We start from the raw sequence: 144,179 nt of genomic DNA, 5'->3' as shown, positions 1-144,179 counted from the left end.
GGAGCTAGGCCATTTCGCTGCACTGAAGTGCTTTTCCTTTTATTGCCAGGCCTATAACAAGATTATTGAAATGATTCAACAATAGTCAAGCTGCAGCTATAGATACTTGTTGAAAGTAAATAATAAAAGCATTTTATCAGAATTGCTGTCATTTTCCTGTTGAGGGATACATCTGTTTCATAAGTACATTTTTATGTGTGCCTGCCTTGTGTGAACCTGCTCTAATTTAGTTACACTGATAGGTACAGTTGTAGCTTTCTTTCTAACAATATTAACAGATGAATAGGGCAGTCATTTTGAGACAGCAATTTGTGATGGCTACAGTCAAAGCAGATTGGTTTGAGATTGCAACATAGTAAGAACAGGGTTTTTTATTATTATTTTGTGGTTATTTTGTTGTTAGGTTGGTGGGGTTTTTCTTTTATTGTGTTTTGTTGTTTTGGTTTTTGCTGTTTTGTTGTTTTTTGCTTTTTTTTTTTTTTAAAGCAGGCTGCTGGAAACAGTTATGCAGTAATTTGAGATAAAAATTCATTGCAAGGAAAATTAAATGGGGTCAAAAACATTCTTATGAGAAAAACAGTGGTAAAGTACAGTCTACAGATAAGAAAATGTAAAAAAAAAAATCACCTCTCTGCATTCTGACTACCGTCTAGAAACATAAGCCCCGATCATGCAACACAGCTGTCCAACATACATATAAACAGTAAGGGCCATTTTTAGAAGATGACAGCTAAGAGGAACTGTAAAGAAGTGGATGCATCATTGTATTTCTATGTGAGGAGGGGAATCTGTGCCTGGAGATGCAGAAAAAACGCATACAATTTTGAAAACAATACGCTCAATACTCAAAGGTATCAGCTAGGTAAGTCTGGATGCTAATGTTCAAAACAACAATTCCATAAACCCTTCCCAAGCACTATTAGCACCTAAAGGCAACCAGCCTTTATCCCAGAAGCACCTGTTCACTGACAATCAATGGTCTCGAATATCTGAAGTTCCACCAAGAAGTTGGTGACTTGACAGAGGAAATTCCTGCTTGAAAAAACACTGCCTTATCTTTGTATCTAATCCCATGTGTATGTGCTAGATGTCCTCAGTCTTTTGCCTTCCAGGGGTCTAAGTAGGGAAATGCCTTATTGCTTGAACATCCACAAGGAAAGCCCCATGGATCTTTTCACCCAGCGCTTTCCTCATGGCAAGCTTGCTAGGGAGGAAGATATTTTATGCAAGTCTTCACCAACACCATTTATTCCATCATTTAATGTTGCATTAGACACCAGCATCCACCTTGCATCTGTTTTCAGTGTCTAATAAGTCAAGGCAATTAATAGCTGCAGATCATCTGCATTTCCTCCTCAGTGCAGCAATGCTTATAGTAATACCCCTGCCCCACCACCCCACCCCCCTTGTGTGATAAGATGTACAAGAAGAAAGAAGGCCATAAACAAAATAATTTATTTGTTAAATGAATAATCAGCTTTTTCTGGGTCAAGAGGTTCAAAAAGTTAAATATATTGAAAATGAAAATAAACCAATAAACACTAAGATAAGACACTGAACTGACAGTTTTTTGGCATACAAATTTCAAAAGCTATGAGATTCAGATATCAGAGTGTTTAACTTATGATACTTCTCTTTAACTTTCTATGTGCCTGTTCTCAGTTGGCAAACCTGAGGTTAGTGGGAAAGACCACAGCAGCCAAGAACAAGACCCCAGTCATCCTCCAGAGACAGCAGGTTCTGAGCAATATTGCAACCTGACAAGAGTGAAATCTCTTCATCCTCCCTAGTGTTTGCACCTGACAGTGAAATTCAGAAACTCTCAATTGCTGGAACCTGGAAACATCAAACTGTGCTTCAATATCCATCACCACCACTACCCCAAGAATATGTAATCGAGGAAACACAGGGAAAGTCTGCCCATCTCCACCCCTGCCCCTGAGTGATATGGGGCAGTGAAGCCTCACAGGGTTAGGGAAAGTGCAGGACTTGGATCATGTCAGAAATTCTCTTTTAACAACTTTTTTTTTCAACTCCCTTGGTTTTGCTTAGAAAAGTACTGCTTTCCCCCACATTTATCTCCATCCTCTTCTCCTTTTGAATGACTGCAAGAAAGAGAAGGTTAAGCAATCAACCCTGAGGGAACACCTAAATCAAAGGTTATCTTCAGGGGTATTTTCCTTAAATTTATCTCCTTAAAAATATACAATGGAAACAAGATATCTATTCTGCAATATAGAGGAAGGGCTGTATGAGCTCAGAGACCTGGCATGATGCAGGATCCAGGGGGAATCCCCCTCAAAAACATCACTCTGGAGCACTGAAGAAGAAATGATCCCCTCCCTGCTCCCACGGGTCCTGCCTCCACTCAGCTTCACAGGAGCTGGCAGGAGCATCAATGTGAGCTTCTGCAGAGCCAAAACTTCTCCCCAGGATATGAGATCCAGCACAGCACTGTTAAACATCCTGAAAATCTGCCACCTCTCATGAAGAAAAGAGTTGGAGGTGATTCCCCTCTTCTCCTCCCCAGTGGAGGGAAGCTCTTTGCACTGTTTGTAATGTAGCCAAATATCTTCTTCAAACAAAACATTTCCCTCCTGAAGCATCTTAGCCAAAAACCTGGAGGAAACCCTGGTACAACTTTCCCTCTGAGATGACAGTCCTTACTGGGAAAAATAAGAGAATATAATTCTGTAACTGGGAAAGACCTTGACATCAGTGATGTGAGATGTCAGACTGAAGAAGGGAAATAGTTAGTTTCCAACATAAAAACCAGTCTCTTCGCTTGTTGACCTTTTTAAAGATAACAGAAGAAACACTCAGGTTTTTTTAAATATATACACGTTTAGGCAGATAATTTATGCAAATATATTTTGTATGGTGGGTATTAAAAGCCTAAGTATTTGTGGAATTTTGTTTATTTTACCCAGGAAAACAAAGATCATTGAAGGCAGGGACTTTTCTTCTCAGTCATATAAAGTTTACCACAAGAAGTACTGAATAATACCAAGGACTTCTGAGCAGCGCAGTGGTAGAAAAGGTAACTTACTCCTCTTGTCCCACTGAACCTTTTCTTGTCACTTGCATTCATAAAGGCTTGTCCATCCTTTTCTTCCTAGTTACTTCTCAAAGCTTTTCTGCTCTTTTATTTAATTAAAAAAAAAAAATCATTAAATTCATGAAGATAATTTTCGGTGCTTTAGAAACACAACTTCATTGGGCTCTCTGCTTACGGTTATCATACAGACAGCTGCTTATTGTCCTTTTCTAACCAAAGTGGTCAAACCAGAGACAACAAAGACAAATTTCGAAGCTTTCTAACTCTTCTGAAAGAGAAAATTTTCTAAGTGAGCTGAGCCATGAGCAGCAGAACTATCACAACCTTTTGTCTCAAACATACATATCGAACAACTTACACTCATAACCCCCACAGACCTTTCCACAATACTCCCAGTTCCTTTTTCAAGTCTTCCCACTTCTTACCAGGTCCCATACCCATCAGATGGACAAATCAGAAGTAGCCCATGCGGTGCTTTTTTGTGAAATGGCTATCCAGCAATCAGCTGAGGAATACACGTGTTATTGGCTGGTCAGCTACACAATGCACAGCTGCTGGGCTCACTCTCCACATGCCCTCTCAGTAGAAGTATTAATTTTGGCTATCCTCTTCTATCTGCTTGCTGATTTTCATAGATTTGGTACATTCCTATCTTTGAAGTCAGTTTTGCTAGAAATTAGCAAATGGGCTTAAAAGGTTATAGGGGGAGAGGACTAAGGTGTCATGATTACTTGAGTCTTTTCCACATAAAGCTAAAAATGCCTACACTCAAAAAACATCTTTTAAAAAATATTTTATCCACAAAATTTTCCATGCAAGCAGTTAATGTACGACAAGGAGCAGAAAATCTGGAAAAAAAAAAAATGTTTCAGACTACTTTTCTTGGGCTCAGCGTCTATTTTTTCATTTCCACATTAAACAAAAGAGCCAGTCATATGTAGGTTAATAAAGTGAACACAAGGGAGATGTACCTCCAAATTGGAGCCAGACGGTGAATAACAGAGCAGGAATGTACTTAAACCTCGGTACCAGCTCGTGACAAGGTCTGCTCTCTGTCTTAGCCCTTGGATTTTGGAAAAAAGCTTCAGGAGCTAAGAGAAAAACTTTCAGCCTGACAAATACTCCTTGGCTGGAAAAGGCTCCTGTTTTAATTCAGCACAGATGTGACTTTTAATGAAATCATTATGGCTTTGCAGCTGCATGGATGATACAAACCTTTTTAAAGGAATAAATGACTCAAATGCTTTATTTTCACTGCACCATTATGCTTGACCTTTGCCAGGGTACAATCCTAAAACCAGCTACAATGCTGTTTATGGTTACCTGTCTCTTATCTACTCTAATCTCAGGAGAAATGGGGCAGCCTGACTCCTGCTAGATGAGAAAAGAGAATAGCCCATACCTCCCAGGTGGGACTCAGCACTTTGCAGGATTAGGTGCCTAGTGAGTCTAGATGCCAATGGTAAACAAAAAGGAAAAAAGGAAAAAAAAATCTAAACGCACCAGGCAGCTCACAGCAAAGAAATACTGGGTCACATTAGCACAGTCACTAGATAACACTGAAAAACTAGGTCAATGTGAGCAACACTGGGAGCTTTTTCTGCAGCAGTCATTCTCCAGAAATTAAGCTGGATCTAAGGGCTGACTATTTGGCTCACACTCAGACACCTGTTTCATGCAGGCACCGGGGTAAATCGTAAATTTAATTTCTTCTCTTCATTTAATGTCTTAATTCTGCTGGGCAAGAGACAAGACAGACACCTGTGTAAGAAGCCTTTCTTACAGTCAGGTAGCATCATCTTCATCTCACCTAACTTCTATCTGATCAGAGAGAGTCTGCTAGTCTCCCTCCACACATTGGCATCTCTGGGGGCAACTCACCACATGAAGCCTAGGATGGAATAAATCAGCTCTTAGAGAGAGCCTGCCTCCACATAAAGAAGCTCGGATAGACAGTTTCCAGATAGCCATTAAGGTGCAGGAAATCCTACCCTTATCATATATGATCCCAGTGAGTAATTAAAAAAAAAAAAAACAAACAGAAAAATAATGAAGATCAAACAAATCTTTTCTATCTCACAGAACAAGCACTATTGTCCTAAACACACAATGTAAGGTTACTTTTAGGTAAGACTTTTTGGTCCATCTTCTTTCTTTACATTGTTTCTGTATGCACATAATTCTCCTGATTTATTTCAGATTTGTTCCCCCATACGGAAGAAGAAATCAGACCCCTGTGGTCAACATTTTCTTTCACCCAATATGCCCTGTACAGGTATTGCACTCATCTGGCCCTGATTCAGTAGAACACTTACACATTTATTTAAAGACTGCTGAGTCAAGGCCAGAGGTACCATCCTGTGCTCAGCAGCGAACTAATAAGCCAAATACTACAGGTTCAAGTTCTACATGCTGACAAATTCACATTCCTGAAAGTCTCCACATTACTGTAATATGTTACATCTTCTTATTGACTCAGTGAACTTTTAAAAAATATTTACTAATATTCATATGAAACATTAGTACAAGTCTTGAATAATTGCCCCATAAAATGTATATAATAGAGCAGTATGTGGAAATAAAGGAAATATTGTAAGAGAAAAGTTCATTTCCAAGCGTAACAAGAAAAGGAAATAAGAGGACCCTGGACAATTGATGAGAGAGCCCTGAGCAATTCTGTTTAGAGGGAGACAGTTTAAAGTTATTATTCTTTGGCAAATCATCCTGAATGAATTTCATCATTCTTGATTGAAATGTGGTTTTTTGACACTTTAATTATGAAGAAACTGTTCCTGAACCATACAATATGAACAAAGATGCCATAAGTTTAAGTAAAATGCTATTAACTCCTCATTTTGCAAAATTCACAGTCTCATTCAAATTAAGCAGCATTTCTCTGCAATAGATGAAATGAGTATTGCAAAAATGGCATTGTATGAATGGTTTCAGGAACGTTTTAATCATTTTATGCTTTATATACATATATATGTGTGTGTGTGTGTCTGTGTCTGTGTATGTATCAAGAATGGCATTCTGGCAACTTTGCAGTTTAATGAGTATATATTTTTTCCATAGTAACATACTATCTTCTTGGAAATGAGAAACATTCACCACAGCAGTATAACGAAGCAATGTTCATTAAGAAAGAGTATGTAGGTAATGGATTTCTATTACACATTATACCACCCACTTAACTAAAATACAGACTCTATGTATTCACCTAATTTTATTGCTTGTACCCTCCTGCTCCCCATTTATTATTGAGCCACCACATTCATAATTCATTTGGACCGGTTTGCTCCAGAATAAAACACAACCAGCCCATACAGTACAATGTTTACCTCTCACTCCTCCTCTTTTTTTGCCTTCCCTTCCCTTTTATAGTCACAAATCATTTTCACATGCTACAGCTGATGGATTATCAGTTTGCATCCCTTTTTAAATCTAACCAAAAAAACTGAGCTCAATTTGTTTTTCTTTAATAAATATATGCTTCTGAATAACATAGGGTGAACAGTTACTTCAAGTATTACATAATACTCTAGCTCAATTGATAACATTTAAAGCCTCTAAATCAGGTTTTAAGTTTGTATAACAAATATCCCACATATGACATTTAAGCTAATAACTTGCTTTATAAATTTATGGACCTTTCTCATTCCTATAATGCTAGAAAAACAGGAAGCTTTTGTGCTAAAGCATTTTTATTCCAAAATGTTGCAAACTCTGTGTTTCACATTTAAGGAATCTGTGTTCCTCTGCCATGCAGTAAATTTTCAGGTGGTAAAAGGGCACTGGAGAGGGTGCAATACATAAAAAAGAGACAGACCATAACAAGTCCTTTTCAACACTAGCCAGGACTGAACTGGAGCACATTGCTCTACTATATATAAAGAAAAACAAACAAACAAGAAAGAAACAACATTCCTTAGGGAACAGGACAGGCATTTGTAGAACTTCTTTTCTTGCAAGGCATCCTCAACTCTATTTTGGCTGCAGGAGAGAAACAAGATTATAGTTGCTGAACAGAAGCAAGGACACAGCAACAAACCAAATATCCCACATTACCTCACTTCTCCATTTTCACATTTCACTGCAGGTAAATGTGTAGATTTTTTTTGTCCCATTGGCATTGGGGCAGTCAGGTTTTCACTGAGTCAGTTAGTTCCGTACTGTACGTCCTTTGTCCAGTTCTATTAAAATATAGAACACGCATAAGCGTATTAATTTAGATTACATAGTTGTATGTGCACATGCTGACCTGATTTATGAGAACAGTCTTCAGTAAGTACTTAACACCTTGAATCTCCAGCTCAGCTGCACTCAAATGACTTATATTAGACTCAATTCTCACCTCAGCTTGCTCAAATACAAAATTCCCTGTTGTTCAGGAGACTGGTGGCTAATCAAATGCCAACCAATTAATGAAAAATAAGAAGTAAGACACCAGATACACTGAAAATCACCAGCCAGCACAACAGGAAACAAAGCTGAGTGAAATTATAATTTCAGAATGCTATTATTAATTTGCAATTGAAGAAGGCAGACTAGTCTTGTGCTTAAAAATCTGTAAAAGGACACATCATTTGCTTCTTGGCTATGTTGAAGTCTCCCTGAATAACTCTGCACTGGAAAATTTCTCTTCCATGTCATTTTCCCATATGTGAAATTATGATACTTGTACAATGAAATTATGACACTTGTTTCTCTTCCCATCTCTCTGTCCTCTTTCGTCACCTTCACCCATGGAAGCAATGGAACAGCAGCTGCTCACTCCTACATCCCTGTTACGTAGCACTTGTATCCTACTAGGGATTTTCTATCTCTATTATTATCAAAATGAGGTTTCATTTCATTTTCATAAAAAAAAAGAATAACAACAACAACAACAACACCACAAGGCATACGTTAAGGAAATCCAAACTGCAAAATTTTACAATAATATTTTTTCCAAAAAAATCTATTACCATTACTAAAGAAAAACAATATCTGTGTGAAACTGTATATATGTGCTAATCATAAAATACAAATGGTATGCAAATTAAGATATTAACTATATATTTCAATACTAGTCAGCCTTACCATACCACAAGCCCTAAGCTCAACCCTGTAGAAGTACTATTTTTTTCTGTAATATTGAACGGAACAAAACCTTCTGCAAAATGAGCAAACAAGTATTAAACATTATTCAATCTTAAATAAGTCTGCATACATAATTTTAGTCAATTTTTAATCAATAATCTTTTCTATTTTCCTATTAAACAATATAGTCAGCATTTTTCTCTAAGTAGGGCTGTCTTTTGGTGATGTTCTAGGGCTCATATTATGCAAAACATCAAACTACAGGGTCCTTTTCATGGCTATATATACCTTTCCTTCCAGCAAACGCAGCAATTATAAAACTCTTCCAATTTTTTTTTTCTCTACACTGAATTACACTTATTGAATGGACAATATCCATGCATGTTAGACCAAAAGGGTTTGAGTAACTAGATAAAAACCTTTTTTATTTGTATCAACTGGCCTACTGAAAGACTCACTTTTCTTCACATAAATACAATCAATGAAGCAAAAATTTGATATTATTATTATTCAAGACAAAAATGCAGAAATGCTTGAGTACACATAGAAAAAAATACAAATTAAAAATGCTTTAAAAATAGTTTTTCTTCACTTTAGCAGTATGTACAGCATGGCGTATCTCAACCCATTAAATACATTAATAGATGTGTGCGTTAATAGATCAATATCCAGAACACACTTGTTCATAATGCATTACAGATGGCTCTCTTCTAATTATTAACATATTGCTATATGGAGGCTATGATGTTTACTGCTTTGATGGTCCTTTGAGTTACTGTTTTGATAACTCTGTATAACTTTGAAGAACTTCAAGGTGACGCTGCATTCCACTCACAAGTCCTCTCTTGTTCTTGTATATGTGCTTAGCATACAAATGGGAAGATTTCTATTTACAGGTCAGACACTAAGTGAACAACAATCTGTACTGGATAATTGAAATAATATACTAACCTATGCTTCTTATTTATTGTTTACATAGTTGACCAGACAGCTTAATGACTTGAAATTTAAGAATGATGTCTCTACTTGCAATGTTCGTGTTGTTTTCTTAAGTCTTTGTGAATAATTTCGGTCAACAACTTTTCAAAGTGTTTCAGGAATAAATCACACACCAACCCTCCGATCTACACTATTCTACTGGAATTACTTAAAAAAACATAAGTGGAAGCATCATTCTTTGTAGATTAGTTTTCTCCATCCAAAATCTTATTTTTCATAACAAAAGATACTTCAGAAGAGAACATTATTTTATTTAATGTATTTCAAAACAAATAGCCATGCTATATTAATCAATAATAATATAAATAACTGATTTAAACATTTAGAATAATCTTCCAAGCACACACATTTTTAATATACCATTTCCATTGTTTAGACATAACTATGAAGTCTATTTAGATTTTCATACTCTTTTTTGATCTTCCTGAAGGAAGAATTATACATATCAGAAGAGTGAAGTACTTCAGAAATGTTCTTGCAGGAGTGGAAGAGGAGTCTTTTTGTAGTTTAAAGGTGGAAGAGGGCTTCTACAAAAACTCTTCCAAATTACTTTGTTGCTCTGAGTCAATTTAATCCCTTGCAGAGAATATCTTCTGGAGTGACCTCCTTGAACCTTTCTGACCAATGCAATAAAACACTAAAAGACCTAGAGATTAGAAAAGAGAGCCTTGAAACTGAAAAGAGTGTTCCTCAGGGCTATAAGTTACACCAACAGAGTGAGAATGAATCCCAGTGGGAAGGGAAGATCCTGTATCCCTACCATTAATTATCTGCTTCGTAATCTACTCCCATTATAATTGTAATACTTTCCAAATGCAGCTCTCCTTTCTCATGCCTGCAGCAATGCACATTGTTCCCTGTCTGATAAAACCCCTCTTTGTTTGGGAATCGCAAGCTATGTAAACTGCATAATAGTCTTTAAGAAAATAATTGGATCTTTGTTGTGTTTATGCTACACATTTCCATTCTGTGTTTTATACAAATGATTTGCCTATAGAAACTGCAGAGATATTGCAATAGCACAACTTAAGAAATACTGACCCACACATTTAAATGCTGCTTTATTACGTGCACAGCTTTCAGCACTGTGTGTGTCTTCATTAGTTAGGTTTGTCCTTCTCTGTTATTTAAAGAAAACCAATCTTATTCTTGGGTACAACTGAAGACATTGAAGGCTTGCTCAGAATTATCCACAAGAATCATTTTGACCATGGACAAATACAGTGCCGACGTTTAAAAGAGGAGGAGGGTGTTTATTCCCACAGATCGCACAACTTGCCTCCACCTCACACTAGGAGCATTGTCCACTGGTACAACACGAGCTGCAAACTGCACTCCTGCACAAGTCAATCAGAGGCACTACAGCTGTATTCCCTGCTTTACTGCCTGTCCAGACCATGCCAACCTCTGTCTGAGACCGGAAGGCAGGATGCTGGGGCAGGGACTAAATGTGAGGGTCTCTTGTTGCAGAAGACCTCCCTGGTCCTGCCAGGGTTGCTCTGACTCTGTTACTGCACACACACTGGTAACAGGGCATTTCTCACAGCTTTGTGGTCCTGGGCCTTGAAAAGTGCAGGACAGGAAGTTTTCAGAGAAGGTAATAAGACATGAAACGCACACCTGTAATTTCACAACAAAGCCAAATTGTATTTTATGCCTATAATCTACATGGCCATATATAGTGTACACCAATTTTAGAGGCTTTCATAATTTTTTTTTCTTATGTTTTTTTCCTTTTCCCAAGAGTGCAAAACTACTTGAGAAATAAGACTCCTTCATTCGGCATTGCTAAGTACAATCTTCGCTAAAGCCTAACACCTAAGTATTTCAAGTATAATTCAGCAATGCCTCTGTTTTTAATGAAATGTAAGAAAGATCCCTAAAAAAAAAGAATAAGGCCTATAGTTTATTAAAGGATTTGTGAGAATTGGGGAACAATTACCATTCACTAAGACACTTGCTTTGCCAGCTGCATACATATATTCTATGTCTATGAAGACTCTAATCCACAAAGCTGAAACAATCTTTCAGGAAGACCAATGTTTTGAGGGGTTCATCACTTAAAAGGCAAGCAAGATCATCAAGAACTAGTCATTTATAACCAGAGCTTTTAGTAACAGACTCACTGGTTTTAATCAGGAATGTTTCTAATTTTTTTCATAGCTATTCAGTATCCTTTTTTTCTTTGCTTTGAAATGATTTTTTTTCTCCAAAAAATATTTGGGTCAGATTTTGTCTTCAAGGTTTGATGTTTATTTTTCTACTTCTTTTAAAACACAGAAGAAAAGTGGTAATAGAGTAATCATTTTAAATTAAGCAACAGCAGAGGAGTAATGAAGTGGAATCACAGTGTTCAAGCCCTTCATTTACAAAGCACTCTTTTATCCCAAACACCTGCATCTGTCCCCAGGCTGAGGGAGCATTTTGACTTAAAACAGAATGTTAGAAGCTCTAGTGCATTATCGCTTCAGATCACCTACAGCCGACTGATTCTGGGTGTCAATTAATGTTATTACCACCTAATCAAATGCTACTTAATGCAAACTGTGGGCTATACCCTTGGCTTCGTATACAGCTTGGAATTCACGGTTGAAGAAAAGAAGCTGCAAAGGGCAGTTTGCAGAAACTGCAACTATTATGGTAGTTTTTAAGCCAGACAGAGAAGTAAAAAGAATCACATGTATTTCAAGAGGGAAAATGTAGTGTAATTACTTCCAATGTGTATGCAAGGTTCATACTGTCAAGAGTATCACAAGTTTAGAGGGTTCAAAACCATAAATTCTTTATGTTAGGTGGCACTCGCTCCCTCCTCTGTAAAAATATTCCCAAAATTGGAGTTGGGGGCAGGGTGGACTAAATGATCTCCAGAGACACCTTCCAACCCCAGCTCTCCTGTGATTCTCTAATAAGTAAGATTAAACTTCCAGGTGGTGCAATTACGATATACAACCAGTTATGGTACACAGCCTTGCACTTTCTCGCAATCACCTGAATGGTAGTTCACGTCCAAAGTATCTTCCTTTTCACCTTCATCTTCCTGAGAAAACACCTTACTCAGCAGCTTGTAATCTAAGGTGACATCTTCTGAATTCCTCCTGTCTTCTTTGTGAGCATTAATGCAATATTCATTGTAAGAGAAGAGACATACAGAGTGTGGACCTCCTGTGCTCAGTAGAAGGCCCAGACACAGAAACATTACTCTTTACTGTAATTATAATATGAAGCACCAAACGTACTGCATCATGGTTTGGAACTTGGGGAATTTAGTATTTCTTCCCTTAATGGTGGCAGGACCACTGAGCGTCCTTGTTCTTTTGTTCAAGAACTGTCAACATCTCACCTCCAGATCCTATGAGGGCTAACACTTACAGCTTTCTCCTGGGAGTTTGCTGGTAGAGTGTCATATCCCTGCAAATGAACAAGGAGGAAGCTAAACCCAAGACCCTCTTCCCTTAGGGTTACACTCAAGTTGCTGACACACTGAGTAAAGAAAGCAACATCATCAGTTCTCCCAACGGGCATGAGCAGTGATGACAGACAGCATGAGCTTTTCCACCAGATCAGAGCTCACTGAACGAAACATGGACAAACCTTTTCTTGCCAATCCTGGTGGGGCAAAAACTGCAATAGCCATATGACACAAAGAGCTAATCCAGCTGTTTACTTCACTTTCCCATTACAAATTCATTCAAAAGTTCCGACAAAACTTTCTGACAACCTTAATGCCATATTCTTTGTCCTGCCAGAAGAAGAGTAAAGCCAGTGTAAAAAGATGAAGCCTAAACACTGTAAGGCATGCTTTGGCTAATTCAACATAAATATTCACATACCCATTTTTGATCCAGAACAAATCTGGATTTAACAGATCAGATCCTAGACCATGCAGCCACCACTTTCCTGCGAAGGGGAGAAAGTGCTTCTCACCTTCCCAGCGGAGGCCATGGGCTTTGGTCAAGATTTTTTGGTTCAGTGTAACAGTATGCTTCTCCACCTCTGATGCAATATCAGAACATCCAGTACTGCAAAAGTACGGGAATGCAGATTGAACTTTTCCAATACCTTCTCAGGATGCCATTAAATTTGGATGGAAGCTGAGCTGCGGTAGCTGGGCCTGCATAATGCTTTGGATTAGCTGTAATCCTGTCACACTATGTACGATTACTATTTGATACATTATTTGAAACCCTGCCAAAACACACTTGAGAAAGAAGTTATCTTACAAATTATTTCTGAAGAATTTCTTCTCTGTTATAATTAAAAGACCACTTTATATACACTAGGCATCTTATTTCCTTAATTATTTTCAAACAGTTCCTGAATGGTTTATGCATTCATCCCCAAACACACCAGCCTGTTATTCCCCACTGGAATATAACATATGCTGAAAATTAATTATTTGAATATCTAAATGACAAATATTCTTTTCCAATATCTGTTTGCTGACCAAATTTTCCATTGTGGATTAAGCATGACTAGAGAAGTTGCCTATTATAGGAAGAAAAATAACAATGACATAACATAGACAAAGATTAATTTATGGTATGGACTGATCATCCTGACAGATCTGCAGTACACGTTGCATGCTATGTCATGGCTTGAGTACAGAAACCCTTCAGACTACACTACTGCATGAGCAGATGATTTTCACTTGACATCATTGCCTAGGGTTCTCCAGCTGGAAGGTCAGTGTCCACTACTAGAGCTCATGGGGGCTCCAAGTCTTGCAGAGTCCTATCTCGAAGCTGTGTCTAATAAACTTTGTCATACCCAGACCTTAACTGCTATCACGCTCTTTGTCTCCATTGTCTTCTTGACTTTGAGATCTACCTTGAGCAATTTCTCTCAGAGCTGGTCACAACTGAGCTTTAGCGCCTACTGCTTCTATTCTTCTCTTTGGTATAATTTTCCAGTGAAATACAGACACAACCATCTATATTTAAACAAAATCATTATTATTGTCCTCTGACCAAATGCCAAAAAGCCTTAAAATTAATGACATTCAACCCCTGAATAACACCTTTCTGCAAACCAGAACATGGCAAAGAAACACTCTGAGCTTTCAGTTTGAGCTGTTTGGATTTTATTACTCTATTGCACATGACAACAACCTTAATAAAATAGAAAAATTGTTTTTTTAATCACACCATATATTTGATTTTTAACAAATCACATTCTTTTTGGTAAATCTTCATGCACCTACAAGGAATCGTAAAATATACTTCAAATGCATAGAAATACAGGAATTACAGTTGTAACCAACAGAACCGCAATAAAATGCTGGGGTCTCTGTGTGCTCCAAACTCATATCTAATTCCCAGTTTAACTGCATGACGTCAAGGCCTTGATTCTAAGCTTCAAAGAAAACAACAGGTAAAGTTATTGCCATATTAATAGCTGCTTTCAACCCAGAAACTACCAAAGTAGCTGCATTTCTATGTGTTAAAGCTCATTGTAAATGGCTGTGACCATAATGAAGGCTTTTGAAATTTGGAAATAAATTATTTGAAATGAGGAGGAGGAAGCTGTGAAACTAACTCCTAGGAACAGGTCAGAAAAATGCAAGGTGCAACTATTTTGGAATATGACTCCATATTCAAGGTTTTTTTTTTTTGACTTGAGCATCCTTTTTCTGTAATGTTTCACAATGATTTAAGAGGTATAATGTAAAGAAAAATAAATCCCAAAAAACCACAACCAGACAGTCAAACTGAGGAAAAAAAAAAAAAAGCAAAAGAGTAAATGAGGTGTTTTATATAGTCAGTGTTCTGAATGATCAATAAATTAGCAATGCAAACTGCAGAGCAAAGTTTCAAGCTTTCTGAAGTTTTGCGGTTTGGCTGTGGGGTCTTTTTTCTTGTTTTTGTTAGGGGGTGGGGGAGGGAGTGGTTTAAGGCTCTAGTTGCAACCTATTAGGAAAATATAGTCTTGCTGTAGTTATAGATGAAATTCTGTCACTTCTAAAAAAGAGCAAAACCAGTTCTTTTTAAAGTGATACGAAAGAAAAGTCCACAAAAAAAATAAATTATCTCGATGTAATAAAATATTGGCTGCAGACTTTCTTAAGACAATGCTCAAAACCAAACAAAAGTTGCTTGGGAGTTGGATATATTTTAATGAGCTTCCAGGAACATCTATGACATGTCTACCCCAGTGACCACAGGTGGATATCACTGCTGGTAACACTCGGCTGCTCCTGAATAAAAGAGGAGAGAGCAAACAAACAGAAGAAACAAAAGAAAAAAGGAAGAGATTCATGTCAGGGTACACTTAATGAACACCTGCACTTTATAGGCCTGGGTAACTATTTACCACCTTCTTCCCTTCAGATAAATATCTACTAAGAAATTACTCCTATTTCTGTACCACTGGCAAATTAAACAAAACACTTGAAGAGTGCTTGGAGGCAAACTACACACAGGTTAATTTTCCTTTTTTGTATGCCAGGAAAATAACCATCATGGGAGCACCTAATTAAAAAGGCCTTGACCCTTTGCGCACAGTCATGCTTGTTGCTTCATAACAAAATGTCTATTGATCGGGACATGGAGAATGCAGTTAAACAGAACTTCTAGCTTTAGTGGTCTGGCTGCTTGGGATCAGCACTCCCTAACAGTTATCTATCAGAACATCACTTGTGCAGCTTTCAAACTGGCTAGGGTGAGAGAAATCTCAAGGCATTATGGGAGAAAGGTCTCAACATCCTTTGCTTCACTGCTAGTTTAGGCACCTGGCCCGTTTATCCACTCCTGCCTTCCTTCCTCTTCTCATTTGTGATGAGGAACCATGCATGGGCATGCTGGACCTGTGCCCAATATTTATAAGCCAAAAAGAAGCTAGCCAAAGAGGCTAGTAGCTTATAATCAATCCTTGGCACTTTGCAACCTGAAGGCAATCTATATTTGCAATCCACATGCCACAGGACACATGTACAAACACCCCACCCTAAGAGCACTCAAAAGCTAATGCTGCTAAGAGTGTAGAAGGGCGGCAAAACAAGCAGTATTTTCTAGATACTGACCCAAAAAAGTCTCTCGGAGCATGGAAAACAACCACTCTCTGTTGCACACTGCAAACCAACTGGTAGTAGTTCAACAAGGTGAGGCTACAAGTTCCTCCAGAACCACCCAGACCAGAAGCTGAAATTCTGGCATGTCCAGCACACTGTCCCCAGGACAGTGTGCCATCCTGCCCACCAAATGCTTCTGTAAACCACCAGTGACCTTGTGGTATGAAAAACATGTATGCCTACAGAGGACAATCTATTTTTCAAAGATGCTCAGCCACAAATTGACAGGAATCTGGAATAGCTGAAAAGTTAATTTTAAAGGCTAGAGGTAGAAGTCACCTTAATAAAATTTACTTAAGTGACTAATCCAAATTAGTTACCTGAATATATCCAGGAGGTTTGTCTCACTTAGCCTGCAGTCCTCACCACAGGCTGGAATGACAGTTCCTCTGGAGAGAACTGATCCTGTTCAACAAGCATAAATGGAAATTAAACATTAATCTGGAATAGCCATGGAGTGTCAGACTGTTTGGACTTGCTTTAGACTAAGACACATTTCGGCACCCAAATATGCATGTCTTTATCTAAAAGTGAAGCCTACCCTTAACTTCTAGCCCAGAATAGAAAAATATTGTCTTAAAGAGCTCAGGAGAAGTTGCACCTGGTATAATCTTCCCTAAGACCTGCAACAAAGAAGAAGTCTGTGCAGTAGTTTTGTAGCTCCTGACTAATTCAAATTGGTCATTTTCAGATTTTCAACCTTTATGAGCAAAGAACAACTCACAATCATAGAGCAGATCTTCCTTAAGTGTTAAACTCCTATTACTTTTTGTTTTTTCTTTGAAACACACCAGAGAAAATAATTTATTTCTAGAAATATTAGTGGACTTTCCTTCATTCCTTTCATTCATCTCAGTCTCCTCTTTACTTTCTGCTATATCAGAAATGATAGAATTTTTTGCTTTATCTTCTCTCTGCCTCCTTGTTTCATAGCCTCAAGTGTCTCCTTTTAGAAGTGGTTACACAATCTGCTGCTGCACTGACCTAGATCTGAATTAAATAGACCTTGTATTCTTTATTTTAAATGCTAAACAAGGAGAAAAAGAATGAAAATTCTGTTTGCAAAAGATTCTTCACTCAGATTTCTATATTCTAACTGCTGAATATGCAGGTTTTGCACTCACAAATTTTGGCTACATAGCCAGAGCACAATACTTAGAGAAAACAGCAGTACTGGTATTATTACATTAATGTCAAAACAAATGTTCCATGCTTTGATGGCAAGAAAGTCAGTCCATCACGAAGGGTCAATTGCTTTTGCTAAAGGTGGATTAGTTGTCATTAAAACAAATACACTGTTGTGACAAAAGCATCATAGGAATTATGCTCTGTGCCCCTTACAAAAGGAGCCTTGACATCCTACAACAAAACTGGACCTTTAGTACAAAAGGCCCAAAGCTTCAAATACTCTGTGTATGACAGAAGAGACCAGGAGAGGTCAAAGTGCACCTCCTGGTGTCTTATGTCCTCATAATAGCAGCTAGTGAAAAAAATGGATTATCCTAGGAAATGGACCATATACTACAAAGGCAGAAAAGGGGCTCTCAATGTTCTTTGCCAGACTGACCAAGGGAAATCCTGACCTCAGGTTCCTAGTGTGTGAGTGGACGGGTACCCAAGCTGCTTCACAGCCACCTTGGGACAATCCCTGCGCTCTGCCCAACATCCCGACTCTGACTACAGCCCCACTGGGAAGCACGTTCAGGAATGTGGGATACCGTTCCATTTGAGATGTGTGAATTTGCAGGTTCTTTCAAATATATTGCAAGATGTTTATCTCAGAGTGTGTTGATATCAAAAAGATACCCACTGTGCTGTAGTCTTCATAAACAAAATAATATACTGCCTCAAACTGAAAATAAGACAGTAATTCAATAGAGAAATTTACAGACAACATACAAGACTCAATTTCATTTTAAAGACTGTACTTACAGTCTCCCTTGGGGTAAAGCTTTTCTAACACATTGGGGAAAATCAAGCAAACAAAGTCTATATTTTTGCATAGAGTTTTTTATGTTCAACACTTCAATATTTATGTGCAGCATTATTTACCCTACACAAAAATATAGGCATTGTGTCTTTCATTTGTTCAACATTTCAGAATTGCTAATACCCATGGGTATATTACACCCACGTGTTTTTTCCTCTGACAGTTCTTACCTCAGGAAAATGAAATTTTTACATTTTAAATTAAAGCTAACTCTAATTTGCAATTGTAATGTACTGTAAGAGATTATTATACAGTATGTGTGCCAAAGGAGCTACCTTATGCTGGTGAGGTATACTACAGAAAGGGCTGCTGTGAATGAATGTGACACATGAGAATGGGGGAAATAGAACAAGTAACTCAGGTTACTAACTATAACAACTCCACTAATGATAACAACTCCACACTGTTAAAGTAATTTCAGACATGGCTGATAATCTGCTAGAACCTACCAATCTCTCCAGCCTGGCAAGGAAACAGTACTCACACATGACTCACCTGCAAAACAATGATTCCGTAACCATGCAGAAAAAGTGATGATCCCAGGGTATCTCCCTTTTATAATTGCCTTGGCATGAGCCCTTCTTTTGCAGAACATTTTATCAAGGAACCTTTCTGGATATATTGCATAAACAGAATATCCTCAGTGCATCAGTTACAAATTTGCTCTTCACGTGAGAGAGCAACTACAATGTACTGAGTACTGTGCAGGGGCAGATGAGGAGTGAGTTGAGAGTCTATGGGTGAGAATTAAGGGGCAGGATGGTAGGGGTGATTTTGTTGTGGGTGTCTATTACAGGCCACCAGATCAGGATGAGGAAGTTGACAAGGCCTTCTACAGACAGCTGAGAGCAGCCTCACAGCCACAGGCCCTGGTTGTTGTGGGGGATTTTAACTACCCTGATGTTTGCTGGAAGGACTACTCAGCCAGCCAGCCACAGTTCGGGAGGTTCCTCCAGTGCATTGATAACTTCCTGATGCAAATGGTGGAGCCAACTAGGAGAGGAGCACTGCTGGATCTCATTCTCACTAACAAAGAGGGTCTGATTAAAGCTTCTTCAAATACACGGCAGATAAAACTAACACTAGAGGCAATGTAAGCCCACTGATGAATGGGGTGGGTGCCCTGGTGACAGAAGATACAGAGAAGGCAGAGTTACTGAATGCCTTCTTTGTCTCTGTCTACTCTGACAAAGGCTGTGCTGAGGAGCCCCGTACCGCTGAGGCCCCAGAGGAAGTCAGGGCAATGGAGGAGTTTGCCTCGGTTGATGAAGACTGGGTTAGGGAACAATTCAGCAAACAGGACACCAATAAATCCATGGATCCTGAAGGGATGCACCCATGGGTGCTGAGGGAGCTGGCAAAAGTCATTGCTAGACCACTCTCCATCATCTTTGCTAAGTCATGGGAAATGGGAGAGGTGCCCAAGGATTGGAGGAAAGCAAATGTCACTCCAGGCTTCATAAAGGGCAAAAAGGAGGACCCAGGTAATCATAAACTGGTCAGCCTCACTTCCATCCCTGGAAAGGCGATGGAACACCTTATCCTTGGTGCCATCTCAAGGCATATCAAGGATAAGAGGGTCATTAGGGGCAGTCAACATGGCTTCACCAAGGGGAAGTCATGCTTAACCAACCTCATAGCCTTTTATGAGGACATAACCAGGTGGATAGATGATGGTAAAACAGTGGATGTGGTCTATCTTGATTTCAGTAGAGCATTTGACATAGTGTCCCACAGCATCCTCGCAGCTAAACTGAAGAAGTGTGGACTGGATGATCGGGTAGTGAGGTGGACTGGGAACTGGCTGAAGGAAAGAAACCAGAGAGTTGTGGTCAATGGGGCAGAGTCCAGTTGGAGGCCTGTATCTAGTGGAGTGCCGCAAGGGTTGGTACTGGGACCGGTACTATTCAATATATTCATCAGTGACTTGGATGAGGGAATAGAGTACACTCTCAGCAAGTTTGCTTATGACAGCAAACTGGGAGGAGTGGCTGATACTCCAGAAGGCTGTGCTGCCATCCAGCAAGACCTCGACAGGATGGAGAGTTGAGCAGGGAAAAAATTAATAAAATATAACCAGGCCAAGTGTAGGGTCTTGCATCTAGGCAGGAACAACCCCACGTTCCAGTATAAGTTGGGGAATGATCTGTTAGAGAGCAGTGTAGGGGAAAAGGACCTGGTGGTCCCGGTGGACAGCAGGATGACTATGAGCCAGCACTGTGCCCTTGTGGCCAAGAAGGCCAATGGCATCCTGGGGTGTATTAGAAGAAGGGTGGTTAATAGGTGAGAGAGGTTCTCCTCCCTCTCTACTCTGCCCTGGTGAGACCACATCTGGAATATTGTGTCCAGTTCTGAGCCCCTCAGTTCAAGAAGGACAGGGAACTGCTGGAGAGAGTCCAGCGCAGAGTCACAAAGATGATTAAGGGAGTGGAGCATCTCCCTTATGAGGAAAGGCTGAGGGAGCTGGGTCTCTTTAGCTTGGACGAGACTGAGGGTTGACATCATTAATGTTTATAAATATATAAAGGGTGAGTGTCACGAGGATGGAGCCAGGCTCTTCTCGGTGACAACCAATGGTGAGGCAAGGAGCAATAGGTACAAACTGGAACACAGGAGTTTCCAGTTAAATATGAGAAGAAACTTCTTCACAGTGAGGATGACAGAGCACTGGAACAGGCTGCCCAGGGAGGTTGTGGAGTCATCTTCTCTAGAGACATTCAAAACCCACCTGGACACATCCCTGTGTAACCTCATCTAGGTGTTCCTGCTCCAGTGGGGGGATTGGACTAGATGATCTTTCAAGGTGCCTTCCAATCCCTAACATTCTGTGATTCTGTGAAATGTGCATCAGTTACAAATGTGCATCTTCCTGTTTAGCCTAGATCTATTCTAGTTGTTGATGTCAATGATTCCTATTCCATGAAGCCACTCTTAAACAAAGCTGATAATGGTCTTCTCTGAAGTGCCAGCTTGCAAAACTACCTTTGTTTAATTCCACTTCCATGCCAAGGAAGCTCCTGGTCCATCACCACCTTCTTTTCTTTCAGAGCTAGAAACAGGATACCAGGTATAGCTTGGGTATACCATCTCCAGTACCCAGTTCTATACTGTGAGTGGTGAAAAAATGAAATATTCACTCAGGATCATGCTGTACTATCTTACGTAGAGCTGCTTGACACATATCCAGCCTAAATTACTCACTCCCTGCATCCCTGAGGTCACTTCCACAGCCCTGCTACAGGACACAGAAGTTAATAGATCTTCAGAGTGCTACCATTTCTCAAGGTGTATCTTCTTGTCCTTAATGTGGTAGGCACAACAGAGGTCATGCTCCTTGACAGCTGTAGGTGATCTGCAGAAGGGGATTGCCTGTTTCTCATGAACAGCTATTATACAAGGGTTTGCAGGATTTGTGGTCTGAAATGGGCCAGATGTTTCCACAGAGCACTTCCAGCAATTGGAACAAGAGGTGCCATGTCCCCTTACACTGGTTATGTGCATTGGTTGGCTTTACATTAGAAGAGTGTCTTAAAAAAAGCAAAAAAATGTCTTAAAAACAGCCCCCTTCCTCATCATGCATTGTTTGCTGCCAGTGACTTCAGCATGTTACTCTCCCTGATGTGGTCTATCAAGTGTTTCCTGCTTCAAACCAATAAGCTGTGAGAATGTCATTTGTTCCCCCACCTCCCACTTCTTTAATTTTCACTGCAAACACAGCTTATTTACACTCTGTCTCTTTTAAAAATCAAGTGTCAACCAAGTGCTAAACTGCTGCTATTTGTCAATGTTTCATTAACACCTTATTAACTTTCAACAGCTGAAGGTGACTGGACCCTCACCTCTGTTTATTTCCTCAAAGTAACAGTTAACTGAAGCATCAGGATCGAGGCACCCCTGTAAATATGACTGAAAACAAATATGCATGCAGAATATAATCACGCACAAGTTCAGCCAGATCTGCTAACAGACACATCTAGTTAATTTTATGCACAGTCACATACCACCAAGTTTGGAGCTCAGATTGTTATTAGAGAGGATAATAAAGATCTCTGTGTGCTTTTTTCCCCTAGTCCATATCAGAAACTGGCTAAAAGAGAAACACAAACCTTGTGCAAATTATGCCACCCATAGTTTGCTATTTCAGTTTAAAAGCCAGGTAGAAAGGTGTGATCCTCTTGTCATGTAAATCAGCACAGCTCCACTGATTCCCATTAAGACTGTTGTGGTTTAAACAGCTGAGCCTCCAGCATTCTTCTATAATGAATCCCCATCCATGCAGATATAACTGTAAAAGAAAGAAATTAAGAAAAAAAAAAAAAAAGTAAAAGAGTTAAGCCAAAGAAATGGGACTCCCAGAGCAGGGAGACAGGAAACATCCTCCTTCAGAGAGATCTTTGAGGGATTAAAGCCTTCATTTAGCTTTCTCCTGCTCCCCTGTCCGAATCTCTTCTCTCCCCCTCCCGCCTTCCCCTTTCCCTGTTCTCATATAATTTGAAAGGAAAGGGAGAGGACAGCTTTGATATATATGTTTGCTATGTCTCTGTCTTCCTCTGTTTTGCATTTTATGAAAAATATTTCCTGCTGGTTTTTGTCCCATGCTTCTAGACTGTCATTCTGCACACCAGGAAATAGGAGCCATTTTGGTGGAATGCAATTTATAGAGGTTTCTGCTCCCCTGCCCAAATGGGCAGGGCTTTTTGAGCTTCACTAATGCTGAAGGAGGTGGAGCTGGTTTGGTTGTTCTCCAGTTCATACTTCTGGTTTTGATGGTGTCTTGGTTTCTACAGCTGCATTATACACGTATTAACACTGGGAGCTTGGTTATCAGAGTGCTAGGGATCACTTTTCATTGTCCAGACAGGAATAATTCAGATGTTTCCAATGAGCTAAAAAGGGGGAGGTCTCTTCTATCATAATAAACATTCAAGACAAAACTGAACCAATCTTTTCTGCTTTTGGTAATCATTCTCCTATCAACTATAAAAATTTCATATTGTTCTTCATGCACATAATGAAAAAGTTTGCTTTCTGAAATATTCTCTGAAATAGCTGACAAATCCCAAAGAAGGTAAGGTGGAAAAAATAAAAAAAGAAAGGAATTGGTCGTTATTTGGGAACAGAAGTACAAAGAAACATATGGGTGATTAACAAAACATGAATAAAGTAAATGAGATGTTGGTGCCGCTAACAAAAGTAGCATACTCTAGTCTTTGCAAGGTTGTAACCTTGAATTATTCTTCTCATGTCAAAATACTGTGTTAAACTAGAACATTTTAAAAATAATTGCTAACTCATAACTCGAGCATTCATATGGCTTATCGGATATGACCAATATTTTTTTGCATCTATCCAGCAACACACTCAGGTTTATACTAATTTTGGTGTAGACTGGTAGATAAATTTTCATCTGTTCTTTTAATGTTCATTCTGTTTATTTTTATTGTTACTCACAGATTTGTGTTCAAAGATTTTTAAAAGTCTGCAGGGCTTTTTTATTTTACTTGTGGGTTGACATGAATGCTTTGCTCTCAGTTCTGTCTCTGCAAGCACATTGGACCAGATTTTGGTCTCATTAGCACAAATATAAATCTGGAATAGTTCCACTAGTCTCTGTAATGTTACTCCCAATACATGCTGATTTAACTGAGATCACAAGCTGGTCCATTGACCTAAGTGGTGTCAGTGGGGATGTACTGAGAAGAAAATTTGATCTACTAAATTCAAATCCTCGAGGTGTTGTTCTAGCAGCCAAGTTATTTAGAAAGAAAACACTGAACTTGAATGTTGACCCTCCATCCCAGCTGGATCTCCATGTAAACTGTGCTCCTGCTGTAGCCTTTTAAATAGATCAGCAATTTACATTTTAAATAGATCAGCAATTCAAATTAGTGAAATGCCAGAATGTAGGTAGCATGGAGAGGGGAGAACTTAGTGCTACCTGAAATTTCATCAGCATTCAACAGTGCAACTCTTCTTACATTTTGTGAGGGCAGGGACTGGATGGGTTGGAAGGATTCAAATTTGCACGTCTGTGCCCAGAGACAGCAGAAGTGGCTGCTACATAAAGGATGGGCAAACACAGATCTGGCACCCCAGATCTTGACTAGACCTTGACTGGCCAGAGCAGATGGGCTCAGGCCTGAATCCTGCCAGGGCAAAACCTGCCAAGGAAACAGTTTAGACAACTGTGGGAAACACAACAGTGTGGTCTGGTGTGATTTGCTGGTACAGATGTGTCCCACAAGTCTTCTCCAGAGTGTGGGGTAAGCTGGGGAGAGCAAAGCATGTGGGTCAGGGATGCAGACACAGTGCTGCTGACACTGGGCTCAAGCCAGCTCAGGCTCCTGGGTCAGAGAGCCCAACCATGCCGCAATTGCCTCTTGGCTGCTCAGCGTAAGCACAAGATGGTGGCTTTGTGCTCCAGTTCTTCCTTTAAATGCCCAGACATTTCTGAGAACAGGAGGAGTTTTCTCCCAGGAGCTCTGGGGTCTAAAGTGGATGTAACCTCTAGGTTTAAGCTGTGACGGCTTGTACATTTTAAAATCGTATTCTTAGATTTTAGCAGCAAGCAGGTGGTCTGTGTCTCTCCAAAGATGAATTACTGGCAGTGAGCGCAATGCGTAAACAAAGGAAAATGTAAATTGAAAAGCCAATGTAAAACTGCATGACTGCGTGGCATTTTCTTCAGAAGGCCTTGGCCTAAGTCAGTAACTCTGCTCATCAGGCCCCACCAGACAGTGATCTGTCCTTATGTCCTCCTATGGAGCCACACACACGCAACAGTCACTTGTTCATGAGGGACCAACCTCTGCTCCTCGCAAGAGGCCAGAAGCAGCCAGTCCTTCTGAACCATTGCGGGAAAACTGACATGAAGAATGAGATTTTAATAAGAAGTTTTGGTTGTTTGCTGCTTTTTGCTTTGCTTCTGCATTTATTTGTCTCTCTCTTCAGGTATTTAACCATTGCTGCTGGGCACTGAAAGGACTTTGAGCTACATTATTTCCACCTTTGACCTTCAGCATTCTTCTTACTTTGAATGTACCAGGTGATTTTTGGGTAATAAATTGCTGCTGCAGTTCTCAAGAACGGGTTCATTTCCCTCTCAAGAAATGGTGAAGCCTCAGTGCTTATGTTCATCTACATCACTTGTTTTACATGCACAAATAGCCTTTAATTGCTGCAGCCAATTAAAAGCATGTAACAGGCATACACACCTCATCCCCACGGTACTGTGTCTGGCTGTCCCTTGCTGAAGGAACACCACTGCATTTTATTTGCCTGCCTCGTGCCCTGACAGAGCATACAGTAGTGTCAGGCACTTCAGTGTCTGCCTTAAAAAGCATCTGCGCACATCACAACACAATTATTCTTAATCCCTTCGGCTCTCATATTTGTTCCTCACGCCAGGAGGAAGAACAGGGGGCAGTTGCTCAGGACAAACAGGAACGACCGTGGGAGATCCCCTCAGGAGCAGCTCTGTCACTGAGGACGTTTGCTCACTGACAGCCCCGCACAGCCTGTCGGCTTGGCTGTTGCTCCCCACAAGAGAAATGGCAGCATTTCAGGCTGTTAAAGGTGTGATTGATTGGTGCTGTCGGTCTTTACCTGTCAGCTCATCACACTGACAGGAGTGAGATCCCCGCCAGGGAGACAGCCTTACACAATGAAGCCCACCCATCCCGTTCACTGAGACCATAATGTCCTGCTGCAGTGCTCCTGGCAGGTGGTGATCTGCTTGGCAGGGCTGGGGAAGGGTGAGTGAAGAGCTGGGAGTGCTGTTTTTGCTGGCAAGGGCTGTGACATCTCTCTCAGAAGTACCTGGAGACGCCAGAGTGGGGCTGCGAGCACAGCTGGGGCGTGCTGGCTGCTGCAGAGGGCTGGTTCAGCCTGGGGTTAGGATGGATCCTGCTGTCGCAGCTGCAGCTGCGCAGACGTCAGTGGGAGAAACTTGTGGGATGCTGGCATGACTCCACGGCTTTGCATGTGCAATGTTAAACACGTGCAGAGGGTTTGCAGGATCTGCTCCTGAGCCCGAGGGATGACAGAGGTGATACAACCATTTACCCCTGCTTGGAGGAATCCCCCATGGGTGTGCATGGCGGTGCTGGCACAAGGAGGTGTGAATTCCTCACCCTGTGGGAGCAAGGCTCAACGTCATCTGACTGTTCATCTGGTTTTGCATCAACCTAAATAAAAGTATCCAGTCAGAAAAACAAGTCACTCTAGGAACTAGGATTTTTTTTTTTCTATTTTATGTTTGCTAGCAGGAGATTTAAGGCTGGTTTTGAACACTGTGGTTTAAAGAGGATCTTTTAATCCACAAGAGCATCTAAATCAAACCTCAGACCATTCAGCCATTGTCAACAACAAGAAAGCAAGAGCAGACGCCTTTCAGCAGCCCGTTCCCTTTCTCGCTGTCCCCTTTTCCTTGCACCCTCTTCTCCCTCCAGTCCAGCGGTGGTTCACCTTTGCACAGCTGGACCTGTCTCTCCCTACATCTGGCTCAGTGCAGGACTGGGTCTCTCAGGCCAGGAAACCCCTGTGGGGCCATCCAGATACCACTGACCTAGGTGGAAAGTCTTCCACTGATTTAGGGCATGCTGCATCAGCCCCAGGCTGAAGCAGAGCCATCTTCCCTTCAAAACTTTTACTTGACAGTTCATAGGACAGCACTGGCCGCCCATTAAGACTTTTTGGGACTTGTTACGGTGCCTGTAAGGTGAACGCTGATGCCACTGCTGGAACATTCCTTTCATCTGATGCTTCAGATAAGAGCGTGTCTCACAGCTTCCCTTTTCCCTCCAAAGAAAAGGCAGTGACTGCAGCTGCACAGACCAGCGAGTCTGTTTAGTTTCTGTGGGCCAACAGCCACCAGCTGTAGAGGCTGCTGTGCTTTTTGCTGGATGGGAGCTTTTAATTCCAATAGACAAAGTGTACAAATATTTCCTGTATCAAAATTGTTCCATATCTTCCTAAGTTAATTAAAAGCTAATTTTCTAATGAGGCGACAACAATGGCAACAACCTGTTACCAGCATGTTAGCTAGTGTCCCTAACCAACGAGTGAGCAGAGAACACTTGTGCTGTTATTAAACTGCATTCCTATATTAATTAATTACTTTTGCAGCTGTATTATTCTGAAGCTGGATAGAAATGTGGATGGTAAATAAATGAAAAAAACATTTACATTATTTGGAGATTGCAATGTTGCTTTGTTGTATTTATTATTTCATAGTGTCAATATAGAAACCCCTCATGTGTTTTCATGCTCACTGCATGGCGGAAGGAAAACTCAGGATTAAAGTGTTGTTCAATATATATTGACTAAAAAAATTCCCAAGTTGCGCAATAGGAAGGAAAAAACCACTTGGAGTTCAGATTAAGGGTGGTTGTATATCTGTCACATCTGCATACTCAGAAGAAGGCTTAGGCACTTAAAACCAGGCAGAGGTGAAACTTACGTGCTCACATCCAAACCAGAGATTCTGCTGTCTGCTTCAGGAGGTTTCCAAATTCTCCCTGTCTTCAGCCGCCAGTGCAAAAGCTTCCCAAACATCTTGAATTCTGATCAAACTCAAGAGCTCTTCAGTCTTAAAAAGGTCAAGTTGCCCAACATTCAGTTCAGGCACCAGCTTATTTAGGACCCAAAAAATACATTCCTCTGTTTATCTTCCCCAGGGCTGGTTTGAGCACTCTGAAAAATCCTACCAAACAGCTCTGAAATTGGATTTTACATAAAACACAATGGCAGCTATCAATTTCTTTTCAAATATGGCCACTGGAGTCTCCCTCTTTTCTAAGCCACTGAAGTTATTGAATGGGGTATGAGATACACAGTTCAATGCCCCACTCTGTCCAGAGCTTATTCCTCCTGTGACACATTATAGTAAGGAGGCTTAATCTCCCTGGAAGACAGTGTGAGATTTTCTCATCCCTTCTCACAGAAAAGGAGTGGTAATTTCCATCAGGACTGTTGTTTAGAGATGTGTCAGCCACGCCACCTTTGACAGAGATGGTTTAGGCACCTACAATCAACTGAGCATTAAGGTGGTAGATAAAGGGGTAAGTCTTAATGATGGCACAGAAATTCAAAACCCTATAAAAAAACACATTCAAAAGTGGGGAAGGGCACGGAATTTTAGATGGGCTTCTGACTTCCACACCTGTGTCTTGTGATCAAGGTAAATAGCGTGCTCCATCTCTGTGCAACTCCATGTGCTGTTCATGGACCCTGGGAACCCAATGAAGGATCAGAGACTGGGAAATTGCATACTACATGGTAGAGTGTTTTGATGGGTAAGACCTTCATTAGTCTTGAATCCTCTTAAACCCTAGGGTTTGTGTTTGGGAACTTCCAAATATTTTTCTGCCATCAGCCAGCATGCTTCAGAGGTACAAAGGACACATTTTTTTCCCCACTGTTGGAGAACAGGCTATGCTAACAAAAACCGATACAGATTTTATTAGGAATTAATTGTATGAACCATCTTTAGATAATCAGGTAGTGGATTCCCATGCAGAGCATTTTAAAGACATTCTCTTAATGGTATGAATCTTGTCACAATAAGCAACAGGTGAAATGCACCTGTAAACCATTTCTCTGAGTGCTTCACACAGTCAGTGTAATGGTGTCCTACAACTGAATAATAAAGCCTGCCAAGAAAATGAAGCAGTAATGTGAAAGTCATGTTCAAAACTGTTTAAAACAATTTGTTTACTGAATTCAGACAAATACCTCCAAACTGTTTTCATTACATTTAGCACTAGCTGAGCCAAGGTAAAAAACACAACACTGAAAATGAACCATGAGTCTGTTCACATTAAGCAATAAGTAGACAAATACCTTTGCTGTATTCCTCTGTATGCTTCTTTCTGCTCCAAATGTGGATGAATAAATTCTTATTATTCACTTCCAGTGATAACAATAGTAATGATAATAGGAAAATAATTTACATTTAAATAGGATGTTTTCTCCCAAATAATTCTAAATATTTTGCAAAATGATGCAGTGGAACCACTTTACCCAGTTACTCAAATGCAGCCACCTCTGGAATCAATCACAACATCTGCTTAAACACAGATAATATCAATGCTGTGTGACAGAATAAGATGGGGAGAAGGGAGAACTCCTATAAATAATAATGAAAGGCAAATTATTTGATTTGAGATTTGTAGGAAAACCATAGCTATAACACCTTAGCTTTGAGAAACTTTCTACAGGTTGTTTAGTAATTATTAGGTTTTTGAGATTTGCCTCATTCTAATGGCAAAATCTTAAACTGTACAGCTATCCCAGCACCGTGCTGGAGGAAGGAAAAACCTGCCAGTGATGGGCCAGCACCTCAGGTTCCCAATGGCTGTGAAATGTGTTTTGAGCAAGTCTCAGGATGAAGTCTGCCAGCACCACACAGTGAGTAAAGTGAATTGCTTTGAAGATGCCTATATTCATCCCAACCTATCACTTTTATCTTAATTAATTTAGTATTATTCAGTGTGGTGGATTTAATTAAAATATTTTAAAGTATTTAAATTATTAATGATTTAATAATTAGAAATAAGTATTTTAATCCATGACTGAATAACATATACAACTATTCAATCTATTTTTGGGAAATGAGGGTCTAGCTTTATTTTTTTCCCTACATTCTCAAGTCAGAACTATTCAGAAGCTGCAACTCTGCCATACTGGCTTCCTGCAAAATATAGTGAGTGCAAAACATCATATTCAACACAGCCTAAGAAAACACATCTGTGTGGGAGACAGAAAGTGATACAGTCTCCTAAAATTCTGCTAAAAACTCAGTGGTGGACAGAGACACAGCTGTGTGAAAAACACCAGGAAAAAACAAACCAAACCAAAACAAAACAAAAAAATCACAAATACAAACAAACAAAACAAAAACCAAAACAAAGAAAAAAACCACACAAAACCAAACCAAACCAACCAACCAACAAACAAACAAAAACAAAAACAAAAAAAACCAAAACGACAACAACAACAAAAAACAAAACCAACCAACCAAAAAAAACCACACAAACCAAAACCCCAAGTCATAAGTCATAAACAAAAAGGATATAAATATGCTAGAGTAAATTTAGAAACTTTACACAAAAAGCTGAATTACTTTGAATGGGCTCACAGAGTCTTTCTCAATGAAATATTCATCTATATTCATCCTTCATACAGGCAACGAACATGGGCTGTCCCAGGAGCAGCTGGGACAGAGATCATGGGCCCATAAACCTGGCCACACACAGAGGTAAATATTGCCACGGCATGAGGCAGGTCACTGTGTCACCAGACAGGCTGTGGCAAAAGTCCCCTGTGCCCCCATGGTGGACAGGGAGCAGACAGCCTGGGAGAGCAGCAGCCCTTCAGAGGCACGTTCACACATCTGCAATGCCAGGCTGCCTTCTGCTCACCAGTGACTTCTGGTATGGACTGTTGTTCACTTCAGGATCAGATGAGAACCAGCTCAACTTCTGAATTCCCTTCATTTGTGACTGGAGTCAGATTTAGATACTGTCTTCCTGACAACTTAGCGTGTAGGCTCCGTGTGCCCTGGGGGCTTCTGCTTGTCCTCCTACTTGCATTCCTGCCTTGGTTTTGCCTCCAGGGTATTGCTTGCTCAGATCTACTGCACAGATAGACCCTGTCAATACTCAAACTGCTGGTGGGCTGATGCAGCAGCAGGGAGCACCATCAGCAAACAGGTCCTGCAGGGGCTCCCACAGCAGGCAACACTGTGGGCAGAGGTGCCTTGTGAGGGCACAACCACAAACAGACTCCTGCCTTCTTCAGCACACACTGCCCTGCTGGACATGCTGCACCTAGTGCCATGAGCAAGGGAGATCTGTGCCAGCCGCAGTGAATCAAGCCATGATCTGTGTGGGCTTTTTTAAAAATAAATTTGAATGCAGCTGCCATATATCCAAAGAACAAGTCATTAGGAACATCACAGTATTAGTCAGATCAACTTTGTTTTTCAGAGGGATGAAAGCCAGGGATATAATTCACAAATAGCGGGTGTTGGTGGGTGGTAGTATTACACAGAGGTAATTTTAATTCTTGGAGAGGCATCCTGTGTAATTGCTGTTGAAGGGTCACACAAGGTTTGTTTTTCCCAAACTCCCAGGTAGGGTGAGCTGGCCAAAAGCCTGGGCTTCAGATGGAGAGGCAGTGCTGCTCCTTTGGGCCATGGCACTGCTATAGATTTCAGGCTCTGGAGGAAGAGGGTGCTCTGCTTGCTGGTTGCTGTCCTTATTTCAAGACAACCTATTCAGCCTTCAGCATCACTGATTGCTCCTCCACTGGGACACAGATGGCCCAAAGCTTTTTCCACTGTGCTTTCCAAAGAGCAACACCAGTGTCTTTCCTAGAATACTCCATCCCAGTTCCACCTCCAAGGACGGCTGTGATGTCTGCCTCCAAATGATTAAGACGAGCATACAGTAGAGGTTTTACAGAATATCCTCTTTTTCCTCCTCATTAGCCTGCCAACTTCAGCTCTCAGCCTATGCTAAGGTCAAGGAACACCTTGTGAGAGGAGCAACATAAGACAAAATCTCTCACACATGTGACAGTCTCTGTATTCCTCAAGACTTCTGAGACATGGGAGAACTTGACAGCGCGTGAACATGTTGCTGGTGGATCTGTTTTTGATATTTGGCTGTGAGGGACGTAATAGTGGGATCTCTATATAAGCCATAATTTAATGAACTGAGAGCTTTATTTCTTCAGCTCTCTAAACTGGGGCAGCTAGGTAGCCTGGTGTTTTGTAATCCTGTTTTATTTAATTAAAGTATTCCTGTTGGCTGGGTGGAAAGATGTGTTACCCTGTTACTAGCACACGATGAAAGGAGGCAGACATCATTAGTGTACATGACTCCTTCCTCAGGCCCCATCAGAGCTATGGCCTCTGTAGTTCCTCTGGAACAAAATTAACATATTTCTCATTTAATTTTTTTTTTCCTCTTATATTTAGCTGCACGGATTTCCATGTTACAAGTATTAAACCATTTGGTTATCTGTAATGTGCCTTGACTTTTGCAAAGGTTCATTTATAAATGAACTCCAGCTGTTAGGTTAAGGAAGGTTTATTTAAGCACTTGCAGTTCCTATAATCCTGAGTTGTTAATGAATTGACCAACTTTTCATCATCCTTAGCATGAGAGATACTTCTCATGATCTCGACTCTTACTCCTGAAGAGCAAGATTGCACTGGGGTCCTCTCATAAGTTTTCTTGGGTTTGTGCCACCGAAGGAGGGAGTGCATAAGAAGCAGCATCTGGCAGTACATCTGCATCCAGTCCCTGCTGAGATCCTGAGATCCATCTGCCTGGCCTCACTCCTCCCTCCGTATGAAGCTTGACATATCTGGTACTCCACTGCCAGACAACCTCAGCAAATACTTCTCCCTCCAAGGGAGTCTGCATCACTCTTTCATTGTCCCCATCTTGTGTTATCTCATTGCTAACCTGATGGAAGAGTATGCAGTCTCTTCAAAATGCTCACAGCTCTGGAAGGAATCTGCCAAAAAGCCTTGATCTGAGCAAGCTGGAAGGCCCGATCAAGGTGCAAAGATCAAAACCAACCTTCTCCAGATGAATGATCCTCAAGTTTTAATTCTTTAACAAAGGACACGAAAACTAATATGGTAACTGAGATAAATGCTGATAAATGGATGTGACAGATCTGTTCCTCAAGGCTTTGCAAGGAAGCAGAAAAGCACTGAAGGCCCTCAGGCCAGTGCCATAGTTAGCTGATTGGTTGAAAGGCAGCTATAATTTTTTTCTGTTATTCTACATCAGTTTGCATTATGCATTATTGTACATACCCTATGGTAGATCCTTTCAAAGAAACTGAATAACTCAACATTTAACAAAAGTACTTTAAATGTTTAAGTTCTGGGAAACACAACATCATTTTTCATTCTGAGCTGGCAATGATGACCCCCAAACTAGTGGTGGAATAGAGGGAATAACAGCTTTGTGGAAACTGCTCTGGAAACCTGTACTGTAAGGAATCATGAATATATGACAAAGGTGTGAGGCCTACTTTTATCCTTTATAAACGTACAGTGTAATGAAAAGTTCCTTTCTGTATTTGTATTATCTTTTAAATTTTTTCTATGCGCAATTCCTATGCCACAGGAATGATTAGTTTCCAACTGTCTTTGCCAAGAGGAAGCTTTCTTTCTTTCTCTCTCTTTCTTTCTTTCTTCCTTTCTTCCTTTCTTTCCTTTCTTCCTTTCTTTCCTTTCTTTATTTTCCTTCCTTCCTTCCTTCCTTCCTTCCTTCCTTCCTTCCTTCCTTCCTTCCTTCCTTCCTTCCTTCCTTCCGTCCTTCCGTCCTTCCATCCTCTTTCCTTCTTTCCTTCTTTCATCTGTAAGAATTCATTTAGCAAGAGACATCTCTTCTGTGCATAAGAGCATAACATAATGTAGCAGAAACACTTGCCCCCATCCATTTGAGGATGCAACAATCACAAGCAGATTGTCTCAGATGTGTTGCCTCACCCTGTAACACTGACATAGTCCAGTCACAGCAGTGTGTCTACAAGAAGTTGAATAATGCATGTAAAGAGTCTCTTAAGCATTTATTTTTTTCTTTTCAGTCGTCCTTCAGGCATTACCCAATCCATCATGATATTAACTTGAAAATTTCCTAAAACAGAAGGTAAGACTCATTGACGAAGAAAAAATTCAAAACCATTCCTCTTGTTACAAGTCAAAGATCTGACTTTTCTGTGGAGAATTTTCCAAATTTCAGCATGACCATCTCTGGAAAAAGTCACACATATTGCAAGTAATTCGTATTTTGAGGCAACCCTTGACCAAAGGGAGGTAGTTATCATTCTATAACATTTCAGATGAGAACATACATTTGACCAAACTCTATCACCCACAAACAAAGCCACTTCTCTATTAATTAAAAAATAGATTATGACTGGTTTATGAGAAAAAAAAATTCTGATGCGTTCTCATGAAGAACACAATCGTGTTTATAACTTGTCTTATTTTAATGTAAACTCACAAGCCTTCATGTATATAGGCAAAGACTGCCAAACAGCATTCACAAGAACAGAGCAGATTCTAAAGGACTGCTCTTCAAAAAAAAAAATCTATATAGTGCACTGGGAAAAATTACCCCACATAAACTGGCTAACTTTAAATGTACTTGTGGTGTGGGTAATGATATGAAGTTGCTCTAGTCTCTTCTGTGTTCAGCACATCCTGTTATTACTGGAGCAGCAGAGACACAGTGGCACAAAGGTGAAGTACTGCCTGAGAAGAGCAGCTTGAGAATGGCTATGATTACTGAACAGGTAACCACAAATATAATTGTCTGCCTTTTAAGAAGGAATAGTCACGAGCTCATTAGGGCAGTGAGAACCTATGGTACTGTTGTTAGAATGTCTTGCTTAAGTAGACAACCATAGCATCTTAGCTCATCTTTATTTAAAAGAGAAGCTGAAGGAAGCTGTCAAAAAGGAAGCAAATAAAAACCTGACTTTCACCGTGTGGGCTGCTCTGAAGGCTCCTCAGGCAGGAAAGGCTAAATAAAGCTGCCCTGAATTCAGAATTTGCTGTCCTTCCCAAACCAGAGCAAGTGTTACTGTATTACAGAGTCAGAGCTACTGGAGGTCTCTCCAGCTTCAGCCAGGTGAGAGCAGGGGGTGGCAGGTCACTCCCCAGCCCCACCTTGCAAAAGGAGAATGTCTGCAGCTTTTCTACCAAAAGCAGTAGGCATGAGCCTGGCATTCTTTGACTGGAAAGCAGTCCCACAGACACTAAGGGAAACAACTACACAGGAACGAGTTTTGAAAGGACAACAAAAGACAATTTTTCTGGCACCTCCCTGAGAACCTAATAAATAAAAGTAAAAACCCTGCACATCTCAGCTTCTATTTATTTGTGGTAACAAATCAGGCACCAGTGATGGTAGGAGACTCGCCCTGTAGGTTGAACTCTGCTCTGTTCTTTTTTGTAGCCTGTCCAAAGCAATCCAGGACCACAGTTCTACTCTAAACACCAGCAGCTCCCCACTGAGCAGGGGTAGTGCTTTAGGAGTGCAGAATCAGCAAAAGGGCTCCCCCACTTTTCTCTCCCTATCCCTCCTCTGTGCTGATAGTACCAGAGAAGTATCAGAAGGTGTCTCTGGAGAAAAGGGGACATTGCCTGTATCAGTACCTTTACATTTAACTCAATAACAGACTCACAAAGCTACTCTAGCTTGGCATTATGTGACATATTTTACATGAAGGCAACAGCAATTAACTTGACTTATGCTTTGTGTAAATACCCCAAACTCCATTTATTCCTTCCTTAAATAAATGAATGATTAATCCAATGAGAAGCTGCTTCATTTCAGACATACTTCTATCCTCTTGGCCCCCCCCTTTTTTTTTTTTGACACATGAAAAGTAAGAAGTTGAGGCAGCTCTGATTTGATACCAGAATTAGCTTTCCTTCCACCCTCTTCTTCTTGAGCAACACCATGAGTTGCAAGGTGGGTGTCTTCTGGAAGTATCAGCCATTTTTTTTTTGTTTTCTTTCACTCTCATTCACAGAGGAACAGCAATAGGAGAATGACATCGTTTTGTCACTGAACTCCACACTCACCTCCTGTGGCTTTGCTCTTTAAAATTCCTACAATCTCTTTGTAAAATGGCAAACTCCAAAGATCTATATGCTGATCTATATGCTCAGTTTTTTCAAGGTTCAGCAAAACAAAGCTCTTCACAGCTCACATTTATAACTGACCTGAACAAACAACTTTTTAGGAAGAATTTGGACAAGGCACGAACTGTGCTGCAGGGCTGTCAGCTTTTATCTGCTTTTTCAGTGATTCAGAATAAGACAACAGAGTCAAGGCCACTGTTTGACTAGTCATGTATTTATTTGTGGTTTTAGCATGCAAAACCAGCATAACAATTATAGGAGTTAGAAAAAATTATAGCACTGAAAAAAGCATTCATGCAGAATGAAGCTTCTACTTGAACTATCTTTCACAATCACCAGTTAGTTGATTTGTCCCAATATTTATAGTTCATCATTAAAACTGCCAAAACTGGCAGCTACCAGGATTGTTGTCTCAATTAAGGACAGTAAACAGATTGTACCTCTTTTTTTTAATGAAAAAATCTAAAATGTAATACTTCACAGTTTAACATGTTTATTCATTTAAGTGAGCTAAAAAATAATGGTGTGACATCTGCTTGAGAGACACTGGTACCTAACATTTTGGCTGTTTCCCCACCAATTTGGTTGTGATTAAGGGGGTATAAAAGAAAGACTAGAGGATTCTGACAATTAAATGCACTGATGAACTACAAAAATATTTTTCCACTCTTGGAAAAGTGTAGAAATCCATCTACACAAGAATGTATTACAGCAAACTAAGAGGAAAGGGAAAACTGTTGCAAAATATCTCTGTTGGCTTTTTCAGGAAAAAACATTGTAAGCATAAGATCACAGACAATCTTTGCCAGTTTATTCATCTCATGGATTCATTTCCCAAAGTGCAAGCATAATCCACTACAAAATCTTTTAAGAAGCAGTTCCAGCATCACATTTCTGCTGTCTTATTGATGTGCCATATTGTTATTTTCTTAGTCATAAGCACCAGTAATTATTATGCTACTGTAAGTAAAACTTGAAACACGATCAAGATCTGTAGTATCCTGTTTGTTGGCACTCCAATTTGCCTAGTCTGCATTTCAAGTACAGCCCTTGACTGAGAATTGTCCTGGATGCATTTGACCTTCACCAGCTGGCACAGTTGTGCCTTATAGGCACAATCCTGCATCAAAGCAAAATGAATCACCACCTTACTGGGAGGTGATAGCAACATTTTCTTCCCTGAAAGGGCAGCATTCAAAACTTGGCTCTAAGTCAGCAGATAAGCCTCTTCCATTACGGCAATTTTCAGGGAAATGGGACAAGTGGTTTTGTAGGACTTTCACTGTGCCTTCATTTAGTAGGGTTGTTTAAAAACTGTTTGTTTTAAAACAAAACTTGTTAGGTCAACTGCTCTTGATGACACCTAACCAGATGAGTTTGCTCATGTTGTGTATGTCTGCAGTTACGTGTTGCGGCACAATCTCACAGTCTACCTGTTGTCCCTGCTGTGGCTGGTCTGATGCACGGAAGGAGCTATGACAGATCCTGAAGCACATGATGTCTATATGATATGCAACAGTGAACTTTAAATAAAGCGTTCTTCAAGAAAAGTTTAAATGTATCTCTAGGGTACATTAGGGAAATGCTTAACATGCCTCCTAAGCTTCCAGTTAAACATGTTTATGGACTCTAGGAGACAGAGTTAAAGCCTTTCCTTGGCAATGTTCACCAGCAGCTCTAGTAGAACTACTATATTGAGGCTTCTGTCCCGAGATGGTCTGCAAGCTGGTTCTGCTTCTGCAGGATCAAACGGAAAAGGAAAAGTGCTGAGGAAAGACTCACTGGGCAAAATCACTGCTGGAAGACTGGTGTATGTTCCTAGACAGAGATTATTCTAGACTATCCACTCCCACCCACAGCATGCGGACGTCTTACAGGCATCTCCTCAACAGCCTCTGCTAGAAAGAAATTCAGTTTACTTCACAAGTAGAGAGCAATAACAATACTGTAGCCTACCCCTTCACCCAGAGATTAATATCCTTGAAAAAACCTGTGCCATAAAGACAGCTTTGCTGTGTAAATTGTTTGATCAGCAATCTTTCTTTGAAACAACTGTGTAAAAATATTACTTTTAGACGAAAAGTAAATCTGTCTGAAGTTGATGGGTGCTACACAGGACAACTTTGTCTGCAGAAAGAGATCTGCTCTATTGGTGTTGCGTAGGATGCCAAGGAAAGATCTCTTCTTTATTGTAGTATTCACAGTATTGTACTATTCAAAGGTTACACTTAGTTTTAATATGGGGCTAGAACTGCCTACAATTATCCAGATCTTCTAAAACTGGTGAGTATCACCGCTCACATTTGAACATTTTGCTTCTTAGATTGCTTTAATCTCCTTTCAAATGTATATATAATTCAGTGTGACACATCTGACATTAATAAGAGCACAAAAATAGTAAAAATACATTTATTGCTAAAATAGACACTGAGCAACTCATACAAAGAGACGTGGTCCAAAAACCAATCTCAGATATAATAAGGGCAAAATAAGCCACATGTTCGCAAGATTAAAATTAGTCTCTACTTTAAAACATCAGGCATGAACAATGTAGTGCTCCAAAAAGCAGAAATAACTTCAGGTTGCATTCCGATTTACCCTTGGAGTAAATAAGTTGTAAATTCAGTGAACTCAGGGAAATAATAAATTAGTAAAGTCAGAATCAGACCTCATTGCTAATACGGTTGTGCTTGTGCCTTTTAGAAAATCAAAGGTGAATAATTTGAGGAAAATTGGGAGCTTTTAGCTTTAAATAACTATTGACATAGTCCCATTAGAAATTATTGTATTGATAAAAGAAAAAGTGTATTTACTGCAATATTTACCATGTATTTCTATATGCACTGAACATTCAGTTTATCTAAGCAATAGGAAATTTTCCTGTTACATGATAATATCTTTCCTGCAAATGGAAAGTCCTAACCTAAATGAAGTCAACAGACAAACTTGAAACTGTGACACTTGTGGGCAATATGGACCCAGAAGCCACAAATCCAGGAGGCTGTTTCAGTCACACTTATACGTGCTTTGGATTTTGTTTGTGAGTCATAATTACGGGAAATGCCATCCTCCTGTTCTAGGAATGTCATGTTCACAAATTTGACAGTAAGAATAGCTTGCTTTTTAATGTAACAAATTGAGAAGGCAAGTTATGAGACAACCGGCATGGAGGGGTAACTACGCATCTTTCTCAGACCACACATTACTCAGTGCACTACATGCAGACATTGAGAAAGAAATCCTTCCAGCATTTCATGGAGCAAGAAAATTGCTCATGCAAAGCAACGGGAGAGGTCTGCAGCTTCTGTGACATGTGGTGTGGCACTGATGAAGTGAAAGGCATGTCACATCCAAGGAGACAGCTTGTGATATGCTTTTCTCTCCACTGAAAGTCGGGCCATGTGTCAGATAATGCTTCACTATAAAGGCAACATGTTGCTAGGCATTTGGTCATGTGTACGAATATTAATGGACTATAAGTCATATGAATACCTAAATGTTAGCATTTTGTGTCTGTAACAGTCATAAGTAGAAAATGAGAAATATTTGCACTTACATGTTTATGCTTCTCGTTCATATTTTTCTTGGAAGACTTGTACTCTGAATTTCTAGAGGAGTTGTTTTACATTGCATAAAGTAAATGAGAAGTATGACAGATAAGAAGTGGATCCTTAGAGACTCATAGTGTATATGGTCATAGTTACTGTATGGTTTAAATATTAACTGTATTGATCTAAGTTCCTTAAGTGGTGATAATGGGACTGTGTCAATTTAAAATAAATACATTCTGCATTATAATATTTGCTATGATTTGTATCTCTTTGTGTTAAAAATCACTATATGAAATTTCAGTCAGGCATTTATGGAACAAGTCAGTAAACATCTCAGTTGCAACTAAGCCTAACATTCAGCCCTGAAATTGGTATCAAAGATAAAGCCAAGCTAATTTGCTAATATAATTTCAGGAAGCCAATCTGCCTAACTCTCTTGACCCATTCAGCACCAATGTCTCTACATTTTTCTTGGTATCAAAGTGAATCCGAAGCAAAGAAAGACTGACCACATTTGTAAAAGGATCAAAACTGAACCTTTATAACCAAAAGCTCAGCAATATGCCAAAGCCAAAGTAGAACAGGATGAAGCCAGAATTTTACAGTCTCCTGCAGCTGCTTTGTCATCCCAACTTCTTCAAGTGTCTTGGTGTTATCAAAGGGATCAGAAATGTTATCTACAGTGCATATGCTGAAAGGTACCTTGCAAGAACTGAAGGATGTCATGGAGCCAAGATTTTCCCAATTACTAGCACACATGAATAGAAAAAGATTTCTTAATACTTACAACTTCTTACATTAGTTCAATTATTAAAATGATTGTATAACAGGAAAGTCATTTTTTTACAACATCCCCCTAACAGGTAGAGCAAGTTGATACCACGACCAGCAGGAAGAGTATAATTCAAATACAATTTTGACTTTACATTAATAATAGAGCAATACACTAATTAAAACGAACATCAACTGAACTTTCTATTTACACTAGTTCAGACAGCACAGGAGGCAAAGAACTGTGTTTCAGAGGCATATGCGAATGTTAGAGCTTCTGTCATCCAGGTGCCATTTCTGACAGAACACATGTGTGCTGAACAGTTGGCAAAAGAATGAAAAAGATTACTGCAGATATATGGGCACACAGAATCTGGGATGACACAAAATCAAGTCCATATAGGAGGTGACAGACTGCTTCTAAAAAGATATTTTTTTCCTACAATTTCTTCCATCTTTGTGCGTGTGCACACATGCACAAGAAAGAGAAAAAGGGAGAGAAAGGATCAGGGGGTTTTGATAGATTTTAAATACAAATCAAGAAAAGACTTTTTATTTGGTATTTCTGCTTTCTTTTGGGAAAGGAAAAGGAAACTAATTTGGCTATTAGGAAGCTTTGATTCCTAAACTCAGTCAAGGCAGACTCTCCTCTAGTGAAGTCAGCATCAATACCCATGATAATAACAGCACCTGTTTTTTGACATCAAAGTTCTCTGCCTGAGAAAAAAACAATGTAAACAATAAACTAAACAATAAACTTCATGTATTGTACTGCTGCTCCTGGCTTTGGCGTTAACCAAATACACTTGCCAGGCACGAGTGTTCTTCTTCTATTTTGGAGATCTGGAATGTAAAAGTGACTGATGTATTGCAAAACTTTCTTATGGATTTAGACTGCAAGAAATGGCATCATTTACTGTCTCACAGTGAAGGGACTGTGTGTTCCTATGTAGTCTTTTTCAAGCTGAAGAAGTCTTGATGATAGATTCATTGCATCTGCTAGTTTTCGTCTGGATCCAGATCGAGGTCAACTTCATTGGAAATGTTAAGATAAAAGAAAGCATAGAAAGCCAACAAAAATACCAGTATAGCTGCAAGGACGAGGGCAACTTCCTGTAGAAAGAAGAGAAAAAACAAAACAAACAAACGGTTAGAAAAAGTACCATATTTTCAGATAAATCAGGAATAAATATTATTTAACTTTTATAATGCACATTAAAATAGCATCAGATATATATAACTGTATAATTTCTTCCCTGTGATTACCATTTCAGAATACTATAATATCCATTTACGTAATAAATATTTTGATGAGTCTGATATACTCTCAGAGAGAGGATATTTGGCTTAAAAATCTTTGGTCTGACCTAGAAATAGGAGCTTTATGTACTTTTATTATGCTATTCCTTCTTTTTTAAAAGAAAAGACAGAATTCACAAACCACAGTTTTGAACACAAATTTAAGTTATGAATTTACACTGTGAATTTTGATGTTTTCTAGCAATATGTTACTGCTTTTTGCCAACAAATTTGTAATTTTTTAATGAAGCAAACACAGTATGGTGGAAGTCAATGAAAATTGCTACCTCTACCTCCCAACCTCCTGGCATGCATTACAATATGGAGCTACAAAATCCTTCAGAATTGGATGAAACTTTTCTTCCTTCCCCTCTGCAATAAGGCAAAAAGCACAACGATTTGCACTTGCACTTGCCTCTCTTTCCATAAAATACTGCAACTTGCTGCATCTTCCTTAATTAACATAAAAGAGTCTTCCAAAGTATACATGATTTATAGCAGCTTTCAGTAGCAGAAAAATGTTTTTGTATGACACGTCATACTCATTATGTGACTGCCTATCATCATATTCTATCTTAAGGCTGGACTCTCTTAAGCTCCAACTTTAGATCTCAGATATAATAAATCACAGTATGATCATCCTCTTTATAACACTACTTCTTTCAAAGTCACAGTATTTCACATTTTAAAGTTTTTATTTTCCTGGAAAGCACAGCACATTCCCTGTAGTGTTGACTCTCATTTTACCAAAATGAAAGAAGAAAAATAAATCTGAGAAAAACCCTTATGTTTCTTCAGCTGACAACAAGTGTCACTTCCACAGCTGACAATACGCACTGCTTCATTCTCTGTCATCAGGATGTATTTTTAAAATCATGTACTGAGGTGCTCAAAAGCAACAGGTTAGTTTGTAATCCCCAAAAACCATTTTACCACTACAAAAAGAAGCAACAACTTCCCCTCCAAATCTCAGCTTCATGTTAAGCTACAAACCATCTGCATCAGAACAATTCACCTGCATACTTAACAGGAGAGCAGAAAAACAGTTCAATGAGTTTGTAGCAACTGATCTGAATTGGTACAGAAGATGCTACATCAAATCTGCTCTGCCAGTGCGACTGAAAGGAGATGTCTAGACCTCACCTAAACAAGCAGTCACCCTTTACTGTCCAAGGAGAGGATCTGACCCCCTTTGTTGTAAGATTCATTGTGTCCTCTAAAAGAGGTCAGGTAAATTCTCCCCAAAATGCCTATTTCTCCCCTTGGGGTAGAAAGGGAGTGGAGAAGACAGCTCAGGTGTGGAGACCTACACTGCATCCAGTATCTCTAGATTCACGGAGGCTTTGTGACCAACTTAGTGTGTCCACTGCCATGAAGGAGTTAAAACTGTGTAAGCTTCATTTTTAAAGTCTAGCCCATAATCTGGCATTCTTCTATAGAACAGCATTTCATTTGCATTTACATGAATGCATTATATAGTTTATCAGAATGTTGGATCAATAATTCAACATATGTCATCTAATAAACTTTGAAATACTACTGCCTAGTTGGCGTATGCTCTATGGGAGTCTTTGTTCTATAGAAACCTTTGCTTTACATTTTATACAGATGATTAATTGAGATGTACTTTGAATTTATTTTACCACATTAAAATTGCTCCTGTAAATTTGCTGAGGCTGTTTGCTAGAGATTTCCACTACATTTTCCTCTTAGAACTGTATCATCTCTTGAACCTCAACCTGCTGATTTCATATGATTTGATTAAAAAAAAAAAAAAAAAAGGACATCTAATTCACTGATATATTAAAGGAAAGTGATTTTTGCTTTGTTGCAGTTGCAACACGTCAGTATCTCACAAAAGGGCATGGCAGCATCAGACAGGTTTCATTTATTTCCTTGTATCCACAGCTGTGCTCCCAGACCCATCTGGCCACACAGCTACTAATCTTAAGAGGATGTAATAAACAAGTGACATACAACTGCAAGCTCCATCTGCTCAGGAGAGTGGACAACAAAACCGTACAATGCAGGCACCATTCACACTTGACACAGAGAGCAAATTCATTCGAGGATTAAAAAGTTTTTTCCCTTGTTTGGATGCAATGCTTGTCACACTTTCTGCTATACAATACTTAAACGTTTCCCTTCTCCCCAGTCTACCTTATGAAACTCTGCAGTAGCAGCAGCAAAATTTTGGGTAACTTTTGTATTAAAGTTTTGCTTTCTAGGAAGTGGAACTGGGAAAATCTTGATTCTTAGTCTCAGGTTGCCCAGTAACTGCTTTGACAGGAGTAGTTCTTTAATTTCTCTGCCCAAGTTTTACAGTGAATACCACTGACATAACAATACTCTTTTCTTTACACAGGCATTAGGAACTGGGTGGATGGATCAGTTTTTATTAACCCTAGGAATGAAAAGCCTTATTGATATTCCAGGTTTGAGAATTATGCAAGAACCTTAATTTTGAGTTACTGAAGGTCGCAGAGTAACAAAAACCTAAAATAAACAGCCTAACAAAGGACACCTGGCTCTCAGCTAGCGACGTGCTCTCTCTTAAGAATTGCATCCAGTTTATGAACTTTTATAAACATAAATTTTGCAATGTAAATAGAAATGAGATGCTACACCACTGCACTGTCTTTGCAACAACAGTATATATTGTCATTTTAATTTGCTTTATGCTTAGCAGGCTTTGCTATTTATATTTTAAGCCATGCATAGAAATGAAATGTTAAGATACTCCCCACTCGGCATACATAGCTCCCTTTCTCTTCCACTTTATAGATCATCCCCATCATCCCTCTGCGAAATCCATTTACTCAGAGGATTTCACCATGAATAATTAACCAATATAGAGAAAGTCCTATAGAAATAAACTAAAAATGATCACAGGGCTTTTTTTTTTTCCCCTTTTATAACATGGTACAGAACACTAGGAAATAACACCCCGCCTCTCAAATCCCAAAGTACAGTCAAAGAAGCCTTTAAAAGGAACAGAATTTTCTGTTATCTTATATTTAGAATAATGTCTGTAGAACCCCACTGATTTCAGCTTGGTTAGGTTTTTCAGAAACTTTTCCATAAAGGAAACACATGCCATTACAGCATAACGTAGACTTAATTCTCCTATCATTTTTTGTCAGTTTTATGTCTCTCGTGCCAAAATACTTGGATAATGTCCTCAGATTCACCCTGATGGAGAACATTGTAGAGCTGGATCTAAACAAGATTAATCAGGAGATGAAAAAATAGGGGTGAGGAAAAAATGTTGGCTACAATAACACAAATTTAGACACTGTGTATGGCAGCATCATGTCCTATACATATCACACTTTCAGGAAATTTCAGATTTTTTACGTACTTACTATTGTCCTCCAAAGAGGATCATACTTCTTTTTATCTGAAAACAGCCTAAAATTAGGCAAAAGAGTACCAGAAATTGCTGTCTTTGAAATGCTAAACTATCCCTAGCTATTTCTGAAAAGAGATTAAAAGAAAATCATGCTGACCAAGGATACATGTAGAAATAAAACAAACATACGCAGACTTGACAATGAACTTTTTTATCCCATATAATTTCCAACTGGAAGACTTTATCTGGACATTCACTGTAACAATCTTTTAGAGTTTCAACAAAATCATATTTAAAAATGGATGCTTACTTCCTTGATGAAGGATATTCTACATCCAATACATGGTGACAAAAGTAAGTTATTAACTTTTAACTGTAATTTTGATGTTACAGATTTCTGATTGTAAAAATTTCAGAGGGAACAAAGATCATTATTGACTGAAATAATGAGAACAAGGTAGTATTACACAGTCATCCAATAGACCTGGTTATATGGTCATGAAGCAACAGGATTCATTTTAATATAGTTAAATGCAAGATAATATAGAGAGGTATCAAAGATGTAGATAGTACTTACAAAGTGGAGGACTCTCTTTTGAAAAACTGTGACTCTTTGGATTTAAGATCACACTCCCTCAGTGTGATCTCTGGATGTGCAAAGGCAGAGGGATTTCCAGTAGGGAGATTACTGGTATTTATTTTGTCACAGAGAAGAATGAGAGGCAGTTTGGTTACAGCATATAACTATATATGTCATACACCTGTATTTAAGTGAGGCGCTTCACAGTATGGGGTCCTTCTGTCTTGTTTACCAGAACCTCTCAAGGTCCAGCTGTGGTTAGATAAGCTCAGTCTTTAAATAAGATGCTATTTCCTAGGAGCAAGAATGATTGAACATTCCAGTTACCTCTTGGGGAAAAACAAAAACAAAACAAAAAAACCCAAACAAAACAAACAAAACAAAACAAACAAACAAAAACAAACAAACAAACAACAAACCCACTTCTATAGCTATGAAGCTTTTGCAGCCAGATCTCTCAAAAAAGTACATTTTTATTTGTTATTGGGAAGAATACTTCAACTAGGACTCGTGTGAATAGGAGGTCCTGACTGCCAGCCTTGGGGTTGGCGACCTCAGCCCTCCAGACTGCTCCCCTCCTTCAAGGTGCTGGGAAGACTGGGATTATTTACATGGTCACTGCTGTATTCCCAACCCCTGAAGCAGCAGATTGTTTAATGTAATTACACCTAAAGCTTCAGTGCTTCAGACTTTTCTATAAAGGAGCAAATGAAGTTTCCTTCTTTTTCAGGAAATTTTCCTCCAATTGTATTGATTTCATTTGTGGAATTTGAAGATTTGTTGCTGTCAACTATCATTTGAAGTGTTAAAGATTGGTCATAAGCAGGGACCAAAGCCTGAGAAAGATGCACTACTGCTCTGAGGTGGTACAGAAAATCCTCCTGAGCTCCTGTTTGGTGCATCTTCTTCAAATGCTCAAACCACCATGATTACTGCATTTATGTGTACAGGTCAGGTCAGGGTCAGATCGGAGCAATCTGATTTTGTTTTTCTATTTGTATGGGTTTTTTCAACTCCCCTCCATTTCAAGGCCAGGGACCAAAGTCTGGCTACTGGGATCACTGGGAATATCACATTTTGTTCACTGGTGCCACATTAAGCTTCTCTGCTCTTTCTGTGAGGCACATAAGCTGTTTTGAAGACCCCATATTTTGGCTGTTATAAAGTGCTTTGACTTCCTAGAAATTATTTAGATGAAATTTTATGATCTGTAACATATAGAAGGCCAGATCAAATGATCTAATAGTCCCTTGTGGTCTTAATTTCTGAAAAGCTATGAAACTATATTCCCAACTTATCTTGGCAAATGTAGCTCTCTAATTTAACAGATTACGAACAGCATGAAATCAGAGAATACCCTTTGCCAAAATACACTAGGACTGTCTTGTCGTCTATTCATACATAACTTTTACCAGATGAGGTAAACTCTTGATAATGAGCTAGCTAGCTACACAATAGAGTAAGTAGACAGGCAAAAAAAATGACAGACAGTAGGCTCTCACTTTTTTAGGAAACATTTTTTCCTTAGCTCAATTGATGTACTACATTGCTAATAATTCTCTGTGGAGTGGTATTCTGCAGCCGATTATGTCTTTGCAAGTGGTTGTAAAATACTACCATTCAGATTTGTGTCTGCCTTTCAACAAGAGAGAAAACTTCGGCATCTATCCCATGGACCACGGATTCATTCTTGAAGCCTGTGAAAATATCTCTCACTGAGAACTCCCATTACTTTTGGCCCCTGCATACCAAACCCCAGCTATCTGGGGCTGAGCTTCCACATTCCTCAAACCATTTTCTGCTTGTCACCCTTCCGTTGCCACCTCTTCCTCACCTATGGAGAGCAGAGTTGGCACCGACGGTGCAGACCCCTTGCTGCTCCACCTGGTAAGGACAAGCAGGTGGGCTTCCACCAGCACGAGCTCTCAGAGAACAAAACAACCATGCAGAGAAGGTTTAGAGGCTCCCTTTTTGTTTCTGTTACAAAGAATTTCATTTTATCCAAACACTAGGAGACATACTGTTTTCTCTCTGAGTTGTTTCTCAAGACGGGGGTCCTGCTTTTCCAAGAGACACCATATATTTTGGCACTATCTGCATTAGTGTCCCACATACAGACCCAGCAAGATAGTTCTGCTACAGTATTTAATTTTAAAACATATTTAAAGAGCAAATATTGTACACTAGATACTAGCACGGTCACCCTGCTTGAACTAACTTTTGATAGTTATTAGCGCTTAGCTGCTTCTCTGACATTATCAATAGGGATAAAATGTCTCATTGGGGAAATTAAAAAGTACTAAATGGCAGTGACTGAAAGGAACTTTGTTACTTTAAACCTTGCATTAAAATGACAAGGCAATCAAAGTTTGACAAGACAAGCTAATTAGTATGCCAGCGATGAAATGTGAAGGATCTCCAGGGGATTGGTTCTGAAAAGTTTTATGTCATTTATGGGGCCTTTTTTTTTTTTAAGCAAATGTTGTCAGCTCTCCCAGTAAAACACACAACAGCGGAATTTCATTATCTTCATAGAAATTAATGACTAAAATCCCTCCACTATTTTCCAGTCCTCTTTTTCTTCTAAATACTACACGAAGTCTTACTTTACAGCCACAAATACGAGCTCTTCAGGACACTAGTGTAAAAAAACTCTAGAGGTAGCAATGGGTACTAAAAATCCTACTGTTTTAAATGGAAGGATGGTATTTATTGTGTTAGGTATTTCACAGAATTACAAAAAATATTCCTCTTTCCTAGAGAGCTTGTACTTCCGTGTGTACGATAAAGATCTCCTTCCTCTACAATATTTTTATTTACTGCAACTTATCTTTTTTATGGGGAAATGTTAATATATTTTGAAACACTGCACACTGTATCATGTACTGAAACCTGGATAAACAAATAAAATATATGGTAAATACACACTTGTATGTGTTTTCTTAGAGATTTACAATAACCTTGGACCTTTCTTTTTAAAGTGCTGCCTACTTATTACACTGCACTGTAATTACACCACCTTTTTTTTTTTCCTTAACACGGATTGAAGTTAATCAGCTGTCACAGCACAGAACTGAGGCCTGCATCACATAAAAAGACTGCAATCCCAGCCTTTGGAAGGTGAATCATGTCACTTACCACCATCAGAAAACTTTCCTAATATGAAGTGACAATTGTGATGATACCTTCCCCAAGGAAGAGCTCAGGGACACTCAAAAGCTCTGAATGTTAGGAAACGCTTAAAGGAATGCACACTTAAGCCTCAAAATAGTTTCATGAATGTACATCAAAACATGACGGCAGAACAACTCTGCTGCCTCTTCTGACAGCCATGGACATGAGGAGCAGTTTAACACCCTGCAGGAGACTCCAAGAAACTTTTACTTCAAAACTTTATCCAGAAGACGACAGAAAAGTATCTGGGATCAGTGTGGAAAATGAATGTAAGGAGATGATTGCTCTTGGACTGCTGGAGGAACTTAACAACAGATTGAGGCAAATCCAGCCCTGCCTAAGAGAAGGGGAGAGGTTATGGGGTTTCACAACAGGGACACAGAAGCTGTGTCCCTGAGCAGCCTCTCCTGGGGTGGGACGGGTGATCTCCCTGCAGACCCTCCAGGCGCATCCAGTGCCCACAGCGAAGCTCTGCAGAACCACAGGGATGGAGCACGGCGAGGAGCTGTCACTGTGAGGCGGGAAGAGGTGCGGGTTTATCCCGAGACATTAAATCTGCCTCGCTTCCACGCTGAGCGCTGCAGGCTCTGTCAGGAGAAGGGCAGAGCTTTATTCTGCAGGGATTGCCCATATTCTAGTGGAAGTATTGTACCATTTAGTAAGCCTGAGGTTGTTGGCGTTATGCAGGCTCAGTGAGAAGGATGCACACAAATGCCCTGCTTTCCTTCCCCCACAAGCATTTCCCCGGAGGGAAAGGTGCCAACTTACCTTCCGTTTTGCTTCAGCCCTGTCAGCTTTTCTCAGCAATTAGGAAGCAAGGCAAGAGACTGTGATCTGTTTGGGGATGATTCAGGGTCATATTTTAAGGCCCAGGTATCCAAAAACTGTTACAGCCATAAGACAAGATTTTAAAGAATATCTTTCTCTCTTGTTTTTAAATGCAGTGGCAGAATTGCAAACCCGAGACATTGCACACTGCAACTAGCAGAATTCCAGAAACACGTAATAGTATGACCCGGAGAGAACGTGTGCACCTTGATGGCAAAACTCATTCTTAGAACCCAGCGGGTCTGCTACAACATGCAGGAACATATTTGTACAAAATAAACTGTTCTGGATTTCTTTGCTCAATAATACTTGATTATTCATTATATATATGTTTACACACATGCTTTTGTATTGTCCCTCATTTTTAAGTAAGAATTATTTAAGAAAATAAGGAGAAAAAAAAAAGCCTTTAAAGACCAAGGTTCATATTTTTCTTACTCATCAAAGACACTCAAAAAAACTTGCACATTTTAAAAGAATTAGGCTGTACAGTAAAAGTCTCCAAGTAGAACACCACTTTTAAAAGGTCATGTCATTGGAAGTAAAATGAAAAGAAAAAGTAAAATTTAATAAGAAAGGAAGGAAAAAACCATTGAACTCAAAAAGGTTAATAATCTATCCTTTAAACAAAAAAGGCAATCTACTTTTTCTCATTAAAACCTGACACACAGCGCTAACTGAAGAGATTATGTTATGAAAACATACTGCATTGCACGGTAATGCTTGATCGAGATCAGCAATCAGGAGCAAAAAGAAAGCACTGTTTCGTGATTATAATAGCAAATTCTGGAAGACAACCAAATACATCATCTGGCAGCTCAACAGCTGTTACAGCTTGGTAGTAATACCTTGGCATTTGCTATAAGCTATAACGTGAAAAAATTGATTTCTCATCTGCCAGAAACAAGAAAATGTTCTTCTTTTAACATTTCTTAAGTTTCTTTCACTAGAATACCCACGTACTTGATCCACTTTTTATTTTTCTTGGGTTTTGCCCTTGCTGCTAAGATAATTGTGTATCAATTTGATTCAAAATAAGTCTGAGGGAAAAATATGGGATGCAACTTAAATAATGCACATTCATATAAATCCCGTTTTCATGACACGCTGGGTAGTAGATTGCACAAAATATTCCTAATTGCCCTCCTTGCTCAGACTCAGAGTTGTGATCAACTAGTCATTATTATACTTCATACTTGCCTGAAAAAGGGACATTTCCAAAAATAAAGTTCAGTACCTTTCCATCTGTTTTGCTGTTAGTTAAGCTGCCTGTTTCCAAGTCAGAGGCGGTACAGAAGGATGGGCTGAGATAATAATGCTGAGAATTTACAACACTTAACAAATAGAGTTTTTAAATTACTCCTGGATGTAGGATAGGAAGAGGAAGAAGGAAGATGCTTATTGTAATTTTTATAACTATATGAAATCATTAAAGCATTTGTTCTGTGTGCAGAGAGGCTCCCTGAAAAGATCAATTGTCTAAGCATACAGTAGTTATTGACCTTAAAGTAAGTATGCATCATAATAAGGACATGGACTACTTAAAATGTTATAGCATTTCAACTATTCTAGTTATTTTAGGGTTAAGTAAAAGCAATCCATCATAAATATTTTAGATTCTGGCATTCCACTTAGATTTTGAAATGTCATGAACAATATCTCTCAGAAATCAATATTCACACAGTACGTCTATGGGGAAAAGAAACAACATATACACAAAGGTGGTATAAGCTATCAAAGAGATCTCTACCTTTACGCCTAGTGCAGTTTTCTTGGCCTCTGCTTTTAATCTTGTAGCTCTTAACATAGGCCTGGTTTTCTTATAATCTTGTTTTCCTAGAGTAGAAAAGCATATTTAATGAAAATGATGCAAAAAGAAGATAAAGAATGTCAGCAATTATTTCTGTAGAAAAGCCAGATCCAATATTTTGAAAACATTCCACAGCCCAGCACTTTACACAGGAGCTACTTTATAAAACAGGTGCCCAATCTGTGGAACAACAGTCCTTGACACGGAAAATGACAGAAGCAAGTGCCGACAAATCAGCGTAGAACCTATTACTCCAGACAGACATCAAAATATACGTACAGATAGCCATCCCCTAGTACAACGTTTATTAAATTGTTCAGTAAGCATCAGACAACAAATAAGCAGATTAAAGGTGGATAACGTTTTTCCATCACATTTCAATCAAAACAAAATTTTCATTACAATTTTTGTTGGTTGTTCACCTCTAATGCATATATAAATGTGTAATACAGGACATTATGGTGAGTCATAGAATGGTTTGGGTTGGAGGAGACCTTAAAGATCACCTAGTTCGAACCTTCCTGTTATGTTTCATCATTTTCAACCGGAACATTATTTGCAAGTATCAGAACTCAGATACACACAGGTCAGTCCAAGTAAGTACTAATAAAACCATTGCTTCACAATATCTGCTTCTAGAAACATGCTACACAGAATCTTCTAGAAGTGTCTTTTAAAAAGTTATGGGGGCTATCTCTTAGAGCTACAAATTGTGCAGCCAAGTGCTTGATTACTGTGAGTCCATACAAACTGAGTTCAGAGGAGGACATGCAAGTACTTAGAAATGGCATAAATCATTTATCTCAATAATAAAGCATGAAACACTTGATATCTCTCAGGGATATTTTTGCTATCTGAAGGGCCTGTTACTGCTGTGCTATGTACTATTAAGTATAGCTTTGTAAGTCACCAGAAGCCAAGGTACAGATACAGTCACAAAAGGAGGAGAAAGAAAAGAGGAATCTGTGAAGAAACTGTTGATAGGGGTGGAGCTATTTTGGCTTTTCAAAAAACTCCTTTCCATTTTCTCCCCCTAATGCATACATACCTTTCTGTCCTTTTTGCCTATGTCCAAAGCTGAGCTACAATGCTTAAAAGCAGAAATGTTTGGCCATTTTAAACCACTAATTTTACCTAGTTTTACATTTAACATTCATCACTGTAACATTCAAATAATTTAACCTTTTCTCTAAAATTGTGTCCAGTAGTTTCATGTGTGTAATACTTCCATTTGCTCAACCAGCTGCAGTCTTACATTCGTAACCAATAATGCAAGCTTCTCATTTTGTGGTCACCTTCAAAAATGTAATATTAGAATAGTTTGGGTTGAAAGGGACCTTCAAAGGTCATCTAGTCCAACTCCCCTGCAATGAGCAGGGACATCTTCAACTAGATCAGGTCGCTCAGAGCCCCATTCAACCTGGCCTTGAACATCTTCAGGGATGGGGCATCTACCACCCCTCTGGGCAACCTGTGCCCGTGTTTCACCACCCTCATTGTAAAAAATTTCTTCCTCATGTTTAGTTTAAAACCATTACTGCTTGTCCTGTCTGTCCCCATACTTCTTATAGGCCCCTTTTAAGTACTGAAAGGCCGCAAGAAGGTTTCCCTGGAGCCTTCTGTGCTCCAGGCTGAACAAGCCCAACTCTCTCAGCGTGTCCTCACAGCAGAGCTGTTCCAGCCCCCTGATCATCTTGGTGGCCTCCTCTGGATCCTCTCCAACAGGTCCATGTCTTTCCTGTACTGAGGCCTCCAGAGTTGGATGCAGGACTCCAGGTGGGGTGTCACCAGAGCACAGTAGAGGGCCAGAATCACCTCCCTCAACCTAGTGCAGTGGTGAAATTCTGAAACATGAATTGGAAAAGAAAGGTCTTCTCCAGTGATATACTAGATTCCAGGAAACACACTTCTGCCTTTGTCTACTCCATCACTCTGCTCATATTCAATACAGAACTCTTCTCTGTAGCATATTGTGGATGTTGAATTTGCATTATTGACTTGCTTCCATTGTATAATCTCTCTTCAGCCCTAGGGATTATATATTGTGAAGGCCTCTCTATTATCATTTGGTCAGATATTATTAATAAAAGACCTGAACTAACTTAGAAAATACTCAATGACAAAAGGAAAAATAACTGAAACTGTGTCTATTGGGGGAGAGAAGCATCTATCCAAGGAACTTTCTTAGAAGACAGAGTGAAGAAAAGATTACACAATGACTATTTATGTCTAATGCTCCAATATATTAATCCAGTCAATGTATTTCATTTGCAGGACAGGACCACTGCAGAATCATTCTTCAGAAGTCAATGATATCTGATAATGGGATGCATCAAGAGTACAGTAACTTTTCTGAACAGTTAGAGAAAGAATTGCAGGAACCACCAAAATGGCTAAGTCATGAGATGAAGCCAGCCAGAAAGAGAACGTTTCTTCTCTCTAAAGCACTGCAATTGTACTTTTGCTATGTAATAGTTAAAGAGCTGTCAGGATTTCCATTATAAATGGCAGTTTATAACTCATAAAAATTCACTCCAGGCTGAAATTTGGCATAGATATATCCCAGTTTTAAATTTTCTTGTTTGTTTGTTGGGAGCTAACTTTCAATAAAATGATGCAGCTGTTTTTACTTACTTCAGAACAAACTACAGAAATGTATCCATCTGAGATGTTTTAAGCATGAAAAATACCTTAGTTTACAAGTATATAACTGACAAGGGCTAAGTTCAATTTCAGTTCTCATAATTCAGGTTTGCTGCTTTCCCATCTGGGGTAAATAAAGCAGGACAGTCTGAGGTTTCCCTTCTAGTGATGTAAAAGCATTAGACAATGAAAACTAGAAAGCTTTGTAAGGCCCGTTAGCAATGGGAAACAAGTTGGCTACTGAAACCCACCTCCCTCCCATTGCCCATTCTCCCTCCTTTTCTGCAAGGCTCAGCTCTGAAGGTGACATGAGCAGTGACATATTGAACAGGAGACCTGGTCTGTGTACTACATGTATCGGCAGGACCAAGTCTATTCCTAGAAAAGGGAAAGCTTACTGGTCTTCTTTCCCTTGGTTTCAGGCACTCTGCTACTGTTTATTCCAGTATAATGGCTATGGCTAAGACTGGATTCTACTTATCAAAATAATACTTCCAGATTTATATTAAATCTGATATGAACAACTAACCCCCCTATACAACAAATAGGTTATTTAATAATGACTCTAAAGCTGGTAGTTCTCCAAATCTATGCACCTGCTATTAATTTACCTCTCTGCTTGCTAAAGGTGAAAGCCAAAAGTGAAAAAAAAAAAAAATGTTAGGGAAACAGTCTGAGTCCACCAAGTGCAAAAGTTTAAAAAGGGCACCTGTGGAGTTCTTTGTAATGAAAACCAGATTCCGCAATTGTACTCTTAAAACATGTGAACTTTCTGAGGCCTTGGGAAAGTCACTGCACTACAGGACTATAAAGGACTATGAAATGCAAAGCCCCTACCATGTGAATACTGATCATTACCACCTGGAAAACAAGCAGAAATAAATAATACAAGGTTTCTACATTCTTTTGGGCCTGCAAATTCAACCAGTTGGAATACATGTATTCACACTCCCAATGTCTTCTAGTTTTATCTCACTTATCCCACAAGCTTTCTTGTACATTGATCTGTCAGAGTCATCAGCCTGAGCTGTTTCTTCTTCCCAGGAAGTGACCGTCAAAGCCAGTTAACATGGACTCATGAGACAAAGCCCATTCATCTGCTTTATCCAATGTCTATTCAGGACAGACACTGAGTTTTCCTGAAGAAACGCAGGAAGGCAAGAAGAAGCCGCCAAAGAGATAGAACTGGAAAACTTCCAGACCAAATCTTAGGGTTTTTATTACTTAAGCAAAATTCTCTTCTACTTCTCATTTTTGTTATCAGTTCTTCATTTCATCTCTTCTCTCAAACTCCAATGTCAGTTTTCCTTAAATTTTTTTTAATATAACTACCCAAATTTCCATTTATTTTTTACAAACCTGCCACTTCTTTCTTCACAACTTTTCTCAAGTCTATCACTTTCTTTCGATTTTTAAGATCAAAGAACTAGTCCATGATAAGGCAACTTTTCTTACTGACTAGAGCCATCATCTCTCAGCTTGTCCTGCCTCCTGCCAGCCCTTCCTCAGACCAGCTGCAAAGATCATCCACCTTTCAATTTCAGTGTCTCAAGCTGTCTTTGCTCTTTGGAAGCTCTTCAGAGCTCACCATTCATCCTGCTCCTTCCTTCCATCCTTCTTGTAGAGTTTGTTCCATTCCTTTGGTGCCAGTGACCTCAGCAGCAGGTGAATTGACTTGAGCCCTGTTTACAGATCCTGCTCTGAAAACTTTCCACAAGTAGAAACAAAGACTATTCTACTGGCTGTCGAATTAGAAAAGGGTGAAACTAAGCGTGAAATATAGGTACTTTTTGAGCTATAGACAGGTGTATTGTGAAAAATGCCCAAGTGTCTCAAAGCCAATATTAAGGATTCATACAATATGCAATGTTTGCTTCTCCTCATGCAACTAGGATTAAAAATCTATGGATTTCACAACACTTTTTGTCAGTTATCTCCACTCACAAGGGAAATTGCGATCCCACAGATCTTCTATTCAATAATTTTAATAACAGATTAGAGATGACCTGATCTTGTGTATCAGTATTCTTTTTAATTAAATCTCCAATGACACCATGATTAATGCAAAATTTAAGTTAAATAATACATATGAGCTAAACAAGTTCATTAAGTTCTGGGTGACCATTTTTTTTTATTCTACAGAAATACTGTGACATTGTCAGGTAGTATGAATAACACTGTACTTTTGCGTACATACCAAGCTCTGTTATACATGTAGCTGAGAACGCAACATGCTGAGCTCTATATTTAAGAAAACTGACTACATTTAAGATTGTGTTTAAAGGTGATACGATTTAAGATTCAACCTGAACAAATCTACATAATAACTTTACAGGGAAAAAATTAGATTCCCAACCCTTCTCGAAATTTATTCTTTCATTCTAAATAACAATAGCTCATTACTGGAATTGAATAACAGACTAAAGACTGTTTCTCTGCTTTTCAATTCATCAGGCTTAAGCAGACACAGGACTGCATCTTTGGCCTTTGTTGATGCTGCTGTCCAAGCTTATTATCATATGAATATCTAGTTATTGTTTTATAAATGTTCGCATTTCAGGAGCTCCCTGCTTTCTTTTCTCTCAGTAGACTTTACAATATCCACCTTCATTATCATCATGTGGCAGCATTGCTCTTCGCCTGCATTTGCTACTTTAAAAATTAATGCACTGCTATTTTCTGAATACTGTACTGCGTAAGCTGCTTATGAGTACATTATGCTATCAAGCAAGCACATGCAGAAAAGCTTCCTAAACTGTTATTCTTTCAATGAAAATACAGCTGGTTCTGCTTCAAAGGCACTTCTTTTCACCTGCAAATGGACTTGCTCCTACACTTATTCCTCAATTCATTGTCTTTTATTTGTGTCTGCAAATCTTTAATTGCCTTTAATTAGAAAAAAGTAAATTCAGTGCTTTAATCTTGCAAATACATTAAATCATAATTCTGTCTGGGATGAATACCAAGTTCTATTCACTGACTGATCTTTATAACAAAGGTATATAAATTTATTGTCCGTTTATATAGACTACACCAATTAAGCCACAATGGAAAAGCAAATAGATAAGAGTCAAAATATTTGAAATGAGAAATGTGCAATCTAAATTTAATTACTCAGACAAATTATTTGAAGATGAGTTATTTACAGTATGCCAAAAAACCTGACAGATAGTAAAATTTGCTAATCAACAGTACATATTTAAAATTCCTTTCAAGACTTTCACTATAATTCGCAACAACCAAGAAACTGCTGTCCTGAATCTTTCTCTGCTGATATTATATTAATAATCAAACCATTAATAACACCTTTTCCATACAATAGCAATCAATTTCATAGCAATCAATTTCATATATTAAAGTATTAAGTTGTAATAAACCTACAAATACTGGGTAAATTTGTTACCATTAGTAGTTTAACTAAAGTACATTAATGTAACTGATGCTGAAACCCATATTAAAATGTATACATAGCTGATTAGAAACTAGAGACAGACCATGGTAAGCTTTATGGTCAAACTGCAAGTGTGAAATCACACACCTAGTTACATTGAAATCAATGTTCTTATTATGATTATTGATCTGAAATAGCAAAGGCTCCAGGAACCCTCCACAAAACCCTAAAGAACAAACATAGAACAAGAAAATGGTCCTCTGGTCTTTTCAGGGTTTCCACAGTCTGGCTTCAAGCATCTCCTCTACTATCCCACCTTAACAGGGAAAAGTCAGATCTTGCTGGCAGGGGTGAGAGTCCAAGACAGAGGAAGGCTCAGCCACACTGTTCTCCACAACCTCTTTACATACAAAACATGGAAGCCATTGCACCTGACTTCAGTTTCAGGTGACTGCTTGTTTAGGTCTCTCTTTATTTCCGATAGAGAGATTCCTCCAAAGAGTGGGAGACAGCAGCCTAGGACAGCCTAACATGCTCCCTGGCAGCACCTATTTTACTGTCATTAACAACAGAGAAGGCCTAGAGTTGTTCAGCATCCACGTCAGGTGGGTTGTTTACACCTCTGAGATTACGCAGAATGAATCTGAGCCAGGGAAACAAGATCTCAAGAACAAGTGGAGAAGAAGAGCTCGTTTTCTACATGATTTTATCTGGACTCTCGTTTCATCTGCAGACATGGCCAAATTACCTTTGAGGTAATTATCTTAAGTATTGCTAGTACCATATAGGGGACATCACAGACCCTTAAAGGGACTGCAAAAAGCATCTAAAATCACAGGTTAGCTGGCAGTTCCCAGTGAATTCCACCCCTGCTCAGCTGTGCCATGGTGGTTCTCAAGCCAGTTAGCTACTTCTGTACTACACAGCCACTCTTGTGAAGATGCACCATAATTATCACACTGCTTCTTCAGAACCATTCCTGTGTGCCAGCCATGGTCCCTGGGGCTTTAAGCTACAGACTCACAGGACAGTTTAGGTTAGAACGGACTTCTGGGGGTCATCTGGTCCAATCCTCCACTCACAACACAGCCAGCTTCTAAACTGGATCCAACCTGAAAGTTAGCTCTGGTTGCTCACAGAGCTAGTCTAGCTGGGCTTGTCTAGCTGAGTTTTGAGTATTTCCAAAGGTGAAGATTGTACAACCTCTCCAAGCAACTTTTTCCAACTTTGACCATCCTTCTGGTAAAAAACATTTTTCTCCTACCTAACTGGAATTTCCATGTTCTAACTTGCCTCTTGTCCTACCATTGTGCACCTCTGAGAAAAGTTAGGCTTCACCCTGTCTGTAGCCTCCTCTCAAATATTCATAGACAGCAATACCATCTCAGATGAGCCTCCTCATAGCTGAACAAACCACTGCTCTCAGCCTCTTCTTGGACATCCCATGCTCCAGATGGTCATCTTGGCCCTTTGCTGGACTCACTCAAGTATGTCCACATCATCCCTCCAGTTTTCTTGAAGCTGGGCAGAGTATTTGCCTTTTTCCAGTCATCAGGGAACACTTCCCTGGAACCAGCTAAATGGCTCATAGCTCAGGGAGAATTTGGCCACAAAATCACATTGTCTAAAATACCTTACTGTAACTACAGTAATGTAACTAAAGGGCACCAAATTAATTCAGTAAGGTCTATAAACAGCAAGTCAATGGACTAAGAAGTTCAAATCAGTTTGTACTTTCAACAAATCCATATTTTTTTCATTAGTTTGTTTTTTAATATGAGAGAATATAAGTATTTGTTTTCCCTGTGTGCCCTGGGACTCCTCAAAACTGGGCTCTACCATCTCATACACAGTAGCAGCATTTTTCTTTAAGGGCCTTTATTAATGCCAGCAACTTAGGTGTCTGCCATGGGGAAATAAGTGTTTTCTCTAGTGCTTTGTAATATCACACAGATCCATAATGGTACCTGTGCACCCAGCTTCTAAGCTGCGTGTACAGAAGTATATGATTAAATATCTTTGAGAGATTTTAAATCAGTCACTGTATATTCATGGAGCAACAGAATTTCAATCCAGTGAAATTCTGTGAAACTCTACTCACACAACACACCTTAAAGATGCACAGCTCATCCACAACACTATAACTCTAAAACTGGAAATAACTATTTATTTAGGATGTTAGAAGAACCTCAGAGAAACAAAATTCCAAAGGAATTTCAGGCCTTACCTCAGTTAAAATCAGAAAGCAAATCACACATCAGTAGTAGTGTTATGATCTCTGTTTGAGAATTGGCACCAGAACTTTCGTTCATGTCTACAGAAACACGACCAAGCTCTCAAGTATTTATTATTGGTTTTTGTGCTCTTAGTGCCACAGATGTATTCAATGACCATTCTTTTCCTCAGAAGCAGAAGCGAGATTTTCTTGTTTTTAATTGCTGTGATTCCAAATGGAGTTTTTTGAGTCTTAGGTTAACAGAAACATTTTGATATGTCTTATACATACTCAAGAGTATGTCTCTGTACTCAGAAAAGGCATGAAAACCCCCCACAGCCTCCCTCTTTTTTTATTCAGGTTTAATGGCAGCTCAAATCACTGACCATTTTTCAATCTTGAGAGACGGAACAGCTTGACACTAATAATACATTTGCAAAGGACACATCATCATTTAACACAACATTAAGTGCTCAGGGACAACTTTTTACTGTAGACACAATGTGCTCTAAGCTCAGGGTTGACATTTAATGCTACAAAGATAATCCAACCAGTCATTCATGAGGGGTAAATTAATTTTCAAGCAACTATATCTCAGCTTTAAGCCAACAAGAAGGATGCATTAAAATGAGTAAGTTCCTTTTATGCTGCATGCAAGATTAAAGAAACCCCAAAATATAAAGCATCCTTAATTATCCCAAAACATACCCATTTAATTATTGCTGTCTTTCCCTGATTCCAAAACTGGAGTCTGGTAACATTTGTTAAAAATAATATTCTGTCTGGTAACAGAATGCCTTAGAAAATCCCTCAAAATTTGCTACAAATTGCCATGAAAAGCAGCATTTCATTAAATAAATGCTTTACATTTAAAATTTGTATAAGACACACCTTTATTATAATGAGTAATTAAGAACATATTTAAATTAGCACCTTTTCTGATTCTTCTTTTAAGGAATATCTAAAAAATCTATATAAGCTATTAAGAAAAGAAATTCAGAAAAATGGTTATCAATAATGTAGAAACCAAAAAGTAACACTGATACTTTAAATCAGCTAATTGGGTAATTTCATTGTTTTCTGTACCTGTAGAATATACACGATTAACTGCAAGACCACAATACAAGATATGAAGAACAGTACTGAAATATTGATGCTTATTAGATACTATTTGACGGGCAATCCTTTTTCATTCATTTTAATGCTAAATGATATTTTACAGTCTTTTGCTCAAGCCCAACATGTGCATACCTACAGCCATTGAAAAGTAATAGCTCCCTGTAAAAGCGAGCATCTTGAACACACATGGTGGCAGTTCTTCAATTAACCTTTCTAACAATCTCTTTAACATTTTGTACTCAAGCAGACAACTATGAAAATATTAAATACCTTTCTTAAAAAGAAATTAACACAATTAATTTGAAACAGATCACTGGGTGCATGTTTTGCTTCTTTTCCATCAATTAATACATCAGATATATACGTGCATAAATGTGCACAAGTAGTTTTGAACACTTTTGCTACTTTGCTATAGAACAACTACTAGCAGTTGCACTTCAATATAATCAACCATGTTTTAGTAAAAACTCTGAAAATGAGAAAAGCAAAACAAAAATAGGTCAAGGGGCAATGGCTTTAAACTGAAAGGGGGTAGATCTAGATTAGATGCAAGGAAGAAATTCTTCACCATTAGGGTGATGAGGCACTGGAAGAGGCTGCCCAGAGAAGCTATGGATGCCCCATCCCTGGAAGTGTTCAAGGCCAGGTTGGATGGGGCTTTGAGCATCTGGTCTAGTGGAACGTGTTCCTGGCCATGGCAGGGGGTTTGGGACCAAATGATCTTTAAGGTCCCTTCCAACCCAAACAGTTCTATGATTCTATGAAGCATCCACAATTAATGCAATTAAAACCCATATTTTTATCAGACATTTGATTAGATAATTTTTGGACAACAAAGACTAGATGATGAGAGGTGTAAAAAAGGCAGTGCAATGCATGATAAGAGGGACATTGAACACAAACAAAGTCTTTATGCATTTCTAAGACAGACTGCACCCAGTTCCAACTTGGCTTAAGTTGATTTCATTACACTTTGTTGGCTGCAAATAGAAGAAAATGTGATATACCCTGAAATAAGTGGGAACAGACTTACAGTCAGAGCTTTCTAGGAAGACAGAGGTAGCATGCAGCACCATAGGTCCAGAGCTGAGCAAGTCCTGCAAATGCTCTTCTAGTCTTTGCCACCTCTGTCTCTAAAGGCCTCAGACCATTTTTAACATATTCCATTTGAAGGTTTATTCATAGCTCACTTAATGGGGGAAAAAACTGAACAGAAGGAGATCTGCCAGATAGAACCTTGTGAACCAGATAGAACCAGAACAAGAACCTCACTACTGGAGAGGAGAGGAGAGGAGAGGAGAGGAGAGGAGAGGAGAGGAGAGGAGAGGAGAGGAGAGGAGAGGAGAGGAGAGGAGACTACGTCATTGTCATGGATACTGACCTGGAAGACACATCCAGGAACTATGTTCTACACAGGGACTACAGAGTCACAGAAAAACAGGTCCTTAAAATGGAGATGGCACAGCCTCACTTGCTTTGCCCTGGTGCTTCACTCGGCTTATCATGAAAGGTTTCCTCATGTCCAATATCTAACTTAAATCTCTTAGCACATTACTTTTCATCATGTTCACCATAGATTTGGAGGACAGTTGATGTATTCTCTTCTCCTTTGCATAAGGCTTTTATATATGTAATGACTGCCGTAACATCTCGTAAGTTTTAGGCTCTCTAGATTGAACCAGACCTTCAGTCCCAGACTTTCAGTCTTTGTTTTCTGGGCTCCTCTTACTCTTCTCTGGATATTTTTTTTTTTTTTTTTTTGATCTTTGTACAAAATTGAACACAGTACTTCACCTGAGGCCTTAATGGTTTCCTTTATATATATACTTTCCCTACACATTCAATCACAGTCTGCCTGTCAGTCTGCTCACTGTTACAACCTTTTTCTCCAAAATTATTGCCTAAGCATTTCTTACCCATATTCAGTCTATAGATTGGTTATTTCTACCAAAATTAAGAATCTTGCCCTTTTCCTTGTTGGATCACATTCTATTTTTCCAAGCCATTTCATCAATTTCTAAAATACAGTTTTAATCTTAAACTCTTATCTCTTTACTGCCTCCCATATTGGTATAATTTGCAAACTAAATTCACCATTCCACTAGCAATTAAAATATTGGCTCCAGGACAGACCACTATGGATCTGTCATTACACCTTCACAAAAAGACAATATGCCATTAATAACTACTGAGAACAGCTTTTGTACCCATTCGGTAGCCAGCTTGCAATAGCTTCATATTCATGCATCTCTAGCTTGTTTACCTGGATACAGTGTCATAAAGCCTTGACAAGGTCAAGGCATATGGAACCTCTGCCTCTTCCCCATCGATAAGGTTTGCTGCTCTGTCAGAGAAGAAAATCTGATTGATTTGACAAATAACGTTGGCTGTTGCTTACCTCCTTGTTATACTGTAGTTGCTCACAAGACACTGTCTGTCCCTGTCCTGAAGAGCTTACTGTGAAGGATGAAGAAGCTGCGTTCAATAATTTATGAATATTATACGTCCCATCTGTTTGCTTGTTATTGTGATGTTGACTTTATAATTACTAGAGGTTAGCTCCAATAAAAGCTAGCCTGTGCTTAGGCAGGAAGGTAGGAAAATACTACTAAGAGTTCTCCACTGAGAGCACTTAAAGACAATAAAGGAAAATATTGAGACTGATGACCAGGTCATCCAGTTCAGTTCCCCACAATAAAACATATCTATGTAACAGATGTTCCACAAAACATCATCTCTGTTCTTCTTATACCCACAACTACACAGCCAGAAATTTCTCCCGTTGTCTTACATAAATTACTTTCTTTTGACCTTAAATAGAAGAGAGGAGACTGAGGTCCCAGGAGAAGTCAAATATTCCCTACTGGGGTATTTTTTTAGGGGGGAAAAAAAAAAAACAAACCAATACACATGTAAATGATTCTAGGATCATGATCAAAAGGAAAGCAATACCCCATTCCCTCTTCCCCCACTGAAGAAAACCTCTTCAACAGCCCTAGCCTACCTGAATCAGCAAGAAACTCTTCCAGACCACGTCTCTGCCAATATGTTTAGACTCTTGAGCACATGAACAGGACCAAACCAACCACTGCCTGGAAATTTTTTTCAATACCAGCAATTTGAGATTTATTCCCAATTACTCTGGTGTATATCATGCTACTGCCAGACATCACTGAGTCATTCACAGCAGTAGTTGCTGAATAAGAACCACAACATCAGCAAGTACTGTAATAATAATATTCAACCTTCTGCATAAAGGGTCACTTTCAGGAGGGGAGGATCTCTCTCTCTCTTCTGTAGTTAACTCCACACTACCTGATGTGTCCAAACTTATTAGGTGACCAGGGCCTGTCCCCAGGGGATGTCACAGTGGGACTGTGGCACCACATGGGTCTGGAGTCACCCCTTCCCCCGTGCCCCTGCTCCTCCATGAGCATCCTCACAAGAACCACAGACCTCCCCAACCAAACCTGACCACCTGTTCTGCTATTGGATTTTGCTTAGAGGAGGGATGAGGACAGCTACGTCAGGAAGGGAAGGACACAACCTGTCATCCACAGCTTACTTTTCCCCAGCTGAAACAGAGATCTTCTGGGTGGCAAGGAAAACCTGAGCAACGCAAAGAACAGGCAAGGCCCTATGAAACAAAGTACAGGACTTACACTGCAGACACACTGTGTCACATCCATTTCTAAGAGTTTCACAGTCTTCTGTTCTCACATGCAATAGGATGGCAGTATTTGAACGATATTAGTACATTACCCAGCATTAAGTCATATATATGATTTTATGAAAAACAAAAAGGCCTGTGGCAATGAAAGGACACTGGCAAACTCATGTGATGAGCCAGGAGCAGACCCTCAGAACAGTCCAGCTCAGGAGAAACTAGAGTCTCTTCCCTCTAATGCCTGCCTTGTTAAGTTGAACTTATTTTTTTGCATTGGCCTGTGTCCTTGCTGACAAGATTAAAAACATTCTTTGCTTCAGACTGACTCACTGTTAATTCGCCGCTGGTCACGACTTGCTAAGGAAAAGCTTCCCAACTCTGAACCAAACAGAGCCTGGACTGGAGCTGGAACTTGTGGGTGATGGACCCAGTTTAATGATTTAGACCAAGTATGGGATTCATGATGTTCACTTAGGAGCACAGAAGCTGGAAGAGCTAAGGAGGACAACCTATGGACCATCAGAGCCACATCAGACCCCAAGGACAATGGCACAGTCTAAAAAAAGAAAGAGTGGGGGAAGGAACAAAAGACATCTGGGTGAAGAGACTTGCCTGAGGTCAGGCACCAGAAGAATGGCATGACCGTGATCTTGAATGCCTTAACTCCTGATCCAGTGTCTTATCCAGCGGATAATGCTTTTCTCAGAATTCAGAATAAATTGGATGCTGTCTGCCAAGATGCAGTAATTCCTTACTAGTAAGTCATATCATTCTGGACCAGCTGTATATTACAAGACCATCCAAAAATACAAGTTGTAATTTATTAATTCTGTCTAAGTAAAAGGTTTCCGGTAATACTGTCAGCATTTGCAGTTCTCACTTCAATGAAGCATATTGCGAAGGATGCTTTGTCAGACCTATATATCACTGTCACTCCAGAAGTCGAGGCACTGACAGTCTTAGCAGAGGTGGATGTTACAGGATACTGTGAAAGTGATTATGCAAGATGGAAAAGCAGGTTTTTGGAGTCTCACTCCAGCAATGCAGAAATCAAGAGGCTTTTAATGGAATTAGCGGAGAAGGGAACATCTCTTGTACACATCACCATTATCCCTCAGGATCCTAAAATTACTTGTGAGGAATAATCTCTCCAACTCACTCATAATTTTAGCACTCCTAAGAACTACGTATCTTCAGTTCGCCCATGATTTAAACTTCTTCCCTTCAACAGAAACACCACCTGACAGGTCTTAACTGAAAGTGAATGACAGCAATAGCAGCTTACTTTAAAGTGTAAAGGAAATGCATATTTATGAACACCCAGAGTAATGGTTTATGGACCTCAGAATTACAGGTATAATAATGTCTTGAAGGCATATTAGGAGACACAATTTTACCTTCAAAAGCCAAACTGGGCTACAGCCAGTGATGAGATTCATGTTTGTGTTAAGATAATAGGATAGAGGAGCCTGGCTAACATTTATTTTTCTAGACATACTACTCTATCCTTTTCTTTTTCTGAAGGCTGACAGAAAAGGAACTACGTGTGTATGCATGTAGTGTATTAAAACATATAAAAATTGGCATCCTACTCCTGACTTCAGGACTGGACTTGCTGCCTTACAAGTGAATGTCTGGTGTCACTCACAAATATTGCAATCTTCAATAAATAATGAAGAACAGCTAGGCTTTACTTCACATCTTCTCTTTAGGCATATCCTTTTGTCAAGTAACTTAAATGCTATATTTTCCATTTACTTTGCCATCACAGTAATGGTTATGAGTTTATCTGAGACCTTTTGAATTTATTTCATCATTTGCACCAGCATTGGTGCTCTGCTGCTGTTTTAATGAATGAAGTCAGTTGCTTTCAGTAATAGTCTTATTTTGAACATGACTATATTATAAACAATTTAAATAGTGAAAGACATATATTAGGGCAATTTTTTGAAAGAAACAAGGAATGCTCTCAGCATAATTATTACCAAAACTTTATTCCACAGGATGATCTTTCAAGTATGCTGCCTCTTGTAGGAAACATACGAAAGCTGGAGAGACTGCTGAGGAAAACAGCTTACCATCTGGAAAATTATTTGATTAGAACAGATAAAGTATGGAGCTGTTTTCTATTCCTGAATCTTCCATAAAATTACTCTGTGACCTTGGGAAATCTCTTCTCTTTGCAAGACTTCGGTACTCATCAAAAACTCTGAGATTCCGGTCTAATGGTCTAATAGAAGTAAAAAATACTCATGAGTGTTATCTACTAGAGGTGATTCTCTGATGGCTTGTATTAATCTTTTTTAAACATTTTAAAATTACATTTACAAAAATAATGAGAAACAATTTTTAAAAGTACCAAAAAATACCAAAAAGTACCAAAAAATAACCAAATCTGCTACTGACCCTTAAAGTCAATTTCCTGTTCACTAAAAATGCATGCTAAATATTTATAAATGATGCACAAAACTATTTCAATTTTTGGAATTAAAAGCATACAAAATTAAACATAAAACTAACTTTTAGCTATGCCTATTTCCTCACAAACTGTTTACATGGACACCACTGTGATCACAGAAGTGCTAAGTATCCCTACATCCCCCACTGTCTTCCGTGGCTGAAGAAGTCCCTCTGAGTAGTGACCTAATGTGGTCCAGCAGTTGATAGGGGACACACAACTTCAGCTATGCACCATTAGGTGAGCGGTAACTTGGTCCTAGTTCAAGTGCATCTCCTGCGGGAGAGTCCTGATGTGCAGCATCAGCAGAGAATCCCCCAGTGTCCATGGCAGTGGGCTCCCAGCAGACGGGACGGGCATTGCTCAGGACAGATGAGAGCTCATTTGTAAATGACCTGAATTAACATTTCTCGCTCTGACTGATTCCGTTCTTTAAGCACACCAGGAAGGGCACATTTGTTATACATAGCATGCAGAGTGAAAACAGTCAATGCATTTCTTTTTCAGAGTCATTTTTCAGTTCCTCACAACCTACAGGTTCGTCTTACATTTGGAGTGTATTGTTTTCCTAAATGTCTCATTTTGTAGACAGATACCAAAACACAGAACAAAACAAAGCCACACACCCTCCCTACGGCCTGTTTTTCAATGGCACATTTCCTCAGAAGAGACAAGACACAATTTCACTTTCAGTAACAAGGCAGTCCTTACGACAGACAGACTTTTCCTAGATCCAAGAAAAAGCCGGTGGATGTGATTATGTCAAGTTCTAAGAATTTGGCAAAGGGATTCTGCATTTGCAGAATAGAGGACACTAAACTATAAAAAAAAAATTAGTGCAACTAGCATTTGAGTGAAACACATGAAATGACGATTTACATTAAGTTACTTCTTAGTTCTTTTGGTGCAAAATCCAAAAGTGTGCAGAAATAGAATACTAATTTAATATTCATGTTCTAATCAGTAATTTTCTTTTTCTTACAGTAAAAGGGCTACAGAGCATGCCAAAATGACTTCACTGACAGTTCACTCCATGGCGTGCTAGTGCTTTATTTTTTATTGTTTTTCTCCACAGAAATATCATAGGAAAAATCTTTAGGGACCCACCTGTATTTTTAATATAGATATGGATACTAGCAAGTTCAAAGGCAGGCACTGAAAAGTCGAAGTATAAATATAAAGTTGTCTGCTCCAAACATATATACCAGCATACAGAATTTTATGAATTTTTATCATTTTATGATAATGTATGCTGCTCAGAAGCCCTTTCCTCTTTCAGTAGCTAAGTAAATATGGATTATAAGACTCATTGATCAAGTTGTATTAAGTTTAGTAAATGAGGCAAGGGACCAGTGGAAGGTGACAAATATGTTTACGGTTAGGGTATGAGGACCAGTATATATTTTCCTCTGTCGGCCACATGTTTTGGGTATGATCTTGGACAAGACATTCATATTTGGATTCATCAGATGTGTTAGCAGTTCCAGATAACAGTCTTCCTTCTTTTGGGTTAGGAAAAGTGCAGAGATTAGATGAGGTGAAACATGGCAACAGTCTTTCTTACCTCATTCTTCTCTGAGGCCAGCATTCCACACCACAATCAAATGGGAGCCTTGGCTGATATGTCCCTGTGATATGTCCACATAAATTGTTTGCCTTGATCACTTTCTACTCCGGGTGTTTACCCAATTATAACTCACTCTAGCCAATATATCGACCTTTTCCGAGGCTTATTAGGAATGAAGCTCTTTCAATATCCCCCATACTGCTATGCACTTCCAAGATCTGAGCAATTTCGTGCCAAAGATTTCAGTAATGCTTAGTGTTGCACACCCACATGAAGTTCTTTCAAACTGTGCTAAGCTAGGTTAAAATAATTATTGGGAAATGACTGATTTTGCATACGCTGCTCAATAAATAAATAGGTGGAGAAGGAAAAGTCCACATAAAGACAGCACTTCAATCAGCAATGTAAGCAATGGAGACAGCTCATATTACCGTGCCCTTATTCCACAGCCTTTGGCACCTGCTGTAAACTGTTTCCAAACTCCTCCTATTTACTTACTAAATGAAATATGTTCCCAGGTTCCTTAACAACCTACAGATACTCTGCATTTCTCTTTTCTGCCCCCCGGAGATGAGCTAATTGCTACAAGTATTTGGTATGAACCATTTTTTAGTTTCCCATTGACATTTTTTGATGACAAGAATGCCTGAGTCACATCCTTTTCCTACCAGCGGGACATGTTGCAGCAGCCAGGGCCAAGGGGTGACATAGGAAAGTCCTGTCAAAGCTGTACAACTGGGGATCCTGTGAGAAATTCCACACTATACTTACGGATAGGCTGTTAAGTACTGCACTTCTATAACACAAAAACCAAAAAGAGCAGTATCACCAAATGTACACCCAGACATTCATTAAAAAACAAACAAACAAAAAACACAACAGGAAAAGATGATGCTGTGGAAATGTTCTGATAGTTTCATTACATTATGTGGAAGGCACAAGCCCTGAGAAACAAAGGTTAAAGTTATGATTGGAATGAGCCCCTTTTCCCTCATCTCTCTCCTTTCAGCCTGGACTTTCAGCATGAATTTCATATTCTGTTCAACAAAAAGGAAAAAGCCTGTGAAAATCAAGATTATGTTTTCAGTTCTCTTGAAATCTTGATTTTGGTGAAAATACTCAAAATTAATTTTTATATAAGTAAAACTACAGTCAGAAAGTTATGGTAATCCTTCCAAATACATTTTCTGGCTATAAATATATCTCGGAAAGCTGCTCCACTTCACAGTGAAACTTTGTCCATATGGAACATATGACTAGGGAGGACTTGGTGAACTACTGAAATCCAGTACTCTTTCAGTAAAGGCACCCATATCATTCAGCTTTGTTCAAAACTGATAATAGAAAAAGGCTAGTTGGAAAACAAGTTAGAACTTTGGTTTTGGGACTTTTTTTTGTGTTTGTTTGGGGGATTTTTGTTTGGGGGGGTGTTTGTTTTGGTTTCTTCTTTGTTTAGCCCTACCAGTAGGATATTACTCAAGAAGCTCAGTCTCCTATTGGCAAGAAACTGTCTTCAAATTTCCAGCTACATTTCTCCATGGACAATGTATACACTTACAGACTGTACATATATGGAACGTTGTTTCCCAAGTGTTCACTCCTAAAACATTCGCTGAGAGGAAACAAATTTGTCTTAGTTTGTGTTCAGCTCTGCTAAACAAGGCTCTTTTTGGTCACCCTAGTAGTTCTTTCAGCATCTCTCTCACTTTCAGTTCACCTTTGTTAAACATGGATGAGCAAAGCAGGACTCAGTACTTCAAATCCACTGTCTCCAGTGCCATATTTAATGGCTTCAGTATTTCTTATCTCTACTTTACAAGTACAAATACATACAAGGATAAAATAGCTTCTTTCATTATCATGGCTGATTGTCAGGAACAAGGGGACCTTTCCTCTAAGATTTCTGGCTGACAAATTGACAGCATTGGTAGCAAGCTAGCTGGTCATCAAAATAAAGATACAAGCCATAATTTAAGATGCTGATGCAGCCCACCCCGAGATTCCCACGCAGCGATGTATGATAAGTACCATATCATTGGTTTTCTATTTCTTCACCTACCCATGCACAGGAGTGTACTGAGCAGCTCTGAGAACTTTTTTGGTGGTAGGACTCTGTGCCAGCACCACTCTAAGCAAATATTCCCAGCATTTCAGGAACAAATGAGAATACTGGCAGAGAACGTCAGAATAATTCAGGATGGAATGGCCCTGTGAAGGTTACCTATGCTAACCAGAAGCTAGGCAAAGCTAACTTCAAAGTTAGATCACATGGCTCATGTCTTCATACAACTCAAGTTTCAAAAAATTTCAAGACATGGAAATTTCACAACTTCTCTGGACAACCTATACAGTTGTTTAGCTTCCTTTATCATGAAACTTTTCCAAAATTATTACTAAGTTAGCAACATGCACAGTTCTTTTATAGTATTTTGACAACAGACTACAAACAAATTGTGAAGAAGCATCTTAAGCTCTTCCAGTATCTAAATGTTATTAATTTTATCTTCACTCTTACGGATTGGATCTTGCTCCCAGTAACAAGGATAAGCATCTGAAATAACTTTGCTAAATTCAGCAGTGTGATACCTGTCCCAAATCTCCGCCACCATAAAATCCAACCTTCCTACTCAAAGACTCTTGACTGTAGGAAGTGTTTCCCTTCAGACTAAAAATTATCTGAAAGGTAGCTGGCTAAAGCAAAAAAGTTAACACTGAACTATGCTTTTTAATTTCTATTTTTGCAACAGTGATAGAAGTGAGATGGGGAAGACAATTCTCTGTGGCCTACATTTTTTTCTGCTTTTGCTGCAGCCAAAATATTTTATTCTCCGTCTCTGAAGAGTACATGAAAGCACTTCCCTCTTGGTCCTTTTCATGACGATTACTCATTAGAATTTGATAGTTTTCTCTGCACAAACACAACAGGTCATATTTGCTTTTTCCATTAAGCCATTTGGACAGAAAGTCTTCCATGGAATATACATTATAGGGTCTGTGGTTTTCCAAGCTGCCTATCAAGATACATGGAGCCTCCTGTGTTACAGACATGAGTCTGATTTTCTTGTAACTCTACCAATCGTTTCCATCTGGTATTGTACTTAACAGGTTGATTTTCTGAGACACTTCACACTAGGAAGTATGTTAAGGATTGTACCTTTAGTTCTATTTGATTTGCAATTTATTCAATGTTTCTCCCTGTGCAGTTCATTCTAGTTTGCACAGTCCCCATCTATTCCAGAAACGACATAGCAGACTGCAGCTTCTTTTCTGGAAAAGTATTTCTTCAGAGAAAATCCCACTACTCACTTCACTCCATTTCTTTCTAATGATTGGTAGGTAAAATCCACTGTACTATACCTGAACATTATTGAAAAAGCCATGCCAAAAAAAGAACTGCATTCAGGTCTTCTTGTGCCTCTCACAGGTATGGAAGACAAAATCATTGTTCACTGCAGAAAATGCAAAATACCTCTAAAATGCATGGCTTTAAATGATTGTAGTTATTATTCATAAAGTAATTCAGTCAGCAGGACTGATCTGACCTACAGAGGCCACTGGACTGAAATCAAAAGTGGTTCTAAGAAGTCAGGGGAAGCCTACGCAGGAAGCGAATCCTTCTTACACTTCCTAATCTGTTCAATCTACATGTTATATGGAATAAAGACTCTTCCTAGATTTATTGCACATCCAGCCTGGCTCTGCAATAGGTTCGACAGCAATACTGGCTTATGGCACTTGTTGGTGTGAGTTTTGCCACACATTTCAGTCCCTGCTGTGTGCCGTCCTGCTCTTTGGTGCGTATTAGCTCAGCTTGTGCAAGCAAGCAAATCTTTTTCTTCAAGCTAGATCAAAATGGTACACAAACAGCTGTGCCATCCCAGAGGATGGTATAGTATAATACACACTGTGACATGTGGATAGGAACAAGTAGAGATAGGTAGGTGTTGCTAAAGGTCACTTGGTAATGTCAAACTGTGCCTTCTGCCTATCTGTTGGCACGTGTACCAATATATCATACAATGCTAACTGGAACTGGAATTCAATGTCCTGCAAACTCTAGTCCCTGGCTCAGTTTGTGCCCAGAGCAGCCCTCTCCCAGGCAATTCCTACACATGGCTCAAGAATTAACATAGGCCTAGAGCAGTTTTCAAGGAGCCACTCTGTTTTAGAGATAAAAGAGTTCAACAGTATGGTCAGGGTCATTCCATGCCAGTTGTCATCAGTGATATAATGCAGTACCAGGCACGTTTAACCTACAGGTGAAGACACGAATCACCAGCCCAAACTTAATCCTTTCACCTGTTTGAATAGAAGCCTACAGAGATGATTCTTATACATTCCCACACAGTGCCTGCAAAACTCCTAAAAGGCCCCACTTGCACCCTACTTTAACTTCCATCTTCTTCCAGCTCTCCAGTGACAGTGGCTGGAGGTCCCTCAGGCCAGGTCTACACTCATTCTGCCTGTGACATGAACTGCTTTAGGTGCAAGCCAGCTTCAAACCAGGAGACGCACTGCCATAGTACACAGCATTGTGTCCACACCAGTTAGCACTGCTAAGAGGCAGGTCAGCACGAGCACAACACTCAAGAGGTCCAAAGGTGAGGGACTGAACGCACCCTCTGAGTTCAGACTCAAAACAGCTTCAGTGAATGTGGGCCATGCTCTCATCAGTATCCTGTAACCTTGAGTGGAAGGGACCACATCTAATGCTGAGACTGTTTCACTCCATGTGCTAGTTCATTATCCAGCTCCTCTCTGTTTTGACTGCCAACAAATAATGATGTTTTTCAACACTTCTATGCTAGGAACTGAATGCACAAACATTGCATCATAAATGCCACCGAATATCTGCCAGGCAGTTATCATCTTCCCATGACTAACACCTAGGCTGAACCTGAGCAAGTGATTTAGTGGCGAGCTGTGTCACATCCTCTTACCTGTCACACTTTAGATCATTCAAACCCCAATTCTTACGAACGAGAAAGCCCATAGGTATTTGGTTAAAATGCCATAGGAAAAATAATTCTAACAAATTCTAAAATTACTGTTATTTTGTTAATGAAAAATGAAATATCACTATCGAGGATATCAGTATTGCTACAAATCTTACAGCACCAATGCAGATATGGCGATAATGATAAGATATTCACAGAAAATAAATTAAGGAAAAGGCAGGCTTTTTTGACTTTTCCTATTCAACAGGAAGTCAAACCTATTGGAAATTTAATATGTGTATTATCTGAAAACAGTACCAACACCTTCACAGAGCAAAAACTCACACAGTCAGTCCCATGGTAAACAGGGTATCTATGTAGCTGGGATGATGACAAGGACCAGATTCCAAGCAAAGTACTTCAGAGATTAAACAACATATTAGTGACTTGCCTTATATTATCTGCAGATTTATTAACTGCAACCAGAGCACTCAGTCTGGGCAGAGTATGTGATTTCCCACATTCCACTTCTTATTGCAGAGCTCTTTGTTCACAGTGCTTTGCTGTACTGATCCAATTGCTACACAAATGAAAAATCTCAAAATAACTTTGAATATGTGAATACTTTAAGTAGTGCTTATTTTTAATCAGCCTTTACCATCGAGTAAAAACAAAATCTAGTCACATGGTGTTTGCGATTTCTGTAACTGTAATTCAAATTAAGCAACTGCCTTTTTATATTTTCTTTCTAGCAGTCTGAGCTTACTAAAATCATTCGCCTGCTGCCCTGTTACTTCATTTCCCATCCAACACTTCAAGCCTGCAAGTAATACACAGAGCCTAGCAGACAATCCCATAAATAGTTCAAGACCCTGAAAACCACAATGTAGCCAGTTCCTAAGTTTCTTCCAAAATAAGGCATAATAGAAGCAAAAGCTTCCATTGAAAAAAATATTTTTAATAAAATGAGTTACAGAAATCCCTGACAACGTGCAATTAATGGACCGCATGATAGCAATCACCAATGTGAACAAATTCATTACAAAAGCCAGATGACCGTTCTATGGTTGTGCTTACCCTGAACACATATTTTTTAAGGCCATAAATAGGTGCAATACCTGCTGAACTACATAATGCACATGGTCACATCCTGAAGCATGAAATACAAAAGTCCCTTCAGTTAAACCTCTTGAATTGAGCCAAGGGGACTCTGTGTCTTTCTTCTTAGACCAGTGCCTCCTGCAATGCTCGCCAGGCTCCTTGCTCCCTTCATTTCTGCTAGTCCAGAGAGTGGAGGGGCAGAGGAGGTTTCACAAACTGCCACCCGCCATGGTGGGATAATGGCTGGACAAAACATAACTGCTGGAAAAAAAAAGGCACTATATTTCATAGAATTGTAACTGAAGAAATGCAGTTACAACTATGCACATCTTGGTAGATGCATGTCCACTGGGCTTTTCATTCTCACACTTTCTGCACTGCTGACTTAAGATGAAATACGAGGAAATCAGATTTGTAGTTCGCTGCCCAACTCTCCATGCATTTATATTGACATAAAGTTACCTAGAAATATAAGGACATACACCACATGCAGAGAATGCATATATATTAAGACTGTATATATAGAAAAATTATGTCTGAGAATTTTAGAAATGGGTGTCTGAAGTTAGATTTACAGATTCATAGTATTCGTATCTCAATGTGAAGTCCACCCTTCACACATACAAACTAAGATTTTCAAAGCCTGGTGAAAGAATTTCTAAAAATGTTAAACTGTACTGCATCTGAATGAAATACATATATGCTTATGTGTCTATAGTGAAATTTTTATGTATTTTGGAGGGGATGCAAAGAGGCTGTTTTAGGCTGACTTTTTTGACTGCAGAAATGAATCCACTGAAGAACAGATCAGAAGATGAGAGTACGTATGAAGACAAATATGTATCATTTCAGGAGCCCTGTAGACATCAGATACCTCACAGGAATTGCAAATGCTTGAAATAACACCATGCTGAAACACAGTTCAATCATTGGAAACAGCGTGTCAAATTTCACTCTCATTTACATCCATAAAAAAATTTGTAGCAACTCCACTAGGTGAAATCGTGATATTGTTGATGAGATTAAAATAAGAGTAGACTATGAGCCTCCATCTGTAAAAAGGTACTCTACAAGCGTAGTATAAACGTATAGTAAGAGTAGTATAATCAACCAAGTTCAAAGAAAACCAAGGCTTTCGCTGTGGAGCAGGGATGGGAGCCAAGGGTGAGATACAGCACCTTCCTCCATAGTATCCACATGCACAGAGTGTGGACCTGCTCCCACAGACCCCTGTCCCTGCTCATGCTGGGGCTGCGTCTGCCCAGCAAATGAAAACTCAATAATACCCATGCAAACACAAGTACATATCCAGACCTACCATCACCTTTTATGCCCCAAGCCAAGGCAATAAAATATAGCTGTACTGCTTTGGACTTTAAAAAATAAGTGATCACATACTCTATGTGCTTAAAATCCATCATCGGCCTTCACAGAACATATTTTAAAACATCCCAATCATCACAAAATGTGGAATAAATTAGTATAGCCAGGCTGGGCTTGACTTCACAGCAGTGTTTTCCTCAGCTGCTCCTGCTTTATTTTCCAAGAAGTGATGCCACTGGCATAAAACTTAAATCGAAACAGCAATCACTGACCAAAAGATCTAGTTCAATTTCTGTGACAAAGAAATTAATTCTTCATAAAACCTCCTCCCAAACAAAAGGAAAGGGACTACACGTGGTATCCATGGCATTTCACTGTGATGTATGAAACTCAGTATAGGAAAAGATTCCAAGACTTGCCAACAGTCACACATAATAGCAAAAAGAGGGTTCTTTTCCTACTTTTCTTTATTATGTGCTTAATAGTACACTTTTATTAGAAAAAGTCAAGAGAGTAAAAAAAAAAAATCAAGAGTTCCACATGCAAAAAAAAGGGCACCCTGTGCACTGGAACTGCCTATTTCTTGGGTTGTTTTCACACTCTAAATAAATAGTTGTAAGGGTCTCTCCTCTTTTTGTCTCAACTCAGAATAGCACGTATTTGTTTCTGTACTTTTCCTCTCTCTACCTTTCCCCCAATAAATAGGTGACTAACAACAAATACAGGGAAAAAAAGATGACTAATTATAAAAGTAGTTTGGAGAATTTTCATTCCATTGACATCAGTCCTGCTACATATTTGCTTGTGACAGCAGAGAGAGATCTCGATGCAAATGCTGCCTTCTGGTTCTGTGCCTTTTCTCAACAGATAAAAGATACAGGAATTCCTCTTTTGTGACAAATGGTGCGATTTTGAAATTTTCGGCACAAATTCAGTTAAAACTTTTTTTTTTGCTCTTACTGTTGTTTCAGAAACGAAATCTAAAATTTTGATGCTGATAACAAACATTTCCTGATCCAAAACAAAACAATCACATTTCACTTTGAAGTATGTAATATATTTCAGAATAAAGTCTCAAAATGTAACACATTTCCTTTTTTGAGTGGAAAAGGAAGACTGTTAGCAGCCAGTTTGATTTGAGTATGTAACAGCACTACTCCGGATAAGGAAGGCAACAGTGAAGGTGAATGATAATGGCAAATGGAAGAAAAGGTGAGGTGGTAGAGAATAAACACATTTATTTGAGCAGCAAGGCAAGTGAAGATGGAAATCTGCCACAAGAAGGGCTTCCCTCTGGAGACAAGGACACAACAGGTCCATGCTCACGACTGAGATGGTAGCTGGAGATGGGAACCCCAGAGATGTTCTTGCTGCTGCTAGTTCCCATCCATCCATCCATCTCGCCAAGGTCTATACCTTCATGTTGTCAGTGCAACTATATTACCACAAAAAAGCCCTTATTTGGGAGACTGGCACTGCTTCCTTTGGCGATCACCCAGTTGAGAGCTGAGCTGCTCTTTGCAGGAGGCCAGGAGGCCACAGACCCCAGCTCTGCCCACCACACTCACGCCGGGACAAGCTCATATCCACCTCATTGGGGCTACAGCAGGACCACAACCCTTGGCACTAGGATGAGGTGCCTTTCTTCTGAATGCGTCGTCAGTTCCTCACACCAAGGAGTATTAAAACAAGGGGCAACTTTATTCATAGAATTTTATCTGTTAGTTCAGGTGGGCAGTTCTCTCTCCTCTCCTGCACTGCTGCAGCTGGGGTCTCAGGACTCCCACCCAGTCCCCTTCACCACCTCAGCACTCTGTACGTGCTGCGCCACTGAGCACCGCCTCCATTACCGAGCCATTGTGCTCAGCCTAGCACCCTGTGCTTTCCAAAATGAAAAGATAATTTATTTTCATTCATTATTTTACTCCTTCCCAGGGGATGTGAGTAGCCTCGTTTACTCCAGACGTGCCCTGGGCTGTGCCTTCATAAGCTCCAGCTCCTAAAGGATCATGCTGGCAAGTCAGAAGATAGAGAGCAGACAATAAGCAGACCTTTGAGTCTACAAATTGGAGGTTGAATGATTGGCAAACAACCTCTCCTCATGAAAAATTATGCTACAGCAACACAATAGTAATGAGAGCCAAAAGTATGTCTATTCTTGATTTGTAGACCAGGTTTTAGTTATGCTATAATCCTCTCAGTATGCCTGCTTAGGATCCCGCAATCACACGAGTCATGAACACTACCCACAAATCCTGTGGCTTCCATGCCGAGCAAGCGACACACCAGATGAAGAAGGATCGAAAATATACATGTGGAATTGTTCTGGGAACTTAAAGCACACATAACAGTAAACAAAGCAAATATGGTACAAAACCTGTTGCTATTTTCACAGCATTTGTGGAGCAAAGCTGCATAAATGTAGAAAGACGTATACTGCCTCACACCTTTCCTTCGCTCCCAGCAAATTACGCACAGCAGCACAAACAGCAGCAGTGAGAAGGAAATGCTGTGCAGGAGAGCTGCCCCGTTTGCTGCTGCGCTACACATGGATGTTTGGGTACATGAGAGAGATGAATAAAAAGCGTTAAGATTACTTTTCCTCATGCCCTCTCCAGAGCCTCAGCAGCTCACGGGGAATCGACAGGAGATTCCCTCTTCACCATCCTCCCTCCTCCTGGCACAGTCCATGCCAGTTTGAAAAGGTTGCTGCTGTTGTTGCCTGTCCCACCTGGCGACAGTCTTCATGAAGCCAGTGCCAGTTTGGTCTGCTAACGACAAGGTTGCCCCCGCTCCTCGCAGAAAAGGCGCTGCTGCTGTCGGATACCGGAGCACTTGCTGAACGAGAGGCACTCCAGACAAATTTTGGCTGGTGGCAGGAGAGATGGCTGAAAGCCAGCTGACAGAGAAGAGCAATATCAGTCTCTGTGCCTGGGGAATCCTCTGAAAACACGTCTCAAGCAAACAGCAACTGCTAATGGCACAGCGGCAAACAAGGCATGAGCGATCCTGAGCTCACAGAGGAGAGAAAAAGGCAAACGGCTGAACTGAAGTGATCAATGTGAACTTGAACCATGGCACAGGGCAAACATGTGGCGTGCCGTATGGAAACTCAGAACAAAACAGAAAGCTTGGAACAAAATGAAATTAAAAATCTGCTTTTATATCAAATTACTCCACTAAACATCTAACTGAAAACTGTGTTGAAGTTGATACGACTTTGTGACATGTTGTTCCTTGAAGAGTGCCATTTTCAATCCAAGAAAAAAGGTATTAAAAAAGTTTCAATCTGGTTACCTTCTCTCCAGCAAAGCTAGAAAACATTACATCATGAGCTAAAAAATAACACCACAGCCTTAGTCAGCAAGAGATAGCTATTCAGCCAGCATCCACCATAAGATTTTCAAGAATCCATAGATACTGAACATATGGAAAGGAAAGACAGCAATCAGTCCAGGTATGGACTTAGAACTTTAAATGGGTTTGATAAATTAAGTTTTTAAAGACAGGCCCCATGCAGCCTTCCTTTGCCCACTGTTTCTAGATATAACCTATCTGGGAAACGGCGATCAAACATCCCTCTCCAAGATGGATGAGCCCTCTGTCTCTGTTCTCATACAAACAAGAATGACCCTCCCATAAGCTACACAGTCCTGGAGCATGACAGCATTCCGTATTCCGGAGGGTCTTCAACTAAATGGCCTCACACTAAAGCAAAAGTACCTAAGTACGAAGTACCTAAAAGTACTCCTTGCAAAAGTACCTAAGTTGCCAGATCTAGGGCTTATTTAATGAACAGATTTTAAGAAAAAATGGAAAGTCTTCCTATATAATTTCCAATAAGCACCTGAATTAAATCAAATCATGAAGAATTTGATGAAGGATGCGGAGCACCTCTCCTATGAGGAAGGGCTGAGAGATCTGGGATTGCATACCCAGGAGAAGAGAAGGTTCAGGGGAGACCTCATCAGTGTGTGTAAATATCTGAAGGGAGGGTGCAAAGAGGACAGAGCCAGGCCTTAGTGGTGCCCAGTGAGAGGACCACAGGCAATGGGCACACACTGAACATATGAGAAAAATTTTTACTTGGAGGGTGGTCAAACACAGGAACAGGTTGTTCAGGGAGGCTGTGAAGTTCCTCTCCTTGGAGATATTGAAAAGCCATCTGGACATGGTCCTGGGCAACTGACTCTAGGTGGCCCTGCTTGAGCAGGGGGTTGGACCAGATGACCTTCAGAGGTCCCTGCCAACCTCAGCCATTCTGTGATTCTGTGATAAACAGATGAATTATCATCACTCACAAAAAATTATATAAGAAGAAAAAAATCAAGAAGTAATGGCAAAAAAAGTTGAAAGATTTCCATATTCATTATGGCAAGAAAAGTTCTTGCCATAATTGGACAATATTTGTCAATAATACACCTGTTTGTCCTATAATACACCTAAAGACATAATGATACTAGAGGGATAACTTCACTAAGCTCAGCTACCAGGCTTAAAGTTAGACCAAAATACTTACACCTAAAACTCAAACATGCCTGCAACACTGACGTGTAAAACCATATATCCATAAATTTTGAGCTCCCCTCTCTCACATTCATTAAGTTTACTGGTGAGATAAGAGAACTAATTTCCATTGGCAAATTCTATGGCTACACCAGTGAATGACCAGAGTGGGAGCTGGAACAGCCATAATCAGAGAAAAAGGCAGTGGATAGTCTATTTTAGTTCTTGCTCTCTGTCCTCCTAGTAATATTAGAGTCACAGAAACAGCTTCTAGGTTATGCAGTTTATTTGCCTGCAGGTGTGATATTCTTCCCTATGATAATTTTTAACACTTGCTTTTGCCAAGTTAAGAGCAATGCATCACATCGAAGGAAAATGAGCTTATTACAAACCCTCTCAGACACTGCATTTTGCAGTACCCAACGGATCACAGTACTGCATCGTATCACAAACATGGAAGGTGCCAAATTGTTCAGACAACATGATAGCCTAAAAACAGAGAGTCAGCTATATAACAGCTATATAACAGGATCCCTCTGAGTGCTGGGCCCCAATACAAATCTTCTTGACACTTGCTACAGCGCAGTGTCCTCTCTCCTGCTCAGTCACAGCTGATCGGTCCTGGCATCTCACAGGTGTGAGACATCCAACCACGGTGCCACACAGTGATAATGTGCAAGAAGGAGCCCAAGTTATGGAAGAGCAGGAGGTAATTTTGTGAGTCTTAGGTGCAGCTTTACACCTCCCTGGTCCTCCAGCAGCCCAGCCTGCTCTGTGGGGATCCTGATGGAGATCACTGCTTTCTTTCACCCTGTGGAAGACCTTAAAAAATGACCCCAACTGTGGCCACCTGAAGGTGTTCACAAAGGGAATAAAAGCAACCCTAAAGGAAGCGGATGAAAAATAAGTGACCACAATGAAAAACATGCAGAGAAAATGCCAGAAAGCTGATTCTGATTTAAACATCATCTTTCCAAACATCCAGTTACAACAGGACGAGCTGTCCCAAAGATGAGCTGCAGGCCTCCCACTTCCTACCAAACCCCTCTGGGTGAAATACTTGTGGTGCCATCTTCTGCTAGGTACTAGTTTCCTCGCAAGGTTTTCTGCATAAAACCTAAATCACACAAAAGCAGAGAGCCCACCTATTTAAGCATCTGTCCTGGTGGGCTATCTGCTATCAGCCTATCTGCTTCCCATCCATAAAGTTACTCAGAGGTTTTCAGCCACGTTTCTAAGTATGTCAGAGAATTAACCAAGGAAGCCAGTCATGTTATCTGTCCAGGACTAGGAAATATAGAGCATTCCATGGGTATCTAAAACAAATAAAATATAAAATAACCCCTTATTTCAACTTTAAATGCAGGAAAGACCATTAAAACACTTATGTTAAAATAGTAAGGCAGCACTAAAAAAATTAAGAGATGATAAAAATAAGATTGTTCACATATCCTAGCTCTTTAACCATGAGAAAGTACATCATAAACAGGCTTTTTTTCCCAGACACTTGCCATTGTTCTGCATATTTAAACACAGATGTGGGTGCTTAGCAACTGTAAAACAGAGTAATTTACTTAAATAACTGATAATAGATTAAGGTACTTCATTTTATATACATACATTTAAAATATTGTGTCTGTTTTATAACACTATTTAACACATAGACATAATCCTGATATATGGATTCCAAAAATAATACCTTCGCATTTAAGCAAATAAATAGGGATTTGTGTCTGCAATGTACATACCTGTGTATGTGTTCATGTATGTGCATGTGTGTACTTTGTATACAAATCACCTACATTTACAATGGTAAGAACAGAAAAAAAGTAGAAAATAGAAAAAAGTATTAAAATGTTAAATGTGAAAATGAATGTCATTATACAATGTAAAGGTCTGTGTCATTCAGTGTATCAAAAATTCTTACAAAGTTGTAAAAGTATTTTGTCAGAAATGCCCATATTTTACACTGGAAACAAAGAGGAAAATCAGGAAAGTTCAAACAGTTAGAAACATCATGTAGCACTGCAGTATTTCACTAGCATTTCCAAACACAGAACATGGACTCGTTTCAAGTTATTTGAAACCGTGGCTGCAAAAAAGGTTTCGCTGAATGAACTAGTCAACAGTATACAAAAAATGTTTTCCTAGAGCATGCATTATTTTGTACCACTCACAAGCAACATGAACTTTTAGAAGAAGAAGAATACATTTTGTTAAAGAAGCTGCTCTGGCTTCAAAAAAACAGAGATTTTTTGTTAAGCTCACAAACTTTTCTTCAGATCTCTTACCTATTTGTTTCCTGTATTGGTCAACAGGAGTCCTTGCTGTAGAGGCATCTTTTCTACCCATTGTTTTCAATCCAAAAATCACTGTCAGTATCAGAAAAAAAAAAAAATGCATTATTCTTAAATAATTTACTAAGGAAATCAATGACTTCTAACATCAGAAAAAAAAAAAACAAAACCTGTAACAAGCAACATTTACATGATTATACACAAAGACATCAGCCTTCCCAGAGTACAATGAAACACCGGAGTTAATCATCACTATCCTGAAGACTATTAGATAAATTCTAAATACACCTTTCTCCCCATTGCATGGGTTATTAACATTACAGAAAAAAGTAACTAAACCAATGCACTGTAATTCAGCATTTGCTACTACTCATTTACTTTCCTATTTTTTTTTTTTTCTTTAGTAAACCAGGGAGTGAATGTAGTATTGTGAGCTGCTTGTATTGTTGGCAAACACATTTACATGATGCCAGAGAGCCTGAGGCAGGACGGGGCATGTCCGCATCCACAGGTGTAATTGCCCAGGAAACACCCCTGCAGACACAGCCCTCCAGCCAACCCGAGCAAAAGAGAGGAACAAGATCCCCAAACCACAGCAACCCCATGCTCTCCTACTTTCCTGCCATGGGCTCTAGAGATCTGCAAATGAAAACAACGTGGAGCATAATGGTGAGAGCAGGGGCTGCACCCATTTTACACCTCTCAGTATTGAGAGTTTAAATCCCCTTCAGCGCATTAAGGTAACAACCATCGTGACCCTCAAATGGGCTCCTCGTGTTGCCCAGCACAGGCAGGTGACACTAGGATTGCACAGAGAACTACACCATCATTCATCCAAAGATGCTCTTTTTGGTACTTTGGTGCTGCCACACCATCCATGTAACTGAACAAGCATCATCTGAGTAGTATTTTAGCCAACTCCCAATATACCCATTTAACATGCAAAACCTTATGGTCTCATATTCATCCCATTGCAGGGCTGTCACTCAAAAGATGCAGTAAGACTTTACAAATACGCTCTTTTCACCTTTTTTTCCATAGTCAAAAAATACCTGGCTTTTATAGTCACACTTGCTGCTCAAAACACTGGTTTTCAACCATTTTGGATGGGCTGAAGACATCACTCATCACAGCAACGATAAGCCCCACTGTTTGGCCATCTTTATGACACAAGCATCCCAGCATCAACCCCTGTGGTCCCAAGAGGACTGACCTCTTCCACAAGTGTCAGATTTACCGTTGGAGCACAGAAGACACGCGATAGCCAACACTTGCCTTTTCCCAGCCAGCCCTGGCGAGCACAGTGCCATGGGCAAACTTCGGTTGAAACATCCTGGGTAGCCACGAACCATCTGCAGATGGTGCACGTATGGCCTTGGAGCATCTGCAAGAGCTTTACTCTTCTCTCCCCCTGCTCGAGCAAGGCACACTCTCTGGGAAGTGCAGCCTTGAAGGCACCATGATGCCAAAACATGGACACAAAAACATACCAAGGCACTTCTGAATGGGCATCACAACATTAAACATCCACCATTATTTCCTTCATAACATGGTTTGAAGTATAGCTGCAGGAATCACGCCATCAGTGATTCATGCATTTGTAACTCACAGTCTTATTTATTTATCTATTCCATAAGAATTATTGGCATTTAATGCCAGGTAACAAAACTGGAAAAAACACAGATGGAGCCAAGCTCCTAAATTTCAAGTGTGGGACACAGGGCATAAAATAAACTTTGATTCTCCAAAATCAGCAAGCTTTTTAAAAGGTATTCAGGAGTAGTGATATGGTATAAAAAATACCATTTGTTTTATTCTGAACGGAAAACTCAATTACAGCATTTTATTTTGTTTTAATGCAGAGAATACTCCCATTTTACGTAAAACACATAAGCAGTGAATTGTAATCCAGTTTGTCTGGTTGGCTGATTTTTAGCCTTCTGTTATGCTGTCCAGCTATTTTCTCAACTGAGTTAGATTTCTCACATAACATTCACATCCTAGTACCAAGAGTGGAAAATAAAAGTAACATCTGAACTTTCAAATAGTTGAGAAGATAACAGATACATTTTATACTGCAAAACTACTTCTTGGCTTTTTTATGCCACCGTTAAGAGAGTGTTTTGACTTGCCTTTTGCAATTTCAATAGCCTACTAATGTTTTGTAACAAAACATCAGCTGTGAAAGATGTTTGCAGTCCTAGCAGTGCCAATAAAACACAAGAAGAAAACACAGGCAAAAATTATTTCCCGACTTGATCCAAGCCACAGAGACTCTCGCGTTTGCCCACGTGGCTCAGAGTCACTGACTCCCACATCTAGAACCTCGACTCCTCTTTGTTCTTCAAAGGGATGCCGTAATCATCATTCATTTCCACCGCTTTGATGGTTAGATAGCAAACGCCCGAGAAACCCATGGAGACATTAGCGCATACAGCCACAATGTCTAATAAGACAGCTATTTGCATAAAAGATCAGCCACAATTTAAAATGTGTTGTGATAGATGTGGAAAGGGAATAACAGATCTATATTAGCATGTACGAAACCAAGATTGTTTTCACAATTTAATTCCTCGGGGACTGTGGCTCATCACCTTCTCTTGTAAAGAATCCTGCATTCCCTGAGGAAGCAACTTGCCACGAGCCAGAGCTAAACTAAAATATGGATTAATAAGAGATAATATTTATTATTTATGAACCAGGCTGTAGGAGTGGTTTCCAATGTAACTTTCTGATCAGATTTCCACAAAGGAAGAGCCTGGAACCTTTATGAGTGACAAAAATTATTTGAAAAGTGTCTTTTCCCCATTTAAAATAGCAGTGGTCATTCTAAAATTGGTCACCTTTACAATAAATGAAATCTGCACTCGAGTCCTTCCCAGCTGTCTCTGGCAACTCTGTGGCCCCCGATATCAACCAGAGGAGGCTCTGGTCCTTCCTTCATGTCCTTGGGGAACCGAAGGGACGGGCAGTGCAAGGTGTTGCCTGCAACCCGTCCTGCCTTTGGGTTCCTGGAATGTTAATGACAACAGAACCACTAAGACAACACATAAAGGAGCTCATCACTGCTCTTTTTACAGGCTACTAAAATCCTTCAAGACTTCTTACAGCTCATTTGAAGGCACAGTGAGGCCTCCTCAACTTTCAAGCTTTTACAAAAGATAGTTTCAAGAAAACGAAGTGAAACAAGGCCTAATGGAATGATTTTTTCGTTTATTGCTATTCCAGGTCAAAAGAAGTCTTTGTGGTACCCTTCAGTGTTGTTTCACCCTCTTTCTCTTGCCTTCTAGTAGTTCACCTTTGAAGGCTTACACCTTCAGAAGAATGCATTGTTTTCCTTTTCCTCCTCTTTTATTCATAAGCAGTGATCAATAATAATTAATACACACTATAAATCTCCTGTTAACACCTCCAACTGTCAATAGCATTTTGTGAGAGAAAAACAGTTCTGAATGTCTATTCAAGGTCTGGCCACAGGAGTGTTTATATTTCCACCCACTATTCTTGATGCATACACGGCTTGTATCAACAGAAAAAAAAAATAAAGCAATTACTTTAATGAAACAGAAACATACCACGAAGGACTTTAGAAATACTAATTAAAAAAATGTATTAGGGACTATATAGCAAAAGATTGTACTTTGTGCATCTATGGTGCAATACAAATAATTTAAAATAGTGATAAGGATTAAAGTGTGAACTAGTGAACACTCAAAGACCTGCGTATGTGCATGTGTGCAAACTTTCTTAGAGGTGATATTTGATAGCATGTCTGTATTCTTCAATGAAAAGCTGGTTTAATATTAATAGATGTCAAGTTAAAGAAATAAAAATAACCAATGAAATGACTGGTTTTGTAGCTGAGCTGTAGCTAGTCAGTTGAGAGAAAAGCAAGTTAAAAATTCAGGATAGAAAAGAACCACTGCAGAATGTAGAAGTACTGGGCCAGATCTTCAGCTGTTATTGAAAATGCAAGTGAATACACAGTGAATATCTGCATATATGCAGAAGTATCTTGTCCTTAATTGTAAATTGATAACTTAAAAATCCTTTTTTTTTCTTTTCCTTTGTTCTTGAATCCAATGCCGGTTGATAATTCGAACTCATAAATTATTTTTTATATGATTCAAAGATTACTGATATCTATGAAAAAAATGGTGTTTTACCAGTCAATTCCGTAGCTCACAGTTTAATAAATAATGGATATTAAAACCCTTACAAGTTGCAAGAACACAAAGATAGCCTTTTATCCTCCTTGGGTAAAGTCCAAGCAGCACATGGATTCCTCTGTGAAGATCAAATTATTCCAAAGAACTGGTAGCACTGCATTTCAAGCAGGAAGCTGCCTGCATGTAGGTATTCTGGAAATCATTACTGTTGGTGACTTTAATTGGCTTTTTTTGGGGTACTGCTGAATACAGTAACTAAGGTCTGTCTGTACAGCAGTGGAAGAAATGCAGTGGAAGAAACTTGCAGACAAAATTGCAAGAATAATGCAGTTGAATACTTCAGCAAGTATACTTAGGCAAGAGAAAGAATTTAAAAGCCTTTACTACTACTACTTAAAAAAACACATACAAACAAAGAAAAAAATGAAAAAAATCTGTTTATGTCCTATTGATAAGTGTTACAGCAGTCTTCACCATTCCTCTGGGAAGTCTCTTTCAAAGGATGAGATCATTATTTCAAAGGAAATAGTACCTGTCCATGATGCTTCTTGCAGAATGTACCTCCACTTTCTTTGGGCATTCATTTCATTTTGGTTTAATAAAAAGAATTTAACATTTCTTTGCTTAACCTTGAAAGCAGAAGAGGTGATTTAAATTCTCCAACTGGGAGTTTTCCCAAATTTAACTGAAAATATTGCTAAAATAATATACTATACAAGCACAAAAAAACCCCACTGTACCATATTCCAAGATTAATATCACCTAGGAACTACAACTTTTATTCTGGCATATATCAGGCTGTTCCATAGCTTCATGTAAGGAGCAGGAAAAAAACACACATTGTTACTTCCAGTAAGTCCCCTTGGCACTCCAGGGAAAGGAGCAGCTCTGATGTTTGTTAGTTATACAACACCTACAGAAGACATGAAATTGGCTCCAAATTTATTTAACAAAAATAGTTTAGAAGTAATAGCCCATACGAATACTCAACATATTCTCCAGGCTGTTTCAAAATCCTGAGTCAATACATTACAAAAAACAAATTTCATCAACAACCCAGATTAGTTTCACCTAATTTGAGGCAGGTAAGTGAGACACTCAGGTTATGCAGGAGGCCACCTCTGCTCCCCGTACACTGAATGAAGAAAGAGCTGCAATGGTGAGGAATCCAAATCACCTCCAGCAACCTTGCTGTCATGCTATACTCCTAAACCTACCTTAAGTACCTAAAATTTGGTGAGATTATTTGGGCCCAAATATTTGTACTTGCTCCTCAGGCAAAATGTCTGCTTACTTTTGCCAGATGTAAAATGTTTTTAAATATCTGAAGAGTTGAAAAGCTTATCATTCAATGTATTCATTACAGGAAAAAAGTGAAAATTTCAAGGATTGCAAAACCCAAGATTTTTTTAAAAATATTTCATACTTATGCAAAATTATTTGGTTTTTAAGCAAAAATATGCTGTTAAAAATGTCAAAGGTTCCTTCCATTCCCAGCAGAGTACAGTTTGTCACAGCTTCTATGCAAAGAAGAATCAAAATGTCCTAGGCCAAAACTCACTTATAAAAACATTACTTGTACAGAAGATATCTGTTTAGCAATTGGTATGTTATTTGTTATAAAAAACAGTGTGACATTTTGCAGGAGAATATTCCTATTTGTAGCAATTCTATGCACCTTAAATTTACTTTTCATTATTAGGATTTGTTATTTGTCTTCAGAACACAATTCCCTATTCACTTCAGAGCCAAGAAGGGCTATACCATCTGTGAAACATATATTCATTTAAATATGAAGACAGATCTTCATCTGAACAAATTTAAAATTCCAAACATTCAGAGATGAACATTTTTCCTTCTTTTTTATGAATACATGGTGTGTCAAGAAAATATCCTTAAAGAAGTTCAAGAAGGAAAAAAAGGATACATGTGGTTTAATTCTGCCTTGCCAGACAGTTCAAAATGTAGTATTTCCCAGAGGAAAGAGTATCTCTGCTAAAGGGAATGTTACACAGTAAATGACATCATATGCATTATCTCAGAAGAACATTCTTCAAAATAACAGAATCTGTTTAAACTTATTTTTGGGGCGGGAGACCACAGTAGAAGTCAGAGGTAAAAAGGGTGGGAAGAGAACGGGCACCCAGACCAGCCCAATGCCAAGAGGCACAACCACCAAGGATGGATTTGGCCTCCGTGGGAGCGACCACAGGAGCTGTGCAGCCCCCTGGCAGCTCTGGGGCTGAGCAGGGAGGACATCACCACCACCACCACCACCACCTGCACACAATGTAAACAAAGCATATGCCCTCCTCCTCGTGAGTTAAAAGTTCATCGAGCCAAGAGCAACGATGAGAAACAATTATTTGCTCCACCTCGGTAACTGAAGCAGCAGCAGTGAACATTCTGCGGTTCAGTTAAATCCAGGCAGTTTTATTCCCTCTTTGATCCCCACCACGCACCCCTTCAGCACTCATTTCCTTTGATGAAGTAGGGAATAATTTGAATAACAGGTATAAAGCTAGAGGTCATAGACCTTTAATTTCAAAATCAACTAAGTCTGCCTAAGCACTTCACTTCTAATACGTTATGTAGTTACAATTCTTGAATTTAACAGAGTGCCACATGGTTTCACTGAGGTTTTATTCCAAAATGTCAGAAACTTTGTTTTGCCCTGCTGGGTGTTACAGCAGGGGAAGAGCCACTTCTTTCCTTCTTTAAATGAGAAAGTAACCTCTCTACTCCCCCCTCTCTTTAATTTTGGAAAGTGACAAACGTTCCATTTCTTCTAGATGTTATTACTTTCCCGGGACTGCCACAAGTCCTTGCTTGCTATAAGCCTGGGTGCTTTATTTATACACACTTGTTAATTCCTCATTTGTAGATTTTAAGGGTAGGCTAATTTTTGATGGAAATGAAATTCTGATTTCTTCCTGAAGTGATAAATTTTTAGGGAGTAATCATACTTCCCTTTGCCACATTCATACTAAGCGACAGTTCACAACCATCCAGAGGACAGAAAGTCTCTTTCATGATGTTTTTAGTATTGCAAATGGGATATGACTCTCAGTGAGAACAAATCTTGTAACTCCTGAAGTTATTCACACACTACAGCATTTTAGTACAATAAGTAATTCCATATTGAGAATTTTTATTGTTTCTAATGTGCCTTTTTTTTTTCATTTGCATTATCTTGGACAACTAAAACTACTACATTTCTGAGTGAATTATTTAAAAATTGGAATAGTTTCTTTGAAGAAATATATCAAAACAAGAAAATTTGAAACTGATAGAATTTTTCCTTTCCTCCCACCCTGTTCGTAAAAACATGTTTTTGAAGTATATTAGGCTAAGTTTCAGCTTATTTTTTCCCTATTAATTCTAATATTGATATCCCATATATTTTGATTCCATTTTCATTGAATTTTGTCTATCACTTGAGAAGAAAAGCAGCTCTCAGCAAATAGTCTCTTCCCACTTGACAATCAACCTAGGAACTGAATGCCAAAATAAAACAGCCACAAATAAGCCATACAGACACAAAGCTGGGAGGCAGGCAAGTGTGACTTTCTGTTATGTATCTCACTGTAGTATAATACTGTATCCTATCACACATGACTTCAAGTCATAATAATTGCTAAAACTGGTCACCACATTTATAGCCTAATGACTGCCTCACTTCCTACCTTAAGCAAGCACGCACAAGTTGAAAGAAGGCTACAAACGACGGCAGCAAATAACACTTCAGTACACGTAGACCTAATCGTAACACTTCAGCAAAACTGAATTATTATTTCCATTACTAAACCTGGTCTTAGAAAGGACTTAAAAGGTAATCTTTCGATCCAGCATTCAGAATGAATGTGGGGCTTTTTTTTATTTTCTCTGAAACTACTGCCGCTCAATAAGTATTAAATAGACTGATGTATGAATGAAGAAAAATAGTTTTATGCCACTTTTGTTGTCTCACATGCTGCATTAGGCATTCAGGAAAGCAACTCAGCTTAAAAAAATAAATCTATTCTAGTCACCAGGCAAAAGAAACATTAAGTGTAAAGAATTTTAATTTGATAGTTTTGGCATTTATGTTTTCCTGTATTTTCCAATAACTGATTAAACACAGAATAACCTGTTAATCTTCCCCATAAAGATCAGAAGATAAAGCTGACAAGCATTTCCTTAGCCTTAAAATAGTACATCATGCTTTGTATTTTTTTAATTTAAAATTGTCTGAGGTGAAAACCAGTAGACAACATGTCAAACGTACAATTCAGCCCTACAGCACTTACTAATGAGCTTAATAGTCAGGCTCAGCGAGCAGACCCATGGATGTTAGCAGCAGCATTTTCAAAACCAAGTCCTACTCTATTGGTTTTGAAGGATTAGGCCATAATTGGGTGAAGAGTTTAATACGGCTTAAATAACATCAGCTCAGTAGTTTCCAAAGTAGTTCAAAACAATAGGCCAAGCACACTCTCGGCAGATTATATCTAAATAGCTCAAGACTTGGCTCTCCTGAAATCTACCTAGAGATCCCATTAAGGGCAATGATTTTTAAGATAAAGAATAAAGTAATAGTGTACATGATACCATCTCTTGAGGAGCTTTATGTTCTATTTGGGCAAAAAGGAAATATAAGATTGTTGATATCTATCAAAAATCTCAATCTTGAACAAAATTGAATTAAAGAAGTGGATCAAAATCAGGCTAAAACCTTTATATGCGCTGAATGAAAAAATAAGCTTTGATAGCCATCAGAAAATGTGGTGAACTGTTTAGCTGCCTCATTTTAAAGCAGAGAAGACTAGTGTGGAGAGTAGCTGGGAAGAAAAGGCAGCAAAAAGGAAAACTGGCAACCAGCTGAAAAGTGTAAGTTGAAACAGCAGAAAGTCATGTGAATGAAGGTCCCAGCACTTGTCACAGCTCTCCTCCTAAGACCACAGGATGGGAGGAGACTGTGCCCCCATCTACCCCCAGCACTCCTGAACAGCGTGTATGTTGTCACAAGGAAGAACTTTTGCTGCAGGGCTCATTGTCCAGGAGAATGCCAATGGATGACACTAACTGAGACTAACACACTGAAGAAAAGTACTCCTTTGGATGCTTCAAGTCACACAGAACATGTGCAATTCTCTTTACTGTAAAAATATTAGTGAAATACAAAATTGAACACTTTTCAAGGGTTGACGCTTTTGGAGACGGCACATGTTTAAGATCCTGGGCTCTGACGTGCGAAAGGCTGGCCTTCTCTGGCCTAAAAGATACCTCTGATGAGAGATTCTTACAGCCTCAAACTAGTTAGGAATGGAATGGAATGGAATAGTTAAGAGAGTCCTATAGGAGAGCATTTAATGAGTAGCTATCAGCTCACGAGCATCTCTTCAGGATCTCTAGCCTGAAATAAAACGGCAGATGACAACCCACTCCATTTGCTCTCATTTCCTGAGAGCACCTCTCTAAACACGGGGGGTTTGCACGTGCCCTTGGCCAGAGTCAAAGGAGAACATGTGCTTCAACACTGCCATAATGTTTTATTAGAAGCAGGGGGATATACAGCCTGAAATCTGGCCTTGTGGACTACATACAACAACAAAAAACTGCTAAAGCATACAGTGAAAAGAGTTCAGACCATTTTCATAAGCACAAACAGCTTCAACACAGCATCACAAGAAACTGCAAGTCTGTCCTGCTCCTGCTGGCTTTGCTCTGTCCGGTTGCCACTGCACCAGAAGCTTTGCAACCCTGTAACCAAGCTTAAGAAGTTTAAGCAGAGCTGAGTCAACTCTGAAAAGAACTTAACCTAAGCTGCTTCTGCTTTTAACTTCTGAAATACCCTAACCCATGCATGCAGCTTTACAGCCATTCCAGTTGCTTCAATACTGATTTTGTTCTTTTAATGAGGTGAGTTAATGAAAATCTATATCCATAAGAGTACGGAGGATACATCTTTCCAGCTCTTCACTATTTCCAGCACTGACAGTGTTTAAATCTAAAGGCTCAAAACCAGACAAAAGACAAGTCCAGTCAGACAGTCATTGCCTTGAGCTTTTTCCTACACACACCATTCCCTCCCCTTGAAGGTACAGTATGTATTCTATAGAGTCCTTCTATGGTCAGAATACAGAATTGAACCGAGCCTATACAATATACATTACTTGTGTGCAATAAACGACAGAATGCAAGTGCTTTGAATTCTTTACTCAGCATATATGGGTATGTTTTAGTACAGTACCCACATTTAGATCATCATTTCCATGGGTCTGTATAAACACGCATGAAGATAAACAGGCTCTCTGCCCACGTAGAACTGGAAGAATTAATCCAGAAGCTTTGCTTTGTAAATCATTTCAGATGTATTTTACTGAAGCCATAAAAGATATTAGCAAGTGCACTGGGACCTTTTGTTTTAAATTATTATGATGTTACTTTAACAGAAGTTACTAATATTATTTAACCCCACTGGCACGCTTCAAATGAAAATAGTTTGAAGCTTTTTTTAAACAGCTTTTTTTTCTCTATAATAATATTTTTTTTTCCACAATACCGTCTTCTATTTAGCCTGTTGGTCTGCCCTCTGTAATGGGAAAAAATGACACATTCACACAGATGCAGTACAGCCTTGCCTATGACACCCAACACCATGTCTGTAGGAGGGCCCCTGCTCCAACCAGGTGGGACAGGTTGCTAATAGAGCTTGCTGAGGTCCAACATGGGTGAGGTAGACATGTGGTCAGAAACATCCCAGCAAACCTGAACCTCCTCTCAAGCCCAACTACCAAAGGTAATAACATTAGCAGAAATAAGTCTGTGTCTTCCAGTACCTTCATTGTGCTTTCAGATTTTTCATAGAATTTAGAACTAGGCACAACTTTCTAGCACCAGTTTTATTAAAGGGATTTAAACCACCCTCCTATCTCTCCCACCACCTCTGCTAGGCTGCACCAAACCTTCTTGCCACTGCCTTGCACTTGAATTCCCTTTGGCTACAGGTGCTTCTTCAAAAACCACAAACCTTCCCAGAGTCACAGCTTTACAAGATAAAATCTTCCACTCTGCACACACATCTAGCATTCCTTCTTCCTTGACACATTTGCAGGCAAACTGCATTTTAACAGACTCATGTTACCATGCTCTCAGCCATGCTTTAAACTTCATCCCTTCTGCATCCATCCAGCAATCACTGAACCATCCATAGTTTGTCACTATTGCTTTTATGTTTACACCCTGACAATTGAGTAAAACAGTGAAAAGCATCACATCTGACACAAACGCTGGGGAAAGTCCCCACAAGCTCTCATCTGTCGACAGTGGCCTTCAGACATTACTTCCGAGTGCTGGCAGCTCACCAGCTCTTTATCCACTTTATTGTTATTGTACAGTCCTAATTTTTCAATTAATTTTAGTTGAGTAACAATAAATCAAGGACATAATCGAATTTAAGTGTTAGCTATACAAATAGTGTACTTTCAGTCTGACAGCCAAGACAAAAACAAAACAAGTAATACGCTACTTCAGGTTAACTGTTTCCTTTTGGCAAGAATGCAAGCAATAGCAAACTGGTCTAGCAGTGAAGTAAGTGATGCAATCTTAATTGGAGGCAGCCTAATCAGCTCCACACACAATGAGTGCAACACTAAAACCACCTTCTGGACAATTTCTATGGCATACATACTACATGAAAGAAATACCTGTGGTTTTTAATATGAGCTTTTAGGCATGATCACTGTTAAGAGTAGGCAAAACCATGAGCTGAGAGTTTAAGTAGAGATGGTCATATGGTAAAGCAAACAACTGAAACAGCCTCCACACTGACATGGTACAGGAACAAGTTGAAAACATAGGCAATTTAAAATAGGAAGTTCAAAACATGTTCAACCTAATATACAGGGGAGTCTCATAAACAGGCTTCTGGTATCTGAGAGGCTTTAAGACGCTGCTGACCACAGGTGTTCAATCACCTCTCTGCCAGGGACAAGCAGCCTCTAAGAAAGGGCAACAAGACGGGATACGTTCTGTACCCAGGCCCTGGGACCCCATTGTCAGCCTATACATCAGCTCAAGCAACCCAAGTTAAAGTGAGGGAAGCAAACAGAGGTGCAGGCACTGCTGGCTCCTCTGTGAGGGCTGGCAAGTGGGCGACCAGCTGGCAACATCTTCAGCCACAGCATCTGAGGCTTCCAGAGCACATCTGTCAGAGCCGTTTGTGAATAAATTTGAGCATAAGAGTTTGTAGAATTGAGAAGAACTTCATGTGTAAAGATTACAATGAAAACACAACAGGTAAAGCACAAAAAGCTACAAAGAAAGGATGACTGATAATGTAAATGTGAGAAGTAATTATCACGGGTAAACTCAACCTTTTCCTCATTTACACCCTGTAGCACAGCCAGAGAGAAAACAATTGGAACTTTGAAATCTACTACATTTCCAACCCAATCTGTTTCCCCACTATGAAAAACAGTTGATAACATAAAAGGTTATTTTGTTCCATTATTTATTTTATTTCAATGGAAATACAGGAGGATAAAGTTGGCTTTCCAGCTAGAAGCAAGCAACTCCAGGTGACGTTACCCCATCTTTTATTTTGTTGTCTTACCTTAGAAATAATCTCAATAGTAGCTGACAACAAACTTGTGCACAAAATGGTGTGCTTCAGTTTGCCCGCTAGATTTTACCTTCCCAATACCATTCTCAACATTAACCTAGTGTAACCTTTGCTCTTTCTCATACTTGCCCTTTCTGGTATAAGTGACTCCTCCACTGCAAGTTTCTGCTGTCAAAACAGTTTGTCTTTATTCACTTCACCAGCTCAACGTGTGTTCTTGGATTTTTATTTCACCCTTCCTCTCCTGACCATCTCCTATCCTTCTTTAGACCTGCTATTGGGTTTACATTAGCATATTCATCACTCTGCGTCTTTCCAATTCTATCTTGGTTTTGATGGCAAAACATACTTGGTGAAGGACAATGCCAGGAACAATCACAACATATGAATAAACAATATTTTGTCAATGTATGAATTATGATATTTAAGATTGCAAAAAGTCCTGGGACACAAACTGTATTGCATAAAGCTCTGTTGTATCATTGCAATATGTAGTTAGAGAGGCAAAAATTGAAAGGCTGAAGGAGCTGGGTCTCTTTATCTTGGAGGAGACTGAGGGGTGACCTCATTCATGTTTATAAATATATAAAGGGTGAGTGTCACGAGGATGGAGCCAGGCTCTTCTTGATGACAACCAATGATAAGACAAGGGGCAATGGGTATAAACTGGAACAAAAGAGGTTCCATTTACATTTGAGAAGAAACTCCTTCACAGTGAGGGTGACAGAGCACTGGAACAGGCTGCCCAGGGGGGCGGTGGAGTCTCCTTCTCTGGAGACATTCAAAACCCACCTGGACCCATTCCTGTGTAACCTCATCTAGGTGTTCCTGCTCTGGCAGGTGGATTGGACTGGATGATCCTTCAAGGTCCCTTCCAATCCCTAACATTCTGTGATTCTGTGAAATCAAACTTAAAAAAATCACTAATGTTGATTTCTAGCCTTGCTGCTAAAAAAAATGCAGAAAAAATGGGGAAAAAATGGATTAGCACTGCCCAGGTTGAGAATGCCTGGAGTAAGTGTTCACTCAACTCACTGAATTACGGGGCTATCTATGCGACGCCAGTGATACAAAAGCACCTGGGGTGCTTTGACATTTTCCCACGACCTTTAAACATAACTCAATGAATAAAAATGTATCAGGAATCATAGGCTGTTGCAGATAATTTGGGGATATTAAAGCTGCATTAATGCAAGTCCTACTTGGAGAAACACACGCAAGTGCTTTTTCTTCTTCTGTAGCAGTACCGGTGACCATGTATGTTTGTCATTACATGAACAGAGTTCCTTCCTAAATGGCAAACACTACAGTTTTCCTGGAACTATCTTTCCTTCTTATCTTGTTTCCAAAGGGCAAAAAATATCTTACCTGTTTATTCTGTGTGCCAAAAAATACTTCAAGACTAAAACTAATTATTAAAGAGCTGTAACATAAATTGTGCTTCTTCATCTCCTCTACCAACGACACCATGATGTTTATGTTGTGCATAACACTGTGATGATATATGAGATCATCAGCTTGGTAACTAAAAACAGTTTTGCTGTGCCTGTGATTGATAAACTATGGAATTATTAAAACATTAAAAATGTTAATCTTTGTAATAATCTCCTGAAAAGTTTTCATAATAATTTAAACCATCGATCATTTTAATATTTAATCATTGCAGACTTCATTTGAAATGAGGATAGCCATTCACCGAAAAGCACTCCATTTTTTATTTTAAAAAATTATCGGCTTGTGTGTATTCTGCAACTCTCTTCACATTTTTTCCTCAATAAAAAGTAAACCTGCAAGCAAATGAAAAAATATACAAGAGCAGAAAAATTTAAAGCAGAGTTTGTGTCAGAAAACATAGACTTTTGCAGTTCCAGGAGTAACTGTAGTGTCATAAGAGTCAGGGGATTGAGGGAGACTGCTACGGTAAATGAAAATCATTACCTTCTTTGCCTACACCTTACAACAATCTATGTTTTGTTCTCTTTATGTGTCTCATAACATTTAAACATAATAATTTATGTAGGGAGAATAAGTAATTTAAATAGAGTGGTTCAGCTCTCCAAGATGATATTGAACTGAAAAATCCAAGCCAAATGTCTTCATTGCACTAAAAAACCCAACCAACCAACCACAACAACAAAAAAATCAAATCCACAAACAAAACAAAGAACAAAAAAAGAAAGCCCACCTCGCCTTGTTTTCTATGCAGAGTTTACTAGAATTGGATGTTCCCTGGACCTACTGCCATCAAGTACGCTGAGCTCAAGATGTCCTTTAACACTAGGCTACAGGATTTGGCTGAAATACTTGAACAAAGTAAATTCTAGATATACACTGGACACTATCACAGGTTAACATATTAGCTTACACGAGTAGTCTTCATCGTGTCTTTGAGACAGAATTCTGTGACCAATAGTGAGTTTGAGGATTTTCCCGTACCCGCTATAAAACTGGTTCACAAACTGGATTCCTGTTCTGAAGAGGCTGCAGCATGTAATGGCAAGAGGCACAAAGTCAGTGAGCTGGCAGAAATAGATGTGGAATCTTCCAACGCGTATAAACTCACTCTGTATAGTTCAAGTTTATGAATATGAATAAATAAACAGTAGTAAAAGCACTACCTTTATTCTTGGTTTTACAAAGAAATGTATGTATCTTGTTGCATATTACCTTTTGCTAAAGTCTGGTTTTAAGGAAAGATGTATGGAAAAATCCTGTGCATTGCATGTGATGCATTAATCAAATCAGAAACTCAGCAGCTTACACTGAAACAGAAGGGACAGTCCTGTTTTTATGGAACTTAACAGAAATGCATATATGTGTTTGGACGTATATCGACACAATATTTAAAATTAGTTACATGAGGAGTTTTACCAATGATAACAGGATTCTGGTTTAGTTATCTGATCTTTCAGAACAAAGATCTTTGAAGAGCTCCCACATCTGTGTTGAAATAACTGAGTATTTTCCATACTGCTTTTGCAGATACAAAATACTATTTTAGACAGACTAATAAGTCAATTGTAGAACACTGTTTTATTACTTTAACCAAGTAGAGATTACAACAAATTCACAGAATTACAGGGTTGATGATGTTGGGACGGACCTCTTGAGGTCATCTACTCAAGCTCATCTACTCCTGCTCAAACAGGTTCAGCTAGAATATTATACATAAATTATAGAATCATAAGTTACAGAATGTATTAAAAAGGGATTTACATATGGAACCAAGAAGAACAGAAAAAAGCGATCAACTGCCTTCAAAAAAAGTGTCAACTGTTTGTATTGGTGTGATTAATTTATTCCAAAGTCAATACTTCTCTGTTTTTTCTACACTCAAACTTAAAGTACTGACTTGATGTATGTAAGGTTACATCTTCACAGCTCCCATGAAGACAGAAAACAAGTCCTAGAAGGGTACATTGTACTAATTCATGATCAAAGATAATCATGCCAACAAAAGCGTCTGCCAATTTTTTCCTTAGTGAGCAGACAAGCTACTTTCTGAAGAACGAAGTTTGTCCATTGGCTGCTTTGCACCAAGAGGTGAAGTGATTCAGCCAAGACATGCCAAATAGCCCTACTTAAGAAATAGTTCGATTTTACCCATACTTGTAGATTTTTGTGTTTCCTTTAAACACCACTTTCTATAGTTTTCCAGTATGGAAGTCACACATGAATAACAAAGTCTGCAAGAAAGTCAACGTGTCTTTATTAATGTGTACCCTTCCACTCTGATTAGCTCTTTAGGAATCTGCCTGGTGGCCAACAGCAAAGACCCTGAGCACTATACAACATGTAACTGAACTACTGTGTGAACCTGTGTGCCATGCACACAGCCCCATCACATGACAAGCTCTTTTAACGGGCCGTTCTGGTACTAAGCTCTGCCTCATAACTACGTAGGCTGATGTAAGGCAGAGCAGTTTGAGAACCACACTAGTAGGTTGGCAGAACTCCCTGCCAACGCTCCACATTCAGAAGTGTTGTGGCTCCCATATTTCTGTCCAGGATTTTCTGAGCACATGACCAACACACTCTGGAGAAAACACACAGGGCTCCAATGTACCCAGAACGCACCACACCTGCAACGTAAACAGAGACAGCTCAACAAGCCCGGGCTGTATCAGATTTACGGCGTACACACACACAGCCACAGCAGCACATGTGGCCAGCCGGCCATGTACAGCCCTGTCACACAGCATGTGTGCGGGGCCTCCGACACCTCCTGGCCTCACTACACATGGGGTTCAGCCTCCCACACACACAGGCTCTGTTTGTGCAGCTCCCAGGCAGCCCCGCACTGGCTGGCAGCACCAGGCCTTGAGCTCTGGAGTGGAAGCTGTGAGCTGCCCTTGCATTGCAGACTCCTGGCAGCTCCTGACAGCCCCCGACGGGCCCAGGGCCAGGCCTCGAACACAGCCTCGGCCAAGCAGACTCCCTGGTATGGGGTTTATTTCCCTCCATATCGGCCAGTGGCACCTAACGAAGGACCCAGCCTGGCAACGGCCTCCCGCGGGCACAAAGAGCGCGCAGGGCCGAGTAAAATGGCATGGCCAGCTCCTGAGAAAAGCCGCCCGCACTCGCCTCCCGGGCGCACACAACGGCTTTTCCCGCCCACACCCAAAATGGCCGCGGCGGCCGCAGCCACTGACCCCGCCCGGCCCCTCAGCCCACGTTCCGAGGGCGGCACCGGGGCGCCCGCGGCACCGCCCCGATTGGCAGCGCGCTGCGGCCAATCGCGAAAGCGAGCGCTTTCTCCCGGCCAATGGCAGTGGAGGCCCCCGGCGGACAGCGGGCCGGCCAAGCGCGCCGCCAGTGCGGACCTCCCTGCCCGCAGGCCAATGGCAGCGCCGGAAGAGCGGCTGGGCAGCGCGCCCCCGCCGCCCCAAGGGGGGGCGGTTGCCGTGACAACCGCAGGCCCAGCAGTGCCGGCCGGCCCTGGCGCCCGCGGCCCCTCGCCCACCCCGGGAAGCGGCGCGGTACCTCGGGCCGAGCGGCAGAGCTCCGCCTCCTCCCTCCTCGCTCGGCGGGGCGACTTCCTGTGCTAGCGGGGCTGCCACCGCCTCCTGCCCGAGCGCCCCCGCCGCCCCGCCCCCCGCTCCCGCCCGCCCCGCCGGGCAGCGGCCTGCGCGGGCCCGGGGCGCCGAGCCCGCAGGGATGGGGTGATCTGCCCCGGCCCCGCCGCACCTGCGGCACCTGCGGCGGCGGGAGCGCGTCCCGGGCCCCGCCCTCCCGCGGCGCCCAGCAGCTGCGCCCGCAGGTGCGGCGGGGAAGAGCCTCGGGCAGCGGCGGCCTCGCTCCCGCCTGCCCGCCCGTCTCGGGAGTCTCGCTGCGTTTTGCAGGGGAGATGCTTTGGGAGAGGCTGAAAGTTGAGTCACGGAGTATTTCGCCGGCCCCGCTTTACACCCTGCACTCAGTTTTTACCACTCTTCTGCCTACCTGTATCATAAACACTCCAAACATGCAGGGTGAAAAGCAATTGGCCGCCTTCACATCATCATCTAAAGCCCACTGCAGTGAGAACTTAACATTTGCTATGGTCCTGAAAATATAAAACATGGGAAATTGTTAACCCTGTCAGGTAATTTTTCACCACTTTGATGTGATGCTACGTCCTTGGCAGTAAATAATTTCGGTGCAAGAGTTAAGCCACTGACACTTGAAACAGTTTACTGATTAGTATTGCAAGTGCACACTTTGCTTTGTGCAAAATGGCAGTCGATAACCAAGTGTAACGCTCCCTTGTAAGGAAGGATACACAAAAAATAAATATTTGCATTTGTTTACCTCTGCACCTTAGGAAGTGAAAGCCATACCCAGCTGAACTTTCCCATCTTTCTGTATGATACGCATACAGAGTGGAGAATGAGTGTACAGAAAAGTTGATTAATCAGAGTTTCTGTCTGGCATGCGTACCAAACCACAGGGTTTTCTCCAGTCATTTCTGTAGCAAGCTTAATGGATGGCTGAAATCAAACAGGTCTCTTAGAAATACAGGCAGTCCTCATTTCAAGTGGTGAGACACAAGGCTTTTTTTGTACCTTTTCTGCCAAGAAGTCTCACACTAAGGGTATTTAGCTGCTTTGAATGTGGCAGCTCACTGGACACAACCTTATGTTTTATTCCCAGGGAATCTTGTCCCCTGTGGGACAGGGGGCGTCACACCCTCTGTGGGCATCACCTCTGATTTTTCTAACTCGTGTGTGCGTGTGTGTGTGTGTGTGTTTTCAGAGTTTTCAACAATATTTTATTTTATTCATACTCTTAATGGTAAGCCAGGAACCATATATGTGTAAAATATTTTAATCATTTATTTTGATTCTTCTATCAATATGATTCAGTTAAACCAGATTCATCGTTGTGCTCATGGATATTTGAAAATAGTATTATGTGCAAAACATTCAAATAGCTGTTGCATGTGATTTTTGACTGCATAATCACAACCAAAGTAAGTAAACATGAAGGAATATCAGAATCAGTGTATCCAGCTACTTGATTTTGCGTTATCTGTACCACTCCTGAGGAGTCTGTCCTTGTGAGTCCTTGTAGCAAAATACCTTTAGTCCTAGTTCAATTTCACCTGATTTCACCTAATCTTGATATTCATTTCACCACCAAGTTATTCTTCTAACTAATAAACCTGTGTATGCCCAGCAGCCTCAATACTGAATCTACATAAAGCAAATGTCATAAGTAATTATAACTTCATGAAAAGGACCTCTACAAGCACTGAGAAATTTTCACAATTTTTTGTTTCACTGTCCTTATTTTCTTCATTCTTAATTCTCATTTTATGGGAAAAAAATGTTTTGTTTCCAATTGTGAGGTTTCTTCTGCAGAGAAGGCATGCGTATTGCTGGAATGGTCAGACAGGCTGTTGACATTTAGATGACAGAAAGTACTCCTGACAGGCTTGCTGTGTTTTGTAGGAAAGCAGCAGCTTGGGTGAAGTATATGTGTCATAGGATATTCATAATCTGTCTCTTACAGGTGTAAATACACAAGGAATACAATTACTAAATAGTTAACTATAACTGAAATGTGTATCAATCAGAGGGGAATATTTTATTGATCTTTCGACACTCACCAACTTGGTACAATATCCCTTGAGCAGCTGAATTTAAAAGTCGAAAAGTGGTTTTTAAACTTACGTGATTTTATTTTATCTCAGAAAATTTTGAAGAAAATGTATCAGATGTTGGTTTTAGTGACTGTATTTTCCTGGTTTTCCTTCTTCATTTCTTCACAAGATCTTCAGCTTACTCTGACAATTTGACAAGAATCTGGTGCTTTTTGTTCTCCTTCTATGCAGTGGTTTTCAACGTTACGATATGCGAAAAATTTTTGAATAGGAGTTAAGCTTCCTGAAAATAGGCTTCCTTTTTTTATTTATCCTTTGCAGAGCTCCTAGAAGCAGTCCCTGAGCTTTTAGAGTTCAGTAGATAAAAGGTTGAAAAATGATACTCAACATCTTTGTTCCAAGTTGACAACACAGATTAAATTAACATACAGAAAACTAACTCCCCAAATTGCAACAACTTGCCTACTGTCTAACCTGATGTCTCCTTGTGTATGTCTAACCACCAGGTTAAGCTCAAAGATGTGAAAGAATGTTCTTCGTTATTTTTGTTCTATTAATTTTACCATCACTATGAGTAAGAGTTTTGCCTTGTCTCTCATACAGAACTGTAGACTGAATGTTCCCAGTAAAACATATATTTAATTGGGGCTACTGTTCAGGCTATCATTAAATCTTTCAGGTAATACCTTTCTCCAAAACTTCCGAAAGGTACAGTATTCCCCATCCAACCACAAAGCTAAAACTCTCTTTTTGCTCCTGTCACTTCCTAACAATGTCATTTCTGGTGGCTTTGACAGATACATTCTTGCTCTGCTCATATCAGACCAAACTCCTGCTGAAAGAAATAATCCCCTTAGCTCATCCCTGTGTCCATGTCACTCCCCACTTTGCATCTCTCCAGTGCCTCCTTTCTCTACGTCGGCTCTGTGTGCACTTTGCCTTCTTTTGGAAACCCTTTATTCCTGTCCTGTATTCACTCAGCTTTAATGTGTTGCTTCTCACCTCTGACTAACCTAGAATACTGTCTTCCACTGTGCTTTTGTTCATGTCTGGTTTTGTTTGTTTGTTTGTTTTTGTGTGTGTGTTTTTTTGGGGAGTTTGTTTGTTTGTTTGGTTGGTTTTGGTTTTTAATAAACCCTTTTGTACTTTCCCCATGTAACAATGTTACTCTCAAATCCATCCAAAAACACAATGTAGCAGAATATGTACCATGAGTTGAGGTCACTGCTGTGCTGAGCCTACTCCAATCATGCTTCTCTCGTATACACCATTTCTGTCCATTATTTCGTGTCATGACTTACATTTCGATTGCAATCTCTTCAGCACAGGTACCTTCCCCTTGCTTGGTTTTTATTTAGCACCACTGTCCCTACAATCAGACGTTCCTAAAACCTCTGCAGCATCACCTTTTGCAGAGCAACCCCGGATGACTGTCCTTACCCTGCTCCCTGTGGGGGTAGAAGAGACACGGAGCCCATTCTCCTCCAACTAAAAATCTCATTGTGGTGTTGGTCATGATAGGTGATGCATTTTGTGACTCAGACAGCCTGCCATTAGAACAAACTCATTTCACTGAAGAGCCATTTGATGGTAATGACTCTCAGTCACAGACTGACCTAGGCTGGCTCAAGTCAGTGTGCTGGAGGTGAAAGGCTCCGTATCCCATTACCAGGACTCTGAGCCATCAAGTCTGCTCCATCCCTCCTTATTTAATCTGTATTGATAGAGTTGGTAGCATTTTCCTAACTGCTATCATCCATACAAATGTCTGCCATCGTTTTGTTGATACAGTCAATCAATACTACATTAAATGTTACCTTCAGTTTACCCTTAATTGTCTAAAGTAGATGTGGTATTTTCATTATTTATACAACTGTGCCATTAAATTATGCATTCCAGATTAAAAGAATAAAAGACTTGTTTACATTATTATTATTGCTCTGGCATCAACTTTTGGATTTCTGTGTAAAGAAATTAATCTCCTATCAGAGGGGGAAATGGGGACTAACAAGGAGTAGCTCCTGTTGCCTCTGGGACATAATTATGCTTGCAAATACAAAAACAGAAAAATCATAAGCTTAACACAGTAGACACTCCTGAAAGTTTCATCTCAGCATGAAGCTATGTTTTAATTATTATTTTTGCCTGCATTGTTCAGATTGACAGTGCACCAAATAGAATAAGTGCTTATCCTAGTTAATTCTTCATGAGGCTTATGTCACTGGAAGAGGCATTTAATTTATTTCATTTTTCTTTTCTTAAGCCAGCACCGACTAAGTGATTATCTATATACATTCAGCAAAGGTTTTATTACTTTAGGGCCGGATCCAAAGCCTGTTGAGTCAACTGGACACTTCAAAGGTCTTTGGAACAGGCCCTATTACAAGACAAAGGTAAGTTGTGATTTGTTTGAATACTTTGCAGAATAATAAAAAAACCCCTTATTTATATTCTACAACATTATCAGATTTCCTGTGTGATATTTTCTGTTCTTATGAACTGAATTTGGACACTCTAACATCCCCACACAGCTCAATAATAATGATTTTATATATGTACATATATATGCATGTACCAATTCCAACTGAAGATGAATAACATTATAATTTTTTTTTTTTTTTCTAATACAGCCCTTGGAAATATGATTCTATGTTATACATACAGTTCTTACACCTGAACAACTGTCGTCTGTGTTGTGGGAGAAGATTTTCATATTTACTGATTTAATTAGATAATTACAAAGATGCATTTCATATTGGGAAAAATCACATATTTTGAAAACTACTGTGATGCTAGTTTGGTTCATCTTTTTAAAACAAAACAAAACAAACAAAAAACAAAAACAAACCTGTTTAAGTATCAACATAATAGTTATCTTTTACAACATCAAATAAAAAGCTCAACTTCTAAGAATTAATGTGGGTTTTGCAATGCCAAAATTAACCACAGAAATGTTCTGCCTCCAGATATTAGTGTGGTCATCTGGGAAACAAAAACCTATTTACAATTTTATAAATTATTTGTAATATAGTTCAGGACCCAGGTTCTCCACGTTGCAAGATAGTGCCCCAAATTACTAGGTTGATATAGTTTTCCTCAGTTTCCCTCAGAAATCTTGTCTGTTTTGTATGGATAATAAAATATTCTATTAAGCCACTTCTCTTGTTTAAAACCTGGAAAAAATAGATACAAATAACAGCTCTGGTTTCACACCAATGGGATAGTGGCAGATTCACAATAATCTGTCTGGGATCCCTGCTGGTCAATATAGTCCTAAATGACTCTATATTAAAGCAACAAAATTTTCTGATTATACAAAATGCCTGAAAGCAAACAAAAGTAAAAATTTGAAGTTTTGCGGAAACTTGCCATGATATTCAGGGACTGCATTTTTAAATGGCTGATGAAATGCAGCAATAAGAACTACACCTACACCATGGGAAAAATAACTATCCATACAAATGATGGACAATAACACCGTCATCGGTAGACTTGCTGAGAGTACACTGTGCCCCATCATCCTGAGCACCAATGATGTTAAACAGGACTGGACCCCGTATTGACCCCTGGGTTACACTGCTAGTTAGTGGCCTCCAACTGAACTTTGTGCTGCTGATCACCACCCTCTGGGCCTGGCCATTCTGGCACCTTTCAACTGATCTCACTGATCATCCCTCCCATACAGCAACAGCCTGTCTATGAGGATCTTATGAGAGACGTTGTCAAAGGCTCTGCTGAAGTCCAGTAGACAATATCCACTGCTGCCCCTTTGTCTACCAGGCCAGCCATTTCACTGTAGCAGTTTATCAAGTTGGACTTCCCCTTGGTGAAACCATGCTGACTCTTCCTGATGATTTTCGTGTTGTTAATGATCCTGGAAATACTTTCCAGGATTAGCTGCTTCCCAGGGATTGAGGTGAGGCTGACTGGCTTGTAGTTCCCTGGGTCTCCTTGTGCTCCTGAGGGTAAGAGTGACATTTGCTTGCCTCAAATCTTCAGACACTTCTCCCAGTTGCCATGATCAATCAAAGATTATTGAGAGTGGCTTCACAATGATATGTCCCTCAGCAGTCGTGGGTGCATACTGTTGGAGCATGTCTATAGGCGTATAAGTGTCCAGTTTAATTAAATATTCCTTGACCTGAACATTTTCCACCATCCTCCTTGCTCCAGCCTTTACCCCAGATCTTTGGGACCTGGGATTCTTGAAGGCCAGTCTTGCTAGTAAAGGCCGAGTCAAGGAAGGCTTTCAGTTCCTCATCCTTTACCATGTCCTGTGCAACCAGGGCACCCCTCTTCATTGAGCAATGGGCCCATGCTTTCCCTAGTCTTCCTTTAGTCTCCTAAACATACTGGTATGTTAGGTGCACCCAGAACTCTTCTTTGATGCGGAGGTCATGGCAGATGCCCATCATATTGTATTATATTCCTCTAACTTTCTAGAACAGTGTGGCTACAAACAGGCTACCTGTTAGTAACCATTCCTGGCTATTACTGTTAAAGAGAGAAATCTTGGAGTCACTGTAGACAGCTCTCTGAAATTATCAGCCCAGTGCTTAACACAGGTCAAAACATCAAAATAGAATAATCACAGTTGCTTAGAAAGGAATAAAGAACAAAACAGAAGTCATCATTATACTACAGCATGCAACAATGTGTTTTCATCTTGAACACTGCATCTTGTCACCTTGTCTCAGGAAAGACACATAGAACCAGAAAACGTTTCAGAGATGGGTAACAAGGATTATCAGATTTGGCTGCTGCACAGGAGAAGATTAAACTGCTTAAAGCTCTTCATCCTGGAAAAGAGATAACATGAGAAAGGGACACAAAGTCATGGCTTGCAGAGAGAGTGTAACTAAGGAGCAATAATTTGCTGCTCCCCAAAAACTAAAAAGAAGAGGGTAGCAAGTGAACAAATCAGGCAGAAGATTTAAAACAGAGGTCCTTGCTGGACTATCAACCTGCGTTCTTGTTTTGCCTTGTCTGGGGTGGTTAGTGGATCCAGTTATCTCCCCATCTCTGCCTGTCACATGCAGATGGTATGGGCTTGGATGCTGGTGGCCATATACCTGCCCTGCAGCTCCTGGCCAACCTGCCTGGTGGATAAGCCCTGCTTCTGCTCCTTCCTGACAGTGAATTTGTAATTTAGCCAGAAATTCCATACCTTACTGTATGGTAAAATTGTATATGTATAGATTTGCATCTCATGTGGATAAACATGACATACATCTCTTTTTTTTTAAAAAAAAAAGATTTTGTGTTATTTTAAGGTTACTACTGTCAGAGTAGCATTTATATTAGTGGTTAAGGCTACTGAGAAATTTTTTCTCAATTAATGTTTGTTTTATATGGGCAGTGTTAGGTTTCACATATTTCATATGTTTTATAGATACATAACAAGATTATTCAGTTAAATGAATACATGATTCAGACCAAAGTAAGTATGGCTCCTGCAAAGTTTTGTCTCACTCATTATGACAGGTTACATGTATTTCAGAGAGAGTATAGGTCATCATGAACACCTATGCAATGGTGTCTATGTTCCCCAGATTAGTAATTTGCAGTCCGAAGAGGAGGTTAGATCATCTGCTCTCACGGTCTATATGTCCTGTGCCATTAAAACTTGCCCACTTACTGTTGTGCTGAGGTTTGCTGGGCAGAGGGGCATGAATCTGAATGAAACATGTTGAACATGCTGCAAAGGGGTTATGGAAATCCAGAAATGGAAAATCAGTCATTTTTCTGCTGTGCCTTGTTCCCGCAATTAATCACCTTCATAGTTAAGATATTAAAAAACCAACCAACCAAACCAAACCAAAACAAAACAAACCAGCCAGCCAATGAAAGTTGTTCTTCATTTCTCATTTGAATCTATTTGATCCCGTCTCTCATCCGTTGGCTCTTGTTCTGTCTTTATCTATCACAGAAGTCTTCAGTATCTTTTAACTGTGAAGGTGCTTATACATTGTAATTGGACCAAAGTCTAACTCTCCTTTTAATAAACTATACTTACTGAAATTTGAGAAGTTTTATTGAGATTTGGGAAGTTTTACTGAGATTTCTTACTGTTAGCAAGTTCCTTGATCTCTCACATAATTTTTACAGCTGTCTGCTATCGTCTGTCTAATTTTTCAAAATGCTTTTAAAAATGCACATTATAGAAGTGCATGTTTTTTTCCAAAAATAAATTCTTCTGTGACAAATTCAGAACGAAAGCATGTCGTTAAGCCCAACCATTACTTTATTACATTATTATATACCTAACAACTGAGTATGTGCTTTGTCAAAGCTTTGTTTTGGCAAACAGCATTGAATCATCTGGAATCAGTGACCATAATAGTTTAAAATCGTTGTTTTTCAGGATAAAGCCTCCCACATTTGTAGGTATCACTTGTAATTCTTTCTTTGGCTTCATTAAAAATGGTTTAATTGTTCCAGATTAGCAACAGATTCTTATCACTCTATATAAATTCCATCCTCAATGTTATTTACTACCTGCTAACCTTTTTGTTCTAATTTTTTATCAAAATGAATTTCTAATTCTAGCTGGAGCTTTAGCAAAAATCTTAAAGCATGTGTGGTCTGTTGTCATTCCCTGCAAAACCTCAGTAGAAGTGTATCTTCAATAATAGCTACTTTTTTGGTTCCCCATCTATTTCTTAAGATCTTTAATGCATGCTCTATTCTTTTGTTATTAAGAAAGTCACACTTTAACATTTCTTCCCACAAAAACAAATGGACTGCCAAAATTTCTTAATTAGCTTAATAAAAAATTCACTATTAGAAAGCAAGTCTTTTAGTTTGACAGCCTCTGCCTAACTGAGGGGATGGGTCGTGGCTACAGGCCATTGAAGTGTGGGAACAGCCTCAAGGCCATCCTGGACCACGTTTGCTACTGGTCTCTTTTTGCTGTCAGGAGGATGGATGGTGGCAGTGCCCCCGCCGTGTGGCTGGCATGCTGTGCCAGGTGGGGCTGCCCCCCCCAAACACCTTTTCCCTTTGGTAATGATTGACACAAGGCAGAAGGATCCTTCCAAGAAAGATCCTGGCATCATCTGCTAGGAAAAGCAGATGGGATTTTTACACACTCTGAATTCAAGGACAACATGGATGCTTTCTCTGTTAGCACTTAAAACCACTTAAGTAAGTACAGACATAATCTGTGCTTCGTGGCTGGCCATGAGTCCAAAGATGTAAGGTAATCAGTTCCTTAATTCCCCTTGACTGCACTATGGCTTTGTGAGTTTTGTTCTCCCCTGTGAAAGCTATTTAAATGTTATCAGCCCCAGATTTTGGATGCTTAATCTTAAGCTCATAATGGTGGGCAGCATTCATGGAGAGCATCCCCGTCCTCCTTGTTTTGCAGGAGTGGAGTAAGAATTGAGCAGTAACAAGCTGGAACTCCTCAAACCTTACAAATAATTGCCAGGCACTGCTCCAGTTAGCTGACAAAATACTGAACCGAAATGTTGCAGCTTCACTGCATATCATGCTCTTCTTGATGCTGCCCTGCTTTAATGGCTGGGTGGATTCTATTTAAAAGGAAAAAAAAAAGAGTTTTATATCAAAATTATCTAAATATAATCTAAAATTATCTAAAAAGGATATTTTCATGGCTATTGTAGCCAAAGTGAGCCGTCTTTTAATTTTCATCTGCTTAGAGCACCCACTGAATCAATATCTTTATTTCAATTAAACATTTATCCAAATAAAAGGCAGCCAGATCTGACTGGAATTGCTTCAACACAATTTGTAAATATGTTATTACTGATATTGGTAATACTAATGGTATGTTGAACTATGCACGATAAAAATATGCAACAAAAATATATTCTTTGCCTGAAAATTTCTGAAAATGAGCTTCATGTAACACTAATGAGCTACCCTGTGACAACAAAATAGTGGACCCAGTTTGAAAGGGGGAACTGTTAGCTTCAAAAAAGCTGATAAAAAATGGCAACACCAGTTTAGGGTAAGGTATAAAAAATACCCAATATAATAAGAAGTATTATACCCAACATAATAAGAAGTTGTTTCTTCAACATCATGCATAAAAAAAAGACCTGAGTAGATGCAAATAACTGGAATGTTCTTGATTCAAGCCCAACCTGTATTTATAAATAAAAATCTGGTTTCTCAAATGATCAGGAGTTAGGATTAACTTTCTGCTAGGAAATCTGTTTCGGGATAACTGAATTCTGTACTGACAAAGAAGTGCATGCAAATAATTAATTAGGAATAATTCAGCATGGAGAACAAATACCCTACATAACAAGGCAAAAGCTAGCATAGCTGAAAAACAGTATTATTCTTAGTTATTAATATTTTTCTACATATTTTTCTTTCAGCCAGTATCTAACTTCTTCATTCTTACTGAAAATATTAGGCATTCCAGAGTTATATGCAAAAATCCTCATTCTGCAAACATTTATGTACGTGCTTTATATTATACAATCCAGTGCTAAGTTAAGAAAAGTTCCAGCTTCTAGGGACTTCAATTCTCAAATGCTTCATTTAAAAATCATCTTAAAATAAAACCAGTTTTTCCTGCTTAACAGACTGTACATTTTCATGTTAGCAGAATAAATAATAAATTAATGTGACAAGAGGTAAGATCATATGAAGACTGAAATGCTGCATTTACAGCTCCAACGTGTTTTCAGAAAAATCTGATCAAAGGCATTTTATGAACAGAAATTTTCCGTTTCCCTTTTGGGGTAAATTGTCTTTACTGTGCTAGGAGGAGTACTACTGGGAGCAGAGAATCTTGTTTTGAAATCTGTTTTCCTAGAGTGAATGCTTTACTTTTGCAGTTTCATAGCCGTTAGTCTTTTTCCAGCACTAATCATGCAAGTGATGTCATAAAAAGTAACTTTTATAAGTTTTAATCACATATATTTCAAATCTCAAATAGGCTGTTCAGACAATACACTGTTTAGAAGACCCTATTATACCATGCGGTAGCGTGTGATGAGGAGATGCTACATTTATTTTAGGAGAGAAAGAAATCTGTATTTCATTTGTTACACTGCTAACTTCACTTTAGGTAATTGCATTCAGCTTTATTATTGCCCAGAGCAATAACTGATTGTTAGTTATTGAAGTCTGAAATGATTTTCTCATTTCCCAGGGGAATCTGGAGATTTACATGGTGCACAGCAGTAACTAATAGATATAATCTGGTCATAATGTACCCCTATAATGTGTTATTTACTTGTTGAGAACAGGGATGTTGAACATTTTAACATTTCCTCAAGAAGTGTGACAGATTTTACTCATGATATTTGAGCTTTAAGTGTGTACTACTCTTAGTTTCACAATGGTTGAAATGCCAGCAGCCATTAAAAGGTATATAAAACACAGGAGATCACACACCTGTACTTACCCAGCTGCACTGGAACTTGGACAGATTTTATCCTTCATTTCTAAAATGTTTGCACAGGAATTAAATAACCTATGATAAGTAAAATTTCATCAACAATCGATACTTATTGGTTTCACTTGAAATATTCTTATTATTTAAAGATAATTGCACCAGGACAGATTAAGGCTTTTATGGAGCAGAACTTGCTTTCCTTGCTCTCTTCTGAATTGTTTGTATCTCTTTCAGTGCCAGTGTATACACAGCCCAGAGTATTTTCAGTAGCTCTGTGCCTTGTTTTATGAACATCCTGTGCCATCTTGTAGCCAAAGGACATTAAGGGTGTATAGTCACAAGCTGAACAGCCTTGGATGTATTCTAGAAGCAGCAGATATTTTAAAGATGGCATTAAGTTGTCTGAATAGAGGCATCTCATGCCATTTTACATGCTGTGCTGTATTAGGAGCCTCCCACAAGACTGACACATAAGGCACAGAGCCTGCAAGACATTTTGGTCCTCTGAAGCAGCCTGGTGAAATACCTTAGGGCACATCAGGTGTCTCGTGGCACCCCTTTTTAGTCAACAAACTACCCCTCCGAACATCTGCTGCATTTGTTCACTGTCCAGCACAAGGGACCCCAACCTGTGATCTTCAAGGCAGTAAAATAAACCTTAAATAACAATTGCTTTAAACTCAACGCTTTTGTGGCTCAGATGTCTGCCTTTGAAACCACATTCAGAAATACGGTCTTAGAGAAAGAAAAAAGAAAGTGTTCTGTAAACGGGTTAATTCTGTCTTGCTTAGTTAAAATACACCATTTTGAGGTTACAGTAAAATGAAGTGTTAATGTTAGATAAACAAACCAATAATAAGTGAAGTAATCTTAGCCTTATAACATATACTGGCAATGCAAGCACGTTATACACAAGTAGATAAAATACCAACTGCTGATTGTATAATAGTGGTAAACATGTTTTATTAAAGTAGATTTTCCTTTCCATCAAATATGAATGTTTTATGAAGATTTCAAAGTATTCCTCATGGAAACATTAAGGAACCTGTTCTTCTCTCAGTCCCCAGGGAACTTGTGATGGTTATTCACATTAAACCTGATGAGAATTACTGACATAAATACGTGGTGCATCAAGAGGCAACCAGGCTCTTAATCCTTCGCATCTTCATCATCCTTTCTGCACAGGCTCCACCTCTTCCCAAGCTGCTTCTTCCATTCTAGTGCTCATTTCCTCATACAAAAGCAGTTCTGCTAATGTGGGAGCACCTTCTTTAGAGCAGGAAGATTGCTGGAGGAAAATCCTGCTCCTTGACTAGTCATGCTGTGTTGCTTTTTTCTTCACTAGGGACAAATCCTATACCACATGGGTAAGATCTGGATGCCATTTTAAAGTTTTATTGGGATCCTTATTGGGTGTGGAGGGAATCAGAGATGTTTCTGCTCTCTGGATTCAGATCCAAACTGTTTATTGTCAGAGTGGAAGATGAAAGGAAAGAGAGAAGGAAGAAAGCAGTAAAGTGAGGACTGCAGGAGAAAAGAAGGGGGAGTGAGAAAGGACAGGACGGGTCTGTGCTCTGATAAAAACAAAATATACAATTGAGAGTTCAAAGCCATTCCTTGCCAAACAGCAATCAGAAAGAACAAAATAAATGAAATCCAAACACCACTATCCTCCCTTGACACACCAACCCTTACTGTTCTCCCTCCCTCCCAAAACCCGGAGCAAACAGCCAGACCTCTGTCCTGGAGTTAAGTGTACCTTTAAAGCCTATGGGAACTTTTCAGTGTGAGATGCTTGACTGACAGTTCCCTCTCTGTCTCAAAGCACAGTCCAGAAAGAAGGTGCTTCATTTGTTCAACTTGTCATATGCTAGCCTAGCTTCACTGCCTCATCTGCATCTGCACAAACTATAAATAAAATTACCTAATGCAAAAAAACTGGGTTCTAGTGGGTAATTTTACCTATTACACTGTAATGGATCACTACTGATAACACTTACTAAAAATGTCACATTTCACACTAACGCCATACATCAGGTAACTCCTGCATTGGACCATCAGCCAAGGCCACATATGTAATCACTAATAGATCATGGCTTGAAATTTTTTAAAGGATATTAGTCAAAATTAAAATGACTCACTCTCTCAAAATCTTGTAGTGCCATTTGTCTTCCTGTATTTTCATTCTGATCTCCTGTGCCTCCAGTTGTGCTACATTCTCTGCTAGTTCTTTTTTCCCACCTCCGTCACCTCCATGAAGCTCTTTTGTTTTTGCACTTGCATATTAGAGAGTTCCTGTATTACAGAACCTTTCAAGCTTTTTAGTTAGTTTCTGATGATAGCTGTCACTGCAGTACTTCTGCCCTTTTACTGATCCAGGCTCCCTCAAATTGGCCCTTTTAAATTGTATCAGGATTTATTTTCATTAGTAAAAAAATCTATACAGCACAAGAAAATAAGCTTTTGAGAACTTGTCATATAACAGTTTACTTTGTGAGTTTGCTTTCTCTTATTATTGTCCTTGTACAACTTCTGCTATAGCCACGTGTATTTGCATCTGTCTAGTTCAGAACAGCAGCTCTCAAGTCTTAATACCAGAATCACCTTTACTACTTATAACTCCATCACTCCGTTTTGTGTTTGCCATAGCTCTCTGCACCCCAATATTAGGTTGTCTTCTGGTGAGACCAATTCTGCAAGACTCAGCAGGCATAGTTCAGAAGAATTAGATTAACCTGAAACAGACAATGAAAAGCTTTGGATGCCCAGTTAATAAGAAATATTTTTCATGGCAGTGAATTACAAGACTTGGAGTTTGGTGGGATATATGCCAAGGGAATGGAAATGCCTGGTAGGAAAATATTAAAGATAGATGATAATGCTAGTTGAATAACAAAAAGAGTACGGTAATACTTTAATAAAAGAGTAATACAGTGACAAAACTCATCATGGATGATTTTTATTTAGTTATTAAGACACTTTGTAATTTTCTGAGACAAGAAGGACTGGAGTAGCTTTCAATGGAAGTATTTGTAGCAAGAAATCCAATGCTTTTTAAGAAAGACATAAAGGAGAGTACCTGTTGTGGTGCTTGTGATAGCCAGAATGTAGACTTAGTGATCCAGGGGTCTTTATTGTTCCTTGCTTTTTTTTTCAGTGACCTTGAAAACATATCTGGAAATGCTATATCCCTTTCTTGGGTGCTATATAAACAATCGCCTCTGCTGTGTGGCTTTATGTTGCTCCCTTCCAGTCTACCCAAAATGCTGCTAACATTTACTTCTCCGAACACGTCCATCTGATGAGATCAAAGTCATCTTTTTGTATTTTAAGCATATTAGAAAAACAGACTTAATTTAGTGGTCTTTGTTTTCTTCATTACTAAACGAAGTAGGAATCCAAATACATGATCCTTGCTGATGCCTTAAAAAACCGACTCTACCTGGGTAAGACTAATTTTATTGAAGCTGCAACAACCTATTGGATAAATATGTCAATACTGTACATATCCTTTTTGGCTTGCTACCATTTTCCTGTTTCAGACAGTTTAACTCAGCAAATAAACTAAGTACACATTAACTGTATTGACTGTCAAGTGAATAACTTATCAATTATATATACCTAAGTTAGATTGCATTATCAATAAAGAAAACAAGACCTATTAAAATCAACTTTTAAAATTAACTGTTGCAATGCTTATTGGTCTTTGGCATTCTCAGGCAGTGTGCTAGAGCTATAAACAATTATTGGCTTCTTCATTTCCAGAAGATACTTTATTAGAAAAAGTGCTTTCTTTTGGAGGCTGACAAGGAGGTCTTCAGCTGCTGACCCAACTTGTGCAACTAGAAGGGAAAAGCTCCTTCTGCTGAATTCAGTTTACAGCTTTTTATGACACTCATAATTTTTGATGCTGTTTTAATTTATCAGAAGTTGTTTTAATATCTCCTCACACCCTGTGACCACACCTTTCTTCTTACTAGCTTTCTGAATTAAAGAAAATAAATATGGAAGTGGTTGATTATTTATCTGCCCATGCAAAGGACTCAACTTTCCTTCAAAATATACCTAGACCTCTTCAAGGTTTGCACTGAAATATGACTGTGTGTTTCTTAACATATTCTACAAGGACACTGAAGGTCAAGTTCTTTATAAGGATGGTCATAAAAATTTCCCTAGACCTTGAGATACAAATTCTAACACCATATCTCTTCACTCTCTAAAAGGGCATGTGATAGCAGAATTGCCACTGATTTATCAAAGTATAAAGTGACAAAGCCTTTGGTATTATTCATGTTGTCTTCCATTAAACTACTCAGGAAAACAAGATATTTTGAAAGAATAGAACAATATTTTTGGTGATGGCAGGGAAGCCACCTCAGTATTCTTGCAATGACTAACAGATTAGTAAGCTTTATTAGCAATTATTCAGCAAGGTGAGAGCCGTCACTGTGGAACACAAGTGCTTTTAGGAAGGAAACATCATAGTGCCTGGGTGCATGGGACCATGACTCCCAACTATACATAGGCTATTACATAGTCTTCCTCTCATACGTTACGTGTTAGGCTGGCACTGTTTGTTTACAGCAAAATATTGCAGTTCTTCTGCCTGTATCATTTTTAATTGACCAATTTATGAGTAAAGCTGAACTATACAAAAATGTTGTTTTTCCAGGCTTTGGGGGATTATTAAATGACCTTGTCATCTCCTGCAGGATAACAAAAACCAATGTTTTGCCGTTAAAGTGAGGGGTTTTGTTTTCCCCTTTGAAAATTGCCTGTTGTTTTTATTATTGTAAGAACTGGTCCACTGAACTTAGCACAGCCTCTGAGGTCTCAGTGAGAATCCTATGATTAATGAGGTAGCCATTAATGTCAGTAGATTGAACAACTGAAATCTGATTATATTAAAGTGCTTCCCAAACATTAGGGTCACATTAACAGTTTATTGAAACAAGCTGATAAAATTTAAAATGGTCATCTAATTCCCTAGGGTTCCTAATTGTTGCATGATAAATCACTCTGTAGAGAAATCTATTACAATGTTCCAAATGAGAAAATGTAATTTACTGTACTATTAGTGGGGTGTTTGAAGCACATCAGTTCTTTCATGGGGGAGTTTTGCCAGAATAAGACAAAACTCTGTGTATTAGGGGTTTTAGTTTGTTTGTTTGTTTTTTCGTTTACATCAAGATAATGCTTATGCCTTGAGCTGCCTAAATCATGCAAGAAAAATGAGGCATCTTATGGAAACAAATCATCTGACATTGACTTGCAAGTCTATTACTGAAGATCCAGCATGAATGAGCATTCATCTATGTTTATGGTATTACTCTACTTACAAGCAAGTTTTTGCAGAGATTAAAAAGTTTTCATGACTCAATTATGATGGCTTCTTAAAGGGAAAGAATCAGCTGGAAATTCACACTGTTCTAGTTTCAAAACCTTAGATGCTGAAAAAATTGTCTGCACAGAGGACCTAAGTTAATCAAATCAATGTCTGCAGGACCAGGTTCAGTCTTCATAGTTTTTTTCTCCTTTTGGTGTCAAAAACTCCCACATACTCACCTGTATTTACATATTTCCTTTCCCAAATTTATTCATTGTGTAATTTTATTACACTCATTCTGTGCTTAGGTAGAATTTGAGCTTCAGAGATTAATATTTATATTTCATTTTGCATTTGTAAATAATATGGGTTTAATACTTCATAGTTTATAAAATGTATTTCTGTGTTTGAAGGCAAAGCTTATCATTGCTGTTGTGTTTGGATCTTTCCCAAATTCACAGAAAAGTGAAAAATGCATTACAAGTAGAAAGGCCTGGATAGATAGGCAGATATCCCTTTGTCTCAAAACTAGGTGTCAGATAAAAAAAATGAAACCGAGACATTCTAGAGACTAAGATACTTGCCCACAGAACTGGGGAAAAGAGTTGCTGAAGGACTGCAGACCCACTGTTGGCTTAAGCACCCTTATTTTCCTTTAGTCACACTGGAGTAGAAATGGCACCTGGTAAGGCATGAAAGTTCTGTGGTGGAGGGGTAACAAGTAATTGAATGATGAGCATCTCAACATGCTCGTGTTTGGTGGTAACCCCAGTCAAGCAGTCACAATGACCATGCCATTAACTTTCAGTGAGAATGCAAAATGGGTTTAGGTCTCAATAGAACTATTAATAGAGGGGAAAAAAATCTCAGCTTCTGACCTTTCATGAACTGAGTGCTAAAATATTGAAAAAATTACTGATTGAATGGGTTAAAATGTTGGCATTTACACCTGGCATCCTACTAGTAGGTACCTCAGGTTTTTTTGAAGTGTGTCATTCTACCCGTGACAAAATTTTATTCACATTGCATATGAAGAGGAAACTTGTACATGTTCCACATACAAAAAGATGGGTGTAGGATGTGGAAATATTAGTACTGCTTGCAGCGTGGCAGCATCTGGGAATCTCAGTTGCACAGCAGAGTTCTGTGTACAAGGACAGGCACAAGCACAGGACAAAAAGACACATTTCAGTGAATTTCAGAGGATAAAAGAAGATAGGCAGATGGATGTAAGGAAGTTAAAGGGAACATTAAAACAAGTAGCAGTATCAGCGTTGTTTGCTGTAGGTTACACAGAAAAGGAGAATTCTGGGCTGGCTGTGCAGAGAATAATAAGGTGCAGCTTTGTGAAAATTTGCTGTTCCCAGAGAAAACACATCTGGAAGAGGAATTACTGCCATTGCTTCTGTTTTATACAATGCCTCAGTGGTCAGAATAGCCTCATGGGAAACTCAAGTGCAATTTGCCAGCCTTAGTGGTGTGGAAGTCAGGTTGAAGGGGATTCAGAATAATTTTTGAACAGAAAAAAACTTGAGATTTTTTAAATGAACGAGACAAGAAAAGAAATAAGGTGGCAGTTGAAGGGCAGTCTTTTTTAAGATGGGAAAATAATGGTTTCTGTAGTGAGAGAAAGGAGCAAGATGAGATTAAACAAAAGCAGGAAGTATGAGAGTCACCATCTTGAGAGGGCTCAGGAGAGATCAGGCATCAGGCTTAAAACAAAATACATATTTAAACTTGCAACTCATTGCTACAAGATATCATGGAGATAAAATGTGGGTTTTTTTTTATTTCAACTGGAGACTACACTTTTGTGTAAGGTAGTTCTATTAGTACCTATTAAACATGACAGACCCAAAGGAACCTTTGGCTTAAGAAGTCACTAAACAACAGTGGGTTTTATTTTCTTTTCCTTACCACCAGCTTATTACTTTGCTTTCAGATATAAGACACTAAGTCCTGAACAAAAAAGTCACTAAAGATGATGAACATACCAGTCTTTACGTTATGTTGATGAAAATACCAGACTTTCATGGGCCCTTTTGAAACCACCGGAATGGGTCTGTCTGATCTTTCTGAGTGTCCAGAGCCTGCCCAGACTGAGTAGAAAGCACAGTTCCTTTTTAACCTCTCATATCTTCCCATGGCCTTATGGGGCTCAGGGATCCAGCTGCCTTTCCTCAGTCACTAAGACCAGGGGTGAAACTGCATGAGATCCAGACCACTACATTATGTCTGCTTTCTCTTCCCTAGGCTGGGCAGCTCTTGCTTGTCATCTCCATTCATTTTTGGTCCTCATCTTAACTTTGTTATTTTCAGTTGATCTGTCTGGCCACACTGCAAAATATGGAAGAAGAAAAATGCAAAGTCCCAGGAACCATTAAATTTTGCTGTGGAATACCTGTTAGAATAATGCATTACTTTGTGTGTGTTTGTGTGTGTGTGTGTTTGTTTGTTTGTTTTCCTGAAATGAAGAGATGTGATGGAAAGGTTAAAGAAAATGTGGAGAGATCAGATTAAGAACTTCGTCTGAGGAAGGAGAAAGCAAAGGCAAGTCAAGAAAAGGAGGCAAATCAAGGAGTATGAATCAGCATGTTTCTGGTTCAGATTCAGCTGTGATTGAAGTTCTGACTCATGTCAACATCAATTTATTATTCAGTTTGGGAAGCCCAGCATAATTTGGATGAGTTTGGAAAATTAATGACAGAAAAATGGAGAGAGGTATGTGACAGAGACTGGGCTACATGGTCAGGCTTCTGTCAGGGAGAAGTTTCTGCTTCTCTCTTCCCACCCGTGTGAATTCCCTCTGTCTTCTCAAGTCTGACACATGGGGTAGAGGATTTGGAAAGAGGCATAGCAGCACAACATGTGAAGATCATCTGCTGCCATGACCATAACGCTGGGATTAGGGTAGAGAGAAGGGAGAAGGTTAAAGTCTCCATTGAGTGTCTCAGTTTAGGAGGGCTTTTTTTTAGGTCCAAATTTGCCTTTTGCCCGTACATGGAGTAATGCAGTGTACATGCAGACACACCGTTGTACTTGAGGAAATATTTTTCAACTTGGTGGGAACAAAGTTGAAGGTACACACAGACACCCTATCTGGATGGTCCACCTACAGTGTGGCTTCAGGATCTTTCACCAGTTTGTCCTCTGTGCATATATGGCGTATGCCTGGATTGGCACCTTGTCTGAATCTCCTGGTCATTGAAGTAATGTGGACTTGAAGTACTGGACCCATACAAGGTCCCAGCAAATTAAACCCCTGTCCTTCCTTCTTTCTGTCATACCAGTCAGTAATGTAGACCTACCCTTAGTGTCCCCTGCTTTCTTGTCTTTGTAAATCCACATCAGTCAAAATACAACATGGAGGAACAGAAAAAACACATAAATGAAATACACGGGTCAAAGTGCTGAGCCCAAGCGGTCACTGATGGAAGTGAGAGCACCCAGTTCTCTGCCTGGAGGACAGGGCTGAAGATCCAGCCAGCCCCCCACCATCTCTGACTGATTTTCTCTCCCATGCAGCAAACAAGAAATGGGAAGAGGGGATGGAAAGGCTGTGGAGCTGCCCCATGCAGCACAGACTTAATGTTACATAACACTAGGTTGTCATGCTGGTTACCTAAAAAACCTGCCTTTCAACCCGAAGGGACACTGATGGGATTTGTGTTATACTCACTGCATTACTGGGCATCCTGAAGAAATTCTAAGAAATAAATAAATTAAAAAATAAAGTAATAACAAAATAACAAATTAGCAGACTGTTTCCCTGACAGTGACTAATTTCCTAGACTATGTGATGTTAATTCACTGCGCAGCTATTGGTTTTGGAGGCACAAAATTGTACATCACTCACATGCTTTTTTGTTCTTTGGGAGTTGGCTGACTCTGAATTGAAGACCACAGAGTCACAGTGGCTGTGGTTATGCCCCTGCAGAGTTTTTTTAATATACTATTTTACTGGGGAAAGGTACTTCAGATCCATCTTGTTTGTCAATTTTTCTCTAATTATTATTATTACTGAAATCTATGAATGATATCTATGAATTTCTGTGGATCTATGATAACTATGGATTTCTAGGTTTTGGCATGAGAAACATGGATATTGTCTAATGTGCAATTCAGCTCCTCTGAAGCTGCTAAAGGGTTCCATGCTGGTTTGCAGGGACTGCTTGCACACATGTTGCAAATTGGCCCTTTGAATGGTTGGCAGTAGAGTTTTTTGTGATAAGCTTTGTGTGAAATTGCATTCGTGGTTTTGGTAAAACCTGACTGAAGTAAATAGAACTACTGCAGAGATGAATTTGGACCTTTGTATTTTGTTTATTCTAAGAAAGAAAAAAGAAATCTAATTGCCTTTATGGAATAAGAAAACATACATAGTATTTACCTGAAAGCTCTCAAAAGCTTTTTCATAAATACATGTCGTATTTCCGTTCATGTAAATGTGTATTTGTGTTCTTACAAAAAACCTACTTATTAGTAGCACAGTTAAATAAGTGTTTTGGCTGTGTAGTAGGAGTTTCTTAGCTCAAGCATGATTTACCTTATCGATTATAATGACTACCAGGATAAATGCATATTTTGCTGTAACTAAAAATGCATACTATTAATATTTTTATAATAGCTTACATTTATATAGCACCTTTCATCCCAAATACCATAGGGTATTATGTATGTGAATAATCCCATTGAACTGGTGTGAATAGTCCATTGAAACTGATGGGACTATTACACAAGCAAGACTATTCATATGAATTAGAGCTATAGAGTCTGGCCCTCGTTCTATAATGTACTTTTTCTCCATAAAATTGACTCACCATACATGTTAGTTTTCAATAAATTAATTGGAGAGGAGATGAAATTATGCTGCTCCTTTCAATATATTTTCACAAATTCCCATTTATGAATAAGAGTAGGAGGCCTAATAATTTAATCTTTCTCTCTCATATATTAATATGATAGTTTAGTGCTGATTTAAAATGAAGATGTATCTTGTTAATCGCTCATCTCAAAACAACTTACTACAAACAATGGCTTAATCCTAGAAATTTTTACTTAAGGAAACAGTTTTTAATAATGTTAAGAATCTTATTTCATTCAGTGGGATTACTCACATAAGTTATGATTCCAGGATCAAGATTAAACCCAGATAAACCAGTGGCTAATATAATTGATTGCTTTTCGGTCCATATTAAATAAACATTTTACACTGAAACAGATGCTTGAGGAATCAGATTTGGGTGACAAATACTTGATTTTCAGTGCTACTTTTCACTTCTGTGTGTCAGAGATGCTCAGAAGGCAAACTTTTTTGCAAGGTTCAGGATATGCTATTTTTCTCTTTACCAGCTCTAACTTGACAATATACCAGTAGTAAAATTCCATGAGAGAATAATTTGGCACTGTTCCTTGTAAGAAGATTCTTGCTTTGCTCTGCTCTGCTCCATGTTGCTTGTTCCTGCCTTCTCAGCCCACTTTGGCCTATGTCCGCTCAAGCAGTTGTGGAGCCATACATTGATCAGTCAAGGACTAATCTGGCTGAAAACTGACCAACTATTTTTTGACCACTTTAGCTTTAACCATCACTGTTTGCCCAGCTGAAACCCACGACTGAACAAATAGCTGCACCAGCACTGGAGAGAAGGTGATGCCCCTCTAAAACTGTGAAATGGCGGAACCACTTCCTTCAATATTTTCCATGAAACTACAGCATTAGTGTGCAATGGCTGAGGTCACCAGGGACCTGAGCGTCCAAAAGGCTTAACACTCAGTGATAACTCAAGTTACTTTTCCTTCAGGCAAGAACAGTGTTAAGTACCTTGGAAACATATCGTAGCACACAGATAGGAGTGATGGTATTCAGGAGAAAATGGTAATGTAAGGGTTGTGCAGGCTCTTGAGAGGCTTTTATCCACCCCCTTGTATGTGGAACAGTCGGGATTAAAAAAAAAAAAATTAAAGAGATTGCATGGTAAAGTAGGAAGATCAAAAAAGAGATGCAGCATGGTTATTGAAAGCACGATGGATGAAGGAGTCTCTGGGTACATGAGAAACCTCCCTTCATATCCACATAGTGCCTGATTTGGAGCATGGACCCCCATTTTTCCGACTCTTATATGAAGTCCCTGCAAACTGGCCGAGGGAGCAAGGTTCTTGCTTTTCTTACTTGCCTTTACAGTGCAATGCAAAAGTAGAGACCCCCCACAAGAGACAGTAGAGGTGATTTCCCCTGGGGCAGAGCACACCCTGGCCAGATGGGGGACTCCCTTGCAGATGTATGAGACCAGGGCTTATGTTCGTGCTCTAAAGCAGGTAGGGTGAGGATGAGAAAACAGGGGAGAACCCCATTCACCTGCCAGTTGAGCAAAACTGAACACATCACTCAGCTGGACCCTAACGTCTCGAGTCACGTCCAGTGAGGGGGCATGTCTGGGAAAGAGCCCTTGATGAGGGTCTGCAGGAGTGGTCAGTGTGAGCTTGCTGGTGTCCAGATCACCCAGGGGTTGGGCACACAACAGGTCAGTAATGTTAGCTTGGACTGTCACATTGGTGAGCATATTAGCGATTCCTTGGTGTCTAAGGAAATTTAGGTACCTGAGGATTTATTTGCTTTTGAGGACCTCAGTTTTATATACCAAGTATTTCAAGTGGCTGAGCAATGCCTGAGTCCCTTTGCAGACTAGTCCTAAATTGTTAGAGAAAGTGTAATTTGTTCAATATATATATTATAGTCCATGTAAAGCTTCCTATAGTCTGGCCTAGAGGTTGTATTACTCCGCCTTGAGGAAAGATCACAGCCATAGGAGGAATATGAGGACAAAAAATCATTTTTCAGTTTTGTATTGATTGTATGGGTTTGTTCATTAGTTCTGAATATCACATGGCCAAAAGGGGCCTTATTCTCTCACAAATGGCAAATAATCACCTCAAGGGCACTTAAGAATCTCTGTTTGAAGATCTCATATGAAAATGTGGCGAAGGATTTTTCAGCAAAATTTTTAAGAAAGCATATTTAATACTTTGTTTTCTTAAGTATTTATTTCAAATACTTCAGATTCACTATGCTTTTAATGCTAATGTCATACTTAAATCACAATGTGTACTTCCTGTGATCTTTTCAGAACGCAATAAAACAGATTGTTTTTAATGGCTGTTCCAGCAATGAAAAATATCTGTGTTAGGTGGAAACAACAAATTGATGCTTTTTCAATTCCTTTTAATGGCATGAGGATCTCTGCAACATGCTGTGAAAAATATTCTCTTAATGATAGGCCTGTGGCACAACTTAAGGAGTCATCAAGAAATAAATGCTCTGCTGTCTGGCTGGCAGCTTGGTGTCCCTTAATTGAAGTATTATAAGATTCTGTGCAGAGTAAAGCCTCCAGGGTTTTGTAGCTAAATGGCACGGACACCTCTGATGAGACATGCAGATGAAGATGTGTCAATACAATCTTCACCAATTTGCTGTAATAGCAGAGACTGATTAATTTTATAACCACGGGTGCTTCTATTAGCTAACCTAAGGAATGATTTAGACTTTATTAAGCGACTTATTTCTATCTTTTTCGAGAGACTTCTCCAACATAGTTTATGTCCAAGTGCTAGGCAGCAACACTTCTAATAAGGATTCTAAATTTATTATTTAAGGAGGATCATGAGCGTGACTCAGTTACGTGTAGCTTAGTTGAGGAGAATCTTTGTGACTTGGCAAATCAACTGTACTTTGGTTGGTGTTTCTCAGAAAATAAAGTGGCTTGATATCCTATGCAACTGAGATGGCAGCTCCTATATACATTTTTAATGTAAGAAAGTGAAATTGAAGCAACTAAATCAAAAGTATGTGGCTCTGTATTTTTATCTTTTTTCTACTAGACTATAAAACTCTTTAAATATTTTATTATAATTGCTTATGGACATCTAACATGATTTGATCACCCATAATCAACCAACGTTTTATATTTTAGGGCTTTCTTGAGTAAAATATGTATTACTGCACGGACAATGCATTTCATGATTGCTCTGCACAGGGCTTGCTGTGTAGTCACACTGCACTTTCTCCCAGAAATCAGGAACTCAGAATGACTCTTTTACACCCTGGACACAGCAGACAGTTAGGAAAATGGTCTTTCTCATCTGGATGGAAAAAACATGAATTGATCGCTGTCATCAGTTTCCTTACCCATTCAGAAGGAAGACTGATGACCATGTTTTTTCCATCACAGATGCCAGCATGCTTCCAGCTGCAGAAACTGTACGTCCTGCATTGTGCCCTAGTGCTGCCTCCTGACGTGGGACTGCATCCTGATTGCTGAAGGAGCATGTTTTGCCATTGAGTGAGGGACCTTGTCGTTTTATTTTTATGTTGTTTCTTGTTGATGTTGTTGATGATTTTTTTGCTTTGTTTTGTTTTTCCCCAACTAGCTAGATCTCATACGAAATAATAAAAAATTAGCTGTTCACAAAATGCAGGTCCACACATCACAAATTGCAGGCATCAGCATAGGTGTGGAGTAAACCACTTCCAGACCATGGGTTAAAGCTCCACTCATACACAAGCGGCAGAGAAAGCAGTTGCTCTTCACTCCTCACGGTTACAGGTTCTGGACATAATGTGATCCAGTCTTGTGCTTCTGTATTTACAGTCTGATTCTGGGATGGACACTTACTGCATGAACTCATCTGTAACCAGGTAGGAGAGCTGCACGTACAATCTGAGCTTCATCTTTTCCCCCCACCAGCAGAAAAGTGAATGTGGGAGGGTATTTCTTTGCATGAGGGCTTTTTTTCTCCCTTCCCTGCTCTTCTAGTATTTTCATGTTTTGATTTTTGGAGGGGGGGACATGACTCACAATTTATTTATTTATTCACAACTAAATTGTGGCTGAATTCATGAACACATTTCAGCATTTATTTGTTTAAAAATTGTTCTTCTTGTTTCATACAGTTTCTTCTCCCTGATGAACTGCTGAAATTATGAATCATTAATTTAAAAAGTCCTCTCTAGTGAACAACACATTTCACCTTTTCTTATGCTTTCTCACTTTAATAGCAAGATTCTCCAGAATCACAGTACTTCGATACTTCATTCTTGCAGGTACCTGAAAGTTCAGCCTACCAAATTTATGGGAAACCTTCTGAAGGTCAAATTATTTCTAACTTTGCCTCCTACAGGCTCTGTATACATTTTTCTCATGTATCTGGTGCTAGCCACATGCTAGTGGTTGTCTGATGTGGCATGGCAGATCCACATGCTTGTCACTGCAGATATGTTCAAAGAAATCTGTCTCCAAAGGTGTGTGGGAGCCAAAGGCAACTTGTTTCTGAAGAACAGAAACAGCATTCCTTTAGAATTCAAGCAAACATTGCTGATCACTTTTGTCATACCCACTTTGCTTTTTTTCTCTTCTGGATATCTGTAGGCTTCATTTTTAACCCTTTCCTAACTAGGCTCCCTATCATGCCCACAATTTCAGAGCCACAGGTCAGAACTGGATCAGCATGTGAAATGTGGCTGCTTTACGTCAAGCAAGTACATGCCAGTGATATCTAGACTGCTGGTCTTAATGTTTCTGGCTTGTTCCTCCTGCAAAGATGAAGAATAGTGCTGCTGATTCAGGTTGCATTCTTGTTAAAGTGAGTACAAACCTGCTCCAATGCCCACATTTCTCATTGAATACTGCTGTGGCAGCTCCATGATTTCCTACCCACCAGGTAGTTTTACCTTCAAGACCTTCACAGGAAAGTGAGATTGAGAATGCTGAGAAAAGGTACTGTGGCGTTTATTGAAGATCCATTCCCTTGTGCTTGCACTGAGCCATTGGTCAGGGGAGACTTGGCTTAGAAATGTCTTTAAAAAGTAAATTTATATGTGTGTGTCTGCATGTGTTTGCATTTACATATTAATCACCAGAAATATGCCTTAAAAAAGAGTTAAGTATGGATGGATCACTTTCCAAATTAAAACACAGGCTATTACTTCAGTTTATATTTGTAATTCAAGCAGTGTCCCTAGCACTCTGTCCTCTGCATCATCATGAAGAGAGAGGAAGCGGAGCTGAGCTCAGATAGGCTTGTTGGCACCATATTACCCCATTCAACAAGGCTTCCTAACCCTTGAAACAGTGCTGCACCTAACACTGGTTGAATCACTAAGCACTATTGATTTCAGCTTTCTAGAGAAGCCATTCATACAGCCTTCAGTATATGAAAGAGCTTCTATTCTCCTTGAAAATGATTTAATATAAATAACTGAAATAAATGTCAGTGGGAGATCTGTGAACTTATTAAGAAGAGGTAGACCTCTTGATGTGTTGCACACAGGCTGAATGTGTATGCATATAGATTTAAATAATGATATAGGTATTTTCAGTCCAAGTCTAGCACAGCAGCAGAATGGACCTTGGAGTGAGTGCAAATCCATTGGACAAATTACATAATGTGCATCTGCAAAGGGAAGTGCAGATCCCAGGCACACCGTGTCGATTAATCCCACCCCAGAGGCTCCTAAAGGCTGGAGAATGCACACTCGTGAATGTGGGTTGCATCCCGTGGTCACACAGGCGGTCCCCAGAGACCCATTTGCACCTGCCTTGGTGAGGTGTTTTTGTATCTTGAAGGGTGACCACTGTGGGGGAACAATTTCTGCCTTACAACCAGAAAGCATCGACTTGGCTCTGTCCCACTTGTCAGCTGCACGGACGTGCTGCTTTCTTTGGCTATTTAATTTGGTTACAAATTCCTAGTGATCCGAGTGAGTTTCCAATGCACCCAGAAGACTTTTTACCCCTCCACTCCCTTTTCCCTGAAACATGAGCAGAAGAGTGTTGGTGGGTGCAAGCAGGAGAGACCCTGCACCTTCCCCAGCGTTCGTCTCTACCCAGCTTGGGACAAGGACAGCGATGGCCGTGCAGCCCCTGCTCTGCATCCACCTCGGCCGAGAGGAAACAAAGAGCTCCTGCTTTGCAAAGAAGCAGGGAACTGCCCCCTTTTTTTCCTAGCATCTCTCAGTCTTTGAATATTCTCATTTGTTTATGCTTTCTGGAGGTGAAACACAGAAAGTAGAATACCCCACCCAATCCAGGCATTTCAAGTTAGCTTTGATTCATAATCTGCTGCAGGCAGTAAAAATCTCTCTATCACCTCTGATAGACTCTGGGTCAGGGCAGACACTGAGGCACTAACAAAATCTAAAACTACATATGTGTGCACATAGACACGTAGTGTTCATACAGTATATACGTCTATGCATTGCTTTAGATTTTCAGACTAATATAGCATAACGCTAAATTATAAAGTGGGCCCATTGCTCTGTTAGCTTTTAAAAAATAAAAATAAAAAAACAACTTCCCTAAAAATGGACAAGGTTTTTTATGTTACATGTTCTTAAGGCATGACAACCATTGAAAGAGCTATTTAGTATGTTACATGGTTTAATAAAAATAACTTGTCTGGCAATGTCTGAAAGCTTTTGCAGCTGCAGGGGTACTTCTTGGAAATAAATTTGTGTTTACACAGGTGCAGCCATATTTAACAAAATTTTTATATGCAATGCAAACAGCTGCCTGTCTGTTTTCTTTGGCAGAGCTTTCTCCAACTGAAACAATTTGTATCAAACATATCTCTCTGTGATACCTATATAAACAATAGAAAAAATTCCTGTGAAAGGAAGAGGTTTTCAATAATGTGTCTTTTAGATAAACTGGAGAGCAGAAGCAGCCTAATTAGAAAAGCCTGGCCCTTCATGAAATATTTTACATTTGAGAAGACCTCAGGAATCCACTGGGGAAGTATTAAGCATTCTGTAGTATAACTCAAAGAGTTTTATCAAGTTACAGTCAAGCTGAAGGGTCCCCTGATCAGTAAAAGATGCTTGGCAAATTGGATATTTCCCTTAACAACAGCACAGTAAATACTGAGGTACACTATATTATTCAGCTTTTGCCACATTTTTACACAGAATGAAGTTTTTTCCAAAATATTTAGCCTTAAGTCAATTATCTTCTTTGACTATGCTGCAAATATTTTTTGATATTTTTTTCCACTGTATGAAATTCTATTTCATTCAGAAAACTAATTTACAAGAGTCTTAGTAACCTCATATTTTCCAATTCTTTTCAAATATTCATGCTTTTAAAAGGCTGCCCTATCACCAGTTTGCTTGCTTTCTTTTGGTAAAAATTCAGCAGCTGAAATGAGAAATCTGTGGATTTTAAACTGCAGTCTGGAGTTTAGGTTTCATAGACACCTTCCTCAGCCTTCCCTGTTCCCAACCAAAACAGCGAATAGGAAAGAAAGATTTCTCCACTTAATTCATCTTGATGTTCACAATTTCATCCACTATTTTTTCATGTGCAGAGGTTTCTCTGCTACATTTTCAGTGAAAAATTTTGGCATTAATATTTACTGCTATTGATTCAAATTGTGATAAAAGGCTATTGTACACATACACACACACAAACCCCTACAGCTCTAACATTAATATCAGTTTAACTATTCTAGTTTCGATGAGGAAAAAATTTCTGTCCACAAAGGAAAAGCAAACTCTACAACAAAATTATCCTCTCAATAATGTTTCTTTCTCTTTCTTCTATAACCATATAGTATATGTGATATATTTCATTGGTCCTTTTACTTTGTCAGAGAATGAAGTGGAGAAGGTAACAATGCTTCTTACATCCTCACTACAACAGAAACTACGTCCCTAGCTAAAGATTTTAATAAATTATAAATTTGTATAACTCCACTGACTTCCACAGAGCATCCAGTGGGCTTTGTGCTGCGCTTGCGTTTGTGTGGAGCTGACACAGCTCCTGAGTGCTCAGAATGACAAATCTGCCTCCATTTGTTTGCATTGCCGCAGCTCTGTGGAAAGCCCTTCCACAAAACACAGGTTTGTGTACCGTCATTGTGGGGGCTTCTTGTACCCTCTCCTAAACAGTGTGCTGGAAGCATATTTTTAGTGAGGTGGATTCTTTGTTCTTTCCCTGTGGATTTGCCCCTCAGTGTAAATACAATCCGATAAATGACCTTTTTGGAAGCCTGTTCTGCAAATGGCATGTTCAGATCTCTCCACAAGATGTATTTACATATGCGCATTATATCCCTATATAGAGGCAGTGCATTACTGCTGGTTTCAATTATGGCCACAGAAGAACATTCTGTGATTGTACATTTTCTACACTTTCTGAATTGTTCTGGCCTTCTGTTTGAGCTTCAATCTGATGAGCTGAGAACCCAAAAGACATGTTAAAGAAAGCTGTGCTCTACATGTAAATGCTGCTTTATGTTTACATGACTGCATTAGCTGTGAGAAGCAGTCAGAAAATTAAAAATCTGTGTGGGTATTTAGCTTCTATTTCCCATCTAGATAGCATATAAAGCATTAACTATGGTGTGATTATTTGTCTCTAAGTTTAAGAGACTCTTCTATCATCAGGCATGCCTGCGCATTTGGTAATTGTGTAAGTGTTGTGGTTTTGGTAGGGATAGATTTACTGAGTGAATGAGAACTCTGCATACCCCTTAAGCTCTTAAGTTTTCAGACTGAAAGATTTCACTCCAGTGCTTTTAACTGAACTGGACCCTAGGCTAAATTAGGAACGCTACTCACTGGCAGCCAAGGAGTTGGAAAATCCAGTACGTATGTTTGCGGTAAAAGACTTTTTCCTAATAAATGGACAATTAGATAAAAGAGGGTGTTACATTCAAGTGAAATTTGAAACATTAATAAAAAAGAGATGGAGAAAATTTCACCTTGATGGAGAAAATTTTTTTACACAGTAGCTCGGGACCATGTGTTCAGGAGTGATGATCTCACCAGACATTACAACAGCAACAGACCTGAGCCTGGAGCAGTGAACCAAAAGTGTTGAGAATAGCACTCCTTCATTTCAGTAAGTACTAACCAGCAGTTCTTAGTGCTGCTGGAGACACTCTCTTTTAAATAAGTTTCTTAACTGACTGCTGGACCCTGACACCTTTACAAACAACCCATTCCAGTATCTCAGTCAGATCCTAGCTTTCTTCCCACCAAAATTCCCTGTTCAGATGTATGACCACCACCTCTCTGTTCAATGTCAGAGTAAAAAATATTTATAATAGCAAGTAATGGTATACGGTCTACGAAGACTTTAAGAACCTCCTAGACAAAAAGTTGCTTTACCGAAGCAATTATTATTTGAGTAACTCATCTTTCCATTTGAGTTGCTAAATGACTCTTGTAAGATCTGTGTTCTTTCCTGAAAGGGCTGTTGTTTTAATATGCTCTCTTTATGTGATGTAGCCCAGGTTTGTGTATGGACCCTAAAAGATGAACTGAAATGCTACAGACACTGAATACTTAGTCTTGGATCTGACTGCAAGGAAGCACAAAGAAGCTGAAAATTTACTTTAAAGGGATAGCCAAGCTTTTGTCTAAGTCATGCATAGTCTCTGAGAAAATAATGTCTTCAACATAGATACGTCTGATGAAGACTTACTACTGGGATCCTCCCCTTGAAAGGAAATCTAGGGCAATGACTATGAAAATAAAGAATAAGACTTCTAGTCAGTAATACTATTTAGCAAGGCTGAGATAATAAGCAGATACATTAAATCGGGCACTAATATAAAAAAAAAAAAAAAAAGATAATCAAAAGCTATCTCAAACCTATCAGATAACTATGTTAAAGATGAATATGAACACAACTATGAAGCTTAACTGCATTCTTTGGTATAAACTGTATCTTGAGTTATGTCTCCAGAACAAAGACTCGTACTGCCGTATAGCAGGCGATTGATGAGGAGACCTTACTCCTTTCTTTGTCGTTAGCTTGTAAATCATCCTTCTTCCCTTTCATGCTTTCTTCTTACTTCCTCTCCTTGAAGGTCCAACATTAATTTAGGTTGTGCTGCTGTGTGACCGCCCTGAGAAACTTCATATATGGCTATGCATTAGCACCTAGACTGGACATTCCTGGCAGAGCACCCAACAGTCCTCCTGGGATATATATTTCCTTTACAGGTAGGTGGTTTACCCTGCTCTGATCTGATGGAGTCAATAATAGTGTCCTTCATTTACAAACACAAGCAAAAGTTTTTACCCTGGGTGTATAAACATGGAGTTAAGTCACTGGGAATTAATCCTCCCAGGATAACCTGGCAAAGCAATGGTACAAATATATTATTGCATAATTCAATATACAGTACAATTCTCTTGCTTGCGATAATGCTAGCTGAAATAAATTATCATACAGATATTAAGAAATGAAGTAGGCCAAGGACTATTTTCTAGTTTTCAAAACAAGGGGCATGTCTCATATCCATATCATTAAATTTAATTTGTATCTGCTTGTATTCCCAAAAAACAAAATAAAAGTGGTTTTGACCTACATAATCCCTACTGGCAGCAATCCTAGTCCCATTCGGTCTCCCTCAGCACAATTGTACATTAGCTGCTGACTGGCATGTGCCAAAACTGGACTGGAGACTGTGCTGACAATAAATAGTACAGATGGTCCTGGCCATAATTATGCCATGACCATATTTTTGCCATGGCACAATAAATAGCATGGGTGGTCCTGACCATAATTACGCCATTACCACATTTTTGCCATGGCAAATCTGCTTAGCTTCTGGGCACTGTGCTTCATCAGCTCAAAGGCATTTCGAAGGCAATAGAATATTTTAATTTTGCTCAAGCTAAGGACTGAAATAAATCCCAGAGTTCTCTCTGCTTTATAGCAAAAGTGCTTAAGTCCCAACAGACTCCAAAGTAGTTTGGTTATTTTCAGAAGAATGTTATATCACAAAGCCAACTTAGAAGTAAAACTAAATTAAATTATTTTATTAAAATGTTATTTAAAAGAGTACTGACCAGGAAGATACTGGGGGTTTTATGATTTATTCTTGGCTGCATCTCAAAAACATGAGAGGCAAAACAGTCTACCATGTTTTTATTAATCGTCTCTGGGTTTTTTTTAGGGTGAGAATAAAGATTTCTATTTAGTATATGGCAGCACCTCAAATCCACGTTGGTGATTAAAAAAAAGACCCGTGTCCTAGGATTTGAATCTGAAGTCCTGCAAAGCAAAAAAAACTTTGATAGGCTGGATAAACTCTGTTTGCTAAACAATGCAGTCTCCTTGGTCAACTGCTTCTTGGTTGTACAAAGCTCTTGAGAAATCTGCCATCTTTTATTCCTGGAGGCTTTCAAAACTGTTCTCTGGAGCGCAGAATTTATTTGGCTTTGTAAGCAGCAGGTGCTGTAGTGAAAGCAAACTTTTAAAGGGGCATTTGATTGTATTTTATCCTTACTCTGTATGGAGTCACATAGGTAGACAGCAGATACAACCTTCTCAGCATACTGGTCTCTCGACTTCAGACCACAAGCTGGTAACTGCAGTTATAAACGTCTGTTGCCATCGTCTTTTATTATGTAACCCAAGTTGTAATATTATTGCGTCCCCGTCTGCCTGTGATCACCATGCCACTTCATTGTTCTGGCCTTTTCTGTTTGAAACAGATGTTTAAAAACATTTGAATAAGATATTTTAGTTTGTAGACTTCTTGTCATCATCCTACAAATTTACAGCAGTCAGCAATGTAAACATGTACTTGACAAACTCCAGCAGCTTGTAGACTTCAGAGTTCATCCACTCATTTCAGTGAGGCAGATGTTTCATTTTAATACTGTTCGTACTATAGATTAGGATTATGTTTTTTCTTTCTTTTTCTTTCTTTTTTTTTTCTTTGAAAAGAGAATAAACCTGACATGCTACTAATGTCATTTCACACTGCAGGCCAGATGGCGAAAAATGCAAAGGCTGCAACTCTGTTTATGTATGGGGAAAAAAGGAATTTTGTTCCTGAGAGACTTTCAGCTCAATCATTTGTTACTTTAAACTAAACACTAGATGATGAATAAAGTAGAACTATCTGAACTTCAAAAAGGTCCTTGAGATTAAGTGCTTAACAATGTAATGCATCTGGAGGAAGAGTATTACATTATTCCCGCTTGCTGTGTTGGAAGGATGTTGGGAACATTTTCACTATAGTGGCTACCTAAGAGCAGGGTGCTTCAAGACAACATTTGGCAGTCCTTTGGAAATTTCTGGAGATACAAATCATATTTCCATCACCTTTTTATTGTTATTAGTGAAAGACAATACTTGAGCAGAGGATTGGCGGACTGTCAGTTCTAAAATAGCTTGTTTTATCTGTCATTTTGAAGCAAAAAGTGGTATATTTACCAAGAGCTGTGTTTATTTGTAAAGAAATTCAGCATTATTCCAGGTAACTACAATTTAGTCTATGAAACTTAGAAAGAGGAATATTTTCTCCTTTTTTTCTCTTCTCCGCTCCCCAGCAGGTTTATATTTATTTGCAGGTTATCACAGAATTAATCTAGAATTTATGATTCTACATGATTTTTAGAGAAAAGCTGAGAAAACTCCACTTTGATTTGTTTATTCATTTATTCCAATCTCTTCATTCCAGAAGAGATTTTAGTTTGGGGATCAAACTGGTTTGCTTTGGATTTTTTTCCTTCCAGTTCTGTAGTATAACACAATTGTAGTGTATCTTGGACGTTGTGGTCCAGTTGCCTCATTCTGGTGTGTGGGTGGACAGGGTGGTATATTCCATGAAGTACCATTGCTCTTCAAGAATAGAACTGGTTCTCATGCATCAGTGGAGATTCCAGTTTGCCACAGAAAGACAACCCTCAATGGTGGGAACAGAAAAGAGGCAAATGCCAGGTAGCAGTGCAGCATCATAGTCAACTCTAAATCTTTGCATTTAGGACAAAATATCTCAGTTCTTGAGTTTTTCTTATTTTTTACTAAAATAGTGGTGTTTGTTTGGTGGTTTGGTGGTTGGTTCTTGTTTTGTTTTGTTTTGGGGAGGGGTTATTTTTTGTGTTGGTTGTTTCTTGGTTTGATTTTATTATTATTGTTATTATTGTTGTTGTTTTACTTCCCCAGCTAGCTCCAGTAATTTCCAAACAAATGTGAGATAAAAGTTTGGACTAAGAGAACATATTTTTTTCCCCTGTTTCATGTGTTTTTTTTTTTTTTTCCCATGAGTTTCCTTGTGATCATAGCCTCTGCATGACACCAGACTGTGTCTGGAAGAAGAGACTCCTATGTAGCTTTCCTCAAATGAGTTATGTCAGATTTACAGAGGAAGGAATTAACTATGTAAAGAAGGGGAGCAACCTTTTGAGATGAAAATTGTTTGGATGAACCCAAGAAAAACTCAAATAGAAGAGCATTGACCATCCTCCGACCTCACAAAATTACTTCCTTCACTCTTGGCTGAACACAGTGATGATGTATCATAGTATGCATGAGAATCTGCCCAGATATGTTAGCGTATTAGGCCCTAGTTAAGACTGAAAGGCAAAGATAGGATATGCACAGGCTGAATCTTTCCCTGCAACATTTGCTGGTGCTTTAAATGCTATCCACGTGAGTATTCTCCAGCATCAAAGTGATCAGGAATAAAAAGGAAATACCAAAAGACTCTTAAAGTAAGTTCTCAGCAGTATTTTTTGACAGTTCTACTGGGTACAAAGGTAGCATTAAAGGAAATTAGAATAAAAGCTTGGTTAAGTCAGGTAAATAAATGCATTAAAAATGAAACAACATCACGTGTGTGTCAACAAGATGAGATTTCAGTTCAGGATATTATCAAATAGTACTAACTGTGCCTATTGTGGATATAGTCCTAAAAGTCATGGTTGTAATAGCAGAATACTTGTATTAGTTGAGGAAATGTTTCTGTCCACATATGAATATCAAAGAAAAAACAATTTTAATACTGCTTATATCTGTATATCTTTCAAAATATATCTTAAATTTTTTAGTTAGAATGTAGACCAGGAGCAGACAAGTACTGAAAGCTCTGACTGAACCTCTTAAAATGCCTGAACTGTCTGAATGTGTCTGAATCTAACCCATCCCCATACATTTTTGATTCGTGGCCAAATCCAAATTCAAATAAGGACTTCCTTATCACTTTTCATGTGAGCAACTGACCTCACAAATTTTCCAGCATTCTCACTGCTAGAAATTTCTGAAGCATAAATTACAGCAAAATTTTTCTCCTATTGCAAACTACCGAATCCTAATATAGGCTCTAACATTCTTATAGCCCCTAGTCTACACTCCAAAAAAAGATTCAAGTATGTGCTGAACTAAGTGTGGCTAAAATGTTTTAAATATCTGAAGTATATTTTGGAATAAATCTACTGAAAATCTACTTTTGGCCTTTTATATTAAGTCTATCAAAACTGAAATAGAGGTATTTTGATACACAGAGACTCCTTTACAGAAACAATACTCTGCAGTGTGACTAGGAAAGTCTTACAAAATCTCTGTGTTACTTAATTAAAAGATGATGGGCAGAAGGGATAATAGGTTGTTTCTCAAATTTTAATGAATTTTATCACCATAATGATGATTACCAAATGTCTATATTTGCAAAAGAACAGCAGTTCATAAATATCAAATTTGTGCTATTATTAACATGCAGAATGTGCCGGTTTTTATCAATATAGGAATCTGGTAATTATCACTAAAGCTATTCATTAAAATTAAGAAGTAACTAAATAAGGAATAGGAATGCCACTTATTTCTTAACATCCAAAGAGCAGAAATATCTACCTATTATCCTTTTCAGGCATCTGACACTGTGACAATGGAATAGAAGGTTGTCACGGTATAATAGTCCCCAGCTGCTGGGTGCTTTTGAGCTGAAACTGAGGCATTTATCAAAAATAAACACCAGGGGAAGCTGTGAGACATCAGACCTGGGACAACACTGTTAAACCAGTGGCATTTCTGTTCCAGCAAGTGACTGATGGGGACGCAACCACTCAGTCTGCCGGGTGTTGGTATGACACAATGGTGCTTGAGTAGTGGTTGGCCAGGAGGACCAGGAGCCTCCGTGGGGTGGCTGGTCAGAAGGGAGTTTCTGCAGGGGCTTGCACTGTGTTATCCTTCTGTCATTTTCTACCTCACTCCCAGCCTTTAGGTGCTGGAGCTGGCTGGAGAGAACAAGTACAGATCACCCCATGGTGGAGGGTCTAGTGAGGCTGCATGGCTGCCTCCCACCCCTGCCCTAGGGACACCCATGGCTGAGGGCTGGGCACAGCCCCTCTAGAGATGGTGCTGAATGGGGAGGGCAGTGCCTCACCCCTGGCACAGGCCCACATGCAACTCAAGGCTCACAGGCCCCTTGGAAGATTGTATGTAGCAGGGCTATTCCCCATGAGCATGAGAGGCCTGAGAGGTGAGGCTCACCCACAATAAGACAGCCCTATATTCTCCATCATTGCTTTGAGAAAAATGGATGGGAGGGTGCAAAGTGACTAAGAGGAGGTCCGGCACTGGAGGTCATGAGAGCAGGAGGCAATCAGAGAGCAGTGGAGGAAAAAAAGGCTATGCTCTTAGTTGCCAGTCACCTTCTGGTGGAGCAGGAGCTGGGCAGAAGAGTCTGAGGCTCTCCAAGGAAGCACATACCCGTGCAGCCAGGTGGGTGGTCAGCGCGCTCCTCCATGAGAGCAGCCATCAGACTCCGATGTATCACTCGCAGCAAGCTAAAGGTCTGAGGCATGGGAAGGGGTGTCACTGGAAGGGGCTGTCACCATGTTTATCAAGACATCAGTACAAGCCAGAAAGCCTCATCTGCATCAGACAGTAAAGATTTTGAAGCAGGCTCAGTCTTCCAAGGCAATGAAGGAGAAGATAGAAAGTGCACATTTTTTCGAGGCAAATACCAGTTACCTCTTTTTCATAAAGGGCTTTCTACTTTCCTGACATTGTGTTATATACCTTCAGCCTCACTCGCTGCCCCCTCCTGTGTAAAATTTACACAAGCATTGAAAGATTGTGGAATACCCAAGGAAATAATTTTTCAGTCGATTGAGTTCTTAATGGAAAAACCTCCCTGAATGCTATCTTACAAATTAGAAGATCCCCTGCTTTCTAAATAGTTCAATTGAAATCAGCTTTTGTATTTATCCTTCAGGTCATTCGGGCTCAAATGTTGTTAGCTCTGAGTCAAAAAGTCAAATTTTTAAAGGGAAAATGTCAAGTCCTTTTAGGCTTCAACTGACCTTTTAAACCAGATTAGGGATTTGAAGCATTACACACGGATTTCTACATTTTATATCACAGTATTTAACAAATGATCAAATACAACTCCCAAGAATACTATTTTTACAAGCTTGACATTTCAGGCCTTAAAGGATGTTGCTGGTCTTTCTTTTACATAGAATTACCCTGGAGAAATTCAGCCTGTTTTCTGCTCTTCCATTTCTTTTTCATAAGAGGGGAAGTTCTGTGCATTTTATTTCATGCTGTTGTTCTCTCTCTGGCATTGCAAGCAGCAAAATATCATAATGAAATCCTTGAGATATGCTCAAAGTGATTGCTATAATAAATTCACTCAGTGGGTGTCACATAGTTAGAGTACAACTCAGGCAGTTATAGATGTCAAGAGGGCCCTAGGAAGAGATCTGACCTTACTTTTGTATTGCCTGGACTGTCAGATAATGCCACTAAAAATGCACTAAATCTTCCTAGGAGGAGACAATAGTAACACTCATTTGGTTCCAAGCACTTCCCTTGTACAGGTAGGACAGAGAAACTGGATGGCAGAGTGAGATTGTGGATGTGCGAGAGGATACTCATGACCTGAAGGAGGAGGCTTCGTCCAGTGTCCAGAGCTTGCACACAGAGGGAACAAGACCAAGAATCCCATTCTCAGCTACTGTGGTCTGTATATAGGTCTCTGACAAGATTTTATGTCCCTTGAGCTGGATAGTCATGATCATTTGGTACTTTTAGAAGGAGAGCAGAGACTACCTTCCCATTGCAGACCTGTGTTGACAACATTTAACGGAAGTGTTTGGCCATTTCATTTGCCTAACAGGCAGTTACCATGCACACCACAGTACCTGTATGTTGTTGAATACAGGCTTGCAACATCTATACATTTTAAGTAAGCACAGAGCTTACCTTCTGAAACAGAATGTTAAAGTTTCAATTGCACAAGTTATTGTGTCAGAAGGGACTGAAGTGGCAAGTCTTGTTATACCCAGAAATCACGCTGACTTTGAATCACTTCTGGTAATCACTAACAATAAAGAAAAAAACATTCTCTGCATAGAACAAGTGTATACTTCTGTATGCTTTAATAGTTCCTGCATTGTGACACTAGTGCTGTCATTATAGGATCAGAATAATTCACTCTTCCCAAGTCCTACATCTGAAGGAAAAAATATAAAAGAAGCAATCAGCAGCTCTGTGGCTGGGATACAAAATCATTGTAGTCTGAAGCTAACAGATCAGAACTGGTTAGAGCAATTTTTTACAGTCCTTAATGTTAGTTTTGCTTGTGATTTCACTACAGGACATTTCAAAAAGACGGACCCAATTTGAAATCACTACTCCTTTGAAATTGGCTCCATCTTTTTGAAGCACCTTATATTTTCAGCTCTTCTTACTGGTTGGTTTAGAAGTTCTATGGTATTCAAAATAATATTTATAGCACAGAAAAAGAAAAAGCATTTGTTGCTTAAAGCCAGATGTAGAAAGTCATGACGACACCTAATTATAAAATTACCAAAGACGTCTGATAGATGCCATCTTTGTCTTGCTATTGTTTTTTCTAAAATAAAATAAGCAGCTATGCAGCTGTTTTAAAATCTTTGTCAGACTTTATGAAAATCATTTACCTATCACCATATATTTGTTTCTTGTAGTGGAAAGTACCTGTAGTATGACAAGAAGATGAGGTTAATCTGAAGCAAATCAACATGATAGTTTCCCATTATTGGAACTCAAACAGGCTTGTCAACAAGGGATGACACAGAATAACAATGCTGCTGCTGTTACACAAACAGGCATTCACAGAACAAAGAGTATTTTGAGATATGTTTTTCTTCTTATTTGGAAACATTATATCAGAAAAATTAGACTATTCTGTTAAAGCTCAGGAAGGCAAGCCCTTTTGAAATTACATGTTATTCTTGAACCTTCTGCTTTGCTCAGGTTTATCTCCTTTCCTGCCATGCAAAGGAGTCTTTCATTGCTTTAGTCATTATCAGAAAGACAGAATCAAGAAAAGCTTGCCAGAAACATCTTGATACATCATGTACTCCACTGTTAATGGAGCGTGGTTGGTTTCTGATACAAAAGTTATATCTACTTAATTTGTGAAATTTATAGGACCTATCTTCTGGTCATCTGTCATTTCTTTGGAAGCAATTATATTTGACATGGAGCCTTGTTGTACCCTCTATCTGACTATAGGCATTTTTGTTTATGCCAGTCAGCTCTGCATTAACAATTAGATGTTTGTTTGAGTTGCACTGAAATGCTCGAAAGATAAAGCTCCTTAAAGAAAAGGATATTGCCCCCATAGCTCCTATTCAGAGTGTTCTGGACTTCCTTTCTCCATTAACCAGATGTGGCAAGGAAACAACACCACAAAACTGAAATGGCCAGTTACTTATGATAACTTAATGGATATAGTGTTGCACTTTATCTCTAATTTGGGAGACATCCTGTCACAACAGAGTTCTCTAGTAGGTGACAAGACCCTATGACTTTTGCAAAGCCTAAGAGGTATCACTTTTCTAGAATTACCAACCAGTTACACAATAAATTGAAAACACTCAGTCTAGGGTGGAGAAAAAAGTTTGCTAACGTTAAAACCCCCACAGCTTTGGAAGCTGTTGTTTGCTTGCTTTTAAAAATACAAAACCCTCAGTTCTTGTTTCAGAGAATCTGTCTTCTCAAGTGTGCTGCAGGAATAGTTTTCAGCAAGTTACTCCAGGAACAGCCTGACTAGTGAGGAGCTCAGCTGGATTTCTAAAGCAAGCGTATCACTGAACTGCACTGGTAGAACTTCTGGTAGAGCTACCAGTAACCAGTGGCCCATAGTCCTGTCTTCGCCATGTAACAGGGTGTGATTCAGAGGCTTCTGAACTAGTGCCAGATGCTATGGTAGGCCTGGCACCATGTCTGTGTGCCCCAGTCAGCCATGGAATGGCATTTCTGATTTATTTCAGCTAGTATCTGTGCAGATTGCTCAATAGCATGGACCAGGCTGCTTGTGTGTGACATACACGTATCTCACAGTATTGCTCAGTGGTTCACACTTGAGGATTCTTTCTGCTTATTCTTCCCTTTCTTTCTTATTTCCTGAGTCTGACAAGAAGTGAGACTTCCCCTACTTGCCTCTGCTCCAAGAGCATCAGCAGAAGCAGCTCGAACACTGTGTTTTGCGTTCATCCTGCCCTCTGCATGGAAACAGTGCATTGGAATAAGGACTGGGGCTTGGCTCAGGTTTTGAGATCATATAATTATAGAATAGTTTGTGTTGGAAGGGGCCTTCAAAGGTCATCTAGTCCAAACTCCCTGCAATGAGCAGGGACATCCTCAACTAGATCAGGTTGCCCAGAGAGCTGAGAGAGGGTGAGATAAGGTACACACAAAGACAGAATGTTTTCCTTTTCTAACTCAAGGGACGTTCCTAGGGCCTTACATCAGCAGAAAGGCAGAAGCACATGGTTGCCTTGCTCCCATTTATCGTCTGCCTTTACCAGACTAAATTAGTTAGAACAGGAAGATCTGACCACCATCCTCTGGGATTGATGCTGTTTTACCACCACATGGACTCAGTTCTTGTACCACTCTGCTCATGCATTCCCCTTTCTAATTCACTCATTTTTTTCTGTTCACTCACTTTTCCTTTGTCTGGTGCTAAAGCAGGCTATTTCCTTCCCCCAAAATCCTACCTGCACCACACACTTCAGTTAGCAGCTCAAAGTTTCGATGTCTGTGGTCTGTGTGAAGCTTCCCCCACTACCTATGGTTTTGGACATAAACCCTTTTATTTGCCTGAGAATGCTTTTCCTTGCCCTTGACTTCCAGGCAAAAAGGCTTTTCTTTGCTAACTATTACTTTACATTTATATTGGGTCTATCTTCTTGGAACACCCCAAAGCACTTTACATATTCTATGCAGGAATCAGTGGAGGGTGACTGCATTGGGGCTCTCTTGTTATTTCTGTATTCTTAGTTGCAGCACTCCGTGTCATAGAAGCTGACTTGGTGACTGACAAGGTTAATTCTGCTTTGCCTAATTCATTCCAGTAGAAAAGCCATGAAAAAGTACAGTTTAAGCACACAGCATTTTAGAGGGAACATCAAGCACACTTCCTGCACTGTTTTAATCTTGGTCTAAAGAAATATATGAGAAGCATAGTCGATAGGAAGAGTATTTACATAATTTAGATTACTCTAGAGGACTTCATTATAATACCTAGAAAAAGTGGAAAGAACATGCATTTTGGAGCTGGAAGTCTGAGCATCAGAACCATCCTTAGCCAATGATGCAAATCAACCCTTTCAGCAGTCAAGGAGACTAGGGTTTGGGTGCTGTTCATCAGAAAACTGTAAAATAAGTGAGCAAGGGAATACTATTTTATGTTTCCAAAGATATACCTCTATCATATTTCAGCCATCCAATAAAAAAACAATCAAAAAGATATGCAAAATGAGACACTGCATTGCTTAATCAAAAAACACATTGGTATAACTGTCATCTTACAAGGACAAAATGTAGTCATATGCTTGAAGGCTTTACAACCTTGCAATAATGTTTTCCATGCTTATATCAGAACAGAGGCGGAAGTATGATCATATTTAAACTTAAGAGATCAATACTTCACAGCAGCCAAAGAATAGAGGAATATGACATTCCATTTAACAAACCAATTCCTTAACACAACATGTTATAACTTTTACTGTGAAAGTAATTTTTGCAAGGGTAGGACACAACTGATAGTAGTGAGATTCCATGTGGAAAGTGATGACAGAGCAATTATAGGCTACAAACAGTAAATGTGTTTGTGCATTTGCCAAGTGGTTCTAGCAGATCCACTCAATGACTTTGAACGACTCTGGAAGAGGACTAGGGTTTTGACCAATCAACTACATTTTCCTCTTTGGTCCCTATAATACAGTGTATCTCTCCATCCTACCTTGGGGACTTAAAATGTACAACAAACACTAAGGTCTACCGCAGTCCATGCTGCTGTCCTCAGGCTCCCCTCTTCCTGGTTAGACACCTCCTTGTACCTGCTTCCACTTATTTGCCAGAATATATATGATCACAGAACAGCTTCAGATTGAACATGCCTGCCATACCACTGGCAGTGGAAGGGGTACTGCTTACAGCATGGAGAGTAACTCAGTTTTTCTTTCATCTGCCCAAAATGAAGTGAATAAAAACCTGAGCCATACCCTAGAGAGACTTTACAAAAGTCACACTCCCAGCACGAACATTTCAATCAAAGATCCTCTTCTTCCAAAATGCCTCTAGCTGGTGCCATGCTGAATCCATGAACACCTTCAAACTCCTCTTGGCTGGAGCTGCTCTAAAATGTGGTCAACATTACACTGAATATTATGGGCTTATTGACTTCGCTGGTCTCAGCAAGTCAGAAGATATTCAGTTTGACCAAGCTTGTGCCCAATAGGTCCCTGTACTTGTGTAAACTAGTGTGTCTTGATACGTAGTTCTATCGCCCTTAGAGTACCCACTTGACAGAAAACACAACTGACAAGAAATCACACCGTTCAACGCATCATACTTTGTTATTATAAAAGATCATTCCATGAGGTATATTGCATGGCCCTGACATTTTGTGGAAGGTCACTGAGTCTGACATAATGGGTTCTGCCTACAGTTACTCTCAGTTGAACCCATTGCTGCTGCTGAGCAAGTTCACTGAGCCCTACACCTCAGTGTCTGAGAATATCAAGAGCTAACCAGTGACTGAGAGAAAAAGTGATGACATATTCTTCCCTGTTGGTTAAAAATCTCTTAACCAGCATGCACCTTAAATACCTTTTATAAAGCCTTATTCCATGTACAAAGCAAGAACAACGGCTGCGGTTGGATTACCTGGAAGAGACCTCTGCCCATCTGCCATGGCCTCCTGATGATGTCCCATTTGTGCTTGTCTAGAAGAAAAACTAATTCTTACTCTTCATAGATGTTTACTGTATCCCAAAACAGATCACTATTTTAAAAAGGTGGTGTTTCTAGCTAGTAAGTCACTAGAAAGGAAATTAATAGAATGTAATCTCATTA

General features: G+C 39.4%; 1 protein-coding gene across 1 annotated transcript; it reads right to left on the bottom strand.

Moving 5' to 3' along the window:
- Positions 1 to 36,071: 36,071 nt before the first annotated feature.
- On the bottom strand, positions 36,072 to 100,328 carry TRIQK (triple QxxK/R motif containing). The gene is made up of 4 exons (XM_082044475.1): positions 100,225 to 100,328; positions 82,462 to 82,542; positions 51,184 to 51,269; positions 36,072 to 41,313 (listed from the first exon to the last, which is right to left on the bottom strand). The coding sequence occupies exons 2-4, from the start codon at positions 82,520 to 82,522 to the stop codon at positions 41,200 to 41,202; spliced, it is 261 nt and encodes an 86-aa protein (XP_081900601.1). The 5' UTR covers positions 82,523 to 82,542; positions 100,225 to 100,328; the 3' UTR covers positions 36,072 to 41,199.
- Between the last annotated feature and the right edge of the window lie 43,851 nt (positions 100,329 to 144,179).

The sequence above is a fragment of the Streptopelia decaocto genome, assembly GCF_964273445.1.
Source record: "Streptopelia decaocto genome assembly, chromosome: 2".
NCBI classification, from domain to species: domain Eukaryota; kingdom Metazoa; phylum Chordata; class Aves; order Columbiformes; family Columbidae; genus Streptopelia; species Streptopelia decaocto.
This window is presented reverse-complemented; position numbering and strand designations above follow the sequence as displayed.

Bases quoted from the DNA above. Each gene is read 5' to 3' on its own strand.
- TRIQK (XM_082044475.1), bottom strand. From the start codon at position 82,522: ATGGGTAGAAAAGATGCCTCTACAGCAAGGACTCCTGTTGACCAATAC. The intron at 51,270-82,461 runs GTAAGAGATCTG...TTTCTACTCTAG, and splicing joins CCAATACAGGAAACAAATAG to GAAAACAAGATTATAAGAAA. The intron at 41,314-51,183 runs GTAGAGATCTCT...TTCTTTCTACAG, and splicing joins AAACTGCACTAGGCGTAAAG to GAAGTTGCCCTCGTCCTTGC.